The following is a 121896-nucleotide window of genomic DNA, read 5'->3' on the forward strand; positions in this document are numbered from 1 at the left end:
ACCCTGGAAAAAAAATCTCCTTGAAGTCTCCATGCAGGGGCAGGCAGAGGGGGAGAATAATAAAAAGACATCGAATTAGGAGGTGCCGAGGCTTGTTTGAGTGGAGAGGAAGGGACTGTGGCTGCTGACAGGATAGTAATGCAAATCCCCTTTGGAGCACCCAGAGAATCAACCTAAATGGATTAATGTGAGGACAGAGAAGAAATTACTTTAGTTGTTTCCCTAATTCGATTCAATTTATTTTTATATGGCATTTCCATAGCGAGCACCTCGCAGCTGCGTCACCCAGAAGAGGAATAATACAGAAAGGCTCTTCTGGCAGAAGTGCTCACCAGAGCAGGCATCACAGCAGAGGAAGGAATATGAGTGCTGGCCTTGAGGATTTGATTTGCCAAATCATCAGGAAATCACATGCCTTTCTTTTTTTTTTTTTCCTCTCTCTTTGTTTGCTCCCAATTTTACTAATTTCCTCAGGCTTTCCTCAAACCGTCTCCATAAATACCGAGGCTGATTCTAGCCTCACACTGCTTTTATAGCACTGTAACTCTGAGCTCACACTGGTTTTACACTGGTGCAGCTCCACTTATTTCAACTGAGTAAATTCCTGATTTATGTTTGTGGAAACGACAGCATGGTTTTCCCTGGAGCAATGCCTGCCTCACACCGGGGTGGGGAAGAGGAAGATCAGGTCCCTTGCAATGCAAATGATGGAGAAAACTGGCATTAAATGACACCTGGACTCCAGCTTTCAAAAAGACTTTTGCTTTCTTTTATAAAACGTTCTGTGTTGTCAAAGTTAAAAAGGCATGGGAGGAGATGATCTGGAAGGGAGGGCTGGCCATGGTGATGGAGGGTGGGTTGCTGTTCCCCTCTAGTCTTTTGGGAAAAATCAGCACCCCTTCCTCACCCCAATTTCACCCATTTGTGCAGAAGCTCTTCCTTGGCCCAGCCCTGTCCACCAAGAGCCTGGTGCTTTGGATGAAATTGAAATGTGGGCATCCTGTTAGCTTTAAAATATTTAAATGTAATCCTGGGGAATGAAATCCCTTAGGAGAGGGGTGGGAGAGCTCAGCCTGCAGCCCCACACCCCTCGTTAGTGCCAGCACACGTGGGGCCCTCTGCAAAGCCCCGCTAACAGAACTCTAATTAATTTATTTTTTAAGGCTACACACCAGGGAGCTGATCAATGCTTCGCCCTGAGGTCTGCTGTGTTTGGAGCTCGTATCACTGCCTTGATTTATTCCCTGTGATGTGGAAGGATGGAGCCAGCATCCCAATACCTGCCTCCCAGGCTGCTCCTGCCCCTTGACAGGTGCAGCATCCTTTGAGCAACACCTCATCCCTGGCAGAGGCTCCTTCTCAAAGCAGCTCCCTGGATGGACACCAGACATCATTTCTGGGTGTGATCTGGGCCCCTGAATCCTCCCAGACCCTGCTGGGTGAGACCAGGCTGTGGCATCCAAGGGACCTTGAGCTGGGCTGCCCACCCTGGCAAGTGTCACCCTCCCTTGGTTCTGCTCACAGGGGAAATCCAGGGACTGATGTAATTTATGGTTGTGGCAGCCAGTGGTTTGTCATGGATTTAAGGAGTTTTCCCCTCTATTTTTGCTCCAGGGGCAGAGATGGGGAGATCAAGGCAGGCTGGCAGCCAGCAGGGAAGTGACCTTTGCTGCTCTGGAAGCAATGGAAGGACATTTTTACTAAGATGTGGGGCTGGTTTTGTGCCCAGGGGTCCCTCAGCTCCCACCAGCCCCTGTGCTGTGCCCTGAGGAGCCTTTTGAGATGTGTGGTGGCCAAAGAGCAAATCCCTTGGGGCCAGAGGTGTCACCCCAGCTCTCCCAGCTCTCCTGTGCTCTGGCCCAGGTGAACACTGATGTACCTGGAAGGTTCAGGGTGCCTTTATCCACCCTCCTGCTGCTGTGCCACTCCTCCAGCAGACCCCTGGCTGGGCAGCCTTTGGGTGTGGAAGGCCAGGAAGGGAAAGGAAGAGGATTCAGATGCTTCACTCCTGCTTCTGAGTGCCAGAACCCCCCTTGGCAAGCCCAGTGGGCATAACTCAGCGTGGCTGCATTGTTTTTGCAGGGCTGTGCTGATTTATCCTGGCTGAGGACGCTTTGCCACAGTCCAGACTTCACACCCAGAGTGGCACCACTCCCCTGAGCCCCTCTTTTGCTGCTTTTTGCCTTTTTCCTGCTGTGTGTTCTCAGAGGAAGCACCAACACCACCCTTCCAGCCTTGACAACAGCCCAGGGCTCTGCAGGGACCCTTTGCCCACCCCAGACAGCCCCAGGGGGATGAGATGCCACAACCTGACATCAGCAGAGTAAAATATGGCCCTGGCAGTAATCTGAGAGAATGTGATGGTAATTTGGGGTGGGGGGAGGAGAGGAGGAGGCATTGAAAAAAGGAGGCATTGAAAGTACACTTCCTTTCAGTGCATTGCTGGGAAGACCATTAGGAAAACCACTAGATTATTTTTCACATTCTTCAGTGCAAAACTACTGCATTTTATGACCACTATCAATAACAGCTATCATATTACTAATGCTACAGTTGCCACATATATAATATTTAAATCACATTTGTGGCTGACAGAGACCTATGGATATTCTCAATCCCAACAGGCTATTACAGTTCATATCATGTCTGCCATATAAATATTATGAATCATTTCCCACTATCTTTATGGGGGCTACATTGACATCATCAAAAAGGCTCTGGGTACTGCCGGATACTGCATATTTATATACACCTTATGTATATGTATGTGAATGGAGGGAGATTTATACCACAATCACGGGTAATAAATGCCCATGATAAAGCATATTATCTTCACACTTCATTTGCAAAGTGTTTTGTATGCAGGGACCAGGGGAAGGCCAGCAGAGGAGCTGTCTCTGAGTGACTGAGTCACATCCTCAAAAGCCCTGGTGTAAATCAGGTGGCGTTTGTGGCAGGCTGAGCAGGCTGGGGTGAGCTCCAGCTGCTGCCCAGGCACTGCCCAGGTTCCTGTGCTGCTGCTGGCTCCCATCAGGTGAAAGCTTGGCTGCTGTGCCACGGGCAGGATGGGTGATGCTCTGTGAATCTCACAGCTCATGCGCTGAGTTTCGTCTTCCATCCCTTAATGCTTTCTTTGCTGGCCCCAGTCTGGGTGATGACTGGAATAAAGAGATCTCCAGGTGTTAAAAGAGGCAGGAGTAGACTCTCCATTTGTAAAGTCATTTTGCAAAGCAGTTCATTAAACCACTGTCCCTGCAAGCCAGGTGAGACATGCCAAACCCAATCTGCCAGAAAAGCACGAGGAGAGGATGAAACCTCCCTTAGGATTATTCAAGCTGGATCCAGACCAGAGCCCAGGTGCCCTGAGACCTTTTCCCCAAACCTGTTTTAAGAGCCTGAACACTCTATTAACACTTGTTCTATATGCAGAGACAGACAAGAGGAAAAGCAGCCTCGTGACTTGGAGTTTGGAGGTCTCTAACAAGTGTTTAATGACCAGTTCTGAAGCAGCTGAGAGTGCAGCTCTGCCTGTGCAGGAGAGGATTTGATCTGAGCCCTCCCCAAAAGTGGGGAGAATGCAGCATCTCTGCCTGTCCTGGGCGTGGGAATGAGGCTCTCCAGCAGCTCAAATAAATCATGTGCACCTCACTTCATAAACAAACATCAGCAGCCTGTTGGGTGCTGCTGGGAAACAAAATGAGGCACTTGGAGCCTGCAGCACTGACACGAGTGGCTTGTCCTGGAGCTTTGCTGGTTTGTGCCTGCAGCGTCTCCCCGAGGAGCAGGAGCCCCCTGAGCAGCTGGGTGGGTTTGGATGTGTCTGAGGGATGCTGAGAGTCTTGCCAAGCTCTGTTTAAGGACTAACTCCACTTTCAGGCTCCAGAGTCTCTGACCTGTCCCCCAAAAGTTTTGTTGTGTCTTTCTCTCCTTCCTAGTGGGAAGAAAAGCAGGTTGTGAGCTCCTCTTGCCCTCGACAGCACGAGGGAGGTGCTGTCCTGAAGCCCTGCAGAGCCAGGCAGGAAGGTGCACAGTGGAGGGACTTTTCTCCTGTTATTCTGCTGGGGACACAGGGAATACAGATCCTGGTCCTGGAACCTGCGGTGACTTTGGGAGAGCAGCTTACAGGAGGTGAGGACAAGCCTCCCACAAACTCTGCATGAGTGGAGGGAGTCTTTCTTTGGCTGGGTTTGGTTCTCTGGTCACTGGAGTCCCACACTGCCTGCTCAGGGAGGGACTCTGGCCACAAGCCCCAGGCCAGTGGCCACAGCCACCCTTGCTCCCACATCATGGCACCTCTGGCCACCTGTCACAGCCCCCATGTGCAGCTGGAGATGGAACCCAGACACAGCCCACGAGCTTCTTCTGTTCTTCCTCTGTCAGATTTTGCATTTATTCTTTCTTTAATTTGTAACAAAATGCAGCCAAGCAGGAAAATAGATTTAATTTTTTTTTTTCTCACTGTGCAGGAGGGCATAAAACAGTAGGGGAAGCACAGTAGGTTTTGCTTGTCAGATAATTCAGGGTTGTGGACAAGAAAAGCTGGAAACACGGAAAAAAACCACAGAGGCTGTGATTTCCAAATTCATTCACTGGGCCCAAGTGTCCCGTTCTGAATGTGGTCCCAGGTCCCAAAACCTCTCAGAGCCTGTCTCCTGCTGAGGCCCACGTGCACCTGGATCCCTTTGCCCCAAAGGGATGCCAATGGGGTGGCAGTGTGGACGGAAGGAAAAGCTTTGCCTAATTATTTGTTTATCTGATGAACACAGCATCCCTCCCTGCCAAATTCAGCCAGGACTGAGAGCTGGGACTGAGAGCTGAGGCCGGGCACTCCCTAAATGATCCCATTTTATCATCCTGCCTTCCTCAGGAGCCCGGGCTGAAGGGTGTTGGCATCCCCCAAGGCTGCAGAGGACAGGAGCAGCAGTTTGCCAAGCCAGCTCTCCCAGCCAGCACAGGACCTTCAAGCATCCCTGCACCAACCAGATGTACAAGGCAACGAGCTGCCAAAATTATCTGAATGTGCCCCCCCGTGATGATTGAAGTCCTTCCTGGGAAGTGCGAGGCTGAAGGTGAGCACAGCATTAGGCAGCTTATTAAATTAATAGTGCATTAAAGAACTCAGGGGAGGTGGAAGGGAGGGGAAAGGGAAAGAGAAGGTTTGTAACATCACAGAAATATCCTGGCTTACCTTCTGGCATCTTCAAGAGACTGGAAATGTGGGACTGCATCCAGCTGCCTTCTCTGGGGCAAAATTCCTTTGGCTTCTGTGGGAGGTTTTACTCAAATAAGGATTGCAGGATCAGACCTGTTATTGTCACTGCAATTAACATTTAGATCCACATCTAACATGAACTGTTACAGCCTGGTTAGGGAGAAATTTAATTTGCTCTAAACAGCTTGATGGGAGAGGAGCATGAAATGTCCTGGTTATGGTAATTTCGTGTGTTGGGAGTCTGCAAAGGTGGATTTGCAGCCCTGGCTCTGGTAACCCTGGGATCTGCTGCAGCCACGGGGCTGAGCCTGCTTTGGGATGGGGCTTTGGGGCCACATCCCTATCCCCTGTGTTGGGGACACACTCAAAGCCCCAAAGGCCTTGGGCACCCAGCAGGGAGGGGACAGGCAGGTGAGAGCCCAGCTCTGCCCCGAGCTGTGTTTGCCCTTATCAGACAGATGAGCTTTAGTTTGTCTATTAGGAAACTCATTTCTACCTTTGAGCTGTCAGTCTGTACACAGATATCCATGAAATCTGTGGTTTTTGCACTCTTAGAGACTTTGAACCTGCTTTTTCTGACAACCCCCAACTTTCATTTATTTCCTCGTGTATTTCCTTTTTTTCCCCTTTTCTCCCAGGACTTGAGGTAACTCACCCTTAAAAACTGACTTGGAGATGAAACTTGGCATTTAAGGTCCCAGCCTGGGAGCAAATGAAGTTACCAGTTATAAACACACACCAAAATCTGTTTGGACATGCTGAAATTACAGGAGCAGAGGATTAAAAGGATCCAAGACGCTTTATTTAGTTTTAACTTCTGCAGCTCCACCTGAGTGTCAGTTTGCAGCCGCATGCCTGACACAAGATGGGTCCTTTTTGCTGTTTTTGTTCTTCAGGTGGATTGCAATGGATTTGGAATATTTATTCCAAAGCAGAGGGGCTGGTGAAGGTCCCAAACTGGGATCCTGGGGTGTTGCCAGCTGTGTACCCCTCATCCAACCATCCCCACGTGGCTCTGCCCTGCAGGAAGGGCAGGATCTTGTCCTCTCCTACAACAGAAGAGTTGTAGTAGAAATCCAGGTTTTGGGGGTCTTTCCAGAGCCTTTCCTGCGTGGCTGGAGATCCCACAGTGACAGGCAGGAGATGGAGTGATAGGAGCACGCAGGGATACGGCGATGGCAGATAAGAGGCCTCACTTTTCCAGGAGGAGCTGCTCGCTCGCTAATAATTTCTGGCACGAGACGCTTTGCCAATTAAAGAATAAATCAGGGCAGATAAGGCTGGGGAGCATTCCACGGATCTGCCACACAGGGAGAACGCCTGGGACATCCCTGATTGTCCCAGCTACCTCAGTGTGCTGACTGCAGGAGAGCTGGGCTCGGCACTGGGAGCTACCTGTGCCAGCAGCACCCCCCCAGCAGCTGTCCCTGGTGTCACCCCAGCCTCGCTGAGTGCCCAGCCTTGCTCCCCAGCGTGTGTGAGCAGCTGCAGCATGGCCCCAGCCTGTTTGTTATGCACGTTACCGCCGTGGAAAGCCAGGGTCGATAGGATGTTTAATATGCTTCATGCATAGTGGAGTCGCTCTGGTCCATCAAGCCACTAATACACATTCTTACAGGGCTGAGTATCATTTATTAAACCTGGAGGCCTGCCTGGCAAAGGGGGGCCGGGGCTCTGGGAAGCAGCCAGCGGTGCTGCTGGGGTGGTACGGGCGCTGCTCAGGAGGAGAGAGTTTGCAGAGGAGCCGCGCACACGCACAGACACACACGCACAGACGCACAGAGAGTTATTTGTTGCGCCTCACGGATGGGAAACGGAATAAATCGTGCTCTGAGCGCTGCCCGCCCTGTGACACAGCCCGGGGCCAGGCAGCGGGCTCAGGGCTGGCTGCTCCGGGGCTGGGCACAGCTGGCATTGCTCAGCATCACTCCGGGAACCCCCTCGGCTCCCCCTCCCGAGCCTGACACTGCAGCGCTGCGCACCGCTTGGGTTTTTTCCTCTTTTCCCTCTTTTTTCTCTTTCCTCACCTCTTTCCCCTTCCTGCTCTTTCCCATCTTTTTTTTCCTCTTCTTTTCCCTCGCTTCTTTCCCTTCTATTTCTGCTCTTTTTTCCTTCTCTCTTTCCCCTCTCCCCACTCTCCTCATCTCCCCCCTTCCTCCCCATCTCTAATTTCCCCTTCTCGCCACCTCTTTTTCCCCTCTATTTTTTCCCCTCCTCCCTTTTGTTTTATCCTTCCCCCTGCCCTCTATTTTCCTCCCTTTCCCCCATCACTTTAAGAAAAAAAAAAACCAAAACACAACCCCCCCAAAAAAAACCACTAAAAAACAAAAAACCCCAAAACAAAACAAAAAAAAAAATAAACACCAAACAAAACCATCCAACACCACCAACCACCAGCGCAGCGCTCTCCGCGGGCCGGCGGGGCGGGCGCGGGGCGGCGCTGCTCGGCTCGGCTCGGCTCGGCTCGGCTCGGCTCGGCTCGGCTCGGCTCGATTTCCCTCCCCTCCGCCCGCCCTGCCTGTGTGTTTTCGCCGCCGCGCTCGCCGAGCCCCTTGGCATGAGTTAAGCACCAGCCATGGACACCAAACACTTCCTGCCGCTGGGTGAGTTCTGTTCCGAGAGATTCTCCCTTCCTACCGCGGGGGGTGGCGGGGTGCTTCGGGACGATAAAATCAGCGCCTGTCCTGCCGCCTTCCCCCCTCCCCCGGCTCCGCTGCCCCTTCCAGCAGCGCGCACCGGCGGGCGGCGGGCGGGGGATGCGCTCGCCCCTTCCCCGGGGAGCGCCGCGGCCAGCGCGGGGCGGGCGGCCCGGCCCCGGCCCCTGCCCCCGGCCCCTGCCTCGGAGTTGGTATTTTTCTTTTGCTTTTGCCGTTGTTTATTTCGTGGCGCAGCCCCGGGGACGGCGGGCCCGGCCGGGGTGCCGAGCCGAGCCGAGCCGAGCCGGGCTGGGCCGGAGCGAGCCCCGCCGGGCCGGTCGGGCAGCGGCCCCAGCGGCGCTTGGAGCGGGGCAGCGGCAGCGGGCAGAGCCCCCTCCCCGCCCGGGGCCGCCTCTGCTCGGGGCTCGGCAGCGCTCAGACTGTGCTTCCCCCTCTTGCCTTCCTCCTGGCTTTATTTATTTTTTTTTTCTTTAATTTTTGACTTTTCTCCTTTTTTTAAATTTTTTTTTTCCTCTCCCCGCGGCATCCGGGGCGCGCAGCCGGGCAGGGGGAGGCAGCGCCCGGCCCCTCCGCTCGCATCGCCGGCTCCCAGACCCGCCGCTGTTGGGACCCTCCTGCCTTTTTGTTCTTATTTATTTTTTTCCACCCCTCCCTCTCCTCCTTTTAGCTGCGTTTTAAAACCTATTTCCAAGCGGGGTTTGCCATCGTTTCGGTGACTGAGTCAAGTCCTGGCTTGTAAGGGCGAATGCCTCCTGCGTCTCGCTTCCAGGAGAAGTGATATTGCAGAGCTCGGTGCTCGGGGTGGGGGGAAGAAAAGTTTGAGCGGAGTGGCCTGGCGCCAAGTCCGGGCTCGGGGGAAGAGGGGCGAGTGCTGCCATCCCTGTCCCCGCTCATCCCGGTGGCTCCCAGCCTCCTGCCGAGCGAGCCATGGCCAGCGAGTCCGTCCCTTTGGCTTCTCTGGGCTTTAAATCTGTGCTCAGCCTCTCCAGCCTGCCGGTGGTGTGTTTTGATTCTTTCTTCCTCTTGTTTTTTGGTTTTGTTTTTTTTTTGTTTTTGTTTTTTTCCTTTAATGTGTTTGGGTTTTTTTTTTTGTTTTGTTTTTTTTTGCTTGTTTTGTTGACAAATTGCAATTTCGGTTATTCCTTTCAAAGAGCAGAATAAATACAAACAACCGTCACAAGGTTTCCCGCAAGCCCAGCCCGCTGAGAGGCTTTCCAGGGCTGTGGTGGTCTGGGAGCTTTGGCAGGGAGACCCTGGCCCTGTGGGCTGGCAGAGCTGTAGGTGGCATCTCCGTGGCCCCAAAAATCCCAGTTTCACAGTGCCCCTTGTTGTCTGGGCTGGGAGATGCTGCTGGGGCCAAAAGCATCTCACCTGCAGTGTGTGTCCCTGGTTCCAAATCAAACCGGCTCCTTTTGCTTGGGGCCAGTGCAGCTCTTGGGGCTCATCCCAGCAGAAGGTGCCTCTCTTGCCCCACTGGAGTGGTTTAACCTAAGGGGTGGCTTTTTGGGGGATTCACATTTCCTTGGATGCTCTTGTGGAAGGCAGTCCGAATCTCTGTTGATCCGGGCAGGCTCAGGCCTCTGTGTACATTAACAGTCTTTTCTGTCAGTCCTGAACTCTCCTGTTATGCTGTAAATGCTAAAAACTACATTTTGTTATTAGTCAGAGTGGTTTGAGGGGGTAGGAGGGGGGGAGTGTGTGATTGCTGGCTCAGGGAAGGGTTTTCACGCTGGTTCAAGTGGGAAACAACTGATTAGAAATTTAGAAATGTGTGCATGGTGGGGCTGTGCCACCCATCCCCAGGGAAAACAGGGCAGTCCCCCAGGACAGCCCTGCTGGGGGAGGTTAAAACTTCTTATCCTGGTCTCAGGACAAAATCCATCTGGCTGTGGGAGCTGTTTGGGGTGTGTGGTCTGGGATTGTGCTGGAGGAGAGGCTCCCAAACTTTATGTGCTGGTCTTTGGTCACTGATTGTTGGGAAAAATCCCTTTGGCTGCAAGGCCAGTGGTTGCTGCAGGTTTTGGAGGGGGAGATCTTGGTCCTGCTCTGGGCAGTGCAGGCAGGTTGTGTCTGAAAGCTTGTGAGCAGTTTGTAGGATTGAGGGAATGTGAGATGAGACCTTCCCAGTGAAACCAGAGCAGAGCTGGATGGGCCATGGGGCCTCTTTAGAGGCAGGATGGACCAAACTCCACCAGGTCCCAACTTTGCAGGGTCCCAGGGTGTTTCACCAACCCTGTCTCGTGTCATTTTTGGGAGCTGGTGCTGGAAATACCCAGGGGAGAAAACCAGCCCAGCTTGTGGGGTTTGTTTCCCTGCACACCAGTACAGGCCTGAGCTGGGGAACAGCAGCAACACGGCCAAAATTCCACTCCATTACTGTGTCCCCATCAAAATCCCAGCTCAGTTTGGCCCAACAAGGCCAACCTGGTGCTTCCTGGCCAAGTCCTGCCCGTGGTTAGACTTAGATTACCCCGCTGATGTCATGGCTGGAAGTGTGGCCAGCACTGGGCACTTTTAATAGTAGTATCTCATTTTCCTGCTCCTCTGGAGAGCTGCTGGCAGATGCCAGCCAGAGGCTCCCCGTGAGGACAGCACGTCCCTGGGCATCTCCCAGGCTGGCTGCTGTCACCTGCCTGCCATCCCACTGCCAGGACAACCTGCAGCCTGGCACGGGGGTGTGGGCGCAGGTACCTCCACAGCCCTGCTGGGGCTAAAACACCTCGGGGTCCAGCAGATGCTGCCTTGGAGCCATCTGGAGTTACAGTCCTGCCTTTGCTAGACTTAGCTTGCTCAGGGCTGCCCAGGTTTTGCTGCTCTGTGCTGTGCCAGCTCTCCAGGAGGAGGAAAATGTAATAAAATCCGTGGTGTGAGGATCACCTGTGGTGGGGTGCATGGGCTGAGGTCAAGGCTTTCATGGGGCACTGATGTGCAAAGCAAGGACTCGTTTCTTCAGGTGGCTGCTTGTTCTCTGCCTTTTACAATCCTCTTAATGCTTTGCTTTCCCTTTGCCCATTCCCTGGGTATCTCTGGGGAGGAAAACAGGCGTGGTGAGCTCGGGGAGCTCTCCCTCAAGGCTCATCTTTGTGGGGGAAGAAGCAGTTAATGGTTGTCCGGGCCTGGCACTTCCCTCCAGAGGTTGTAACCTCTCTGTGTCCCTCTTCCCACCCTGCAGCCTGACCTCCAGCAGGTTGTAAGCTCTGTGTGTCCCTCTTCCCACCCTACAGCCGTGCCAGGCCCGGCTGCAGCTGCTCAGGATGTGGGGTGAGGACTGTCCACGCCGTGCTCGGGGCTGGAGCAGCAACACTTCCGAGGAAAAACAGCAAAACAACCCCCTGCATGTCCAGCTGGGCCAGCCCGGGGCTGGGGCTGCTTTGTGAGCATCCCTCAGGCACCTTCATCCTGCATCCCCTGGCTGGGATGAGCCTGGGGAGCTCCTCAGTGCAAACCTCTGCATTGAGACCTCACCACGGTGCTCAGTCCTGCTCTTGGTACCCTCAAAAATCAACAGCTGATGTGACAATCTGCAGGGAGGAAGACTGAGGGATGTGGGAAGCATCTGAGCATCCTAGTGAGGAAGGAGGAATCCTCTGCCCCACACCTGGTTGGATCCCAGGGGCTGGAGCAGGGCTTGGCAGGAGCAGGAGGTGAAGTCTGGTTGTGTCCTGGTCTCTCTTGTGGGGCTCGACCTCTCCTCGTTGACATATGCAAAACAAACTGGGAAGGAATTTTTTGCCTTTTCCAGAATCTGGGTTGTGGCAGTGAAATAAATCCTCAGAGCGTCCCTGAGTTTATTCCACGTCGTCCTGCTGTGTTGGAGGGAGCGTTTGTGTTTCTCAAATTTAGAGTATTTTATTTATTTAAAAGAGAGCGGGGGAGAAAGCCACAGAATTTGAGTTATTCATTGCAAATATTATTATTGGCGTTTTGCTCCTGTTGAGGGGGGAAAAAAAAAACCAACAAGGGGGGAATCAAAACATTTCACTGGAAAATACACCCTGGCTTTGTCCCACCCACATCTTCAAGGCAAAAATAAATATTTATTAAGAAATGGGTTAAAAACCTTTTTGTTGAGCATTGTTTTCTGGGAGCAGGGGTGGGTTGCCATATGCCAGAGCCCTGCCACCGGGCTGAATTTTGGATTTTTTAGTTTTTTTTTTGCAGGATGGTTAAGGAAAGAAACAACAGAGGAGCTGTGGGTGCTGCAGGGCTTTGGGGTGTGCCTTGGCCCTGCCTTGTCTGTGGGCTCTGTGTCCTGTGAGCATCCTGGTGCCTTTTCTGGGGGATTGTGTGTGCTCAGAGTATTCCCCGAGGCTCCCAGCTGCCTGAAATCCCCAAATCATTCCTGCTATAAATAACCCAGCAGTGAGACAGCAAGAGCTGGTGGCCCTTGGCAAGGGATTGAACAGGGCTGAGGTGATGCTGTGGGGACACTGAGGGGTCCCTGTGCCCCAGCTGGGCTCCTCCACTGAGCCAAAACCTGGGATCCCTCAAACCCCTGCTGGCCAAGTGCTGCAGGGACCTTCCTTGAGAGCTGGGTAATTAATTGGGCTCTAATTAATCCTTCTCTGGCTCTGATCCCCAGGTTGGAGAGGGGAGGAACTGGGGCTCTCCTCGCTCTGACCTGTGGTGTGGAGGGGTCTGGGCATTTCAGAGGGGTGCTGGGGGATGTGGAAGGATGTGGGCACTCAGGAGGGATGCTCAGAAGTGTCAGGGATGCTCAGAAGTGTGCAGGGATGTTGGGAAGTGTCAGGGATGTTCAGAAGTGTGCAGGGATGCTCAGAAGTGTGTCAGGGATGCTCAGAAGTGTCAGGGATGTTCAGAAGTGTGCAGGGATGCTGAGAAGTGTGTCAGGGATGCTCAGAAGTGTGCAGGCATGCTCAGAAGTGTCAGGGATTCTCAGAAGTGTGCAGGGATGTTGGGAAGTGTCAGGGATGTTCAAAAGTGTGCAGGGATGCTCAGAAGTGTGTCAGGGATGCTCAGAAGTGTGCAGGGATGCTCAGAAGTGTGTCAGGGATGCTCAGAAGTGTGCAGGGATGCTCAGAAGTGTGTCAGGGATGCTCAGAAGTGTGCAGGGATGCTCAGAAGTGTGCAGTGTCAGGGATGTTCAAAAGTGTGCAGGGATGCTGAGAAGTGTGTCAGGGATGCTCAGAAGTGTGCAGGCATGCTCAGAAGTGTCAGGGATTCTCAGAAGTGTGCAGGGATGTTGGGAAGTGTCAGGGATGTTCAAAAGTGTGCAGGGATGCTCAGAAGTGTGTCAGGGATGCTCAGAAGTGTGCAGGGATGCTCAGAAGTGTGTCAGGGATGCTCAGAAGTGTGCAGGGATGCTCAGAAGTGTGCAGGGATGTTCAGAAGTGTGCAGGGATGCTGAGAAGTGTGCAGGGATGTTCAGAAGTGTGCAGGGATGCTGAGAAGTGTTAGGGATGCTCAGAAGTGTGCAGGGATGTTGGGAAGTGTCAGGGATGCTCAGAAGTGTGCAGGGATGCTCAGAAGTGTCAGGGATGCTCAGAAGTGTCAGGGATGCTCAGCACTTGAGGGATGCTCAGTCTGCACGGGATCCATCCCAGCACTTCCCTAATTGCTCCCTAAAAGGCCCAGGTGGGCTCTTCCAAGTCAGTCGAGCTACAAAGCAATAGGGGAGGCAGCCTGGGTGGTTTTATTTTAATTGATTTTGTCAGGAGTTGCTGTATTTTATTACATTTAAAGACTAGACTCTGGAATAACTTTGAACGTTTGACACGCACACAAAAAGCAGCTTTCTGACATTTTCCTCTTTGCTTGTCTTTTATTTTATTTCTCCCCTCTCCTCCTCCTCAAAGGGAAGCGTGTGCCTGGAGGGAGGACAGAGGAGGAGGAGGGAGGAGCGGCTGTGTCTCTCCAAAGGCTGCTCCAACATCAAGGCAGCGCGAAGCGGATGAAATAATACTGCAAATAAGGATTTAAAAAACCCTACAGAAGGATCCCCACACATGCCAGCCAGCTCAAACTGCCAGAAGATTTTCAGACAGAAGCAATTTAGCCTGGGAAAATGCTCTATTGTTGAGATGGAAACTGGCTGTGAGAACTTGCCTTTTCTGACAAGGTTTGGCTTAGGAAAAGCAAAGCAAAGTCAAGGAAATCAACCTGAGTTTTTATTTAGAGGGGAGGGAGCTTTTCAAAATGGAGGGTGTTTTCTGAGATAAACAGGGAACAATTCCCTTGTGAGAAAGGGAAGAAAGGGCTCAAATTAAGCCCAAATGCAGCTCCTCTCCTTTGAAATTTTGTTTAACGTGGAGTTAAAAAATAATCCTGTTCAAACAGAGCATTGGTAAGCACTAAATGCTTGGGCTTTTCCCCCCCCCCTCTCTTTCCCTTTTCTCTTACTGTGATCCACAATAAAAGTTCCAAGGTTGCACCTTGGAGCTGTAATTCTGGTGGCAGCTGTGCCCGTGCCAGCTCCTGCCTCTGCACATCAGCAGGGGATGGATCTTGCCTCCAAAACTCCTCGTCTGCCCAGATGATACAGATCCAGGGTGGGAAACTGAGGCACGAGGGAGTGTCTGAGCTGGGAACGGGGCCCGGAGCGAGGGCGTGGGGTGGTTGTGAAAGCTGGGCTGGGATGGCAGCTCCACCGAGCTCCTCTGGGCTGTGCAGGGTCCAAAACCTCCAAACCCACTCCCCCCCAAAGCTGCTTTTTGGCCCAGGAGCAAAGGAAAGCTCCCAGGTGGGGTTTGTGGGCGAGCCAGGTGCTCCCAAAGCACAGGGCAAGGAAGAAACACCCTAAAGATTCGGGGAATTAAGCAGTAGGGTGAGGGCTGGCATCCCCTTCTGCTCCAGCAGGAGATGATCCCTCACTGTGGTCATTGCTCCTTCTTCCAAACCCTGGAGGATTTGATTTTTTGGTCAAAGACTTGTATTTTTGGGCCATTTTTGGGTGGTGTGTTTGGGTTTTGTCTGAGCCTTTCCCTGGATCCCATCAGCTGGAGGATGGCTGCAGAGCCAGGAGATAAAAGGAACAATAGTGGTACTGGGGACCAATAAAATGGTAATGGGATTCCCAGCTGGTTGTTACTTTTCATGGGCTCCTCTTTTGTGGAGTTTTGGCTTTCTTCAGCTTTACAGACTTGGGAAAAAAAAGGGGAAAAAATCCAGGGATGGGGGAGCTGAGGGAACCTCCTGTGATTTACAGCCCCCTCAGCTCCTGGAGCAGATCCTTTGTGCTGCCAGGAGTGAATTAGGGAGGGATGCCCCATCTCGTTTCAGCTGGGCGGGAAGGCAGAAACATTTGATTATTGTTTTTCCATTTCTGGCTGACAAGTGAGTGCTGGAGGAGAGTTGTTTTCTTTGGTTTTTTGTTTTTTGGTTTTTTTTTTTCTTCCCTTTGCTGTGAACTCTGTGGGCTGCTGCGAGACAATTTTGTTGTGGGCAGCGCGTCTCCTACGTGCCCGTCCCGGAGTGGCAGTGAGGCAATGGCAGTGGTGAGGCAAGAGCAGAAGGAGAAGGGCAGGAGGGGAGAGCTTCCAGCCAAAATCCAGCCTGAGACATGGAGGAGGCAGGAGAGGGGGTGAGTTTCCAGCCAAAATCCAGCCTGAGACATGGAAGTGGCAGGAGAGGGTAAGAGCTTCCAGCCAAAATCCACCTGAGACATGGAGGAGGCAGGAGAGGGGGTGAGTTTCCAGCCAAAATCCAGCCTGAGACATGGACATGGCAGGAGAGGGTAATAGCTTCCAGCCAAAATCTACCTGAGACATGGAGGTGGCAGGAGGAGGGGTGAGCTTCCAGCCAAAATCCAGCCTGAGATATGGAGGTGACAAGGTTGGGATGGAGGAGCTGAGTGAGGGATGATGAGTGGTGGCAGAGAAGAATTGTATCAGAGAGGCAGGAGCAGAGCCAGGGGCATCACATCGAGCTGGGGGAGCTGTTTGGCTGCTCCTGGGGGTGTGAAGGATGGGTGAGAGTGGTTTGCCAGTGCTGCAGCTTCCCTGCCCTGCTCCCAAAGATCTGTGTGCAGGTGGGGGCTCTTGGAAAAAGGATATCGAAGATATTCTGTACTGGTCATCCTTACCAGACTAAACTGGGCTCCCCTTCTGCCCCCAGCCCTTCTTTTTCTGCCCCGTTTGTGGGAGATGAGTGATTTTATCAGGCCTGGGGAGCTGTGGCTCTGCCTGGTGTGGAGGAGCCGTGGTCTCTGCCGGCGTGGAGCAGGCTCCGGGTCATGCTGGGGAAATCCAAAATCCCACACTGCATCCCATCAGTGTTGGGGCCCCTTCTGGTGACCACTCACACCCCACAGCAGCCCTGGGGTGGATGTTTAATGGTTGAGCAGGAAAAAGGGGTACCAAGGGGGGTACCCACGGCCTTTGAGGGACCAGGTGACTTGAGCGAGTTGAAAGCTGCTGTCTCAGAGCTCTGCACCTGCGTGACCAACCCTCCCTTGCTGACCTGCACTTGTTCAAGTGTGACTTTCAATTGATCATAAAAATCCAGCGTGATTCACAGCGTTCCTGCCCTGCAGCCTGCCGGGCTCTGTCTCTCAGCATTCACGTAGCGTGAGAGAGCAGATTGCCCTCCAGTTCATCCTGCTCAGCCTTAATGGGGAGCTGCTGCTCACTGGGGCTGCTCCCTCCACACACTCCTGGAATGTATTAAAAACAGTGGCTTAGCGTTTTAATTTCATATTTTTCCCCCTCAAATATATGAGGAAAACTCCTCTCCCGAGCTCGGGGTGTGGGGAGAAGGGAGGGAGGTGCAGCTCCCCGCTCCATCCCGGCGCAGCCCCCGCGTGCGTGCGTGTGGCTCACAGACAGTGAAATTGCACCCTAGAGTTATAAAGCAATTGTCTAGCTCAGCAGCAGAATGAGCATGAAATGGTGCAGAAAGCAACTAAATAAAATTGGGTAAGGCAGATGCATGAAAATAATGACATCTCTATCCTGTAGTCAGGCGCGCTCGCTCTTCCTCGCTGATAAACTTTTATAACAGACTTTGCATTTATTTTCCTGGGAAACTCTCCTGCCATGGAGATGTGTGTTGGTGGGGGGTGAGCCCCTGCACCCCCTCTCCTGTTTTTTTGGGGCTGTACATCCCTGTCCCCGTCCCCCCCTTCCTGTCTCCCTCTTCCTTGTTTTTGTTTTCAGAGCGGGATTTTTATGCTCAGTCAAACACCAAAGTGATAACCTTTGCGACTTCATTTCCTTTTTGGTGGCCGTGCCAGGCTGGGGGAGCCCTGTGAGCTGGTGGCTCTCAGAGTGGCCTCTCATGTCCCATGCAGATGGAGTGAAGAGATGCTTTCCTGCTTTGCTCTGGCTTTGGAGGTTTCTCCTTTTCCCTGGAAGGCTCAGGTTGAGCAGGCTGTTGTGTGGGGTTTGGGATACCACAGCAGGGGTGGAGCACCAGGTTGGTGCACTGGCTCTGTCGTTCCTTCTCCCTGGTGATGGCTGGTGACACCAGGGCCACCTGCTCCCACACTATTTATCCAGCTGGATGGATTAAAATGCTCCCAGTTTGGGCCTGGAGGATTGACTTCAGCTGTGATTCCTCCCCAGCCTTTCCCCTGGGCTCTGAGCTGCTGTCCCTGCTCCCACAGTACCTTGGCCTCAGCTTCCCCATCCACTCCCAGGAAGCTGATGCTTCCAACACAGTCCAAGTTTTGCTCGTTTTGTGCCAGGATCCCTGTGGAGACTGGGAACAAGCAGCTCCTCTTCCCACCCAAGAGGCCCTTTAGGTGACATTAAGGCTGTGTCCCCGCTGTCCTCACGCCCTCCTGCCTCTCATGGCATCGCTGGGCACTGCTCCACGTGCTTGTGCTGCCAGGGATGCCCTTTGTGGACAGGGCTGCCTGCTCTGTAAATGCCTGGATGCTTTGGAGGGCTCAGGACCGAGCTGCTCATGGATTCCTTTCCTTGTCTGCAAGGAAAAATCAGCCCTGGGCTGTGCTGGAGCCTGGGGCTCACCAGCCAGCGCCTCTGCAGCAGAATCTCCATCTCTGCCTTGGCTGTGCTGGGATGTGTCCCCGGGGTCCCAGATTAGCTGCTCCAGTGCCTGCCCATCACACGCAGCCCAGCGTGGCTCTCATGGGTGGGCTGGAGCTGCGTGTTGGCTGCTCAGCCCCGGAGCACAACAGCACAGGACACGGCGTTTTCCCCTCCTCCTGCCAAAACCCAGCTCCTCTGGAGCGAGGCAGAGCAGGAGGTTTCCCTGCAGGGATTATTCTGGCTCTGGGCAGCTGGATGCCAAAGCCCTGCCAGCTTTTTTTGCTGGTGTGGTTCCGCAGCACCGGAGCGGCGAGGAGGAGGAGCAGGAGGGAAATGCAGGCGTGCAAAAATCAGTGTGAAAGCATAAATCAGGCCAAGAGTGAAAGGTTAAAGAAATCCAGAGGAAGCAGAGTGATGTGTGTGATAGAAAGGGGTTTCCTGTACCTAGAGAGGCCACCCAGGCTCCTTTCCTGCCGGGGCAAACCAAAACTTTCTGCACCCCTAAGCAGATTGTGGTTGGCTGCTTGGGCACGCTGTGAGCCAGCCGTGCCAGCCTGGGTGTTAATGCCTTGTGCTTTACAGGCTGCCCTCCCCAGCCCCTGCCGTGGGATTTATTTATAGGATGCCCAGGCAGATCCTGGGAAGCGCTGCAGTTGGGAATAGGTCTCAGAAGGCAGGATGCAGTGACCTGTGCTGCCCTAAAATCCACACCTCTCCACTGCCAGCCTGGCTGGTTTTCTACACTGTGCTCCTCATCAGGGCCCAGACCTCAGAGGGGCTCCAGGAAGAGTTAAGGCTCCTGGGACAATTACCTGCAGGCCCCTATTTAAGCACTTAGGAAGGCTTAGCTGATCCCAGCTGGAGATAGCCTGGCCCCAGGCCAGCGGGTACCTGTTGTGTGCAAATGTGGAGCCTTTCAACAGCGGTTCAGAGCTGGGGCTTGCTGGCAGCAGGACCCCCAGAGGGCACTTTCGGGTGGCCGGTGCTGGCACCCCGAATTACACCCTGCTTGTAACGCTGGGAGACACGGATTTCGTTGGCTGAGGGGTTTTTGGCAGTTTTTGGGGCTGTGTTTTGGTAGCAGTGCTGCCGTGCCCTGCTGCTTTACCTTGGAGTGTCGCCCTCCTCTCCGAGGGGGAAAACCAGCAATTCCCTTCTGGCAGGTTGCTCCCTCTTTGTGCCTCACCTGTGGGGCAGGTTTGTTCTGTGGAAATCAGAGGCCATCAGGCTCTGTTGGGCTCTGGCTCTCGCTTTTCCCACTGCATTTTTCCGCCTGGGCTGGCTGAGGGGTGCTGGGCGCCGCTCCCTGCGGGCACCTGGGCGCTCCTCCGGTTGTCCCGGTGTTGAGCCATGGGAGCTGAGGCTGGGCAGGCGAGGAAAACCACGTCTGGCCGGGTTTCACAGCCTCTAGGTGTGTGCAGGAAATGTTGCAGGGCAGGGATTTCTTGCAGCAGGCCCTGGGTGGCAGGTAACAAACAGCAAGGTGCCCATGTGGAGCCCACGCACACGAGGGGAGGCTCCTCCTCTCAAGGCACCTTCCCAAAACCCTGGGGCAGCGCAGGGGATGTGGGGCTGCTCCAGGAATCCTCCAGGTCTCTTTCTTGGAGCAGTTGCATTTGCCCTCGGATGCTGGAAGGTGCAGCATCACACCCTGGGGGCACAGCTTGGTGGAGCTCAGCAGCACCCTGGGAATGGTGTTGGAGCCCCAAAGCTCTGTTCAGGGCTTTCCCAAGCAGGCAAACCTTAGGATACAGCCTGGGAAAGCAGTGCCGTGGAGGGTGAAGCTCATCCCTGAGAGCAGAGAGATGCTCTAGTCCTGCCCAAGGTCTGGGGACCCCAGTCCAGCCCTTTGTAGGGAGGACAGGACACACTGGGCTGGAGGAGTGCTGGGTAGGAAGGGGTGAGCCTGGAGCTGGGTGTAGGGATGTGCCTGCAGGGTGGGAGCAGCCGGTCCTGCCAGTTCTCCCAGGCTCTGGGAAGTCCCTCGAGCTGCAGTCGAGGCCAGGATGAGGTCCCAGGTCCCTTTCTGCCACTGAGGGCTCTTCCTTGGCTGCTCAGTTTTATGTCTTTGAGAGCACAGGCTCTGGGAAAACACCCAGAGAGCCTAGCCCTGGCTGGGAGTAAAAGCCAGCGTTGAGTGGGAAGGGAAGGCAGAGCCAGTGCACTCCTAATTGAAAGCACCTCCATAAGTGAATAAGGTAGAAGTGACTCTACAAAAAAAAAAAAAAAAAAAAAAAAAAAAAAAAAAAGCCAACCCCAATGCACTGAGCTGCCCTGTAATTGTCAGTGTGGAAATCACAGGCACATGAGGACTTGCAGTGAAGGATTGAATCTTCAGCCTGATTTCCAGAGCACAGGAAACGAGCTCCCAGCACTGGTTTTGGGGGTCCCGTGGACCTTTGGGCAGAGGAGCTTTTGGCAGGGTGGATTTTTGTGGAGCCTGTGGCAGGATCTGGAGCTCAGCACTGATTTCATCAGGTGGCTTCAAGATTGCGTCAGCTTAACCAAGGACTTGGATTGACCTGCAGTGATTTGCTGACTTTATTGTTAAGACAATGATGGGGCTGATGGGGAGGAGAGGGATTTTGGTGTTCTCTGCCTGGTGGTATGACTTGGAACAGCACTGGCAGCACTTGCCTAATTTTTCAGCCCTTTTTGCTTGGAAGAGGTAAAATCCTGAATGTACCTTGAGGGTTCATTGAGGAGAAGGACTTTCCATCCCAGCTCTTGGCCCTGTCAGTAACTGCAGAAGAAGAACATTATAAGGAGCTATTCATCATTGCAATTATTTTATTAAGAGAACACTGTGTGCTTGGGAGCTGGAAGAGATGGAGCTTTGGGATGTTTTCAGCATGATAAATACGGGTTGGTTACATCACCCAGCTTTTAAAAAATGGTGTGTGTCGTCCTGGTGAGAGAGGGTTTGCAGACAGCCTTGGAGAGGAGAGCCAGGTGGCTGTCTGTTCCCAGCAGGGACAGCAGTGCCACTTGTCTCTGCCTCGCCCTCAGGAATGGGGAGAGGAACCTCTGAGTTCTGCTAGGTGGGAATTTGATCCTGTTCTGGGCTGGACATGCTGGAATGGGCTCCTTGGGGGCAGGGACATCACTGTTCCCACATGAGGTGGGATAGCACAGCGCTGCTCCCAGAACGCTCCGTGCAGCCTCTCGCTGCCAAACCTCAAAATGCTCCTTTTGGGGCTGGTTTGCAGATTTCTGTCCTGTGCAGCTTTTTCAGGAGTCTCCCACTCTTGGTGCCACCTCTCCCTGCTGTGCCAGGGCTGGTGGCTGGTCCCTCTCAGGCTGGCACCTCCGGGTGCGTTATCGCGGCCGCGCGCCGGGGTAAAGTCCACCATGGGAAAATGCCTGGTGGACTTTTAACTGGAGATCTCTGGAGAGCCCAGCTTAGAAAAGCTTTAACTGTTTCGTGGCAATCTCTGCTGGAAGGTAGAGAGAGAATGGAGCAGAGGATGGGCTGCCCAGCTGGGCTCAGCTGCCTGCAGCACGGGATCGCTGGTGGCCGTGCCAGGTTGGCCATGGGGACTGTGCCAGCTGGTCCTGGGGTCACCACTGCATGTCCCCACCTCTCCACTGGTTTTGCTGTCATAGCCTCAGCTCTTGGCTCAGCTGTGGTCTCCCAAAATGCTGCTTTGGGCACGTAGGGGCTGCTCTGGGGTCACTGGGCTGTGCTCCTCAGGACACAAGCGGTGTCCCTGCCCTGCTCTCTCTGCTGCTGTGTGGCCTCAAAGGATGAACCCTGTGGGTGGGGAGGGATAGGCATCACTCTGCAGCGTCCTCACCTGTGGGAAGCTGCATCTGGAACTTGAAAGGAGCCTTGGCACTGCCATTTTTGCTGTCCCACACTGATTTTTGCCTCCTGTTTTAGACACCCGAGTGCCTGGTTGGATTTATTTCAGCATCTTCATCCTTCTTCCATTTGTCCTTTCCCTTGCTTTTGTTTTGCTGCTTTTTTTCTCCCTCCAAGGTGAGTCTTGTTTGCTCTGGGTGGGTCTGTGAGGCCTGAGCAGGTCCCCACTGCCACCCCAGCTGGTGACAGCAGCACAACCAAGCAGCCACCTCTCTGTGTCATGGGGTGATCGTCCCATTCTCGGTGGGGACAGGGCCAGGGCGTGCTCCCAAAGGGATTTAAGGAGGGAAATTCATGCCGGGTAGGATTTTTGTCCATGGAGAGCAGCTCAGCATGGGATGGCATCACTGGCTGTCCCTGCAGGCTCAGCTCAGTGGGGGAGTGGGGAAGCTCCCATGTGCCACCAGCTGTGCCCTTCTCAGTGGAAGTGATTCCAGGGTGAGAAATTCCCACTGTGGAAGCCTTTATTACCGGGCAGAACTAGGTTTGTTTTGTTTATCATCCATTTACTTGGCTTTGGAGGCATGCCCGGAGTTCTCCAATTTTGTGTGTGTGTGTGGATGTGTGATTTATTAGGATTCAGGGCCGGGGGTTCTTTTTTTTCTGGTTTAATTTCACTTCCTCAAACTGACAGGCCGTTTGAACAAACTTCTTTTGGATAATTTCCTCTATAGTTTTAGAGGGCCTCCTAAAAATAAAAAGAGAAAACATTGCAACATGGTAGATAATTAAAAAAATGCCCTGTCTGTGACCGGCCTGGGCCCTGATTTCGGTAACAGAGAGAGCTCAGAGGGTAGAAAAAAACATGAATTCACTTTTGGGGTGCTTTTGACAGCACTTCAGATGGCTGGCTTTGCTTGTTTCTCTGTGAGCTGTGATCCCAGGCACGCTTGGGCATTTCTCCCCATCCTCCTGCGAGCGCTCCATTAAAAGCACCGTGCGTGCCTAAACCCCTGCCAGCTCCCAGCTTTGGTTTCCTCTCCCCGGCTAGATCTGTTCCACAGCAGTCAGGAAGAGGGAGGAGGGAGAGGGGGAAAAAAAAAAAAATCCATTTAAGAAACGCTGGGAAATGTAATGGGAGCCTCCAGAGAGCAGGTAGGCGAGGGCAGAGCACCTGTAGCTGCCTTGAGCTGGGTTTGCTGACGGGTTCTGCCCGGGGTTTTTATGAGGATTTCGCAAGTGTGGGTTTCGAAATGGCTCACAGAGGGTTTGTGCTGGGTGTTCTCTGGGCCTGCGGTGCCAGGAGCTGCCAGAGAGCCCCCGTGGGGTCGGGGCAGAGCTGGGGGCACGCAGGGTCCCGGGGGGCTGCGCTGTGCCCGTGCCTGTCAGCACAGAGATTGAGATGAAGGAAAACTTCCTTTCCCACTGTCCTAGCTATAAAAGCATGAGAAAGAGAAATAGAGAGAGAGAGAGAGAGAAAGATTTCCCCCAGGGATCAGCAGTGATAAAAAGGCTTTCTTTTGAAAAGCAGTGAGAGAAAAGAAGTGTGTCTAATCCTCACAGAGAAGAAAGGGAGAACATCCCTCTGCTGCGAGCTGGGCGGGGGCTGCAGGGACCCTGGTGTGGAGGCAGCAGCCCTGTGCTCCTGCCTGGTGCAGAGGAATCCTCTGGGCAGGAGCAGAGAGGAATTTTATTTCCTGGGATGCATTTGGGTGGGCTTAGGGGAGCTGACTGCTGTGGTGCAGGGGTGTGAGGGCTGGGGAGATGCTGCTGGCTCATCCCCACGTTGCTCAATCCCTGCAGAGGAGCTCTGCTGGCACCCTGCGTGGGAGAGACTTGCACAGGTTTTCTTTCCCCTTTTCCCCTTGGCCCTGGGACTGGAAGAGGCTGGAAAGGGGAGCTGCAGCCCCGAGCCAGGAGGGATGTGTGTCCCCAGGGCAGCTATCCCAGGTTCTGCTGCAATCCTGGATCCCTTTTTCCAGGTGATACAGCTGGCCTGACTGGCTGTAACAGCTTCTTCCTTTATTTTCCCGGTCCAACCCTGTCACCATTTCTTCAGTGACAACTGCAGTGTCCAGGCTTGGCACAGGAGCTGCTCTGTCACCCTGTCAGTGGTGGGACAGTGGTGGCTTGGCTGCTGGTCCTGTGCTTGCCACGTCTGAGCCGAGGCCACCAGGGTGCTTTTATTGCTGTTGTGGTTGATGATTTATTTGCAGCTGCATCCACCCCGTCTTGTGACTTGATTAAAAATTAAAGCAAACAGAGTGGTGTGGTGTGGCTGCTGTGAGCCCAGGGTCCCTTCCCCAAGCCCTGTGGGGTTCCCAGCCCGTGGACTGGGAAATCCAGGAATGGGAGGGAAAAGATGGATGGCAGTGGACGGACCTGTCTGGCCAGGAGGGGATGGAGAGGTGGGTGTTGGGGTGGGAGCCATCAGTAGGATCAGGATCCTTTCACAGACTGGAGCTTGTGAATGTTTATTTGTATCTCCTTGAGCTGAATAATGGTAATCCCCGGCCAATAAAATCCTCATTAGGCTGAAATTAATGAGTTTATGTTTCAAAATACAACAAGACCAACACTCAAACCCACAACCCTGCAGAGGGAACTCCATGAGGAAGGGATGGGTGGATGGGGCAGTGGTGCCAGGGAGCAGCTGGGGAGGAAAACCAAGCTGGCACTGGGGTGTACCTGCTCCCTGCAGAGCCTGGTGGGCAGTGCCACAGTCACAGGGATGCTGCAGCATCGGGATGTGCTGTTGGGGAAGGATTTTGGAGACACCCAACAGCATTTTGCTGTTGGAGGAGCTTGTGCTATCTGGTGGGTGAGCATGGAGCATCCTGTGTGCAGGAGCCACATGGCTTTAGAGACAACACCTACCACGTCTCAGTGTCACTGCTGCCTCTGGGCTCTTCTTGTTGGCAGCAGGAAGCCAGGGCTGAGATTCTGAAGATCATCCTGGGATGTCACAGCCAAGTACCAGGAGTTTCTGCTCCAGCCTTTGGGGGGGCTTTGGCAGAGCCCACCGCCCTCTGCTTGTGCAGGGAGGGATCCAGTGACTCAGGAACCCCTCGCAGAGAAAGGGGAGCAGGAAGTTAGCTCACAGCTCTTGTGAAAGACCGAAGCTGGCTCGATACCTATAATTAAAGCGGGTGTCAAGGAATGAGGTGCAAATTCCTCAGGGGGCATCTCACCGGGAGGGAGAGCAGCGCCTGCTGCCGACCCGAAAGTGGCAGCTCCTCCCTGATCAGGGGCTGGGGAGAGGCTGGTGCTGAGCCCCCAGGGACCAAATGTGAGCCCCCAGCTCCTCTCCTTCCCAAGAGTAAGGAATTGATGTGGATGTGGATGGCAAGGCCATGTGTCCAGTCAGCACAGGGGAACCACTTGCATGGAGCTGTAGCAGTGTGCCTGGAGCTCAGCAGGGTGGTGGATCTGCCCTGGGCAAAAATCCTCCTGGGAAATATGTGGGATCTTACCAGGGACAGAGCTGGGCAGAGGGTGAGGTGGGTTTGGGGTGCAGTTTGGGAATTGCAAGGGAGCAGGGGCAGCAGCAGGTGGAGACAGTGATGGGGTGGGATGGTCTGGGGAGGAGACCTGAGTCCTCACGGGGGTTGGAGGAAACGCTTGGGGACCCATCCTGCTGGGTGCTGGCAGTGCTGCCGGTGCCACCTCCTTCCCCTGAGTGCCTGTGCTGTCCCCCAGCACGTCTGTGAGGGCAGGGAAACTGAGGCACGGGGCTGAGGTTGTGTGTTTGTTCGGTGTGAGTGCTGTGTTCCCGGCTCTTGCTCTGGTCCCTTCTTTTCCAGCCACTCCTCCCTACAGTCCCTGGGTTGGTGCCAGGAGCACGCAGCATTCCAGGGGGTCCCTGCATCCCCCTCCACACAACTCCCCAGCTCCATCCCCGTGGCTGTGGTGCCTTCCCAGCAAATGCCAAATCTGCTGAGCAGACGGAAAAACGAAAAAGAGGAAAAAAAAAAAAAACAACACCCTACCCAATAATATGAGGAAGAAATGTTGGTGTGTCCTGGGTGGATTAGTCGAGACTCCTTGCTGGATTCCTCCGAAGGGAGGTGCTGGTGCTGGAAGCCGGCCACCAGCCGGGCCTGCCGCATTTTTCCTGGATTCTCTTACCATTTGGGGACTGAACTTTAGTCTGAAAAAGAGGTATTTTTAACTTGCTTCTGTCTGAGGGTTGTCTCAGCTTCGGGCTGTTTGGCTTTGTCCTGGCTGAGGTGGATGTGGTGGGAGGTGGGGCTGGACCCTCCATCCCCAGCTGGACCAGGAGGAGGAAGCGAGAGAAGGAAAAGTTTGTTCTGACATCAAGAAAACCATTTCAGAAGGTTCCTCCTGCTTGGCCCAAGTGTGGAGCAATGGGAATGGTGTGTCAGGACAATGGCAGCAGCGATGGAGACATGGGCGAGCCAATCTGCTGTTGAGATCGCTGTGGAAAACAAGGATGACTATCTTGGGAAGGCCTCTAGCCCCAGCATGCAGGGCGGATGGGCCCAGCCACCACTGCCTTGGAAACAGCCATTGAAGTGTGCAGCATTCCTGTCTCTGGGGGCTCCTTTCCTTCCCTCCCTCCCAGATGTGGAGCTGTCACAGGACACTGGCACTGCTGGCCTCTGCGTGCCACCCGGGCTGGCCCTCAGCCACAGGCTGGGCTCAGCCTGGCAGGTGCTGAGGTTCTGCTGAGGTTCTGCTGAGGTTCTGCTCAGCCTAGAGCTGGGCTCAGCCTGGCAGGTGCTGAGGTTCTGCTGAGGTTCTGCTGAGGTTCTGCTCAGCCTAGAGCTGGGCTCAGCCTGGCAGGTGCTGAGGTTCTGCTGAGGTTCTGCTGAGGTTCTGCTGAGGTTCTTCTGAGGTTCTGCTGAGGTTCTGCTCAGCCATGGGATGAGCTCAGTGTGGCAGGGTGCTGAGGTTCTGCTGAGGTTCTCCTGAGGTTCTGCTGAGGTTCTGCTGAGGTTGTGCTCAGTCATGGGCTGGGCTCAGCCTGGTAGGTGCTGAGGTTCTCCTGAGGTTCTGCTGAGGTTCTGCTCAGCCATGGGCTGGGCTCAGGCTGGCAGGGTGCTGAGGTTCTGCTGAGGTTCTGCTGAGGTTGTGCTCAGTCATGGGCTGGGCTCAGCCTGGCAGGTGCTGAGGTTCTGCTGAGGTTCTGCTGAGGTTCTGCAGAGGTTCTGCTGAGGTTGTGCTCAGTCATGGGCTGGGCTCAGCCTGGCAGGTGCTGAGGTTCTGCTGAGGTTCTGCTGAGGTTCTCCTGAGGTTCTGCTGAGGTTCTGCTGAGGTTCTGCTCAGCCCAGAGCACTGCAGGGCAGGGCTGAGGCACGGTGGGCCCGTTGTTTATTGTAGGGTTGCCGGCCACAGCGGCTCTGCAGGGTGTCACTCGCTTCCCCTGCTCGGGGACAGAGCCTGCCCAAGCCAGCAGGACAATCCGGGCTGTGTTTTCATAATTAAAACAAATAAAACAAACCCGTACGTGGCGTTATTTACAATACGGGCTCGGGAAGAGTCGAGCTGAATATTGTTTCCTCGCAGAGTTTTTCCCTTTGTGGCTCACACACGAGTTTGTTGTTGTTGGCTGCTCCCGAGGCCGCGGTCTCGCGTGCCGGGGCTGCTGCCGGCCCGCAGCGGGCAGCCTGGAGGGATGGCATGGGGTGGCCAGGGCTGGGCTCTGCCCAGCGTGGGCATCCTGGAGAGCTGGTGTGGGGTGGCCAAGGATGGGATCTGTCTGTTGTGAGCATCCCTGGGAGCTGGAGTGGGGTGGCCAGGGCTGGGCTCTGCCCAGCGTGGGCATCCCTGGGAGATGGAGTGTCCAGGGCTGGGCTCTGTCCATCATGGGCATCCCTGGGAGTTGGTGTAGGGTGGGTCAAAGCTAGGCTCTGTCCATTGTGGGCACTGCTGGGAGTTGGTGTGGGGTGGTCAAGGCTGGGATCTGTCCAGCATGGGCATCCCTGGGAGTCAGCAAAGAGTGGCCAAGGCTGGACTCTGCCCATCATGGGCATCCCTGGGAGTTGGTGTGGGGTGTCCAGGGCTGGGCTTTGCCCATCATGGGCATCCCTGGGAGCTGGAGTGGGGTAGTGAGGCCTGGGCTCTGCCCACCTTGCTGTTGTGAGCCTTGCCCTTCTGGGATTATCCATGGAAAGCCACCTGGGAAGGGTGGATGTGTATGGCACTGAGCGTGGTGCTTTCCTGAAGGGTTTTTGCTGCTTGTGGGACTTGGTGCTGGCACAGCAGGGAGCTCTTTGGGCTGAAATCTTTGGGGTGAAATCTTTGGGGTTTCCTGCAGAGGGGTGGCAGGTGATTTTCCAGCAGAGACCAGCATCATGTGCTGGTTGTTGTTGCCTGCAGCATCCCTGGGAGACCTGCAGGGTCTGAGCCCTGGCAGTGCCACAGCACCTGGCAGGATGGACAGGGCTGGTGGGCTCTGGCTCCAGACTCCCACCCAGGGCTTTGAGCCAGAGTTGTCCTGGGGGTGGAGAAGGGGATGTGGGAGGGATGCAGCAGCAGCAGGGGTGTTGCATCCACCCAGCAGGGTTGGTGCAGCCTCAGGTGATGCTGGAGGGACATCCCTCACTGGGGAGGGGGATATGCCCACGGGTCTGTGCACGCAGGGAGGGGACGTGGATGTACAGCTGTCAAATTTTCACCCTGCTGCTTTGCGGCAGGATGGACAGGGAGGGCTGGGCTGCAGAGGAAGGTGGGCACCCCCCTCGTGCCAAGCTGCAGGCAGACACGTTCAGAGGGAAGCATATGGCAGGTAATCCAGAGCCAGATGGGAATTTGCTCCCGTTGCTCCTGCCCCCGGTGCAGCTCCTGCATGCACGGCCAGCCAGCGCTCAGCCTGGTGGCCACATCCCTGCAGGGACGGCCCCAAAGCCACCCCTGGGAGGGTGGGCAGGGTGGGCACGGCTGGATGGCCTCGTGCAGCCGTGCAGGGACACCCCGAGGGGCACTGGTGGTGCTGGGCACTGGGGCAGCCAGCTGGGCACGGGCTCTGCACGCACCGAGCTGGCTGAGCACACCAGCCCCTGCCTAGCGGGGCAGGGCTTAAAGCTGGGCTTAGGAGGTCAAAATCTGGCTAATGAGTTAATGGCAATTAATTAACTGCAGGGCACTTTGCAGATATTAACTAATTGTTGTGCTGTGAGCGCGGTCTGTGCCATTACCCCACCTGACAGGCTGAGGTGTGGAGCAGCCTCACGCCCGCGCTGGAGGTGAGTTAACACCCGGGCTGTGACTCCAGCCAGGGTAATTCTGCTCCTCTTGGTGTGGTGAGCAATCACCAGGGGCTGCAGGCACGGCAGGATCAGATCCCACCAATCCCTCTCTGTTCTTCTGTGCACCCACAGACTTTGGAATCTGAGCATCCCTCTGAGCTCCGTCCCCCGTGAGTGTTTTAGGGGGAGGCAGCTGAAGCCACGATGTTCCTGGTAACCACCACCCACGCAGGCAGTCTTGTGTCTGCTGGCTCTTCACTGTGCTCCCCAGGAGCTGCTGCAGCATCTGAGCATCCCCAGCACAGTGGAGAGTTTGCAGACAGAGAGAGAGAGAGGAGCCCTCCAGGAGCTCAGGCTCCTCACTGGGTGCAGGAGATGGTTTGGTGCAGGTGCAGCTATTTTTAAATCCCTCTGGACAGAGTGGTTTGGCCCCCGTGCAATTTCTGTTTGTTTGTTTATTTACTTCTTTTGGCGGCTGAGGAGTTTGTAGAAATGACTCAAACGTCAATTTATTTTGTCAGCTTTTGGGGAAGGGATTAAATCTCAGAGCCCCATTGTGCGAGCAGACCTAATTTTAGGCCTGTGATCTTAAAATAGAAGAAAGGAGAGGCAAAAAAAAAGCAATAATTAGGCGTTTTTCCCTGGGCCAAGGGAAAACAGGCCGTGAGGTGGCCCCGAGGAAGAGATGTGGCTGCCCACAGCCGAAGTCAACACTTTGGGAGGTGGCTGGAGCTGCTCCTGGCTGGCACTGGGAAAGGGCACAGCAGAGAGGTGTGGGGACAAGGTGAGGATCAACCCCCTGGTCTAGTGGCACATGGGTATTTGGAGCTTGGGCATGCATGGTGGGCATGATTGCTCATCCCACCCTGATGGCTCAGGGCTGGTCCAGATCCTGATGGAGTTCCTGGCCAGGCAAGGTGGGTCTTGTGTCCGCAGCCCCTGTGGCCATGTCACCCTGTGCAGGAGGTGGTCCTGGCTGGTCTCAGCATCCTTCCTCATCCACATGACAAAGGCAGACTGGATTGTCCCTGTGATGAGGGGACACAGAGGCCGGGTCCTGTTTTGTGGTGGGACTCATCCCATGAGCAAATATTCTGGTGATATTAACATACTTGGGATTTTCTAGCGAATCAAAGCTCTCCTAAGCAGTGCCAAGAACAATTCAGCAGCCTCCAAAAACAGCTTTCCCTGAGGATTACTTCTTCCTCGTGCCAGCATGATTGATGAGAACGGGTAGGTTCAGGTGACCCAGTCCAGCGTGACCTGATGGTCTCATCCCTGCAGCCCGGCAGGGATTGTGCCACGGGATCCCTGCTCCCCATGCAGCCCCTGGAGGAGGCTCTTCAGAGCCTGACAGCTTGCAGGGCATCTCAAAAACATCCCATGAGCTTGTCAGCACTGTGTAATCTCCTTTCTCCCTCCTCTCCAGGAAATTTCTTGTGAGAGTGTTGACAAAGTCAGAGGATGCAGGGGCAGCTCGTGGTCAGCTCTCTCCCTGAGCTCACCAAACCCTCCTGCCTCTGTCAGAGCCTCTCCTCACCTCTGGCAGCCTGGCTGGCTTGGAGAGGATGGAAACCTGCTCCTAATGACAGAGCAGGAATAATTCTTGCTGTTACCTTGATAACAAAACCAGCGAACGCCGCGAGCTGCCTTTGAACTGCCAGCAGGAGCAAAAATGCAAGGCATGTGCTTAGGGGAAGCTTCAGTCTCTGGCTGGTTTTGGGAGGAAAAAAACATACACAAGACTGTTTGCTTTTGCTGGAAACCTCTTTTGTGATGCCCCTCTCTTGGATGGCTCTGTGGCTTTGGACAGCTCAGGCTGTAGGTGGATGTTTGTGCTTGGAGATGTTTTTCCATATGCTCCTCATAGCTCCGCCGGCGGATTTTGCACATGGGCTGCAAGAGAGAGGTAGGCTGCTCTGATATCATATGATAATGTGAAATTAGCTCCACTTTACATAAATTGAGACACTTAGGTGCTTCTAAGCCTGGGTAGGGTGTGCTGGGGGTTCCTGCCCTCCTTCCCCTCTGCTGGGAAGGGAGGCAGAGCCCTGGGCTGGCTGGCAGCAGGATCCTGGATCTCTCTGTGCACACAGGGCTCTGTTCTCCCCTAATCCACTGCCAGCTGAGGGTGAATTCCAACCCGTGGTAGAAATTTAGGTCAAAGGTGCTTTTAGTACAGAGGAATATGATCAAATTAGGGCCTTTTGTGTTTGCATGTGTTGCTTTGGGTTTTTTTTCTGAAGGGACTTGCGTAGGCAGGGCTGCAGGAAGGGCTTGGCACATAGATGGGCAGATCCTGACCATCTGTAAATCAGGACAGCGCTGCCTGTGCCTGTGGCAGGGCTGGAATTTCAGCTGGAAAGGTCACAATTGGTCCAGAGTTGGTTTTCAGCCAGGGATGTGTTTCTGGCCCTGCCTGGAAGGGAGAGGTGTGGGCACAGCTGGCAGAGCCCCTGAGCCTGTGGTGTTTCCCCAAGCCCACCCCAAGGAAGGGTTGGCTCAGGGACTTCCCTGAGGCCTGGGAGGTGGAGGGATTAAAATTTTACCCCTTGGGAAAAGCAAAGTCACCGTGCTGGCTGTGAGCTGGGAGGTTTCCACCAAAGCCCCTGCAGTCCTGGGAATGGATGAATCCCCTGCCATCCTGCATCCCATTGCCATCCTGCATCCCATTGCCATCCTGCATCCCATTGCCATCCTGCATCCCACTGTCATTGTTCATCCCATTGCCATCCCTGCATCCCTTTCTTCTCCTGTGTCTCCTTGCCATTCTGGCCCCCATTTCCCTCCTGCATCCCATATCCCTCCTGCATCCCACTGCCATCCTTCATCTCATTGCCATTCTGCATCTCTTTTCTTTATCCTATGGCCCTCCAGATTCCCATTTCCCTCCTGGTTCCCATTTCCCTCCTGCATCCCTCTGCTCTCCTGCATCCCTCTGCCCTCCTGGTTCCTACTGCCCTCCTGGTTTCCATTTCCCTCCTGGTTCCCACGGATTTCCCTCCTGCATCCCTCTGTCCTCCTTCCTGATCTGTGCACTTCTCACTCGTGGTCAGGAGCAGGGGAAGAAGAGGCAGCTACGTGGCAAGTTCTCACTGTAAATACCCTAAACCCCCAACTTCTCTGCTTGTTTTTTTATGCTTGGTTCTTTCCTGAAGAAATCCATGAGTTGGCATTGCTGTCTGAGGCACAGCAGCCTCCTAAAACCTGTTTGTTTTCATTCTGACATGAACACAAGGTCTAAAATAAGCGCTGCAATTTCCAGGCCCCTTTGCGATTAGCGATAGGCAGGAATGAACCGTTCAGCCTTTAAATTAATTGTGCTGGGGTGCGTTGGTTTTTTGTGGATCTTTTTCCTTTTTTTTTTTTTTTATTATTGATGCATAATGTATGATGAGAAAAAGTGAAAAAATAATTAAAGTCTGAAGAGCGCTGCATGGATTCATTCATTATGAAATCTGGGTCAGCAGCCGGAGAAGGAAAACAAGGAAGGGGGGGCTGCTGGAGTGGAAAAACAGGACTTGAGAAGCGCTGCAGGCACGGCAGGAATGCGCGAAAGGCCCTTTGCAGGCAGCCTGGGAAATCCGAAGTTGCATCGTGGCTGCCCCCCGAGGAGGAGCCGCCTGCCGGGAATGGGAGGGGGATGCTGGAGAGGGGATTCCCTCTCCTGGCTGCTCCTGGCTGCTCCGCAGCCTGGGGTGGGGGCAGGCGCTGCTGTGCTGAGCCAGCAGATCCTGCCGAGGTGATGGAAGCGCCCGGAGAGGCGGAAAGGGCTGAGCTGGGGATTGGGGTTTGAGCAGTGTGATCCCAAAGGGCTGAGCTGGGGATTGGGGGTTGAGCAGTGTGATCCCAAAGGGCTGAGCTGGGGATTGGGGGTTGAGCAGTGTGATCCCAAAGGGCTGAGCTGGGGATTGGGGGTTGAGCAGTGTGATCCCAAAGGGCTGAGCTGGGGATTGGGGGTTGAGCAGTGTGATCCCAAAGGGCTGAGCTGGGGATTGGGGGTTGAGCAGTGTGATCCCAAAGGGCTGAGCTGGCTCAGAGCATCCCTGTGCCATGAACATCCCTGTGCCATGACAGTCCTTGTGCCACAACATCTCAGTGCCACGAGATCCCTGTGCCATCATATCGCTGTGCCACCAGTATCCCTGAGCACATTGCTCAGATTTTGGGATTTCAGCCCTTGCCTAGGACGCAGCTAATTGAATTGCAAAGAGTGTGGTTGAAACTTGGAGTCTTCCCCGCTGGCAGGAAGCGCAGAGATTTCAAACCGTGCTTTTGTGCTGGTTTGGGAGAAAAAGACAGGATTTTTGGAATTTAATTGCAAGATGGAAATTCCCCTCCTTCCTCTTGCTCCTTTCACAGGAAATATGGCCCAAATTGATCAGACTTTGCAAACAATCAGCGTTCATCCTTGGGAAATATTCCATCATTGGAGCATTCATCCTTGGGAAATAATTCTCTGACCCAGTCACATTAAGTGCTCTTCTGAGCAAGCACTCTCCATCCCAGTCCCCAGCAGGATGGAACTGTGATCCCAATAGGAGCTTTTGGGCTTTCTCTTGAAGCAAATATTAATTCAAGCAGTGTCAGGAGACCCTTCCTCTTGTTTTAGCCCACTGAACAACCACAGGATTGACGTGCTACTCCAGGGGAAGCCCTTTGGTCTGGCTTGTGCACACACACTGGGTTTTATCCCTTCTCCAAAGATCCCTTCCCTGCTCTCCCGCAGAGCCGCCTGCATCATGTGGGAACCATAAATAAAAGGCTGTTGAATTTAGCTGCCTGTGTTGCAGCAGTGAGGATGATACAATCCTGCGTGCAGCAGGATGGGATGGGTGTGAGGATGGATGGAAACGTGCATTGATCCCCCAGCTGCTGCCGTGCACATGGATCTGCCTTTCCCTCCCTGGGAACTTCCTGAGGTAGATCCAGCTCCGTGCAGGGGCTGTGGTGGTGACACGAGTGGCACAAACAGAGCTGGTTGAACCCTGGGGGTCCCTCCAGGGTCTGGATCTCTGGTGCTGCCTGTGGGTGTCCAGGAATGCACCCAGCCCTCCTTCCCTGGGCAGCAGCATCTCCAGCTGTCACAGTTCCCTCGAGGGATCCAGTTTCCCTCCCATAAAGACCAGCCTGATTTAGTTCCAGGCTGTGCAGAAAGGGCTGCTTTGGGGTGGGGAATAGAAGAAATGGTTGAACCGGAGATGCCGGGATGTTTTCCCACACGGTGAGCGGTGGGGGAACACAGAACTCGTGTTGAATGGGAGAGAAGTAATAACGCTCCTAATTTTCCTGTGTGATTTAATAAAAATGTAAATTGATTTCGGGTGGATGACTCACTCCGGAGGGTGGTGTCGATCAAGATTAATTGGTGGCTGTGTGGAACCAGTTGGGTTTTGTTCCCTCTGCTCAAAGGCAACTGGAATGGTTCCATGGTGATGGTGTGGCAGTGGTCTAGCTCCTGGGCTCCCTCATCCCGTTTGGCCACAGCATTTTGGGGCAGGGAATGGTGGATAAAACCATGGTGGCTTTATCCAGTGCTGGTGGATGAATCCCTTTGGGAACTCAAGCCCTGAAAACTGTCCTGGTGCCAACAGAGAGGCAGGTTTCTGCCCAGGACTCATTGTGGGGCAGGATTTGGCCCCATAGCAGGAGGGTCTTCCATCCTCATGCTCCTTCCAGGGTGGGTGAAAACGTGCCAGGACACTGCACTCTGACCCCAGTCCAGCTCTGGACACTAATGGATTACAAATAACAATAATAAATGACAGGAGATGGGATAATCTACCTACTGTAATGTTGTATTACCGTGGCTGTTAGTTATAGATTAATGTATAATTGTATTACATTGGCTACATATGCATAAAGCTCGTGCTGCAGGGCCTTGGCCAGCCTTTAACTCTCTGTGGTTCGCAAAGAAACTTCAGGGCTTTGATCCCACACATCCCAGGAGCTCTGTGCCAAGGCATCTCCTGTGTTTGTGCAAGCCAGGAGCATCTGTGCTGCCTCTGTGTGCTGCTGGAGCACCATCCCCATCTCCCCGGGCTGCGGGTGCAGGGATGCACTGCAGGGATACAGGAAATGCTGGCCACAAGGGATTTGTGCATTTTGCACCAGCAGGTGAGGGAAAAGTGGGAAATAAAGCCCCCTGCACCCCCATCACTTTGGCCTGACACCTGAGCAGCGCAAGGCAGGGCTCTGAGGGCTCCCCAGCAGATCCTTGGCGTGACCAAGACCCAGTTCTGTCGAGAGTAATGAAGTGCGAGCCCTTCCCTTCAGTTATTTTTAATGTGGTTCTGCTCAGGCTGGGCTAAATCCGGAGGAGCTGCCTCTTGTTTGCAGAGCCTCCCCCTGTGCCGGATTGCTGGGCTCAGGGTGAATTACTCACTGCTCTGGGGCTGGATGGACTCGGATCTGTTCGGTTTTGGGCTTGCCTGGCTCTAATGAGCACGGGTGCAGATGATTTTCTCGATGTTGTGACCAGAGTTGAGGGTTTGGGGACCCTCATGGTGCCTGTGCTGGGGCTGAAGTGTGGGGCAGGCAGAGAGGAGTGGGTTTCACCCTTCCAGGAGGGTTTTCCAGCTGAGGAGGATGGTCTCAGGGCTCTGTCCCTGCCCTGGCTTTTAGCAGCTCCAGCCCCACTTGCTGTGTTATTCCTGGGGACATCGATGTGCTCTTCACTTGTCCCATCCTTTGCTGAGCAGCCCCTGTGGGAGGAATTGGAGTGGGAATTCCTTCCCTGCTCCCCTTCCCATCCCAGTACAGCCCTCCCTGCTGTCCTGCCTTTAATTTTTGCTCCCTCTCTCCCTTCTCCTCCCAAGAGCGCGAGAAGCAGAGGCAGGAAACGTGGGCTGCTGCCAGATGGCTCGAAATGTAGCATCTGTAATACTTTATCAGAAGAAATTACGGCCCAATCACTCTCCCTGATTAAACAGCCTGGCCAGATCCTCCACGAGCCAGCTGGACAGCCTCACCCTCTCGCGACAGGAGGGGAAGGCACGGGAGCAGGGGACTTGGGGAGGATGGTGGCACAAGGAGGCTTGGATGGGCAGGGGATAGGGCTGGACCCTCCAGCAGCGGGGTGGGTGTGTTGCCACCTCCCTGGGCTCATCCTGTGTGGTGGCAGCTCCTCCTCTTTGCTTCCCATGGGCATCCATGGGGTATGGAGGTGAGCAGCCCTCCCTCAGAGAGCGAGGGAGAAGTTGATGTTTCTCCTCTTGTTGGTTTTCCAAATCTCAGCAAAACAGCACAGCCATGCCAAGCCACCCTGTGGGCTGCTGGCATAAAATTTCAAAATCCAAAATTTCCAAATCTCAGCAAAACAGCACAGCCATGCCAAGCCACCCTGTGGGCTGCTGATGTTTTGCTTTTGGAAGTTGTTGTGAACAGGCAGAAGGTGAGGGATGCTCCAAACCCCCAGGGCTGGCTGGAGCATCCCCCCAGCCCCTGCACCCCTCCGGCTGGGAGTGCCGTAGGAGCGCCTGGAAAAAGGGAGTGGGCAAGAAGGGAAACTGAGGCAGGGCGGAGGGTGCCTCTAGGACCTGGGAGGTCATCTGGAATGCTAGTGAGAGTTAGCTCCAGAGTTTAAGCCTCTGAGCAACCTGTCCTCTGGCTCACCCTGCCCTCGTGCTTGTTCTGAGCGCGGTGGCCAAAGCGCGGTGCTACCGGTTTCAATGGGCTTGGCGTGCGGACGGCTCTGCGATGAGTTCACCCCGGCTGGCTGGCAAAACGCAGGCATGGACTAATGCCACTAATTTCCACTAATGCTGGTGGAAAAATCTCCTGCTGGCGTGAGCAGGGGCTGCTTTCCCAGACTGCTGCGTGCGGGGTGGGGAGAGGCGGACGCGCCGCCTCGCGAAGGAATTCACGTCCAGGCGTACGGAGCTGTTTTCTTCCCTGGTTTGCTTGAAGTGGTGGCCAGATTTTTTTTCCTAAATGGAAAACAGGAGGAATCTGTGCTCTTAAGTGCGTGGAATTAGCTGTTGGGTGTAGGGAGTTTGCGGATGAAACGCATGAAAAAGGGGGGGAAGGTGTTGAGTGTCTGCGCGTGAGAGGGGGAGATCTGGTGTCTGAACGTGGCCTGATGTGGGATGCTTTTGGCCTGAGCTGTCCTGCATCCCCATCCCACATCCCTGCGCCTCCCTAGCAAACCCACAGGGACCCGGCCAGTTCTGGAACCTGCCTCAGGCACAGATGTGCTTTCCCCTGTCATCCCTCTGCCCTTGGTGGGGGAGGAATACTGGGCCCAGGAAAAACAGCAAAAAAAGCACATTTTCCACTCAACTCCAGTGGGATTTAACTGCAAGGATGCAGGTGGAGCAGGGCTTGGGGTCTCCCAATCTCCTGGGGCTTAGGAAGGCATGCAGCCATGGGATTCTGCATGAGGAGGATGGAGGAGCAGCTTCCCTGGATGCTGGAGCCTTCCTCCCTCGCCAGCCTCCCGGGGGCCTGGGCAGGAGGAGGGGAACTGTACACCTGGAGAAACATTATCCCTTCCCTTGCCCGTAAATATTTTACGAGCAGATTAAAAATTGAAGCCAAAATGAGCTCTGCCATCAGAAGAAACCAGCTCGGTTTCAAGTTCTGTTTAAGTATTTTTCTTTATAATGTAGCTGTGTCAATTAGAAAATGACATTGCTATTTAAAATGCTGTTCCGTAGCCCTCTTTAATTAAGGCAGCGATATAATACCAATCTGCTCTCATTAATGAATTTTTAACAATCAAAATGAGAGCTGAATGACGCACGGTTGGATTTGCAGCGCGGGTGTTTTCTCTGACGGCGCGGTTAAAGGAGCAGCGGCTGGAGAGGGGGAGAGGCTGCTCCTCCTCGGGCTGAGAAGCTGGAAAAGCATCTCAGCTGCTGCTTGGTGGGTTGGGAAGGGCTTCATCCCTCTGTTAGCCTTGAAGAATTGTCCTGGAGGGGGAAAATCCTTCTAAGGCTGGTGGGTGGCTTTGTGGGACCTGCACCGGAGAGCTGGGAAAAAGCAAAGATGCCCAAGTCCTGAGCAGAGACACAACTGAAAACAGAGATGGGAGTGGGGCTGTGGGCCCAGCAGCCACCTCAGGGTCACATCCAGCCTGCTGCACCATGTCCTCACTGCTCAGCCTCGCTGGGCATTCTTGGATCCCATCCCTGGCCCAGTTTTCCCCAAATGGGATCCCAAAATGTCTTCTGCTGTGGCAGCAAAGTGTGTGATGCAGTTTTGGGGTGTGTGGCCTTCCCACCCCAAATAAATCCCTAATTTCATCCCTTTTCCCCACAAAGTGTTTCTGTTTTTGTTTTGACAAGGCAGGGTAGGTTAAAGATGCTCTTGCACCTCAGCTCGTGCTAATTGTCTCCCATTGCTGGATCAGGAAGCTTTTTTTCCCAGTGGTTATTCTCTGGGGTTGCTTGGGGGGCTCTCTCCCCTCTGCTTCTTCCTTCAAGGAGGCAAAACAAAACCAGGAATTGGTTTGAATAATAAAAAAATTAACCAGGCGTGAAAAGCTTAAGCGTAATCATTTCTGTGGCCTGCTTTGATTTGAGTTGATATGATTTGTTTGCTCTCTCATCCTTCCTCCCCGTTTCATCTTCAGCACCCACTCCTTGCTCTGGCCTTTCCCTGACAGTTTGGGTATTTTAGGAGCAGTGTGTGCATGGAGCAGCATCCTTGGGATGCTGATGGAGCAGGGGAGCTGCAGGCTGGATCAATCCAGTGCTCAAGCCCAGAGAATCTGGGCTGGGGTGGACGTGCAGGAGGGATTTCTGCAAATCCCATCCTTCTCCTGGTGTCCCCCTGCTTGCCTGGGGCATGGTGACACTCCAGGTGAGCCACACCTGTAGAGAGTTTGCTTTGTAATTGTCACCAAAGTTTTGCTGTCACATAGTTTTGTGTGGAGCTGGAGTGACCAGCCCAGAGGGGCTGGAGCTTCCCCCACCTCCCTCCCCTGCTGGAGAGTTGAGCGAGTGGGTTGAGGTTTCCTGGCTGGGTTTTTGTTGCCATAGGGAAGAGAATTGAAGCCTGGAAACCATCCTGTGGGTGCAGGGAGGAAGTGTCAATGTCTAGGAAAACAAGGAGAAAATAGCAGCGGCAGCACCGCGCCGCCCCAGCCCAGCAGGAGTCGGGACAAACCCTCCTGGCAGATGGGAAAGGCCAACGGGGTCGTGCTTGGGGTCGTGTTTGTCCTTCCTGGCACTGCTGGCACTCGGGGATGCCAGCCAGCAAAGCCATGGCCCAGGAGCAGCCACGCCAGGAGCTCCAGCTCCATTCCCTTCCTGCAGGGCTGGGAGAGCCCAGAATGTATTCACAGCGAAAAAGCAGGGAATATGGGATGGTGTTCTCTGCTCTGATTTCAAGAGGAGGAGAGAGAGATGCAAGGGCGGCTCTGAGCTTTTGCCCAGGAATAGCCAGGGATCTGCTTGGAGGCTTGCATCCCATCCCACTGCTGATAATTTTGGAGCTGAATCATCTGCATTTCTGCTGCTCCCGAGACAGCGTCAGGAATATGCATCCCCAGGGTGTCAGAGGCACATTTTTGTGGGTTGACAATGGATCTGATTAAGAAAAAAACAACCCAAATGACATCTAAAGCCGCCAGCCTTGAAGTCTGGACTCCTGTTGCTCATTTCCCATTCAGACACTCCTAGGGACGAGCGTGGCCATGGCTGTACAGCAGGGTTGGAGCCAGCTCCGGGCTGGGGGATGAGTAAAACCCATCTGCAAACGCCGAGGAAGAGGAGGTGGAGGGGTGGGAGGTGCACTTTGGAGTGCTTTGGCTTCAGCCTGAGCGTGGGGGTGGCCCTGGTGACGCCGGAGCCGTGGGGAGGCCAGGAAAGGCTCCTGTGCTGCAGGGCAGGGAGCAGGTGGAGCTGCACTGCCGGTGCCCCTGGCCACCAGCTCAGCTGTGGGGTCACTGTGACCCTGAGCCAGCTCAGGGGGGTCAGCTGGCGGTCACAGGGCCTGTCCCCTGTGGTCCTGCACTGTCACAGCGAGGGCAGGTGTGCCCAGGCAGGGCATTCCCTGCTGTGGCTGTCCTGAGCATCCCTCAGAGCTGTTCCAGTGTCCATCAGAGCTGTTTCAGCATCCACCAGAGCTATTCCAGTGTCCATCAGAGCTGTTCCAGCATCCACCAGAGCTGTTCCAGCATCCATCAGAGCTGTCCTGAGCATCCATCAGAGGTGTTCCAGTGTCCATCAGAGCTGTTCCAGCATCCACCAGAGCTGGTTAACATGGTCTGTGCACCAGCCAGCCCCGGCCTTGAGGCACTGGGTGCTGCCCTGCCCTGCTGAGCACCTGCCTGGGGCTGGGGCAGTGCAGGGGCAGCTCAGCCCATCCTTCCCCAGCAGCAGGAGGAGAGGCTGGATGGAGCTGCTGATGCACAGCTGGTTGGCCCTGCAAGCAGCAGAGTTCTGGCTGCTCCCCAGCAGGCACGGGGGGACAGATTTCTCCGAGCAGAGAAATGCCTTTTGTCACCCAGCCTGGTGTCAGGCGTTGGCCACGGGGCGTCCTCTGTCACATCGGGTACTGCCCAAGTGGCTCTGCTGTCTGCCACTGCAGGGATGGCAGCCTCTGAGCCTTCTGCTCCTGGAGGGGGAAAGGGAGGGAAGGTTAAACCAGAGGACCCATGAGAGTGCAAATTGATTTTTAAGGGAACCCTGCAGGGAAGCTCCCCCACCTTGCTGTGGCTCTGCTGTCCCCAAAATGCCACTGCCAGCCCTCCTGGGTGGGCAGAGAGCTGGCTGTTTGTCACCTGTTTGTGAGCCAGGCTGCCAGGTAATCTCCTGTGCCCAGGACATGCCAGCTCATCGCTGGGATTGTCACCAGAGTTTCACTGGGGTGTGGGAACTTCTAGTGCCAGGCTTCTGGGTGGCTGTTGGGATTGAGCTGGAACACTGGTGTGCCCCACACCAACTTGTTTGTCCTTTTGTCACTTTTCTACCTGAGAAGTCCCTTTATTCCTCCTCCCGCTGATTTTCTGTCCCTGCAGCTCTTGTGGCAGAGGCACCTGGGTGTCTGGGACAGACCTGGCTCAGCCCAGAGGACGCTGCAGCTCCCCCTCCATCCTCTCACACCTGCTCTCTCCCAGCCAGCGAGTTTCATTAACGTACTAATTAGGGTTAAAGCACTAATTAGAGTGTCTGTGCCGTGTCCTTGGGAAGGCAGCTTGGCTCCTGGGTGCTAATGGAGCTGCTGTCACAACAAACACCAGGCACACGTGCTGCTCCTCACCCAGCCCAGCCAGCATCCCGGGATTCTCCTGCCCACACCATGGAACAGGAGCTGCTCCTGGCAGCATTCTCTGTCCCTGTGTCCCATGGCTAAGGCTGACTTTAAAGGGTGCTTTTGAGTATATTTTCTATTATTTAATATATTTTAGTAGTAAATTTTCTGCTAAGTGGTGCTTTGGAAGGTCAGACACGCTTTGTGAAGTCTGGAGGAATTCAGTGAAGTTTGATCTCCCCGCAGAGGGCTGCAGTATTTTTAATACCTCTCCTGCCCAACCTTCCCCTTCAAAATACCATTTTCCCCTGTAAAAATAGACCGGCGTGGCCAAACAGCCCCCAGATGACACTCAGAGCTCGCTTTGAGCTCAGAAGAAGCCTTGCAGCTGGACAACAAAACCATTTTCCCCTGCTTCTTTGGACTCTTGAAAAACCTGGAGGTCTGGGGCTTTGTTTTAACCCCGTCATTTCTGTGCCGCTCTTCTCCAGCGGGAAGCCAGGAGCCATCCCTGGGAAGCTGCAGGCGGGATTGCTGTTTGCCTGCACGGCACTTTCCGTGTCTGAGCAGCGTGTTCCTGTGTTGTCATGAAACAGAAGAACAGGATAATTAAATTGCCCTTTTCCCAGCAAAACGTTCCCGTCTCGGCTCCGCGGCGGGGCCGGGCTGTGGCTCGCTGCCAGGCACACATGCCTGGCTGCTGATGGGAGGTGTGAAAAGCACCAGGGAGGGGATGGAGTGCTGATTGCTGGGGGGGTTTGGGGAGATTTGTCACCCCCCTGGAAGCAGAGGCACGGCTGGCAGTGGGGGATGCCACCCAGGAGGGGTTCTGGGTGCCCCCGCCGGTAATTCCCAGGCTTTAAGCTGGGGCTGCTGGGATAATGGAGATATTCTTGTCCTTAAGCCTCTCAAGGGTTGCAGGTCTTAAAAAGGGCTCCGGCTGTCGAGTCTGCTGGGCTCAGGCTGGGCATTAGCGGGGTGGGAGCAGTGGGGCAGCCAGGACAGGCTCAGCAGGTGATTCCTGGAGCTGGATCAGTGCAGCTTTGGCGGCTGCTGTCACTGTTAGGGAGCGATCCTTTGGGAGCAGCCAGGCCTGTCGCCTCATCCTGGCTCTCCTGCCATGCTGGTCCCTCTCTGAGGTGTTGCTGCTCCATCCCAAATCTGTAACAAGCTCATGTCAAGGCAGAGTTTTGTGTTTCTGCTCTTAGCCAGCCTTCCTCGCCTGCTTTCTTCTCTCCTCTCCTCCTCCCTCCTCCTCCATCCCCTGGATCCTGGGACCCATCAGTGTTACTGCTTTGCCTTCAGCTATGACCCTCCAAGAAAGAGCTGGCTCTGCCCTGCCGTTGTCACCCCTTGGTGTCCCTCCCCTGGAATATTAACGCCACAAATCAGTAGTGACAGCCTGGGCTGGACACGCGGGCCGGGAGGAGGTGTCAGAGCAGGGGTGACACGTGGTGGCTTTGTCCTTCTCCTCAGGGCTGTGTTTTCCTTCCAGAGAGAGGAAAGCAGCTGAAGCCACCTTTAAAAGTGGAGAGATGGAAGGGTAGAGCAGCAAGGCTGGGATTTTCATCCTGCTTGGATGCAGGCTCCTTCCCACCTCTGTGTCCATGGCTTTCCTCCATCCAGCCGTGTCCAGCTTGGCCACTGTGTTTTCTTCTTGGTGAACTCCTGGAGCTGGGCTGGGAAGGAGCCGTGCCTTGTGGAAGTGTGTGCACCCCACGTTTTGCTGTGTGAGGAGCTGGGGAATTTCCGTGTTTGGTGGATGGAGGGGAGAGCAGATGTAAGGGGGATTACGGGCGGCTTTTTTGCACGTGTGTGTGCACACGTGCAGCCAGCCAGGCAGGCAGGGATGGGGGCTGTGTGGCACTCCTGAGCCTGGCACCCTCTCTGCACTGACAGGAGCGTGGGGGAGAGCACAGGAGACACTTGGGCACAGCTCTGGGGGCCTGCAGTGGTTGGGGACAGCACTGGGAATTGGCTTTTCTCTCTGGCTTATTCTGCTGAGGGAGCCACACAGGGGTGGGATTGCTGTAAGGGGAAAGGGCAGTGTGGGTTGTTGTCCATGGTGGGGGTCCTTCTGTGCCTCAGTTTCTCCCAGCAGTGAGTGAGGGAAATATGGAATGGGATGGCTGTGGCTGGCTGGAAGGTCACTGCCCATGCTGGGTGCATCAAATCGTTCTGAATCACACCCCATTGTGGCAAACAGCATCCTGGGTCATCCCATTGCTCCAAGAGCTTTGCAGAGACTCTGACATTCCCTGGAGAGCGGTGGGAGAGCAGCTGCCCACCAGCCTGTTTGGCTCTGGCAGTGACAGTGACAGCAGGGCAGGGAGCGGTGGCACCAGCAGTGCTGTCACAGTGAACACTTTGCTTTCCTCTCCCGCTCCCAGCGATGCATTCCCAAGGTTTTTATTTGAGCTGTGCCCCAGCAGCCCCCCGGGCCGGGTTTGGGAAGGGCCAGGGCAGCACGGGCAGGGCAGGGAGCGGGCACTGCTGCTGCAGGGCTGCCAGAGCTGACCTTCCTTCTCCACTGACCTTCATGCCCATCAGCATCAGCTCTGCTGCCTGTCCACGGCCAGGGATGCTGGCTGGGAGGCTGGGCAGCCATTGCCAAGGGGGCTCTGGGGGCTCAGCAGCACCCCAGGGAGGTGGGGGTGTGCTGGGGTGGATAATTCAAGGATTTTGGCTCGCTAACAGAGGTTAAAAGGGGATCTGTGGGATCTGTTTGGAGTAGCATTGATGGGGAGCTCTGCTGTGGTGCTGCTCGTGGGCCTCCCCTTGACATTGCCAAGGGGAGGGTGGGAGGCAGAGGGCTGTCCCCAGAGGAAATAAAGATGTAACTGGTGTGGAAAATCCATATGGGATTGGCATCCCCAGGGAAGCTGGGGAGGTCTGGGCACTGGGTGCTGCTCAGCCTTGGGGTGGGGGGGTCGGGATCCATGTGGGTGTCAGTGCACAGGTGGGAAGGCCAGGGGGTGGTCCCTGTTCCCACTGTTCCTCAGGGTCTCCCCTCTGGCTCAGAGGGTTCCTGGGGGTGTTCTGGTGTTACTGACTGAAGCTCCTTCCTGGACACCAAGGGGCTGTTCTGGGGGGGAATTGCCTTTTTTAACCTGCTCTTTGTGCCACACTGGGGGACAGGCTGGGGGGAGCGCTCAGAAATGTCTTCTTGGAGTCACAGGACACCCCTCAGCTGTCACTCAGGGTCACTGGAGGAGTTTTGGACCAGAGCTTTACCTGCTGCCTGCATGGAGGATCCCAGAGCATCCCTTGAGCTGACTTTGAGCCATCCCATTCCCACTGGTGCCCAGGGGATGCTGTCAGGAAATGGGTGACAAAACCACAACACCGAGGTCTCCCCAGTGCTGCACCCAAAGTTATCTCAAGCAACATCCCCTTTTGTTTTGGAAACATTAAATGAACCAAGCTGCAGGAATAATGGACTGAGCTCCCCATCAGCTGGATTACAAATGAGAAGAACCATCAGCCCAATTTCCATGGGCTGCCAGAGTGGAGATGTGCAGGCCTCCTGGATGAATTCATCAGTGCTTTGCTGCTGTGGTCCCTGTCCCTGCCCTGTGTCACCTGTGCCAGCCCCGTTCTGGCCCCTCATTCCAGCTGGTCTGAACTCAAGTGATGCTCCAAGAGACCCTCCTGGTTCCTGTGGTTCTCCTCTTGGACCTGCTCCAAAGCCCATCCATGTTCCTGGAAGCCATTCTGAGATTGCTCTCTCTGAGAAAAGATTGGTTTGAAAAAAGTGTTGAAATACCACAGGAAATGCTGTTTGTCCAAGACACCTTCCTCAGTCAGAAATGGCAAAACCCCCTGATTTTGGATGAAAGTTTGCTTGTCCTGGGCTTCAGCTCTCTGAAGTTTCTTTCAGCCAGGATCTGGGCAGAGTTTGGGTGTGAAATGGATGCTCTGGAAGGAGCTGCTGGGTGCTACTGGCATGGAGTGCCTCCTCTGGGAGAGGGAGCCCTGGTGGTTCAGCAGTGGATGGGAGCCCATCTCTGCCTGGTGTGTGACAGGGGCTGGTCCCTGCAGGTGCCTGGTGGCAGGATTGTGTCACCTTCATCACTGCTGGGGAGGAAGAGGAGGTCACAAAGTGAGCCGGGCAGGGCCCAGCAGCACCCACTGCTCTCCTGGCTACCTGGCGAGGGGGCCGAGGCCTCCCTCTTGGAGAAGAGGAAAAAATAATAATCTGCAAGCCAAGAAGCTGGGAGCTGCTGGGAGCGTATTTATCACGGGGAAGAAAAAGGCTCTGTTCCCTCTCTGCACAGCGGCTGTTTATCACACTCACAAGGGGATGGAGAAAATGTTCCATTTGTTGGGTACAGCCGGCAACCCACACAGCGTATAAATTAAGGGCTTTTACATGCAGAGTTCCCGAAATAAAACACACACACACACACACACACACAAAAGAGAGAGGAGTTTTGTGCCGGCCCCGGCGCGCTGCCTCTCCCTGGCCGTCCCCGCGCCCCAGCCCCGGCCCGGCGCTGGCTCCCGTTCAGGAATTCCACATTATCTCTGAGCGTTTCCAGCTTCCTCAGCAGGGAACAGCTCTGCTTCTGTCTTCCTGCAGCCACATCTGGAAAGTGTTAGGCCGGGGTGTCAGCTGGCATGCGCTCCCCCCGGCTGGGCACGGCGCGCTGGCTCCGACACCCTGCCCGCCTCCCTGCCCGCTCCGTGCCCTGACGCTGCACTCAGCCTTCAAACTGCCTGCCCCACAGGGCTGAGGGGATGAGTTTTCTCTGCCTCCCCTTTTTTGGAGAGTTTTGAGGGAGTTTTTGTAGTTGCTGTGAGGAGAGAGGGCTTCAGGGACTTCCAAGGGTTGACCTCTGCAGGGATGCTCTGCTGTGGTCAGGGGTGCTTGCTGTGGTCAGGGATCCTTTCCTCAGATCAGGGATGCTCTGCTGTGGTCAGGGATCCTTTCCTCAGATCGGGGATGCTTTCTTGTGGTCAGGGATGCTCTGCTGTGATCCGGGATACTTTCTTGTGATCAGGGATGCTCTGCTGTGATCAGGGATGCTCTGCTGTGGTTGGATGCTTTCCTGTGGTCACGGATGCTCTGCTGTCATCAGGGATGCTCTGCTGTGGTCAGGGATGCTTTCCTGTGGTCAGGGATGCTCTGCTGTGGTCAGGGATGCTTTCCTATCATTGGGATGCTTTCCTGTGGTCCCCAGCTCTGGTGGGGTCCTGCTGTGCTCCCTGTGCAGACCCTTCTCTTGGCACCTTTTTGGAAAACTCACTGCCTGCTCAGGGGAGTTTTCATCTCCTGGATCTGTTTCTGGACTGGCACCCGGAGCTGTAGCTCAGCAGGGATGTGGTGCTGCATCTGCTGGAGGCTCGAGGGTAGAGTTTGTGGGAGGTGAAACCTCTGTCATTCCCCAGTGCTCTGGGAGGTGTCTGGGGAGGTTCTCACTGCGCTCTGCTTGCTTGTGGTGCCTGTGGGCTCATCCCACTGGGATTTCTTCATTCATTAGGGAGTACCTGGGGCATAAAGACATTTGGCTGCCAGCATCTCAGGCCCCCAGGAGAAATCCCCACGTGGTGTGGGCACATGGAGATGCCCAGCTGGATGATCTTCAGGTCTTTTCCCACCTGATTGCAGCAGGCCAGTTGAGAACGGAAGAGCTCCCTGCGACATCCCGGTGTTTTAGGGTTCCCTTTGTGGTCCTTGGGGGATGTTGGTTGCTTGATGCAGGGGTGGGTGACACTGGAAAGGGCTTTGCAGGTGTGATGGGTGACATTGGAGAGGGGAAGGGCTGTGCAGGTGTGATGGGTGACATTGGAGAGGGGAAGGGCTGTGCAGGTGTGATGGGTGATGCTTTGCAGGTGTGGTGGGTGACACTGCACAGAGGGGAAAAAGCTTTGCAGAATGCAGGTGGTTCAGGGACTGATGTGCCCTTCAGAGCACGGGACATGGAGAGCTGATGGCTTGTTTTCCAGAGGGGATAATGACAATGACCTGGAAGCAGTGCCTTAATGACCTAATGACCGGCGTGTGCAATGCTCAGGAGGGTCTTTGGCAGGGAGGGATGTGGAAATGCTTAGATGTGCCCTAGCCAGAAAGGGCTCCCCTGCTCCCTGACTTTTTTCCCTTTTTTTTTTTTCTCCCTTGCTTTAATCCTGGCAGCCCTACCATGATGGGATTTTAAAACTAAAGCTAAAAAACAAAACAAAACAAAACAAAAAAGCAGCCCAGAAAAAGAAAACAGGCCTTGGTTTTATAGACCCTACGGATGCATCCGGCACCAAACTGATCCCAGATGCAGCTCCACTGTCAATAGTGTTACACGAGGGATCAATCCCCTTCATTGTTTTATGTGGCCTCTACAGCATCATCAGCTAATTAAAGCTAATGGGTCCCAGAGCAGCACTGACAGCATCTGATCCTATCAGCTGCACAGCCTTTCTCTTGAAGGGCCACTCCAGAGCCAGATCCTGCACTCCAGACCCTGGCAAAAGCCTGTATTGACTCGGAGGATCAGGCTGCAGATCAATGGGAGCTGTTGTTAAACAAACACCGCGGGATTAATGTCAGCTCCGCAGGGGGAGGAGGTCGATGGCTGCTAATTCGAGCGGGGTGGGAGGGAGCGAGGGGACAGCGGTGACAGCGGTGACAGGGCGTGCAGGGGGACAGGCCAGACTGTGAAAATGCTCCCCGTGTCTGTGGCAGTGTCTGAGCGTTTCCCAATCTCGGGTTTATCATCACCCTGGGCTGGAGGCTGTGCTGGACAGGAGCCCTGTGGTGTCCCCAAGGGCATCAGAGGTGCCCAAATCCCTTTGCTGTGTGCGTCAGGGGCGGCGTGGTGGCCTTGGACTGTCCCCAGAGAGGACAGGGACCCCTGTGTCCCTTCTACACGCTGTCCTTGGCATAAGCATCTCCCCCGTTGTGGTGGACCACTAAATCTCGGGCTTCTGCTTTCCTTTCTCTTGTGGCTCCTGCTGTCCCTTGGCTGGGGATCAGGGATGCCCAGGGATGTGGCTTGGGAGGGTTTCCATTCCCACATCGAGCCACCCTGTGCTGCAGGCAGTTTGTTTGGGACTCTCCTCTTTTTCCCTCATTTTTTCTCCCATTCCTCTGTTGCTCAGAAAGTCTTTATCCCATTTCTGCAGTAGCAGAGCTGGGGAGGGTCAGTCCTGCAGGAGCGACCCTTGCCTTTGGACTTTTGTTCCTTCACTCTGCCCATGATTTTGCTGGGAGGAAAAGCCCAAGGAAGCCTCCTTCCCACCAGCACCTTTTCATCCACCGTCCCCTGGATCCACTCGTGCTGCCACTCTGTTATCCAAAGCATTCCTGCTCTGCTTAGTGGGAAGGCTGGAGCAGCTCTTTGGATGCTGGGCTCAAAGCAGGAGGCAGGAACGCTCCCGGAGCTGCTCCCAGCTGACATCTGGGAGCTCGGCACAGCTCCGGTGTCAGCGCAGCTGAGAGCACAGGAGGTGGGAAGCCCCAGACACCTGCAGCTTGGTTAATAAATATTTATTTGGAGGTGGCAAACACTCTCCTGGATGGAGCCAAGTGAGCAGAAGGAGGATTGCAGGGGAGCCACGGGGTGTGCTTTTTTTGGGGGTTTACCGTGGGGATGTCGAAAGGAGCAGCTGACAAACCAGAGGATGTTGAAATCCACATTCATTTCCCTGACGCGGCTGCCTGACGTCAAGGCAGGCAGGAAACGTCCCCCTTGGCAAGAGAGGGCTTGGCACAAGGAACCCTCATCCCGTGGGGACAGTGGGAATGTGGCTGGGGGCTGGTAAGATGTGACGGGAAGGATCAGGAGCCAGGAGGATGCCAGGTCAGGGTCTGGTATAAATAATGAAAGGGCTGAAGTTTAATTGTTCTCTTAAAAAGGAGAAATGAAGGGAAGGCAGCAGCCAGGGTGATGGTTCTGTCACCTCGCTGTGACTTGGGGCTCTGGTGGGTGATTTCATGGTGCTGGGAGCGGGGACTGGGTGGATGCCTCGGGCACTAACCTTGGGGAAATGGGAAAAACTGCTTCTGGTCCATCTGTGTGTGGTCAGGGGAAGGGAAACTTCCTCTACTGAGACTTTGGGCCATTCTCTCTATCTCAGACCAGTGTTTAGCAGTCCAGTTTGATCCCTCTGGGCATCGGGGCTGCCCTGTGCTCTTGGCAGCAGGGACAAGCCCATCTCCCGTGGCTGTGCCTCCATCCCTGCCCTGAAGCTGCTGCTGGGCCCTGGTTGCAGCAGTGTCCCTGCAGCTGCAGACAGTGCAGGAGGAGTTGTGCAGCCCATGCTGGTGACTCACCGTCCTCTGGCGTCGCAGGAAGCGGCTGGTGCCACGCGTGGGCAGCAGGGCAGTGCCCTGCCACATCCTGCAGCAGCTCAGCTCCATGCCAGGCTGGAGCAGGAGCCCGGGATACGGCAGGATGTGGGTGTTAAACCCCCTTGGTGCCTTGCAAGGCACGTGCTGCCAGCCTGTGATCTGGTCTGTGGCACACTGGGATGCTGCTCTTGCGGTGAACACAGCCACCGAGGGGTTTTGGTCTCGGTTTTGTTTGTGCCAGGAGATTTTGTTTTGGGGCTCCACACTTAGCAGGTCTGCAGGCACCAGCCTTGTCAAGCTGAAGGTTTGAGGAGAGCTCTCCTGGATGTTCTTGTGCATCCTTGCACCCTGTGCTGACATGGAGTGGGGAACCTCCAGTGTCCCCACTGCCCCTTGCTCAGCCTACCCTGTGGAAATGGGTTCAGCAAAGCCAAACCTCAGGAACCTCCAAGCTCTGGAGGAGGCTTTACCCCACCCAGGAGGCAGGGTGTGGACAGAGAGGCTGCTGAGCTGCTCCGCTGTCCTCTGCCCTGTGGGGACGTGGGGTGGCAGTGGCAGAGCTGGCAGCGATGGAGCAGCAGGGACCTGGGAGATTAATAATGGAAGCGCTGGCATCCGTTTGAGATTAGCGAGAGAAAGCTCAGTGCCCATCTCGCCCAGCATGTAACTTTAATGCCGAGATAATGAGCAATGATATTTATTTGTAAGAGATCTGGAGATATCGCTGCCCAGGGAGCAGCCAGGAGCTGTCAGAGCCCTCTCCAGCCCCGCCGTGGCTGTTCCCAGCTGTAACCCAAGCCCTCCCCTCCTCCCGGCTCACTTTTCACGCTCCAGCTCCGTTCACCGAGCGGGACACGTGGGCTCGTGGGGAGCCCTGGCTAAGATTTGCTGAAGCTGCTCGTGATTTGGGCTCTTGTGGTGAGGAGGTGTTGGTCTTGCCAGGGGAGTTAGGAGCAGCCCCTGGCACCTGCAGGTCAAGCTGGCAGGACAGGGTTTAAACCCGTCTCAGAGCCTGCTCCCCACGCTGTCCCTTGGAGCGTGGGGATGTGCCCAAGGAGGATGTGGGATGATCTCTCATCAGCTGAGCTGGAGAGGGGAGGGTGCTGTGGAGAGCTTGTGAGCAGGTGCTTTCCTCCACCGAGCCCCTGAGATTTTGGGGCTTTTTTGGTGAGTTTGGGAGCAGACTCCCACTTACCTCTTGGCTGGGTCCATGGGGATGTTCAGGCCAGTGACGTGTGCTCTAGGGAAAAAGTTGTGTCTTGTGGGTATTTAGTCTCCCTCAGACATCCCCCAGGATGGGAACAGGGCTGTTCCTGCTTCCCTATCCCAGCGTGGGTTGGTCTGGGAGGGCTGAAGGATGCCCAGCGTGGTGTTGTGTAACTCTCCAGCAGACAGGCTTAGGCTGCCTCTGGCAGGTGGGTGTCCCTTCCTTATTAAGCCATCCCTGGGGTAATTAGTGGGTTAAAGCCTGATGAGATAATGCTCCATTATTTTTGTGCTATTGGGGGATTAGGAGCAGCGGGGATTTCTCAGGGCTTTGTCTCCACTCGGGTCCTGGGCTGGCTGCACGTTTGCGAGGGGTAAGAGCAGCTGGGCATTCCTGGCACCCTCATTCCCGGGGTGCAGAGCCTGCCACGGGGGGCTGCTGGTGCACAGGCTGTGCTGGGAGAGATCTCCTGTGACTGCTGGACCAGCCCCATCCATCACGGCGCTCCAGCGGAGCGAGGAGGTGACACTTCCAAATAAACAGGGAGAGGTGGGTGGTGCGCCAGCCCAGGGCATCCCTGGGGGGATTCTCCCGTGATTTATGGCCGGGACGAGGCGGGGCTCTCGGCTCAGCCTCTGGAAGCTGTTTGCTGTCACACTGCCGTGGGGGCTGCAAGGACAGACATGCCCCGTGTGTCACTGCGGTGACACGAGTGGCTCCCAGGCTGCCCCCTCCCTTCCCGGGAGCCTGGCCAGGGACAGCCTCAGGATGCTGATGGAGCTGGCCTTCAGCCCTCTGAGAGTCACAGGGATGCTCTGGTGAAGGGGTTGGGTGGCTGAAAGCAGGAATGGAGTGAAATGTGTTTAATGAAACAGGGCCTGGCTCAGCAGGGCTCCCCTCCTTGTGGCACCCCGGCTCAGCCAGCCCCGGAGCCGCAGGGATGGAGCTGGCACTGGAGCAGGGAAGCAGGCAGGCTGGACGTGGGCCAGGCTGTGCACTTGATCCAAACACAGCTGGAGCTGATCTGATGAAGTGAGAGGTTAAGAAGAGAGCATCTGTTATCTAAAGGGGACACACAGAGGGAAACTGTAAGCTCTTTATTCCCCCCCACCCCACCCCCTCTGTTCAGTGCATCATCTTGGACTTTATTTCTTTGATTTATTAAGGAAGCCTGCGCTTCCGGGGCTGTAATTAAGTGCCACTGTGTGAGCTTTTGATAGTGCGTGGATGATATAATGGCTCGCACGGCTGCCGTCTGCTCAAGTGCTTCAGGACCGAGATAACACGAGCAGGGATCCCTTCTGCACATCAGGGAGCAGGGCTGAGTCACTGGCGGGGTGACAGAGGAGGCAGGGAGGGATGGGGAGCCACTTAGCACCGAGGTGGGAGCAGGGTTCGGGGGGGCATCCCTGACCCCGGCTGGAAGGAGTTCACATCCCCCTGGGGAAGTCCATCAGAGCATCCTTACAGCTGCTGGGGGCTAAACCGGCTGCTGCCCCTCCACATGTCCTTGTTTCCTCTCAGCTGTGCCTTGTGCTGGAGGTGGAGAGGGCACCACAGAGCCTCAGCCAGCTCCTGGCTGCTCCCTGACCCCGGCTGGAAGGAGTTCACATCCCCCTGGGGAAGTCCATCAGAGCATCCTTACAGCTGCTGGGGGCTAAACCGGCTGCTGTCCCTCCACATGTCCTTGTTTCCTCTCAGTTGTGCCTTGTTCTGGAGGTGGAGAGGGCACCACGGAGCCTCAGCCAGCTTCTGGCTGCTCCACAGAGCCATCCCGGGGCTGTTTTTAGGGTAGGCTCTTGGAACAGTTGGTGTCAGCATCCTCAGCATCCTGCAGGTTTCCCTCTGCTGCCGGAGGAGTTTGCTGGCAGAGCCTTGGTGTGGAGCCAGGGGCTGGGGAGTTTTGGGCAGGAGCAGTTCTGCCAGCCTCTGGAAAAGGGCCAGGCAGACACAGCTGGAGGTGTCACGAGGGATTCACTGGAGCTGTGTCACCCTGTCACCCTCCTGTCCCTGCAAGGGGTCCCCTTACACAAGGTAAGGCCCCCAGACAGGGTGGCATTTCCAGGCAGGCACGCAGTATTACTGTAATGCCAAGGGAAGGGTCTGTTCACATTCCTGCCTGGCACAATGGGCTCTGATCATGGTGTCCCTGTCCCTGTCGGTGTCCCAGGCCACGCTGGGACCTGGCAGTCTCTGCTGATGTCCCTGGCTTTCCCCCAGGGCCCAGTTCTATTCCCAGGATGGCTGCTGAGCCTCCTTCTGTGCCCAGCCTCGCTGCCCCTCAGCCACGCCTGGGCTTTAGGCAGATAGAAATTTCTTTTTCCTGTAAGGAACATTTTTGATACATAAGCAGGATTATTTCTGTGGCTTGGCCAGCGGCCACAGGAGGAGCGAGCTCAGGGCCTGGAGAAGATTTCGGCTCCTGGCTGAGGGGGGAGGAAGAGGAGGAGGAGGAAAAGATCAAAAAGCCCAACCCTACGTGTAAATAAACTTAAAAATAAAAAAGTGACAGAGATTATTTGCTGCTTAATGAACTAAAATGTCCAACCTCCCACCGAGCAGCGACATTGTTTATAAACTACAGAAAGGGCTTTATTTTAATGGGCAGTAAATCCCATTCATCCCCAGCCCTGGCAGTGCGGAGCGTGCGGCATGAATAGGCTGCTCGCTCCCGTGGCTGCTCCAAGGGGTGTTTTTTCCCCCCTTTTCCCATATTTGCTCTTTTCCTCCTTTTCTCCTCTCTCCTAATCCCCACCACCGTGCTGATAACGGGGTTATCTGGCCAGGAAGAGAGGAGGAATCCGTCCCTGTGCCTCGGCATGTCACATCCGCTGGCGTTTGTTTATTCATTTAAAAACGCTCCCCCCTCCCCGTTCTGTCCCTGGGTGGCAGCTGGAGAGTGGCCCGAGATAATCACAGCCTTATTTTTTATTTATTCCTCTTAAATAAAGCCTCCTGTAGCCTGCAGGCAGATTGTGTCCAGTTGCCCCCATCCTGTGCTCCTTACTCTGCGAACAGGGAGTGGTGGTGCTTGGAGCAGAGCCCCAGTCCTACAGCTGATCCCACTGAGGATCCCTTTCACAGGGAAAACGGTGGGTTTGGTGTGGGGACAGCCCCACTGAATGTGGCAGTGGGGCAGGAAGGACCTCAGGCAGCAGCCAAGGAGTTGTAGGCAGGAAATGCAGATCAATATTCTGTCCTGGGCAGAGCATTGTGGAGAATAAATACATGGTCGCATTCGTGGAAATGAGAGCATCTGAGATGGGGATGAGGTTTGGGTTAAAAAGTGATGGCAGTTATTTCTCCAGGTTTGGAGCTGGTCAGGCTGGGCAGAGCACGTGGCTGTCAGTGGGAAGCAGGTTGATGAATGTGGATTGGGGGATCTTGAGCCACTGGGAAAAGCTGGGAGCTGGTACCCACCATAGGAGATGGAGTGTGGTCAGGTCAGGTGGGAATTTCAGACGTGCCTGACTTGCCCAGCACCTCAAAAAACTCCTGGCCGTAACTCATAGGACAATTTACTCCTAAGGCAAGAAAGAAAATAGTAACTTATCTATTCCTGCTTGAGTTTAATATCCATAATCTGCCATTAATCAAACCAGGGCTGTAAGATCCTTACTGAGGCCTAATCAGTGCATAATGGATTATCTACAGGAACTAATAAAAGGTAATTATCTATGCTTTGCAAGTTCCAATTACTGTACTTATATGATCAATTAATTCTTGTAACAGTTTCCCAGGTGGAATTTGTGTGACAACACGAGGCTGACTGCAGGCAGAGGCTCAGTGCCTGCCTGGCTGCAGGATGCCAGCAGGGATGCCAGCAGGGATGGCTTGAAGCTGAAAGAGAAGAGATTTAGAGGAGATATTAGGAAGGAATTCTTTGCTCAGAGGATGGGCACAGGTTGCCCAGAGAAGATGCGACTGCCCTGGAAGTGTCCAAGGCCAGGTTGTACAGGGCTTGGAGCACCCTGGGATGGTGGAAAGTGTTCCCTGCCCATGGAGGAGGTGGGACTGGATGAACTTTAAGTTCCCTCCCAAGCCAAACCAGATCCTGTGCCGTGGAGGGCAGCAGATGCTGGTGGCAGCGATGTCACCCTGCCAGCACAGCCACCCCAGCACATCCCAGTGCCTGCCCTGGGAAAAGCCAGCTCCGTGCAGGGATCTGAGGGACAGCGAGCCCACCCTTTGGTGGGCTTTCAGCCACGCAGGGTGGTCCTGGCCCAGCCAAAGCCCCTCTGGCCTGGGTTATTCCCTCCCTGGAGCAGGAGCCCAGCGCGGGGTCGGCGGCCGCTCGGCCCCGTCGGTCACTGCACGGCCCAGGGGACATTGCCCCGAGCTCAGCGTCACCTCGGGGACCCCCAGTGCTCCCTTCCCATGCCCCCAGAGAGGCAGCTGGCTCCACTCATCTCCTGCTGCCTGTCCTCGGGTCCCTCTCTGCCTTGCAGAGTCGTCGGAGGGTCTTAGAGGAGGAGGAAATATTCCAGCAATGTCTGTGCAGTGTTAGGGACGGCTTAAAGTGACAATAAATTTGAGGCACTTTACGTGTCCACCCCGAGCCCAGCATTGTTGTGGGTAATTTGAAGCAGATTGAGGCACATGGCAGATCTGAGGGTTCTTGCAGGAGCTGGGATGGAGGAGGAGAGGAGCTGGGGAATGAAGGAAAACGCCATTCCTGTGCTGCTGGGTGGAGCCTGGAGCCAAATCCTCCCAGGCTGACCCTGGACACCTCTCACAGTGGTGACTGACTCATGACTCAGCCTCTGCTTCTTCCTTCTCTTTTGGGGGAGTTTTTAATGTTCTGGAGCTCAGCAATCCTGTGTCACCTTTTGGTGTCCTGCAAGGTCAGGATGTGTTTTGGGCTCACTTGGATTTGGGGTCCCATAGCCAGGTCCTGCCCCTGAGGTGGCATGGGACATGGGATGTGTCACATCATCCCTGTCCAATCCCTATCCTATTGAACCAGACCCTTCTTGGGAACCCAGGTCTGAGGGTGTTTGGGAAGGTGTTGGATGGGTTTAATGAAGTTCTCTCAAGATTTGTTCCAAATCTTTCTGTTTGGTTTGATTTCAGCCTTTGCAGAATTTCACATCACGGCAAAGGAGCAGAAACCAGAAATTGTTTCAATACAAAACTTGGGTTTCTTTTTTTTTTTTTACAAAAACAGCTGTTGACATGGGATCTTTTGAGAATTTCCATTGTTACTTCCCCCCAACATGAAATTAATTCATCTGTGGAAGTCCTTTTTCTGGGAACAGTCCTGGTTTCATTGACATTTTCAGTTAACACGGAAAAAACCCAAACCCACAAAAAGGAAAAAAAACAAAAAAAAAGGAAAAAACAGCCCCCCAAAGCCTTTCTTAAAAAAAGAAACTCCCCAGCTCTCCCAGTGCCTAGGACACAACCACTGCTTTGTTCCCAGCATGGCTGATGTTCCCAGCTTGCTCCAAGCTGTTCTGCTGGATGGAGCTGATGGAGCTGGAGGGGAAGGGATGTTTCCTCCTCTCTGCTCCAGTGGGGAGGGAGCGCTTTCCATGCTGCTGGAGATGCTCCCACACACAGCCCTCAGCCCCAGCCTCTTCCACAGCTGCTCTATTCTCCTTTCTTTCTTTTGTTTCATTCCTCTTTTATTTTTTTTTCCCCTTTCCCCAAGCAAGCCAACACAAGTTCCTTCAGACATTCCCCTGCAAACTATTCTCCCACTCCCATTGCCCCATCCCAACTTCTGCTCCTGTTTTCTTGTCTTGGCTGGATGTCTGGGCTGTAGGGACCGAGTCTGGGCATGCCAAATCCCCTTCAGTCCCATTTCATACCTTTGATTCCAGCCTTTAGCCTCCCCTGTGCAGACGTGACTCCCTGCCCATGGATGTGCCCACGTGGTGCTGGCAGTGGGGTGCGGTGGGTTTGGAGCTCAGGCTGATTTACACCTTTCTGGGACAGCTCATCTTGCACTGAGTTCCAAAATCAGCTTGACAGCGAGGTCACAGGCTCGGGCAGGTGATGCTGGCCAGGGCGCTCAGGCTCCTGGTGCAGGTGCTGGGCTCAGCTGTGGCTTCCTGAGCAGGAGGACAGGGATGCCATGCCTCACCCTGGAGCTACCGACCCCCAAATTCCCTGCTGGGTAGCTGGTCACAGCTGGGTGCATGAATTCCATACCTCAGATTGCACTAATCACAGGTCTTGCTTGATAAAATCCCCACCAGCCCCCTCTGACAGGGTTGTGAAGTGTTGTTTCACAGGGATTGTGGTTTCTGGGGGGAGCTGCTGGCTCTGGCAGGTATCGAGTGTGACCAGTGCAGATCTCACTGGGAAATGCCACCCTGGGTGACAGGGAATCGCTGCTGAGGAGCTGCTTGGCGGTGGGAAAGGCTAACAACTGTTTGTCAGGATTAGGAAGCGTGTGGCTTGGCAAAGCCTGGCTTAGCAAGGGCCGATGCAGATAGACACGTGTTCCAGACCAGATTTGTGTTTGTTTGCTCGCTTTGTTTTAATTTGAAACTGAACCCTCTTCCCTGTGGTTAGAGCCTCCCAGCTAAGCAAGTTTTAGCACAGGGAAGTTGCTCAAGGAAGGGAAAGGATGCTGGATGAGGCGTGAAGTGAGAGCAACCGCTGTTACCACAAATGCTTCCCAACCTCTGGGAACAAAACCATCACTTCCCAACCTCTGGGAACAAAACCATCACTTCCCAACCTCTGGGAACAAAACCATCAGGGGTTTTTTGCTCTGTCCTCTCCATTCGTCCCCTTTTCCAGTGCATTATTTCCTAAGCTAACATTGCTGCTTTTATTATTCCTGCTCATTGTTTAAATGGCACCAGAGGTGTGCACAGCGTTTTTCAAATGCTGGGGAAGAAAATGACCTTTCTCACAGGGGGGATTGTGCTAATTTAGGTGATTGTGGTAGAAATAATTAAGGCTGAGAGGGACAGGGAGCACCACAGAGTGGTGTCAGAGCAGACGGGTGGCCTGGAGCGAGGTCCTTGTGCCATCTTTCACCTGGGAACAGGAATTCTGAGCTTTGGGAATGTGGGTGATGGGAGAGGCATCGTCTCCCTCACACAGCTCTTGTACCAAAGGCTTCCGAAAGGAGAGGGAAAAACAATCCCAGGCTTGTGGCACCTGGTAATGCACTGACCCAATTGTGCACTGCTGTGTAAGGGGAGAGAAATTCCTTCCTGACCCTTGGGCTCATCAGCCCATGCCCTGAAGCATGAGATTTGATTTTCTTTATCTGGCTTTCCATAATTGCAGATGCTGTGGTCGGTGCTCCCTGTATCCCACCCCTCAGAAGCAACATCTGCTGCCTTTAACTCGATGGACCTTCTCCTCTGGGACTCCCATCCCGAGGCTTTGCTGGGAAGTGCCTGGAAGGAGGGAAGGATTGCTGGTTCCATCAGCCTTCCCAGCGCTGGTGGCTCAGCTGGGGAGGGCAGGTGTCCCCATTGCCACGGATAAAGTCCTGAGCGTTTGGGATTTCTGTGGGTGCCCTGCCAGAGCCCATCCCAAAAGAGTTAAAAGCCTCTCTCCCCTTCCAGCCTGGGGAAGTGGAATTAGTCACAGCCCTCAGGAGAAGTGCTGGCCAGGTTATAAAAATGACAAACGAGCAGAAATCAATAATGAGGTTAGTGTTTTCTGGGAATGCCAGGCACAAAAGGAAAAATGCATCAGCACGGGTGGCGGTGCTGGGATGGGCTGCCCTGTCCCTGGAATTGTCCCTTTCTCCTCCCCATCATCTTTGAGTCTCCCTGGCACCTTCCACGGTGGGATGGCTCTGCACACCAGCACCTCCCTGGGATTTTTGGTTCCTCTTGGAGCAGATCTTGTGTGATTCCAGCTCCCTCTGGGTGCTCCTTCAGCATGAGGCAGCTCTGGGATATGGGAAATCGGGGATTCCAAACGGTGCCGCCGGGGAAGTTGAGTTTCAGGATACAGGGCAGCGTTCCCACAGCAGAGAGGGAGCATTGGAGGCCACGTTTCCTTTTCCAAAGGGACTTGGGCATGTCTGGAAAGGAAACGGCTGCCTAATTAGATGGCTTGAAAATCTTTACCACTGCTTGTTACAAATACATTCATCATCCCCTATTGAAAGAACCACGCTGCAAAAATGAAATTATTATGATTGTTATTATTTATAGTGTAGATGTGAATGAGCTGAATCCCGTCCTGGCCTGGGCTGGGTTCAGAAGGTGACCCAACCTCCCAGTGCTGCTTCTTGGCCCTGGTGTCACCTGGGTTCTGTGCAGCCATAAACCTAATTTGGGATGTCTTGGGAATTTGCAGCAGTGCTTTAAGGTGGGCAGCTTTAAAATGTGTAAGAGAGGGGAAAAAAGTGGCCCAGGGGTGTAAATAAGAGATGGGAGTGAGGGGGGTGATACCTGGCAGAGGTCAGTGAAGGGTGGGAGTGGGGAAGGCTCGGGTGACAAGGGACTGAGCTGTTCCAGGGGAGCAGGAGGTGTCTGCACAGCATTCCAGGCTTGGTGGCTTTTCCCAGGGTATTAACACATTTCTCTAATTAATACAAACTTCCTTAATCAGCCTGGGATTCTGGTTGACCTGGCTGGGTGTCTGCTTCCTCCTCTGGGATGTGGTTTCTCTTGGAAGCAGTGCCTGGTGCCTGGAGCTCTATCACAGCCATGAAGAGCCTCAGGGATGGGTGGCAAAATGCAGATCTTGATCTGTTGTGGCCTGGGTGACACCCAGAGCCTGAGGAGCTGTTGGAGAGCAAGGGGTTAATGGAGGCTGAGGGGGATGGATACCTGGGAAGAACTCCTGTTCCTCCAAGGTGATCTGGGACACTCACACTGCTCATTTTCAAGGCGTTGTCTCTATCACCACTTCCCAGCTGGAATTAGTAGGGCCAGTTGGACAAAGTGGGCTCAAAGCCTCTGATTCCAAGCACCCCAAGAACTCCTCAAACTTAAAAAAATCCCAGAGCAAACCAATCCCACCCCCTCACTGCCTGGATGGAGTGAGGCAACACTGCGGAGTGAAGGATTCCCACTCCCTGTCTGCCATCAGCTGGGCAGGGAAGAGGTGAGCAGTGTCCTGCTGGGATGAGATGGCCCCCAGGAGTGCCATGCTGGCATCTCTTGGTCCCACAGGCAGCTGCCAGCACCTGCCTGAGGCACAATTCCACGTGCCATGGCACGTCCAGGCTCTTCCACAACCACGGATCCGCGGAGCCGCGCCGGTGCGCGGCAACCTCTCTGCCTTGGGTCCCTGCCAGTGCCGAGAGCTCTGCCCCGTGCTGGTGGCACTGGTCCAGCCCCCAGGCTGATGAGGTGGCTGCCAGTCCTGGTTAATCGTTTGCCAGGGAGCGCTGCCGGGGTGTTTCTGAATTCCTCTCTCCTATGGACACGCTGCGGTGCGCTCGGCTGTCGCGCTCTCGCCCCGAGCTGCTGCACCGAATGTTTTGCAACAGAAAACCCCAAACCACATGAAAGCAGCCGAGTTTCATATTTCACTGTAACCCCAAATTCAGGTTTGCCAGGAGTTTCAGTAGTTTTACGAACCTTTCCCACGAACCTGCAGTGAGAGCTGTCGTTGGGCCCGGTTTTGATGCAAACCCAGGTGTGACTCGGGTGGCGTTTGAGGTCTGTGCAAATGTGAAATCCGAAGGGTTTTGAGAGGAAGGAAGGAGGGAACCCAAACACACGTCAGGGCAGTGCTTGCAGAGAACCCTGCACACATCTGGGGCCAAGCTGTCATTCCTTGGGGACCCAGAACTGTGGCACCCATATTCTCAACACTGTTGGTTGGTTGTTCTTGGGGATGCTCTGAACCAGCTTGGCAGCATCACCCCCAAACCAGCTGCTAGAATTTGATAAGTGCTGGTGCTCCGAGCATCCTGGCTCTGTGGACTGACCCGAGGACCTTGTGGCAGCTTATTCTGATGTCTGCCACCTCTGGGGCTGCTTTTGGAGTGGCTATGGGTTTGCTTTAGGAAAAACTCAGTGAAAGCCAGCGGTGTGCAGAGATGCTCCAAAAAACAAGCGGGCAGCTTATTCTCGTGTCTGCCACCTCTGGGGCAGCTTTTGGAGTGGCTATGGTTTGCTTTAGGAAAAACTCAGTGAAAGCCAGCGGTGTGCAGAGATGCTCCAAAAAACAAGCGTCGGGGTGGGGATGGGGCTCCCTGTGAACCACGCCTGGCACACACCCAGCCCTGCCTCTGGATTCTGTGTGTTATTGGATCCGCCCGCGGATCGCTTTTTCGGCAGCGCCGGCTTTCCTTTCTCCAGCAATTTCCTGAAATAACGTTAGGGAAATGTGAAAATCTTGAACTTTTGAACCTCCCCAGAGGACGGCAGGAGGAGGGGACGCCCGCCTCCTCCCTGACGTTTATTTTGGCTACAGGGCCTGGGGATGGGGAGGAGGGGGCTCTGCAGGCCGCAGAGGAGCCGGAGCAGCGCTGCCCCTTATTAATTAATGACTTTCTCATCGGTGGGTCACGGAGGCGAGGAAGGCAGAGGAAGTTTTCTTTTGCTGGCAGATGCCGGGGAGAAGGGGAGTGCCTGGGCTGGGTGGTGAGGGCAGGGGGTGACACTCGGGGTGATGGATGGGGCCGCGGGATTTTCACCGGGCTCTGGACACGGGCAGAGAGGAGCAGAGGAGGGAAGGGGGATAGGCTGTGCCTGGGAAGTACTTTTCCCTCTGATGAACTTCAGAGGAGTATAAATCACTGCCAGGCTGCAGCTGCGGAGCATGTGACGCTGGCAAATTAATGGGCCTTCGGAAAAGCGGCCATCGCATTCCCCTCCGGCCTCTTAAAGGCACCGCCGGCCTTCGCAGGGCTGGGAATGAGGAACCGGCGGGCCAGGGCTGGGCTGGGGGAGCCTCATGGTCCTGCTGTCCCCTGAGTGTGCCCATGGAGATGGACTGGCCCATGGAGATGGACTGGCCTGAGCGCCCTGTGGTGCTCTCCGTGGTGTGCTCGATCCATGGTGGAGCTCATTCCATGGTGGAGCTCAATCCATGGTGGAGCTCAGTCTGTGGTGGAGTTCAATACATGGTAGAGCTCAATCCATGGTAGAGCTCAATCCGTGGTGGAGTTCAATCTGTGGTGGAGCTCAATCAGTGGTGGAGCTCAATATATGGTAGGGCTCAATCTGTGGTGTAGCTCAATCCGTGGTGGAGTTCAATCCGTGGTGAAGCTCAATCCATGGTGGAGCTCAGTTTGTGTTGGAGCTCAGTCAGTGGTGGAGCTCAGTCTGTGGTGGAGCTCAGTCTGTGTTGGAGCTCAGTTTGTGTTGGAGCTGTCAGTGGTGGAGCTCAATCTGTGGTGGAGCTCAGTCTGTGGTGGAGCTCAATCAGTGGTGGGGCTCAATCTATGATGGAACTCAATCCATGCTGGAATTCAGTCCATGGTGGAGCTCAATCCGTGGTGGAGCTCAATCCGTGGTGGGCTCCTGCTGTGGGCAAACAGGGCCGAGGTGCTCCTGGGACTGTGATTTTTGGGTACCTGGTGGGGTTTGGTGTAGTGGTGCCTCCGCTCTGCTCTCACATACTCGAGTTCTCTGTACCAGAGTGGAGGATGGAGACAGATCCAGGGCCAGCCAAAACCTTGTGTCTGGAGTGTTGAATGTGCATCAGAGATGGCTGAGGCCTTGCCTGGGGGCAGCAGGGTGCTGTGGTGGGGTTTCTTGGATCATCTTTATCTTGGTGGCACCAAGAGGCCACCACATGTCAGGGCTGGGCATTCCCAGGCATCCTATGCAAACACCGCCTTGCTCCTCTTCCTCTCTCTTTAAAGCAGTGGTGGAAGAAGGGGAGAATCCAGTGCTGCAACTCCTGCCCAGAGCTGCTGGAATGTGGGAGGGGGAGGGAGCCGAGCCACCAGCCCAACAGTTAAAAATTACTAAATACTTCCCTAATATAATTAGGTTTCCATGCAAGCAATTGCTTTAATTGCCAGAGGGATGTGGGGCTGTGCGGGGAGAGCCAGGCTGGGCTGGGCTGGGCTGCTGCTTTGGTCGGTGTCTCATGTTCTACTCCAGCTGGAACAAGGGATTTGTGGGGGGAAAATATTCCCAGGGATGCCCCAGTAAGGATTCAGCTAGGCCAAAAATAAATAAAAGTGGACATGGTGGGGCTGGAAGCAAGTGGTGGTGAGCAGGACCAGTGGCACCCCCCTTGGATGGGTTTGCTGGAAGATGAGCTCAGATTCTACCAGGACATGCTGCAGTTTAAATTCCTGTTTATTTTTTAAGTGCTGTTGGAGCAGGGAAAGTTATGCAGGCAAAAAAAAAAAAAAAAAAAAAAAAAAGCCCAACCAAAGCAGAGCCCACTCTGTGATTTACGTGGTAAAGGAGATAAGTGGGGATTTAAGGAGAAGGGAATATATAATTGAGACGAACGTGTAACATGAGCAGGGATCCAAACAGAGAGATTGTAATCAGAAGTGTGAGGAGAAGCTGGGGTTTATTAATGAAACGTCTCATCCATTTGTCAGCTGAAGAGGAGCAGCCTTTCCCAGCAGCTGGAGGTGGAGGGGGCGGATGTGGGGATTCTCTCGGTGTTCCCGGCGCAGGGATCGAGGCTGCCATCTCCCTGCCCGCCTGGATGGTGCTCAGCCTGGGAGTCCAGGCAGGATTGGAGGAAAAAAGGAACTCTGTGGTTTCTGGGAAGCTGGGTGTTGTTGTTTCCCTGGCTGGAATCTGCCCTAGAACTCAGGAGCTGGGGGAGCTGCTTGGCGGGGCTGAGAACCACGCGAGGAAGGGCTTGCTGGAGCCTTCGTCAAAGTCCCTCATCTTCCTCATGCTCTCCTGATCCCAGTGCTTGCAGTGCTGCTCCGCTGAGTGCTGCAGTGCCCAGGCACATGTGGGAAGTGCTGCTGACCCCGTCCCACAGCCCTGCTGGCTCCCAGAGCTTGGACAAACCCCTCTGTCCTAGCCTGGAGGCTGCAGCCTGGTGCAGACACATCTAACCCAGCTTTGGAGAAGCACTGGGAGCCACGTGGAGAGCGTGGAACACCCAGCTCCAGGGTCCTTGGTGCCACATTTCCAGGAGCTGTGTGCCTGGAATTCCCATGGTTTGCCCTTGCTGTGTGGTGTGGGTTCTGCTCCGTGGTGTGTGGTTTGTGCCATTGGGATCACCAAGCGTCTGCTGTTATGGTGACACCAGGAGAGGTGACACCAAAGCCTGCTGAAGTCACCCTATTTCATGTCCCCCTCAGTCCCTTTTATCCCTGCCCAGCATTGCCTTTTGGGCCTCTCCATGCATTGGGGTTGGACAGTGGGGTTGGACAATGGGGGTTGCACAGTGGGGTTGGACAATGCTTGCGGTGCCTGAGGGGTTAACCCGGAGCCGTGCTCAGCTCTCTGCCTGTAGATGAAGAGAACATTTTTGTGAGGGGTCCTTCCCCTTCCCAGGCCCTGGCAGTTATCTGTGGGCTGCCAGAACTCCTGGAACGCCGAGCCCCGCTGGACATTGACCCGTCGGTGCCGAGCTCAATTAGCTGAGGCTATCTGATTGGACTTGGCGCAGCCTAATTAGCTTTGGACTCCAACCAGAAACTTAAACCCAAAGGCAGCTTGCAGGCAGCCCATCCCTTGCTGCTGCCTGCCTGAGGGAGGGAAAAGCTTTCCCAAGCCTCCTCTCTGGCCTGAGTAGTGGGAAGAACCCACCCAGCCTGCCTGCCCATCCCTCTGGCCACACAACTGGAGTTGAGGGGGCTTAAACCTCCCCTCCCGCCCAAAATGTGTTTACTTATCCTCAGCAGGTCACATAAAACCAGAGGCAGCTTCTTCCTCTTGGAAAAAAGTGCATGGCATCCAGTTTCTAGAGGGAACTTGCTTTTTTGGAAGGGGATTTGACTCTGCCTTCACTGTCTTGTCACACACCTTCCTGTGTAGCACCCAGTTCTCAGCTCCTTCTTCCTCCTGGACCTGGACCTGCAGGTCACAAAGTGGGTGTTTTGTCCCTGAGGGAACTGGCTCACTCCAGAGGGTTCTCCAGTCATCGCTGGAGATGTGGAGGAGGAGCTGAGGTGAGAAGGGATGGCAGTTTTGGGACCCTTGGTTCCTTTCCCTATCTGTGTTTCCATCTCTGTGACCATTAATGCTGCTGGGAAGGAACCTTCAGGGATCTGTTGACCAACATCCCACCAGGCATGCTTCTGAGGGTGGGCATTTCTTCAAGGAGACTTGGAAAACAGCCTTCCCATGGGCTGCCCTTGCCCAGTTCCCAGCAGTGAAACCCTCTGGAGGGTTGGCTCATCCCACTTGGATGCTCATGAGATGTCTCCTGACCAGATGACACCTCCGTGCCCATGCCAGGCTTGCTGGGTCTCAGCTGAGAGATGGAAAAGTCCAGTGACCTTGCCATCCTCCAGCCCCCACTAAGGAAAACCACCACAACTGATTTTCTGGAAAACCACTAAGCAGTGTTGGCTTTGCTGGTCGGTGGCAGCACAGCTTTGGTGTCTTGGGCTGCCAGCTGCACGCTGGTGGTGAGCACCAGCCCAGGCCCCGCTGGATCAATTAAAGCCCATTATGCCAAGTGAATGACTGTAATTATCTCAAATCTGGATTAATGTGCACGCACAGCACCGTAATATAATCCGCCTGCCTGGTGCTTTGTGGGCCGCTGTTCCTGGGAGCCAGGCGGAGGCAGGGATCCACAATTCATGGCTGTCTTCCTCCTCCCCTTCCTCCTCCTCTCACCTCCTGCTGCTGTCTCAGACCTGAGCATGGAGCTGGCCCATCCTGTAGGATCTCCAGAAGCCACGTGGGCTGGTGCTGCTGAGCTCAGGTGGGAGCAGAAGGCGACGGGGAGGTGCTGTCCCTCCTGCCACTCCCCAAATTCTGCAGAGCAGGGGTGGATGCAGCCCATCCTGCACCTCCAGGACTCGTAACAAATGAGCAACACATTTTAGCCCGTGGATCTCAGAGGCTGGGAGAGCTGCTGGGCTGCTCTGCTCTTGGCCTTTAGGATTTGGCTCATCCCAGATCTGCTGGGAAGCTGAGGCTTGGGAGCTCCTGTTTCTGAACCCTTTTGGCTGCTTCTTGCCCTGCCTGCTTTGCAGAGGGATGTTCTAGGGCTCAGGGGAGCAGGTTCCACAGGGGTGGAGAGCTTGGCTCCAGGTCTGAGCCCCATCTGCTCTCCACATCCCTCCTCCCTGGAGCCCAGCGTGGAGATGTCCCCAAGTGCTGGGGACAGTGGTGGGATGGACTGGGGCAGTGCCTGATCTGGGTTCTCTGGTGCACATGCCACGTGTGTGGCTCATCACTGGGATGTCCTGGGGGATCTCCAGGGTGAGTGGAAGCTTCTCCTCTTTCTGCTGGAATGAGCCTAAAGCTCCCGAGCTCCCAGCATGTCTTCCTGGATCCTGCTTGGATTTTCATAGCTCAGAGCTCAGCACCCCCTCAAGGGCAATCAGATCACTTCCAATTTGCCCATAAGCTCATAAAACTGCAATTGAATGTAATTAAAAGGCCATAATGAGCTCCAGCAACCTGCGGGACCACTGTGCTTGAGCTCTCCCCGTGCTCTTTTCAGGGACTAGGATGGAGCCAGCGAGGCTGCCAAGGTCAGCGGCTGCAGGGAGGATGAGGAGCTCCCTGGGCAGCATGGGCAGACTTTGGGAAGCACCTGGGTGCCACCACCCACCGTGGTGATGCCCATTAGGAAAGAATCCCTGGGAGCAGCCCTCTGTTTTTGTGGAGCTGAAGGAGCTCTGCTGGCATAATTTCCTGCTAGTTTGCCTTCACTGGTGCAGTTTGGGAGCTGGAAAGGGGCCAGCAGGTCCAGTCACCTCCCCATGGCGTGCCCCAGGCTGTGCTTGGGGCATTTCCTGCTAGTTTGGCTTCACTGGTGCAGTTTGGGAGCTGGGCCAGCAGGTCCAGTCACCTCCCCATGGCGTGCCCCAGGCTGTGCTTGGGGAAGGGGGACAGGGGACAACTGCAGCAGTGGTGGCTGAGCCCTTTTCCCTTGGCAGTGGGGTCCCCCACACCTCTCTTTTAGGGTGTGTGAGGACACCCAAGGAGCTGGAGAGATGTAACCCCAAGCAGGGAAACCCCAGCTGTGCCAGATTTGGGGCATACAGCTGGGTTTGGGGGGGCATCAATCCCACACCCTAAGAGCGCCAGGAGGGGACAGCCCTGCTCTGAGCTACTTCTGCGAAGGGCTCTGAAGAGCTGCCACGTCGAGCCCTTCATCAGCCACCCCCTGGCAGCCCAGGAGCCCTGGCAGCAGCGCTCACAGTGCCCCTATTATGGGCTGGCCCTTCCCAGCCAGTAAATTAGGGGCACTGTGAGTGCAGAACAGAGAGCATTGTGAGAGCGGGGCCAGCGCCGGCCCTTGAGGGATGAAATAGGAGCCTGTAATTTCTCAGCGCTGTTGTGACATCTTTGCACAAGCGTGTGATTGAGTCACATTTGCTTTATCAGCAGAATCCTTGTTTGCCTGGGTGCACCCTCCCCCCTCCACCCAGCGCTGCCAGGGTGGGGGAGAGCTGCCCGCTCCCCTCCCCCTGGGCTTCCCTGCTCTCCTCACACTCCCCACATGTCCTGCTCCCCACCCTGCCTGCTTTTCCCTTCTCTCTCTGCCCCTGGAGTCTGCCCTTTCTGCTTGGGACATGGGATGGGGTCCTCCATGTGGTGGGGAGATGGTTTGGGATGGGGTCCATGTGGTATATTCCTCCATTGACAAGCTTCTGGAAAATTCCCCTTTCAATCCTTCCCCCTTGGAGATGGGGTAGCCCCTGCAGGCTTCCAGCTCTGCCACTGCTCCAGGAGCAGGGTGTGATTTTAGCAAGCTCCTGAGAGGGTGGGATGGGGTTTTTAAGGGAAGAAATCCAAAAGAAGCCCCTGTGCTGGTGCTGGGCACACTTGGTGAGCCCTGGCATGGGCTGCGTGCCCTCTCCTCCACGGCAGCTCTGAAGCATCAGGAGCAGCTATCCCATTTTTGTGTGGATCCTGTGGTGGGGGGTCTCCAGACCCCTGGGCACCCGGGGTCCTGCAGCTGATGGGCTGAGTTAGGGGTGAGTGTCTCCAAAATTGGTGCTTTGGGCTAGATTGCCAAAAAGTGGGATTTTCTGCAGAGGGGAAAATAGGACGGAGAGGAAGAGCAGGTGCTGGAGCTGCAGGGACAGAGGTGACCCAGCTGTGGGACAGGGATGTGCTGGCAGGTTTGGGGTGGGTCCCACTTTGGGGAGCCCCCGTGGCTCAGCAGTGGCATGATTTTCCACTTCCCCTTCTCCTTGTGGGAAGAGAGCAGAGGTTTCCTGAGGGCTAAGCAGGAATTCTGGCAGGGGAAGGAGAGTGCAGTGGAAAAGCTGCTCGTGGGTGCCGTGAGCTCACCCCAGGGTGAGCTGCAGGTGAAATGCTGGCAGGAGGCAGCACCAGTGCCTGGCAGCAGGCAGAGGGATGCTGTGGAATTCCTGCAGCCAAGGAGAAGCCCTGCTGCTGCACTGGAAGCCCAAAAAGCACCTCTGCTGCTGGCTGGGTTCAGCAGAGTGCTGCGGGAAGGTTTTGGGGACAGCCAGAGGTGAGAAGCTCTGTGGCTTTGAGGTTTTAGTTCGGTCAAAGTGAAACCTGCTGGGAGGAGGAACCCACCCTGTGTGGATTGCAGCTGCAACTGAGCTTCTCACTGTCCTGGAGCAGCTTGAGCCAGCACAGCATCACCTGGGGAAGAGTCTGAGTGTGGCTGGAGAAACTCTCCCAAATCTCAGAGAGAGTTCCTGAAGAGAAACTGCACGTGGTGGTTTTGAAATGCCTGCCAAAAGACAGATTTCTGTGTGCTGCCCCACGTGCAGGGCTTGGGGGGTCTCAGAGGGATGTTCTCAGGTTTGTCTTTGTCCTCGAGTCCGTAAATATAAAAAGAAAAAACAATTCCAGTTCTTTTTGCTGAAATCAAAGCTACACTTGACCATGCTGCATTCCCATGGTCCTACATCCCTTTGCCTGTAGCTGTGGAAAAGACACTCAGAAGGGATTTATGGATAAAACACAGCTGTATCTTCTGCCAGCTTGGGATCCATTCCCAGGGATTCCCTGTGTGCTCAGAACCCAGGTGGTTTGAGAGGATCATCTGCCTGTCCTCACTGGGCAAAGTGCTTTAAATGCAGCTTAATTTGCTTGGATTTGCCACAGGGTGCTGCTTATTTCTTGGCTCCATGGATGAGTTTTTGGGATAAGAACCACAGTGCACCTCCCTGAGTGTGCCCAAGTCAGGCTCTGCTGGCTCCGTGGCAGCAGCCACCCTGGAAGGGGAGCAGGCAGCTCTTGCTCCATCCTCCCTCCAGTTCTCAGCTGGGCTGATATAAACTGGGAGCAAACTTACTCAAGATTGTAGGCCAGGGGCTATTTAAATTCATCCCCGAGTTGGTGCTCAGGACAAAAGCGAGGACCTGACCTCTTGTGGTCACAGCATTACCATGGCAATTTTCACATGGAAACCGTCCTGCCTGGATCCTCCCGTTCTCCTGCTGTTTTCCACTCATCCCCTGGTTTGCTGTGGGGCAGGTGAGAGCAAAGGAAAGGGAAACCTCCATCATTTGAGGTTCCTTGTCTGGAAAGCACGTGAGATTCCCAACCTGCTTTTGAGGAATGAAAGCAAAAGGACACGGATTTTCACGGCCAGGTTCATTTTGGTGTAGAGTCACCAAAGAAGGAATGTGGAGCTCTGCCTTTACCTGCTCCACATGCATTTGGGGGTGAGGATTTGGAAGCTGGGCACCCCCAAAGCGATGCTGGAGAGCACAGGAGGAGGAGGAGGATGTTGGCAGGAGCCTGATCCTGCTGCTGGTCCTGCTCCCCTCCCAGCGTGGCCCCGCAGAGCTCTGACACCGAGGGCTGACTTAAGGAAGGGAGTGGCAACCCAAATTTAGAATTTCCTCCTGTTTAATACCCAGGGTTGATTCGCTTTCTGATTAAGGAGGAAGAGGTGCTGAGGGAAAAAAAAAAAAAAAAAAAAAAAAGAAAAGCGGTAGCAGGGGGTTGTGAGTGACTTTCCAAATCTCAGCTGGTGCCAGGGACAGGCTCTTGGGTTGGTCCTACAGTGACATCTCCTTGAACAACCCCCCCTGACCTGCTGCAAACCCCTTGATCCCACTGGATTTTATCCTAGGTGGGCAGCTCTCCTCAGCTGCAGAAAACCACAGCTCAGGGAGTCAGTTTGTGCCTTGAAATATGGTTTGTTTTTTAACTTCCCCTCTCTCAGATCCGAGTGCTGAGCCACCAATCTGCTGAGTAAACTGCCAGGATATGCCAGAAAAGGTTTTCCAGCAGAGCTAGGTCACTCTAGTTTTACTGGCAAAGCCTCTTAGGCATAAATGAAGATTATTCTGGTGAAAGCTTATGCTGGTACACTTTATTCCAGTACAAATGATCTATCCTGGGAAAAAAAGCGCCTCTGCACGTTGGAATTAGTCTGCTCTGGGACATTTTGTGGTCTAGAAATGTTAAAATCACAGCCCTTGGTGGTAGTGCTGGATCAGCAGAAGCTGCTTCAGCTGCTGCAGACATGCCCTGGCCAGGCAGCAGCACTTGGAGTGACACTGGGTGACAAAATGCCACAGGGAAGGGTGGCGAGGGCTGGTGGCATTCCGGGTGTTCCTCGAGGGTCTGAGCTGCCCATCTGGGGTGCAGCCAGCCATGGATGTTGGCTGGTCCAAGCTGGAGTTTTGTGCTGAGTGCCAAGGGGATGGAAGACAGCAGTGGAGCTGCCCAGGGGTGGTGGTACCAATATTTTATGAAGATTTTTTTTTTTCCTTATTGAAAATGATCAATAATGTTCTTGTTCTAATTATTATTGTTATGATTATGATAATGCCAGAAGAGTTCTGTCTGAGGGAAGGGTGATGCAGCAGTTGAGATGCTACCCTGGATTTTGGAACTGCCAGGATCTGTTCCCAGCTTTGGCATCAGTTTTTGTCTGGTTTTGGGGCTGCTGCTGCTGCAAACCTCTGTGAGGTGGGAATCCATCCCAAAGAGATCTTGGAAAGGCAGGGATCTGCTGAGGGAAAGGGATGAGCACCAGAAACATAAAACTCAGGCTCCTGTGCTGTCTAGGGGATGATTCCTGGTGTGGGAACACTCCCAGGGCTCCTTGCAGCCATCCCCTGCACATGGATCATGTGGCCCTGCCCTAAATGTCATATTCCTTGGGAAAAAAATTCCCATCCAAACTCCGTGGCTGGCAGGCTCATAGTTTGGAGGAAGAAAAAGAGCTTCACTGCAAATTCTGCAGCTGCTGACGAGCTCTGGTTTCTGATCTCCCGACTGCCATGGGGCATCTTCGGGGAGAGACAGAGGTCCTTGTGCTGAAACAAAGGACACACACAGAAAATAGCTGCAGTTGAGGGGTGTGACAGAGGGGAAATGCTTTCAGAACTTTTTTTTTTTTCCTATTTTTTTTCTTTAATTTAGAAACAGGCACAGAGTTTATTTTGGTCAAGAGATAGTCACACACAGCAGCTTTAAATGGCAGAAGTCCTCGAGGAGAAGGAACAGTCTCACAATGCTTGAGCTGCAGATGCCTTTGGGGAAATGCCTCCTCTGTTTGCTGCAGTCCAAGTGGTGCTCATCAGTTTGGGAATTTATTTGTGTCTGTTAAGGATATTTCCTCAATCTAGGCTTTTTTCTTTTTTAAATCTATCTTTTTTTTGTAGCATTCTTTTTGCAGTCAAGGTCCTTTAGGACACTTGTGATGGGGAAGAGGGCAGACTCCTCATATCCCACTCCTGATGCCCATCTCTCCACCTCAAGTTCTATTTTCCCCAAACTCCAATTCCCTCCAGCCAGCATCTGGGCTGAGCTGCCTCAAGTGGACTGTTGATTTTGCTAAGTTTAAAAAACCATATTTGCTTGCTGGATGTAAATGTTTGCCATTGCTGCCGCTCTCCCGGCAGGGTTTTGGAGCTGGGAGTGTTTGGATGAGGAGTGCAAACCTCCCAGTGTCCAAGAACTTGGAACTTTTGAGTTGTGATGCTCTGCAGAAGTCCTGGTCTGGTTCACATTTCCCAGTGTGTGGCCCTTTGGGTGTAAACACCCCCAAATGTGGCCGTGCCTCGCCACAGCTCCATTCCACACACCATTATCCCTCTCCTCTCCTCCTCTTTCTGTTTTTACCTCCCAGTTCCGTGCTGGGTGCTGGGAATCACACGGATGTGGGAGCAGGGTGTGTGAGGGGAGCTGATGTGGTGACGTGGACGTGCAGGGAGCTCCTGAGGTGCCCAGGGGTTGGGATTTTGGGAGAGGGGCTGGGCCCCACACGTGCTTGGCATGGGCCAGTTGCCAGTGACCCTCCTGTGACCTCTCTGCCTGAAATATTCCCGACCTTTCCAAAGGAAGGACTGTGCTCTGCTGCCTTCCCTTTGCACAGGTCAAGGGCTTGCATCTGCTGCATCCTTGGAAGGATCCTCCAAAATTTCCCTCCATCACCCCCTGGCTGTTTATGGGGGTTTGCTGCTGGATGGCTCCGGGGGCTCTGCAGGGCCCTGCTGCTCTCCCAGCCCTTCCAAAACCCCAAACCCAGAGAGCTGGGAAGTGCTGTGCTAAACCCTGCCCTGGAATCCTCCAGGAATTTCCTGGGGTTGCTGTAGTGCCTCCCTGACGTCACTCAGCCGCGGGTGACGTGGTGGCCGGCGCTTGGCTTGTGTCAACATCCTGTGAGAGCCCGGCCAGGCCAGCCCCAGGGACAGGGCTGCTCCTCTGCCACGGCCCAGGGGTGCCTTTGGGGTCACAGATGGGGTTCTGGGGGTCTTGGGACAGTGATGGGATTCTGGGGGCAGCAGAGGGATTGTGAGGACAGCAGTTGTGTGCTGGAGACAGAATTGGGATTCTGGATGTACCAGTGGGGTTCTGGGGGCAGTGATGGGATTCTGGGGGCAGCAGTGGTGTGCTGGAGACAGAATTGGGATTCTGGATGTACCAGGGGGGGGTCTGGAGGCAGCAGTGGGATTCTGGAGGCAGTGATGGGATTCTGGGGGCAGCAGTGGTGTGCTGGAGACAGAATTGGGATTCTGGATGTACCAGTGGGGTTCTGGGGGCAGTGATGGGATTCTGGGGGCAGCAGTGGTGTGCTGGAGACAGAATTGGGATTCTGGATGTACCGGGGGGGGTCTGGAGGCAGCAGTGGGATTCTGGGGGCAGCAGTGCTGTGCTGGAGACAGTAATGGGATACTGGATGTACCAGTGGAGTTCTGGAGGCAGCAGTGGGATTCTGGGGGCAGTGATGGGGTTCTGGGGGAAGCAGTGGGATTCTGGAGATAGTAGTGGGACTCTGGATGCAACAGTGGGACTCTGGATGCAGTGATGGGGTTCTAGAGGCAGCAGTGGGGTTCTGGAGGCATAAATGGGACTCTGGATGTGGTGATGGGATTCAGGAGTCAGCAAAGGGATTCTGGAGGTAGCAGTAGCACTCTGGATGCAGCAGTGGGATTCTGGGTGCAGCAGTGGGATTCTGGATGCAGCAGTGGGATGCTGGGGGCAGCGATGGGATTCTCAAGGCAGCATAGGGTTCTGGTTGCATAAATGAGACTGGATGCAGTGATGGGATTCTGGGTGCAGTAATGGGGTTCTGGAGGCAGCATTGGGATTTTGGGGCCAGTGATGGGCTTCTGGAAGCAGCAGGGGGATGCTGGTTCCACATCTTTGCGAGAGCAGCATCGCTGCCTTGCTGAACCTTCTCTTCCTCCTGCTGGGGCTTCCCCACCAGGATCTGGGATCTCCAGGGAAGTGAGGCTGGGCTGCTGTGGGTTCGGTGTCTCCCACTGGGTGACATTCACGTGCTAATTGCTCCAAAATCCCGGGGACACGGCTGATCCTGATGGATGCAGGAGACTGAAGACAGAATTAATTCTGCAGCCACAGGCAGACCCACCATGAACACCCCAGTGGCCGTGCTGTGTGTCCCTGTCCCTGGTGTGAGCTGGGGGGTCCGGGTGGGTTTTGGGGGGAGCCCTGCCCGTGCTGCCCCCCTCCTTCCCCGCCGCCTTCCGCCCGCCCCTCCCTGGGGGCTGGAGCCAGCCCCTTCCTCGCTGGGGATTGTTTTGCAAGCAGCGTGACAGGATGAGGAGGAAATGTGCCAGGAATGGCTCCATGTCTCCTCTTGGGAGAACTGGAGTCTATTTATAAGCCCCCCTTCCCGCCCCCCTGCTCTGCTCCCCCGGGACAGGCAGACACAGCCTGTCCTGCTGCCTGCAGAGCTGCTCCTGCTTCCCCTCCCTTCCAGAATCACAGAGACATTCAGGTTGGAAAAGACCTCCAAAATCCTCAAATCCAACCTCTGAACACGCAGCATTCCCCGTGGATGGAAATGTGTGTGATGCACAGACTGAGCCACCTCCTCAGCACGTGGGTGCTGCTCTCACTGCTCCCCACGCACGGCCTGGCCCGGTGATAAATCCAAATTATCCTGTAGCAGGAGGGAATCAGCTGGAGCAGCCGTGCTGAGCCCCTGGCAGAGCTTAGAGCTGTGCCAGGGAGGTGGAGGAGAGCACTGATGCCTGGCTTGAAGTGGAAATGCCCTTAACAAGGTGGAAATGCTCTCAGCATTGATACCTGCATGGATTCCCCAGAAGAAGGTGGTTTGGAAAGACGGAGCTGCACTGGGAATTTTGTGGGAGAAACACTGGGCTGCAACTCAGGGCCGTGTCCCACACGGATGACTCAACCCCTTTCCTCTCCTCCTTCTCTTGCAGATTTCTCCAACCAGGTGAATTCCACATCCCTGAACTCCCCCACGAGCCGGGGGCCCATGGCCACCCCGTCCCTGCACCCGTCCATCGGGCCGGGCATCGGCTCCTCACTGGGCTCCCCGGGCCAGCTGCACTCGCCCATCAGCACCCTGAGCTCGCCCATCAATGGCATGGGCCCCCCCTTCTCCGTCATCAGCTCCCCCATGGGCCCGCACTCGATGTCTGTCCCCTCCACGCCCAGCCTGGGATTCGGCACCAGCAGCCCGCAGGTAAGGGGACGCTGCTGAGGGGTCGCTGCTGCCTGTCTGGGCAAGGAGGAGCCACCTCTGGGGGTTTCCTCGTGCAGACAGGCACCAAGGGGAGGCAAAAAGCAGAAGGACGAGGAGGAAACTAAGCTGGAGGTGTGCTGCTCCTCTGGGGAGCTGCTCTGGGTGGGTTGTGAGGGATCAGCACAGCTGGAACACAGCTGGCCATCAGCTGTTGTCCCCAGGATTGGGGTGGAAGGGGAGTAGTGACCACACCTGGGTCACCTGGGGGCTGGTGTAGCTGTGGCAGGAGCCAGAGCCACCCTAGGACTGTCTGGGGTTCTTCTCCTTCCTGGGAAGCAGCACATCCCCTCCAGGATGCTCATGTTCCCCACAGAATTGTTTTGATTGGAGAAACCCTCTAAGAAATCCACCACAAACCCACGTCCCCAAGTGCCACACCCACACACCTTCAACACTTCCAGGGATGGTGATCGCACCGCTTCCCTGACAATCCTTTCAATGAAGACCCCAAACAGCCAATCTCAACCTCTGCTGGCACAACTCGAGGCTGTTTCCCCTCATCCTGTCACTTGTACAAACCCAGGGCTCCTCTGCCTGCTGCCCCTTTCTCCTCACAGGGCGAGGAGTGGCCTTCGGTGGCTAAAGATTATGTAAAAACCCCTCCAAGCAGGGTGAGATAAGCTGTTTTTAAAAATAGCCAGATTGGGGTGCTGGCCAGCTCCTGCCACCTGTTGCTGGCTGCTCGCACGGGATATGTTTAGTAAAAGGGCAGATTAAGGAATTGGCCACCACCTGCTACTGGCTGCAGGTTTATTTATTCCAGGCCCTCTCTGGGACTCAAGCACCTGCCAGCACCTTTATTTTTAAATATTGGCCTGATTTATTCCCAGGAATAACCGAGCTTTTTACTACGTGGGGCTATTTTACTACATGACTGCTATCTCCAGGGTCCAGCATCCCGGTGCTGGTCAGAGAGGAATAAGATTTGCCTCTGGATGAGCTTCTCCCATGCAGGATTCAGCCTGTGACCCCCTCAGAGGTGCAGGGACCTGCTTCCCACTGAGGGACAGCAGCAGGGTGGACACGTCCCTCCCACCCCAGGGCCAGGGGAAGAGGAACTGAAACCATGCCTGGGAACGGGCAGCCAGAGCAAAATCAGCAGCCCCAGCGCCAAAATGGTGGGGAAGGAATGGGAAGGGGGATGTGAGGCAACCCTGGGGGGAGCCACAAGCCGGGGAGACGGCGGGGAAGGGGCGATTGAAAGGTGCAGCTTGGAAGCGGCCAGCGGGGAACCGAAACGAGCAGAGCTCCAGGGCAGAAGGGGAAGTGAGAGTGTGGTGGGATGGTGCTGGGAGCGAGCTGGCTCCAGCCCTGGTGGCTCCAACTCTGCTGGCTCCAGCCTTAATGGCTCCAACCCTGGTGGCTCCCGCCCTTCATGGCTCCAGCCCTGATAGCTCCAGTCTTTGTGGCTCCAGCTCCTTGTGGCACCAACCCTGGTAGCACCAGCCCTTCATTGCTCCAACCCTGGTGGCTCCAGCCCTTCATGGCTCCAGTCCTTCATGGCTCCAGCCCTTCATGGCTCCAGTCCTTGTGGCTCCAGTCCTTCATGGCTCCAGCCCTTCATGGCTCCAGTCCTTGTGGCTCCAGCCCTTGTAGCTCGAGCTCAGGTGTCTCCAGCTCAGGTGGCTCCAGCCCTTGTTGACTCCAACCCTGGTGGCTTCAGCCCTTCATGGCTCCAGCCCTGATAGCTCCAGTCCTTGTGGCTCCAGCTCCTGGTGGTTCCAACCCTGATGGCTCCAGCCTTGGTGGCTCCAGCCCTGGTGGCCCCAGCCCTTCGTGGCTCCAGCTCTGATAGCTCCAGTCCTTGTGGTTCCAGCTCTTGGTGGCTCCAGCCCTCGGAGCACCCGTCCTTTGTTCAGGGACTTGTCTGAAGTGTTTTTCCTCAAGGTGACACTTGGGAGGCCCTCAGCCTAATGGCTCCTGCCATCTGTTCCCTGTCTGGCCACATTAGGTCCCTGTCCCTGTCCCTGCAGCGGGCAGAGGCGCCTACCTGGGCCGGCAGAGTGCAGGGGGAGGAGGAGGAGGGGGGGGACAGCGAGGCTGAAGCTCGGTGGGCAGTGCAGCCCCCCTGGCCCAGCCAGCACAGCACAGCACAGGGGTAATGAGGCGTGTGGCCCCCGTCGCCGGGCAGGGCTGGCACTGATGGAAGGTGGTTTGCATCAGATGGCAGATGCCACTTGCCATCAGGCCACGCCTCGTCGCCTCTGGAGAGGCAGCAGAGCAGAAGGGCACGCGGTGTACGAGGTCCCCGGGGTGGGGAAGGAGCTGCCAGGCTCCCAAAAAACAGGGGGCTCAGCCCACCCCATCTGGTTCTGCAGAGGGGAGGACCCTGCAGCTCTTGGATGCTCCCAGCGCCCTCCCTCCAGCACTGGGAGTTTGCCAGGACCTTTGCAGGTTTGCAAACACAGCCCCAAAATCAGGGGCAGGGGATGCTGGTGCTGAGCTGGCCCAGGAGTGAGAGCCAGACCCTGCAGCTCTGGGATTTAACATGCTGCTTCAACCCTCTTACCTAAAAATGACGGGAAAACAGGGAAAAGAGTGCAGGATTTTCAGCAGGAGCTGCGAGGGGAGGACTTCCCATGCCTCTGCAGGGCTGTGTGGAGCAGCCCCAGGCATTGCTGGCAGCAGCTCGGGATGCCCGGGGGCCAGTGGGGAGAGATCAGACGTGGGATTAGATCGTCTGCCTTTGCACAATGCTCTTTGTAAGGGTGCCTGGGGGACCGGGGAAAGGCTGGGGTGTTTTTTGGGTTGGCAGGAGGAGGAATAAAGCTCTGCTTGCCAGGAGAGCCAGGATTCAGATGTGTGATGAGCTGGAGAGGGAGGGGAAGGAGCCGAGTGGTGCTGGTGTCACTGGGGGAGCAGGGCCCTGGTTCCTCCCCTGTCTGGGCTCGTTGCTGAGCTGGAGCCGTGCTGTCCCAGAGCAGAAGTGCTGTGCTAAGGCCAGGGGCTGCTGTCCCAGAGCAGAAGTGCTGTGCCAAGGCCAGGGGCTGCTGTCCCCTCCTCTGTCCTGCACGTGCTCCCGGGGCAGGCGCCAGGGCGGTGTGGGAACCCCGGGGTGGCTCTGCTGAGGTTTGGAGCCAGTGCTGGGAGAGGAACTGATGACTTTTCCCCTCCCCAGCCCGGGGCTGACTCAGCTCTGAGCAGCTGATTTTCCAGGCTGAAAAGGTTGGTGGGACCCCCACCCTCCTGGCTGGGGTTTGCTCTGCCCATCATCCCCCCAGCATTTTTGGGGGGATGCTCGGGTGGGCTCTGTGTGCTGCTGGGGCTGGGGGAGGTGGTGGGGAAGGGTTTCATCTTCATCAGGCAGCTGTGGCCTCTGGGCTCGCTCCCACAGCCAGGGATGCAGGGATCACCACCAGCTGCACCCGGGAGCTGGCTCCGCTTCCCAGAAAGGGCTCTGGGAGGAATTCCTGGGGCAGGTCACCCTGACCTGGCCACCCCTGCTGCCAGGGGAGCACAGAGATCATGTGGGACTCAAAAAGAGGTGCTCCTGCCTGGGACCTGCTCCTCCCTCCCCTGTGTGCTCTGTCAAACAGCAGCTAAAGCCAGGAGTGCATCCCTGGGTGGCACCAGCTCCCAGCTGCCTTTGATTCATCAGCTGGTACAGGCAGGGCGGCAGAGGGAGGCACATCCATCCCATTTCTCCAGGGTGGGTTTACCTGGCTCTGTTGTGTGGCTGCCAGTCGTCTGCCTGCCAAATATTCCCCACCAGCCTGGAGACTTGAAAGCCAGAGGAGCGGCTGTGCTGCTCTAATTGACAGATCACAAGCCCTGGGACTTCCCTGAATTAATTTGTGACAAGTGCAATTGCTGGGGATCTCTGTTAGAGCAGAGAAAGGCACAAACTGAAGCACAGGCCTGTGAATCCATGCTGGGTTTAGAGGGTGGCTGGGGTGGTGGCTCTGGGACAGTCCCTGGCAGGCTGATTCCCTTGGGGACACCCCAGTGATCCCAGCCAGCTCTGCTGACCAAGAGCTGACCAAGTCCAGGTCCCCCATCACCCCCTGGACAGAGTGAGCTTGTCCCCTTACTGAGATGGGTCAGTCCCACAGCTCTGTGCCTCAGTTTCTCTTTGCACACAGGGGTGTAACAGCCCAGTGGGGATTCAGCCCGGGAACCCTTCACTCCACAGCAGTGCCATGGTGCCAGTTCCACCCAATTCTCTGCTTGCTGGGGCCCAAGGAAAGGAAGGAGAGACATTTGGGAGTTGCAGGGACATGTCCCACCCACTCCAGCTCTGGAATCCAGGCCCTGTTGCAGCTGGGATGTGTTTATTTGCCAAGGAGCTTTCCTTTGGAGAGATAATGCTGGAGGGATATCTATAAATTGCAAAGCTAAACAAGAGTGTCCTGGCCTTCATCATCCATGGAAAGTCTCTCCCCCAGCCAGCAGCTCTCCCACGAGCCACCCCTGCAGATCTTCTTGCCTGTGTCCCGTGCTGGTGTGAAGCTGGGGTGGCTGCTGAGCTCTGGCTGTGGGGGCAGTGCAGGAGGAACTTGCTTCCCAATTAAATAATGGAAAAACATCCTCCTTGGATGGGCAGGGTCAGCCCTGGGTGCTTGGGGAGCTGGCCATGTCCTGCCCCTCGTGTCACCCTGCTGCCAGCTCAGAGCCAGCCCAGCTCCTGTGCCAGCCCAGATGAGTGCTGTGCCTTTGTGTGCCCAAATCCTCTTGGTTCAGCAGTGCTGCTCCCCACTGGAAGCGTGTCCCCTGCTTGTCCTGTCCTGTGTGTGGTACAGCCCCATGTCCCCCTGTCCCCAGTCCCAGCTGAGCCCTCTGCTTGTCCCTCCACAGCTCAACTCGCCCATGAACTCCGTCACCAGCACAGAAGACATCAAGCCACCCCTGGGGCTCAATGGAGTCCTCAAAGTGCCAGCACATCCCTCAGGAACGATGGCCTCCTTCACCAAGCACATATGTGCCATCTGTGGGGACAGATCTTCGGGTGAGGCTGGCACCTGCCCTGGCAGGGCTCAGGGCAGTGGGCTGGGGTGTGGCAGAGAGCTGGCATTGGCTCCTGGGGAGTGCCAGCACGGGGAGTGCCAGCAGGAGCTCTCCTTTGGGACAGGACCTGCCTGTGCCTCACACCAGGGGATGAAGAGCAGAGCCAGGAGACCCCAGGTCCTTGTTCAGCAGTGGGGTCCCATCCTCACCCTGCTGGCAAACAATGCATCAGGGGGTGTCCTCTCTCTGCCCATCCTTTGATCCACGCCGGTGCTGTCACACGGTGCCACATGAAAAGATGCTCTTGACGTGGAGATTCTCCACTCCTGGGAGATAAAGATGGGCTCATTCCCTTTGCTCTCCTGCTCTTCTAAAATCTCCCTGCTCCAGGAGATCTCTGGTTGCCTGCTTTGTGAGCCCTTGGGGATCCCTCCTGTGATCCAGGCTGGAAGTGGAAGGTGGGAATACAGTGGAGGGTGGGAACACAGTTGTGTGTCTGCTGTGGGGGGTTCAGGAAGCTCACAAGGGTACAGGGGGACACGGTGTCCACTGCTGCACTGACCCACCCCTGTTGTATGGGCCAGGAATGGCCTTTCCCTGGATGGAAGGCAGGATGTGACCCATGGGTGGCATCCTGATTCTGTGGAAGCCAAGAACCCTCTGCTCCCCCCAAAACTCAGCTGAGGGAGACCCTGGGAAGATCTGCAGGCAAAGAAAGGATCTGGGACCGCCTTTAAACCTGAATTTTATCCCTCCCCCAGGTAAACATTACGGGGTTTACAGCTGTGAGGGCTGCAAAGGCTTCTTCAAGCGCACGGTGCGGAAGGACCTGACCTACACGTGCCGGGACAACAAGGACTGCCTGATCGACAAGCGCCAGCGCAACCGCTGCCAGTACTGCCGCTACCAGAAGTGTCTGGCCATGGGCATGAAGAGAGAAGGTAAGGCCAGGCCTGGCCAGGGGGCTGCAGGGAGCTTGGAGGGCACCCAGAGGTGGTGTCGGCCTTGCCGAGGGGTGTCGTCGCTCCGCTGACAAAAATCTCGCCTGTGGTTTGGTTTTGCGCCTCAGCCAGAGGATCTGGTGGCCTTCAGAGTCTCTGTTCGTAGTGTCACTCACTGTGGAGCAGCACTCAGTGCCAGAGCAGTGTGTAGGTGATGGGTAGGGACATTTTCCACTCCAGCCTGGCCTTGGACATTTCCGGGGATGAGCTTCTCTGGGCATTCCTGTGCCAGCAACTCAGCATCTAATCCAGCGCTGTATTTTTTTTCTCATTGGGAAGAAGAAGCAGTTTGGTCTCTTTAAGATAGCTCTTCCTTAGTGGAATTTAAATTTAGGATCTAAACTTCGCCAGCAGTGCCTCTTTTAAATGATCTTTTTAAATGCTGACTGCATCTGTTCTAATCTAGCTGGCAGAACAGGCTTTTAGCAGACATGACGTGAGAGTGACCCCAGTTCTGTGCTGCTTTCTCCCCTTACATCTTCAGAGCCACACTTGCCTCCCTGACAGGCTGATAAAGGCAGCCCTGCTCTGGCCCTGGCCCACAGCTCCAGCCTGGGAGCCTTTGAAGAGCACTTAGGCCTGTCTGGAGCCTTGGATAAACAGGGCAGTGCTGGGGCTGCTCTGAGTGTTGGGCAAACCCTGCCACGCTCAGGTTATGGGGTTACCCCAGGACCAAAGTCACCAAGTGTCACAGCTGTCTGTGCTGGAGGTGTGGAGGGATTGCCAGGGCACCCAGGGGACCTCCTTGGCCCTGCTGAGTTAACCCTTGGGTGCTCAGAACAAACGTTCCTGCCCCAGCAGACCATGGAATGGAGAGATTGAGGCGTTCAGGGCAGTGCAGGAGTGGGGGTGGCATTGCCCTTGGTGCAGAGCACTGGGCAATACTGGATCCCACAGGAGATGTGCAGCAGGATGAGGAAAATCTGAATCAAAGGCTGAGGCATGGGAGTCTCAGATGACCAAAAAGAAGCCAAGAATTCTCCTGTGTGTTCAACGAGAGAAATACAGAGCATCCCCTTCCCCTGGTACTGTATCCAGAGCCTTCCACTGACCCAGCTACCTTTCAGCCCCCCAGAACAAGGTGTGCAGGGCTGGGAAAGGCAGCAGGAATGCTGGAACTCTGCCACCCTGTGAGCAGGTACCTGCTGCCTGCCTGCCCTTGGTGGTGATTGCATGGGCAGCGCCGCTAAAAATTACAGGTCCATTAATTAATTTCTAAATGGTGGTGGAAGTCCCCAGGGAGCACGTACAGTGTGAGGACTCTATTAATTCATCTTGATTAACATTATCACAATGAATAGCAAATGAATTCATAATGATCAGACAATTATTTAAAAGTGTGACAGATGGGATCTTGGTAACTCCAGGAGTGCGCTCAGGCAGTGCTGATGGATCTGGATGGGGAAGGGCAGGAACTGGTGATTTGACAGCAATCATTAGGTGATTTAGGCATAATCCACATGTAGGGAAAGCTGGAATAACTCCCCTGTCTCTTGTTATAAACCTAAAAATTCAGTGTCTCACAGAAATGTCTCAGTTGTCCTAAAGCTGAAAGTCAGAAGTTGGGTCTTGCTGAGCTCTGGAGTTTCATGTGTGATATTCACCAGATTTGTCAAATAAAGGTTTCTTCCCATTGCACCCATCCCAGCTGACTGGAATTGTCCTTACATCTCTCCTGTTCCCACCTCTATTTTAGGGAAGAGTTTTGGGCTAAATCCTGCATTGCCTAAGTACTCACAATGTAGCTGGCTTTTTATCCTCTAGCATAAACCCTTGTATCTTTTAAATAACAGAGCCTGGGTTATGAGCCTCATTTCCCTAAAAAACACCTTGTTCTGGAGACCTAATTTATAGCTGTGTAAAGGCACAGCAGATTCCTGCTGGGAAGTGTCTCTCCTGTTGCCCAGAGGTGCTGGGATTTAGTGCAAGCACAGTAAAAGCCTCTAAAATCAGTGCTGGGCTGAGTGCGAGGCAGGGCTGGGCTGGGGAGTGATGCTGGGAGGAGGAGTGAGAGCCAAGGTTGTACTCCATTTAAAGAGGGTGAAAGGAAAAGGGTTATTGGGTGAGAATTTGGATTAGAGAAGGAAAATCAACCTGATGGAGGTTTGATCCCAGCAGCTGAGGGTCTCAGGTGAACATACTGAGAGCAGACCCTGTGCCCATCCGAAGCAGCAGCATACCCAGGGTGGCCCTGCTGGGGGACAGGGATCCTTCAGGGCTACAAATCTTGGCTTAAAGAGGGGAAAGCCTGCAGGAGCAGAGGATTCCTCCTGCTGTGTGCATCCCTTCTGGCTGTTCCCTGCTAGGAACACGTCAGAGAGATCCCAACATTCGCAGTGAATGAGCCCCATGCTTTCTGAAATACTGCAGCCATAATAAATAAGCAACTGGGAACATTTTTTTCCCCTATGATTTTCTGCCAGCTGTGTAAGGCTTTGGTTTTTTATACTCTTGTCTCCCACTAAATACCGGATAGTCAACAAAATTAAGATTACCATCAGGGATCTTGACTAATGCAGGGATTATTATTGTGGGGGTGGCTGTTTGCATCCAGGAGCTGAACTCTCCGTGCTCAATCTGTTCCTCATCAGGGTCTGAGGTGTCTGTGCATCAGCAGCCTTGGCTTTGAGAGGGAAAAATTGGGAATTGCCTCGGAATCGGGGAGGCAGAGCTCTTGTGAAGAGTAAACACCGGGGAGGGGGCTTGGAACGGGGGGGTCTTGTGTGGCAGGGGGTGACAGCAGAGGTGACAGAGAGGTGACAGAGAGGTGACAGGGTCGGCGGGGGCGTGGTGAGCTGGGGCTGTCCCGGCTGAGGAGTGCTGGCAGCGCTCGGGATCGCACAGGGAGCAGGAAATACCAGCGAGGAGCCTTTCCCATGCTCCCGTGGCCGCTCACAGGGAGCAGCGTTGGGAACCGGCTCCCAGAGCCTTGCCCCGGACGTGAGGGGCTCCTGGGGAGAGCCAGGCTGGGCTGCACGACCCGCTGGGCTCCCGCATGCCAGCTGCAGCCTGGGCTTTGGTGCCAGGCGGGTGAAGCGGCTCTTGGTGCATCTCAGAGCCCATCTGGAGAGCAGAGAGCTCTTCCCCTGCAGCACCTGCAGTTCAGGCTGCATGGCTGAGCCCAAAGTTGTTCCTAAACCCAGGTGCAGGTGCAGCTGCTGAGCTGAGATCCCGAGCTGGGCTCGGAGCATCCAGGACATCTGTCCAGCTGCACGCCTGCTCTCTGACTTCAGGGCTTTGTTAGACTTCACAGCCTGAGTTAATTCTGTCTCTTCCTGTGTTTGTGGGTTGGTTTTTCCCCCCCTCTCACTTGCCAAGCTGAGGGGTTCAGCCTGGGAAAGGTTGGACTTGCAGCATCTCCCCAGCCTGGAGACCTTCCCGTGTTTCCAGGGAGCTGCTCAGTCACTTAGCCCAGAGGCACTGAAGATTCCCACATGGACTTGTGCCTGATCCCCTGCCATGGCTGTGCATCCCCCTGCAGTTTGGGCCATCCCAGCTCCTGGACCATCCCTCAGCAGCACGAGGAATCTGGGGACAAAGAGCAGGAATTCAGGTTTCCAACCCACAAGTGAATGTGAAAGCAGGCAAGTGGCCACAGCCTAGTGAAGGGGCAAAGTTCAAGAGCACAGTTATTTTTAGGAGTAATTTTGGAATGGAAAATGTCTTCCAGCTTAATGAGCTTGTTTCTTATATCCTTTTAAAGTGCTGCTCTTTAAACCAGCTGGTTAAATGAGGCTGGGTTTGGGGTTTTTTGTTTTTAAGGATGCTCTTAGGTTGAAAAAACGAGTTTGGCTTATGGTTTTCTCTCCTTTTGTTGCTGTTTGTTTATGCTTCAGTGTCCAGAGAGTGAAGTGAGCTAGAGATTTTTTGCTGTTGTTTTCCAGAGCTGTTCCTCTTGTGAACTAACTGCATGCAAAGGTTTCAATCCACTTTTTAACACTCTGAAGTTACACTTTTTAATTATCACGGTGGTATTTTGCATCCCTTAAAAAAATTACAGTGTTCAGTTGAAAATGTTGGAGGAAAAAAACCCCATTTATTTCATGTGTCGCAGCTTTTGAGGTTGTTTACAGTAGCAGAAAACTGCACCTCTGAAAAAGAAAAAAAAAGGTGACACACGAAAGCAAAGCAGAAGAAACACTGTCTGAATTTGTTTTCTCAGCTGTCTTGGCATTTTGGATATAAACAGGTACCTGGGGCATAAATGCTTCAAGATGCTGATGATACACAGCAGAGATGTGGCTTCATGAAAGGCAGCAGAGCCCAATAAATTCCAGTGTGAGAGAAACGAAAATGCCCAATAACCCCCACCCAGCACCTCATAAATAACCTGCAGGATGGGGGAAAACTGAAACTGAGCAGGTTTGGGGCTCTCTGGGCTGAGCTTTGCTGCCTTCCCCCTGTGCGCTCAGTTCACAGAGAGGTGTTTCCCTGAGAAAATCCCATTTTTGGGGCAGTAAATTATCCTTTCCCCATTGAAAGAACAACCCCCACCCTGTTGCTCCTGGAGGGGTGGATTTCCATCCCAAAAAGCTCTGTATTGACACTTGGGTGAGTGTCACTGGAGCTGCTGTAGCCTCCAGGTCTCTCCCAGCAAATAAACAAAGCTGTGCTGCTCCTGCCCTCTCAGAAACACCATTGCCCTGTGGAAAATCCTCTCCCTGCCTCCACTGACATTCCTTTGGGGCAGAAGTGCAGTGCCCAGGAGCGTGGCCACCCACAGGGGTTGGTTTGGGCACCAGAACTTCGTTGGGTGGCACTTTGCAATGGACTCAAAGCTGCTTTTTTAGCCATAAGATGCTGCCCCATGAGCAAAGCCAAGGTGTCCAAGGAGGATGGATCTGGTATTTTGGCACATCAGCCCTCGGGCTTGGGTAGCTGAGGTTCGTCTGCAGTCCACAGGATGAGACATTTTGGATTTTAAAGACACCAGAGGTCACCAAGGAGTGGCTTGGACACACGGGGCTCCATGTCTTGCTGTACCATGACCTGGGGAAGTGCAGATGGGCTGGAGAAGCTCAGGATGAAACATGACAGCAAGTGGCCTGAGGCAAGTACAGACCAAATCAGGCAGAATAACAGGAGAGGCTCTTCATCAGGTGCCATGGAAAACACAGGCTTCTGTCCTTGGCTGGGCTCAGACATAGCTGGAGGAGGTGGGGCTGCCTCTCCGAGCTCTCTGACTGCATCTTTTTTTCTCCTCAAGTGGATTGCAAGGTTGAAATGATTCCCTTATGTTTAGAAAACCAGCCTGGGAAAGCTCTCAGCCATCCGAGGCTCCTTGAAGAGAAATAAAAGCTTTGGCACAGCCATCATCAGTGGGGAGAGGGCTGGGGAGCTCAGCTCTGGAGACACGGCGTGGCCACAGCTTGGGAGAGCTCTGCCTTGCACGAGGGGCTTTTCTGGGATGCAGCCAGCCCCAAATTCCTGCCTCAGCTCCTGCGTTTGAGCTGGATAGACCCACTCTGTTCATCCAAAGCTCTGCCACCCTCAGGACCAGGAAAAGCAGTGTTGTTGGGAAGCTGAGAAGAACAAGGTTATTCCTGTTTTGGTGTCACCAGACAAGCTGCCATGCAGGTCCACCTTGCTGTTTCTCTTCTTAAAACATAAATAAAAACCAAAGCCACAAAGAAGCGCAGTTCCCAGACCAGATCCATTTGAAAAATGTGTTTTTGTCATCTCCACTGTGGTTTGTTTGACTAATCCCCAGCAGAGTGGGGATGGACTCCAGGGATGAGGTCCTAGGTCTGCATGGTGAGGGGTCTGCTCACTGCTGGAGATTTTCCCAGATTTCCTGGGTAAAAAACCACTTGTCTTTCTTTTTTTTCCTCTCTTCTGTGTGTAGTTTTTTCCCTGCATCTCAAGGAACACAGACCCCATTTTTTCCTGGGATGGTGATGTGTCCCTCAGCACCTCTCCTAAGAAGGAGCAACAGCTTATCAGATCCTCAGGAACTCCAGGGAAAGGCTGATGGTAGAAAATCTGGACATTTTCCACTCGGCTTGTGCCTGTGGATAGATGGATGGATGGATGGATGGATGGATGGATGGATGGATGGATGAGGGATGGATGGATGATGGATGGATGATGGATGGATGATGGATGGATGGATGGATGGATCGATGGTGATGGATGGATGGATGATGGATGGATGGATGAGGGATGGATGGCTGGATAGATGGATGGATGGATGGATGATGGATGGATGGATGGATGGATGGATGATGGATGGATGGATGGATGGATGGATGGATGGATGGATGGGTGATGGATGGATGGATGGATGGATGGATGATGGATGGGTGATGGATGGGTGGATGGATGGATGGATGAGGGATGGATGGCTGGATAGATGGATGGATGGATGGATGATGGATGGATGGATGATGGATGGATGGTGATGGATGGATGGATGATGGATGGGTGAACGGGAGTGATGGCCAAGTGATTCCACACTTGTCCTGCCGTTGGAGGGGGCTGCCTGGGCTCGGCAGCAGGGTGTGGCAGAGCAGATGACGCTCCCTGCTGAGGGCTGGGTTTATCTTTGGCTGCTGGGTGTGCCTGTGCCATCTGCTGTGCCCGGGGTGTCACTGCTGCAGTGCGGGCTGTGCGTGGGGCTGAGCTGGGATGAGTCACTGTCCCCTGACCAGCTCTGCAGGAGCTGCAGCACCAGTTTTCTGGTGCAGCAGCTCCGAGCTCGGATCAATAGAAAGAACTCCTTGCATGTCTGATCTCTGCCCGTCTGTCTCTGAATTGTTTGTATCAGCTGGGTTCAGCCTGATCGCAGTCGAGGTGCCCTGTCAGATCCTCTCCCACAGCCCCTGAATTTTGTCTGACTCTTCAGCCCAGGAATGTGGCACTGATGAGGCTGAGATCTGCAGACTGAAGGCTTTAAGCAGCCCCTGTCTGCCCAGCCCTGTGCAATGTTTTGCCACAAATCCCATGTCCAGCACGAGGATGTGTTTTTGGGGTTAACACCATGCTGGAGCCACCCCAGTGATCCCAACTTTGCACCTTCATGCTTGAGAGCTGCTGCAAATCTCCATCAGCACTTTGGCATTTAAGTCTTTTTATAAGATCCCATTTGTTGAGGCTTTGCCTTTCTCTCAGGCTTTCTGTTATTTAGTAGGTGTTTCATCTCCTCTAATGTGCCCAGAGGAATCGTGGTGCATCTGTGCTGCCGAAGGAGGCTTGGCATTAAGCAAAAACTTCCCTCTTTCTGATGCTTGGAGAAGCAGGAGTGGGGTTGGAGGGGAGAAATTAAAGCAGGGCTTTATGATGGCTTGAAAAAGAAGAAGAATCCACTCCAGATGGACAAAAGCCACGACACAAATCTGAGTTTACCTGGCTCTGGCAGCCCAGCAGAAAACATTGGTGGGCCTGGGGAGCCTCTGCAGCCCAGAGAAGTTTGCAGAAAGGAACCTCTTGCCTTTTTGCATAACAGCTTTCACATGGCAGAGCCTGAGCTCTGTTGACATGCAGCAAACAGCAATGCTGAGGGAAGGAGGGAGAGCACTGGGAATCAGCCCCAGGAGCTGGGATAATGGCATCAACAGGCAGAGAGGGCTCCTTTAGCCTGTGTTTCAATATTATATTATATTATATTATATTATATTATATTATATTATATTATATTCCTGGAATTTCATATTGCAGGGTTTGGTTTTGCACTTGGCCTAGAGCTGCTCTCACTAATGGTCTGAAAAGCCTCATTGTGTCACAGCCAGCTCTGGTTTCCCCCAAATAATACCTGTGCCCCTGCTGCTCTGCCTGAACATCCCATAACCTGCTCCCAGATGCAGCAGGGAGGGAGTGCTGGGGTAATTGTCGATAAATAGCAAGTTTTGACGTTATTGGAATGCCTCAGCAAAGAGCTGGGTGAGTTCAGAGAGTTGTGTCTCGTGGCCAGAGATGCTTGGGCTGTTCTCAAGCAGAGTGGGCTCAAATGTGCTGTGGGAAACAGTGGTGTGTGGAAAAGTGTGGGATTTAGGGTCCGTGACAAGGTGATGGAGAAGGAGAGAGTTCCCACTGCAGCTGCACAAAGCTGCCTTCCAGGTGTAGGAAAAGCGTGTGCAGGTTTCCAAGGGAGGTCATTAATAATAATAATAATAATGTTATTAGCATCTAGTAAGTGTTTCTCATCTCTGAGCTGCTCAGATATAATTCAGCAGCATGTGACAGGCTGCTGGCAAGATCATTCCCACCCCACAGGATTTGGGACAGGTCTCTCCTGTCTATCTGGAGCCAAAGGCAGGATGTTTGCATGGAGCTTCTGTCCCATGGGAGCTGGAGAGGGGCAAGGCATGGCCTCCAGGGAGATTCAGCACTGCCAGCCTCAGAGGTGGCTGAATTTGGGATTTCTGCTTTAAACTGACCTGACTTTTCTTTAGGATTCCCTGATTCTATCCCTTCACCCACCCCCTTCCCTCTCCCGCAGTGACTCGAAGTGTGGCTTCCTTTGTGGTGCTTTCCATCATTTGTCTTTGACCTTTTTCATTCCAGGACCTGTCCCTCTGCAGAGAAAGGGCTTTCCCTGTCCAAGCAGGATCATCCCTGACATAGAGCTGATTTCCCAGGCTGGGGCTGCTCCCTGCCTTCCCCAAACCTCACATTGCCTGGGATATCCCGCTCTGGCCACACTGGGAACAGACATCAGAGAGGGGGGTGATCCTGCAGGGGCTTTGGGGTTTCGTGGTCCCCTGCAGGGACTGGGGGTGACTCTGTGAGAAATGCTACTCACTTCCAAAAATTTTAAAAGGTTTATCAAAACCTTATCCAAAAATACAACAGAAGACTGAATAGATAAAATATTACAGCACCGGGAGCAGAGGATTTTTCCCACCTCACATTGCCTGGGATATCCCGCTCTGGCCACACTGGGAACAGACATCAGAGAGGGGGGTGATCCTGCAGGGGCTTTGGGGTTTCGTGGTCACCTGCAGGGACTGGAGGTGACTCTGTGAGAAATGCTACTCACTTCCAAAAATTTTAAAAGGTTTATCAAAACCTCATCCAAAAATACAACAGAAGACTGAATAGATAAAATATTACAGCACCGGGAGCAGAGGATTTTTCCCACCGTGTCCTCCTCCACACAATGGAGGTTTTGCATTTTAACCCTTTAGCTCCTCCAAAATTCTGTCCATTGACTCCTTCTTCACTGTCCAGTGGTGGAGATGACTTCCTTAAATCTTGATTGGAGGTCAGCTGCCATGGTAATGAGCCAACCCTCCCAAATGTCCCAAATCCAGGCCACCCCCTGATGACAGCACAAGGGGGGTAAAACATAACTATAAATCTCTAAAACTTCTCTTAACATATGTACATCATATTTGCCTTTTAATTGTGAGGGTCAGCCATCACATTGTGGAGATGACAGTCTGCTCAGAGAGAGAGAAAGCCAGACAAGCTTTCCCATGAATTGGTCTGGGAAGTTTTAGGGAGGCAGAGAGAAAGAATGGTGAACAATCTGCAGGTGGTGTTTGTAGCAAGTTGTTTTCCTCAGAAGGTGTTTACCGAAGGATGTCTTCTTAATTAAGCAATCATGTGAAATGTGTTGATTAAGTGACCAGTCAGGTCCACCTGTATGGGACCAGTGTATAAAAGAGGGAGTTCCAATAAACTGGGGGTGTCTAGCCTCTTTAGTCTTCTGCCCTGGAGTCTGTGTCACTTGTCCCTTCCTGACTCAGTGGTGACAACCACGTTACTCTGACAGAACCAGAGGTCACAGTCTCCAGCTGCACCAAGGGAAATGCAGGTTGGATATCAGGAAAAAGTTTTCCACACAAAGAGTGATAAAGTTCTGGAATTGTGTGCCTGGGGAGGTGGTTTTTTTTTTTTTTCTCTCTACAACTTCCTGAAGGGAGGTTGCAGATGGGTGGGAATCAGTCTCTTCCACCAGGCAGCACTGACAGAACCAGAGGACACAGTCTCCAGCTACGTCAGGGAAGGTATAGGTTGGATATTAGCAAAAAATTTTTCACCAAAAGAATAATAAAATACTGGAACACTCTACCCAGGGAGGTGGTGGAATCACCATCTCTGGATGTGTTTAAAAAAAGGCTGGACATGGCACTTGGTGCTATTGGTCTAGTTGAGGTGTTAGGGATGGACTTGATGATCTTAGAGGTCTCTTCCAACCTCGTTATTCTGTGATTCTGTGGTGCAGTCCCCCTCCCTCCCTGGGTGTGTTTAACAAAGCCTGGATGTGGCACTGGCTGCCAGGGCTGACTTGAGGTGTCAGGGAATGGGGTGGACTCGATGATCTTGGAGGTCTCTCCCCACGCTGTGATTGTGTGACCATCCTCCTGTCACAGTCTGACGCTGCCACTGTCCCTCTGTGTCCCTGCAGCCGTGCAGGAGGAGAGGCAGCGGGGCAAGGACCGCAACGAGAACGAGGTGGAGTCCACGAGCAGCGCCAACGAGGACATGCCCGTGGAGAAGATCCTGGAGGCCGAGCTCGCCGTGGAGCCAAAGACAGAGACCTACATCGAGGCAAACATGGGCCTGACCCCCAGCTCGGTGAGCACCTCTGCCCAGCCCCTCTTTGGCACATCAGACTGACCAGCTGGGGCACAGAGGGGTTGTCCTCTGTGGAAAATAAAAGTGCAATTCTTGGCTCTGCTGTAGGCTCTGTGAGCCAGCCCAGCCCCTGGAGGGCAGAGCCAGCAGCCACCAGCGTTTGGTGTCTTCTGTCCCGCAGCCACAGGGAAGTGAGAGGTGTTGTAAGGAGTGATTAAAAGGCTCACAGAGAAGGTTTTATTGTAAATAGCAGCTCTCAGTGCTGAAAGGCAGGAAGGCACTCTGCTCTGAAGAGCTCAGAGTCCAATTGAGGCAATAAACCTGTGTGGCTGAAGTGCAGAGAGATAAGAGCTTGAGAATGAGGGTGTGACTCCTCAGGTGCAGAATTAAGCAGCTGCTTGGCTCTGAGGAGAGAAAATCTGGAGAAATTTGCCTATGAGTTGGTTTTCAAGTTCTTTTCCCAGTTAGAAACCTGCATTATAACTGGGCCTGCTTGGAGCATCTGGGCTGTACCAGGCTGTTGTGTGCCCAAGAGAAGAGGGATGAGAGGGAGATGGGACAGGAGCAGCCTGGGCTGCTGGAAGGTGTCCCTGCCCATGGCAGGGGGTTGGGATGGGGATGTCTTGAGGTCCCTTCCAAGCCAAACCAGTCTGGGATTCTGTGGAGAGTGAGGGGAAGTGTTTTGGGTCCTTTCCTATGAGATTCCCTTATCAAAAGGGAGAAATCTCCCTGCAAAGCAGCAGCCTCCTAATGAGAAAGCCAAAGCCTCCTCTGAAATTGCATTTCTGGGATGGACCTTCTGCAGCCCAGGCAGTGTTAGGGACAGTCCCCACTCCTCCATGGCCTTTTTTCCTTTATAAGCAGTAGGAATAGAGGAATTCCTCTGAAAAACAGCAATTGAGGCTGCAGTGGGGAGCATCTCCTGCTCCTTTGAGGGACTCAGAGGTTGCACTCTGCCAACATTTGGGCTGGCTGAGCCAGGAGAGCAGGCTCATGCACTGAAATACCCGTGCAGTTCCTGCTGGGTGGCTGTGAGGCTGAGCTGAGAAAGCAGGCTCATGCACTGAAATACCCCTGTGCAGTTCCTGCTGGGTGGCTGTGAGGCTGAGCTGATGAAATGCAGCTATTCCGAGCAAGTGCAAGGACTCTGCAGTGTTTATTTGCTGTTACAACAATACTTTTATCTCTCTCTTTATATGAGGCTTGGAGGGTTTGAGTCAGAAATCCCTTCCTCTGGCAGGGGGTTGGAAATAGAGCATCTTTAGTGTCCCTTCCAGCAGAATTCTGTGAGGGATCTGGGAGTCAGGACAGCTGTAATTGGCTTTTTGGGATGCTCTTTTTGCAAAGACAGCTTTTCCTAGCATTTCTTAGGTGGCTCTTGGATATCCAAGGCTTTGTGGTATGGACAGAGCCAATCCCTCAGTGAAACTCCAGGATCAGGCACAGGATCAGGTACAAACCCTCACCTGCATTTAGGAGGAGGATCCATCCCCACGAGGCTGGTTTTTTTGGAGGAGTTAGTGAGGGGCTCAGAGAGGCTCTGACTGCCCACAGGATCAAAAATCCTTCAGGGGAGCTGGAGCCAGCCTGGTGCTGACTTGAAAACAAACCCCAGAGAGGGAGCTGAAATAAATGGCTTCGTCTGGCACCGAGTCTCCTCAAATTGAAAGCCGGTTCCTGCATAATTCAACAGGCATTACTGTGAACAAGGATGTGTGTTGCATCTAAATAGAAGCAGGAGGCTCGTTGAAATGCCCTGTTATTGTCGAGCACGAGGTGACATTTGTAGCAGGTTCAGCAGATGGATGAGATCAGCAGCTCCCGGTGACGAGGCCACCACGGGATGAGGAGAGGGAAGACAGAGGAGCTGCTGCCTTTCCCCAGAGCCCAGGTGATGGAAAGGCAGACAAATCGAGGCCCTGATAAACACAGGGAGAACACTGAGCTGTTTGCTGTGTGCCTCGTGTGTTGGGTGCTTTGATTTGTGCCTCTGCACTCGGGCTGGTGACCTGCAGGGACATTGCCAGGCTGGGATGGGGGTGGTGGGGTGATTTAGGGATTGGCACCCACACAGAATGGGTTAGAAGGGACCTTAAAATCATCTTAAAAGCACTTTCCACTATCCCAGGTTGCTCCAAGCTCCATCTAGCCTGGCCTTGAGCTCTTCCAGGGATGGAGCAGCCACAGCTTCCCCAGGGACTCCCCACCCTCCCAGGGAAGAATTTTTCCCCAATATCTGCTCTAACCCCGCTCTCTTGTAGTTCAAATCCATTCCCCCTTGTCCTGTCCCTCCAAGCCCTCGTGGCTGTGGCTGTCACCTTGTGCCATGTCCCTGTCCCAGGGGGTGGCTTTGCCTCTGCCCCATGCCTTGGCAATTTGGGCTCCTGCCCTGCGAGCAGGGCCTGGGACAGGCTCCTGGCCAGAAGGCAAAGCCTGTACCTGAGAGCTGCCCTCCCCACTGGCTCTTAACTGGCCTTTGAACGTCTGGTTTCAAGTCCCCATTTTGTGGAAGATGCCTCCAATTGCAGTTTTCCAGGAGGATCAGCTGCAGTTTTCCAGGAGGATCAGGTGCCCTTTGGCTCTGTCACACCCCGGCACCGAGCCCTTGCTATTTATTTACTGCAGGAGGGGATTTGCTTTCCGTGCACAGGGAGGGTTTCCAGCACTGCCCTTCCCCTCCTGGAGCCAGGCAGGGCCCTCTGGATACTTTTAGCTGCTTCTCACGCTCCAGTGATCAGGTTCTGCCAGGAAGAGCCGTGGTGGTTCCAGGAATTGCCATCTGAGGTGGAACTGAAGCCGAGGATGAGGCTTTGGAGCGCCAGGGCTTGGGGACAGCTTGTGCTGCCCACGGAGGGACAGCCAGGGCTGGGGCACCTGGAGCCCCTGCCCGGGAGCCAGCCCTGATAAAAGCTTTGGCAAAAACATCTGATTTACCTAAATTACCCCTTTTGTGGGGCTCTGCAGGCCCTTGTTGCCGCAAGGGTTGGGTTCTGCTGGAGCATAAGTCATGATCCCCATCCCACCCCACCTGGATGCCAGGATTCTCCACCTGGCTGAGCAAACTGGCATCAGACTTGAGGTCAGGGATGTTCAGGGCCTCTGGTGTCCCTTCTCCCCCTTCCTGCCTCTGAATATCCACATTCCCAGCGCTTCCAGTGGAACCCTGAACCCTGCAAAGCTCCTCCTCACACGCACTTCTGAGTTTTCCCCTTCTCCAGGGGAAATCCAATCTGATCTCCTTCTCCTGGGAAAAGCCCGGTCCCTGCTCACCTCTCCTTCCTCAGGGAAGAGCCCCAGCTCCCTGAGGGCGAGACTGCCCTGCCCTTGCAGCCCTGGGGGAGCTGCTGGAGCGGGGTGGGACAGGGGGGGCCCATCCCTGCGCGGTGCCAGCCTGTGCCCATCCATCTCTGCACGCGACAGGTGGAAATGCTCCCAGGGCAGGTGCCCCGAGCTTGCCAAATCCTGGCTATTTTTAAGCCTGGAGAATGGGAGATGTTGGCCACGGAGGCATCAGAGCTTTGGGTTTGCTGCCAGGGCTCTGAGGGAGCCCCCTCTGGGAGGGGGCTGTGCCACAGGTCACGCTGACATTCCTGTCTGCTCTTCCTCTGAATTTACACCCCTTCCCCCTGCAAGCCAGGGGTGAAGTAAACACTTCTCCTCCAGTTTGGAAACTGCTCTTTTAAGGACATGGAGGGAAGCTAATTGTACAATGCAAGCTGCTGGGTATCAGCAGGGATTACAGAGGGAGGTGGGAAGGGCTCATGCATCCCTGTCCAGAGAGGTAAACCCCACAGACTCGCTTGGATCAGCGAGCTCAGCCTTCCCCAGGGTTAAACAGGCTCTTCCAGTTCCTAATCACAAATCCACTTGAGCTGTGAGCAGTTCCTTTAAACAGGGATTTGGTGTGTTTAGGCTGACTGTCCTCCTTGAGAGCAGATGGTTTCTGTTACTGGATAATATTTCAAAGGAAAGGGGTTTTCTCTTTTTTTTTTGGATTTTTTTTTTCTGTAATGCCCCCTCTGGTGCTGGTTTATCGAGCTGGGAGAGGCTGGAGTCTGCCCTTCCCCAGGCTGGAGCTGCTTGGATTCATCAGTCAGGGTGATGGATATGGAGTCTCAGCACTCCCAATTCCCATGTTGGGGCTTGCTAAAAACAATTACAGCCCTCGTGGTGGAGCAGCCAAATCACTTCCCTTGCCTGTGAGTGATAACACCCACCTCAGGGATGGCAGGCAGGCTGCTCCTCCAGCCTCTCTTTTCCTCACTCTGCCTTTTCCAAGCTTTTCCATCTCTTTTTTTAAATTTCTTTATTTTGTTTTTTTTGGCAGCCCAATGACCCGGTGACAAACATCTGCCAGGCAGCAGACAAGCAGCTCTTCACCCTGGTGGAGTGGGCCAAGAGGATCCCCCACTTCTCCGAGCTGCCCCTGGATGACCAGGTCATCTTGCTCAGAGCAGGTGAGTGACATCTGTCCCCACGTGGGCACTGCTCAGTGTCCCCTGGGACTGGTTGTGCCCTCAGGTTTAGGTCCTGGCAGCTTGAAAATCTTTAACTGATTATTGACACTCTGATAATTCCGTTTTTAAATAGGATTTTGAAAGCCTTGCATGGGATGTGTTGGTGAATTGGATCCAAAACGTGTCAATCAGCTGAAAAATGGCCCAGCTTCATCTCTGATCCATGAGGAGCTGGCTGTCTTAAACCAAAGGAGTTAAACCCTGCCTTCCTCCCAAACTGAGCCTTGAAAAACCCAAGTGGGCTCAGGCCCCCATGAAATTTCATCAAACTGAAATGTTTGATCATAATTAAAACCAGAGAGGAGAGGAAAGTACATCTCACTTCTTCTCCCACCCACCAAGATGAAAATAGAACTCTCAAGGCTTATTTTAAATTTCCTTGTGCAGCAGGGGGGCTGCAGGAGCAGGATTTGGGAGGTGGAAGCAGTTGGTTGTGGGCAGGGTCTTCCCCTGTTGAGTGAACTCAAGCTCCTGCTGCTGCACAAAGCTCGTGGAGGGCAAGAAACCAGGAGCAGAGCTCGGGGAGGATGTGTTTGAGGCATGAAGCTCTTTGTAAGGCAGGGACGTTGAAGTCCTTGGTACTTTTAAAGTTCCTTTTATTTCCTCCAAATTCGCTTTTGTCCAGGTGCTGCACCCTTCCAGGATGGCTCCTGCAGCCTCTGGGTGAAGGTGCTCCATGGATTTTGCCAGAGCTGGCTCTGGGCCCTTTGGAACATCCAAAGTGTGGGTTAGAGGAGGATTTCTAGAGCCTCTTGTGAGAGGGGATGAGCAGGGAAGCCTCTCTATGGGGATCTTGGAGGGCTTTCTGCAAAGAGCTGGATTCAGAACAAGCTCTGCCTTTTCCTTTTGGGAAGTGGAGCCCAACCCCACCATGGCAGTTCCAGGTTTTCCTCTCTCTTCAGCAGGCAGCTGATTAAAACTGGAGCTGGAGAACTCCTGACCTGTGTTCTCTGATTGTCACTCACTCCACACAGCAGGAGAGGAGCTGCCAACCCCCTCATATCCCAAATTTTCCTGGTGGCTCCAACCCTGAGACTGCTGAGCAGCTCCCTGGAGCTCCCTGCTCCAGACACCTCTGCCAGGGCCTCAGATAACCTTCCCCAGGCCTTCCAACCAGTGCTCAATGTATTATTGAGTGGCCTGCTGAGAACAGCTGCCCATGAAATATTGAAGCATTAAAATCCAGCTAAGAGCCTCAGTCAGGCGTCCTGGGAGGCAAAACAAGTGGAGCACACAGCTCTGGAGGAGCAGTGCTGGATGGGCTGGCAGCAGCTCTCCTCAAATCCTGAATCATTTAAAAATACTCCCTCTCTGAGCTGTTTGGAAGGGAAGGAAACCTGACTTTTTAAGCGTGTTTTCCGCTGGTTTTCTTGTTTCCAAGCTGAGACAGGAATAACCTGATGTTTTCTCAGCCTGGCAGAGGGTGCTGAGTGTTACATCCCCGCAGCTGGGTTTTGTAGGGCTGGTGGGGAAACTTGGCAGAGAAATGGATTGACACTGCTCTGCCAGAGTGCCTTCCCTGTCCCAGAGGAGCCAGAGCACCCCTGGAGGCTGCAGCCACCCAGTTTGGTGAGAGAGGAGTCCCAGGAGTCACAGAATTCTGCTGTCCACTCCAGAGCTTGGGCTGAAATGCAGAACTCTCAGGGGAGGCTGGTCTCTAATTCCAGTTTGCTGCCTGTGGTTGTGGTGAATTTTCCCTGCTTGCCTCTGTCTCGGCAGCTCTTTGGGAAAGCCAAGGTGGGGAAATCTCACCCATTCCAGCTGCAACATCCCAGCTCTATGTGGAATAATCCAGAGGAAGGATGCTGATGAATCCAGCCCTCCTTCACTGGAATAAGCCCAGTTTGGAAGAGTGTGGAGAGCCAGCTCTGGTTGCTGTTGGTTGGAGCTGCTGTGGGGCTGTGTGTGACAAATTCCCATGGATCTGCCTCCGGGAGTTCCTCTTCCTCCAGAGAATGGGGCTCTACAGGCTCCTTCTCCTCCATCCTGCTCGGGTTTCAGTGTTGCAATCCCTGTGAAAGTGCCAGGCCTCACCCAGTAAATAGCCAGAGAAATGTTCCCGTGCTGGGGTGGAAACATCCTGTGGCCACTTAGGAAAGAGTGAACTTTATTCCTTGTCAACATTTCTGATGGCACAACCCACGGCTGCAGCAGAAGGTAAATACAGCACACATGGGCCTTGTGTTTGTTCCAGGCTGTGAGATGTGTTCTTGTGACAGGAGAGGTGAGGGATATTGTTGTGATGTTTTTCCAGCCTGGGAAAAAAAAAAACCTAAATCCAAATATGCTGAGGTTTCTGGACCAGAACTCCAGAACATGTTCAGGCCAGGGGTGTTGCAGAAGACCCCATCTTGTCTTACTGAAGATGCTGCTCCTGGCTGGAAGTCACCCAGATTTTCACCCTTCGAGCTTGGCAGCATTTCCTCTCACTGGGGCTTTGTTTCAGGAGTTCTGGAGCTCAGCCTGTGATGGATTTAGGAATTGAAGAGGTGTTGAATTGGGAAGGGCAGCTGGAAGGTGTGGAGGCCACATCTCCCTTCCCTTCCCTGTAGGTCTGGGCTCAGAGGATGTCCTTCCCATATCCCAAATCAGCCTGCCCAGCTGATAAGGCTAAAATCAGTTTTCCAAGCAGCTGTGGAAGCAGTCACAGGACGTGGGGCTGTGCAGAGAACAGACCCAATCCCTCCCAGCATTTTCATGGCAGAAGCAACAAACCCACAAATAAAGCCAGAGATTTCACGGTCCCTTTTACAGGGCTCAGGGCTGGTGAATGAACTTCTGTGGCCTGAGGAGGAGCCTGATGAGCTGATAGCAAGTGCTGATAGGGCTGGAAGTGCTGGGAGGCTGAGGGCAGAGGCGAGCTCAGGGCTCCACACCCACGGGGAGCTTCAGGCAGAGCTGTTTGCTCGGTGTCTGCACGGTTTATAGAGGAAACTGCTCCCCTTACTAGCTTTATTTTTAGTGCCTTGGGTTCCTGATGGTTTTTTCCTTCCCTGACATCCAAGAAAAAGCTGGCTCCCCCTTCCTTTCCCACATCCAGCCACGTTCCTGCAGCAAAGGCTCCCGTTAGAGCGGTGACGTCACCGAATCCCAAACTTCCCGAGGATCCCGTGGCTCTAACCTGCAGCCTCGCTGGTTTTCTCCTCCCCAGGGTGGAACGAGCTGCTAATTGCCTCCTTCTCCCACCGCTCCATAGCCGTGAAGGACGGGATCCTGCTGGCCACGGGGCTGCACGTGCACAGGAACAGCGCCCACAGCGCCGGCGTCGGGGCCATCTTCGACAGGTGGGGTGGAGTGGGATGGGATGGGATGGGACATGGTGTTCCTTGTCCATCTTCGACAGGTGGGCAGGGATGGGATGGGTGGTCATCACAATTCCTCTGAGCTCAGAGATGGGTGGTCACATCTCTGAGCACAGAGACACATGGGATTCCCTGGGCATCTTTGACAGGTGGGCAGGGATGGGATGGGATAGGATGGGTGGTGATCACATCTCTGAGCTCAGACAGGCATGGTGTTCCCTGGCCATCTTCAACAGGTGGGATGGGATGGGATGGGTGGTCACATCTCCTCTGAGCACAGACAGACATGGTTCTCCCAGGAAAACCCTGGGAAGCTGTGAGAAGCCGTGGTGTGGAATTTGTAGGCAACCCCAACAAGGGAAGAGATGAGAATCTTGACTCCGTGTTTCAGAAGGCTGAGTTATTATTTTGTTGTATTATATTTAAAATGCTAAAACGATATTAAAAGAATAGAGAGAAAGACACAGATAGAAGGTTAGACAAGAATGAAGAAGAATGAATAACAAAAACTTCTGACTGCTCAGAGCTTCAACATAGCTGGCTGTCATTGGTCATCAAGTAAAAACAAATTCACATGAGACCAAAGATGCACCTGCCACATTCCACAGCAGCAGATAGTTATTGTTTACATTTCTTTTCTGAGGCTTCTCAGCTTCTCAGGAGAAAAAATCCTGGCGAAAGGATTTTCATAAAATATCACAGTGGTGAGAAGCCGTGGTGTGGAATTTGTAGGCAACCCCAACAAGGGAAGAGATGAGAATCTTGACTCCGTGTTTCAGAAGGCTGAGTTATTATTTTGTGATATTATATTATATTAAAAATGCTATACTAAACCGATATTAAAAGAATAGAGAGAAAGACACAGATAGAAGGTTAGACAAGAATGAAGAAGAATGAATAACAAAAACTTCTGACTGCTCAGAGCTTCAACATAGCTGGCTGTCATTGGTCATCAAGTAAAAACAAATTCACATGAGACCAAAGATGCACCTGCCACATTCCACAGCAGCAGATAGTTATTGTTTACATTTCTTTTCTGAGGCTTCTCAGCTTCTCAGGAGAAAAAATCCTGGCCAAAGGATTTTCATAAAATATCACAGTGGCACTGTGGAATGTTGTATTTGCCAGGTTCCCCAAATGAGGGAGGAGTGATGCATCTGACTCCACGTTCTTAGAAGGCTAATTATTATTTTATGATACTATATTATATAAAAGAATACTAAACTAAACTACACTAAAGAATACAGAAAGGATACTTACGTAATGAAACTCTTGACTCTTTCTCCAGAGTCCCAACACAGCTTGGCCCCAATTGGCCAATAAGTCAAAATAATTCACAGCAGAAACCAATGAAACAACCACCTGTTGGATAAACAATCTCCAACCACATTCCAAAGCAGCAAAACACAGGAGAAGCAAATGAGATAAGAATTGTTTTCCTTTCCTCTGAGGCTTCTCAGCTTCCCGGGAGAAAAATCCTGGAAAAGGGGATTTTTCCAGACAATATGACAGTATCAGTGGGAAACTTAGAGAAAAGAATTCAAACAATTCTTACCTCTCTTTCTGTAACCATTGTTTGTAGATATGGCTCTCCAGAGTGTGCTGTTCATAGCTCACCAATACTGTGAGAGGTTTTTATTTTGAGGCCAATCAAATCTCACCTTAACGAGTCACATCAAAAAAGGACCTGCTACTTTCATTAAATTGCCTTCTGATTCACCTCATGAAGACTGGAGTCTTTCATTCCATCCCTGACTCAACAGCATCAGGGATGGGGGGCTGGGCTTCCATCAAACCACCTCACCTGGACATCCCCATCCCTGCCTCCACCCCAGACTGCCTCCATGCCTGCTTGAGGGGTCTGAGGAGCCCGGGATGAGGGAATCCATGCCAGGAAAACACAAGGAGAAAACCCCTCCTGAAACCTGCAAAAAACCCAACGGCCCCAAGCAGGGAGGAGGTTACTCAGTGCAAAAAAACCAAAAGCCCCAAGCAGGGAGAAGACTGCCCAGTGCAAAAAACCCAAAAACAGCCCCAAACACAGAGGAGGCTGCCCAGTGCAAATCAAAGCCCCTTTCATGGGGTCCAGATGCCTTCTAATGTTATGAGGAGGCCACTGCTTTGTTCCTTTTCATCTTTAATTGGACCAAGACGCGATTTTATTTGCACAATGAGAAGGCCCCAGCGATGCTCAGCAGGTTCCACAGGCGTGTCCCCAGGGCTCTTTAATCTCAGGCTTTGGGAAGGTGTTTTAAAGCCAGGCTTGCAGGGTGTTTGACCCACAGCGTGACTCCAGACGCTGCTGAAATGCTGATTCCTCTCCCTGAGACTCATCTTGAGTTGAAACCAAATCACCTTTGCTGCTCTGCTCTGTGAGGAAATTGTTCTTCGGACCTGGCTGACATCATTTGTTCCTGTGAGGTCATAAGTGCAAGATCATGACTTTGCTGCAGGATCTAACTTGAAAAACTGGGCAATCAGTGGAAAATATTTCAAGACCGACACCTTCAGTAAGAGCAAAGGGAGCAATAAAAATTACCGGCAGAGGAAATTACTTTTAGATACCTGTTGGGGTGGGTTTTTATTGTTATTTTTTATTTTTAGGCAGCTTTCTCAGGTGCCAGAGCCTCTCAGTGAATGGATGAAGGCGGTTTTTATGGTCCCTGTTGTATCTCACAGGAACTATTGATGTTCCTAATGAGCTATTTTTGATGGAGGAGGAAAATGAGGCCACATCCTCAGCTGGTACAGGCCAGCACCATCCCCAGCTTCGTTAAACGTGACCGGAGCTTCTCACTCCAGCTCTGACACCTGGGGCTTTTCATTCCCTTTCTTTTTTTTTTTTTATTTTCATGCTGACTCTGTGCTTTCTCTGTCCTTTTGCAGAGTACTGACAGAACTGGTGTCCAAAATGAGAGACATGCTGATGGACAAGACAGAGCTGGGCTGCCTGCGAGCCATTGTCCTCTTCAACCCTGGTATGTGCCTGCCTCTGCTCTCCTGGCCCCTCTTGGCTGCTCTCCTGTCCGTTTTTCTCCTTTTCTTCCCCAAAAAGCCCTGTTGGAAGTAGCAGAGGGCACCCAGATTCCACAGGGCAGGAAGGGAGGCAGGGGTGAATGTTGGTTTGGTTTGGAAAGGACATTAAAGCTGATCTTGTTCCAAACGTCCTGCCGTGGGCAGGGACACCTTCCACTGTCCCAGGGTGATCCAAGCCCCATCCAGCCTGGCCTTGGACACTTCCATGGATGGGGCAGCCATCTGAGCACCCTGTGCAGGGCCTCCCCTCCCTCCCAGGGAAGGATTTCTTCCCAAAATCCAATCTAATCCGACTCTTTTTCAGTTTACAGACATTCCCCCTTGTCCTGTCAGCTCTCCCCCTTTTAGAGTGACTGTGAAAAGAAAATTCAGGTGCTTGAGGGAATTGTCCCTGAATTGGAACCAAGTGGAATCTAGATGTTGTTGAAGAGAAAAATATGGATTAGAGCAACACCAGAGTGTGGAGATAATTGTCTCTGCTTCCCAACCTCATCATCCAAGGGCTTTTATTACCTGCATTTCTGAAAAAGCCCTTTGCAGACCTGGAGAGGCTGAAAGACATGAAATGTGCTCATAAAATGCACAAAACCTTCAATTTTTGACCATAGTTTCACAGACTTTGGGAGGGTCACACTGCTCCCTTTTCCCTCTCAGCCCCAGCTACCCAAGAGAAGAGGAAGGTTCAGTGCCAAGGTTTTTCTCCCAACATTCCAGGGAGCAAATCCCTGTGCAGCAGGAGGCAGCCTGCACATACCTGCACAGCTCTCTGGGGGGATCTCTGGATTTCAGATAGGATCAGAGCAGAACCAGATGGCAGCCAAGGACAAACCTCTCCATCCACAGCAGCCCTGCCCTCCCTGAGCACAGTTTGTGCCCAAGCACAGCTCCTTGCCTGGATTTTCCCACCACAGCCAGGCCATGCTGTTCCAGCAGGGTTTATTACAGTTCCATGGGTTTGTTTTTCTTCTTGACCAGTTTGGTTTGTTTTTTTTTTTTTTTTTTTACGTCCCCCCTCCTTGTAATCAGCAGTAATTTATTGTCTGTAATTTGGGATTAGCCATTTATGGTCAAAGAAGGGGAATCTGGAGAGGTTCCCGTGGCACATGTGCTTGGGGATATCGATTTCTGCACTGTCCCTTTCACCCTGCTAAAAACAGATCCTCACTGTGCCCTGTCCTGGGGCTGTGCCAGAGCAGGGGCTTCTCCTTCAGCCCCACCACAGTGCTGGAGGGAGAAATCCCACCAGCCCAGGGCTGGAGGGGGAATTAATTCCTTTCAAATGAGGGTCTGGGACCACTGGAATGATCCAAAACATTCGAGGTTTGGGTATGAGGTGAGAAAAAACCTGTAATTGTGGAGTAAACCTTCGAGTGCTCCCCAAGTGCCTGGAGCTCAGAGCTTGCAGCCACACTTTGGTGGGGCTGGAAGAGATGGAGGGAGTGCACAGAGGGGTTGCTGCCTGCCTGGGAAGGCTGGAGGCGTTTTCCTGATGGTTTTTGTGTTGCCTTTCAGACTCCAAGGGCCTGTCGAACCCGGCGGAGGTGGAGGCGCTGCGGGAGAAGGTGTACGCGTCGCTAGAGGCTTACTGCAAACACAAATACCCCGACCAGCCCGGCAGGTCAGCTCCCTGTGCCCCTCCTCCTGCACCCTGCCCCCCTGCAAACCCCCCTGCAGTGGGTGCTGCAGCTCCCAGGGTCCCCTCTCTGTTCTGGGCTCTCTGTTCCCAGCGATTCCCTGCGGATAAATCGCTCGTTTCCACCCGCTGCAGCTCTGAGCATCCCTAAAAATCCTCCCCTGTGCAGTGCACAGAGCTCTTTATTCCCTTGCCAGGAAATCCAGCAAGGTGGGCAGAGCTGAGGAGCCCCAGCTCCCGCAGCCCCAGCAGTGGGATGAGCACGTGTGGGAAGGGGGTATCATTTCCCTTTAGGAAACCACGGCCAGCGAAACCGCAGCAAAAATAGGACTCACATGGAGTTAATTTTCAGTGGCAGATGAGCATCATTGCTGGGAAGTGAAAGCCTCAATTGATGCTCTTTTTCTCCCCTCCCTGCCTCCCCCAATCCAGCTGGGAATGGGAGGGGGAATCAGGAATGTGTTCCTGGATGGCTCCAGAGCTGAGTGGGCGCATTTTCCCAGTTACAGCCTGGAGCTGGCAACTGCCAGTTAAGTTCCTGACAGCTTCTTGAGAAACCAAGCACAGCACTGGAAGCTGCTACTGGTGCATGAATGGTGAGGGAAAAACAGCCCAGGCAACTGGGATTTGCATCTCACCTGCATTCCTGGCCGGGTGTGGATGTGAAATGAAAAGGGTGCTTTCACAGCAGCGAGTGCAGTGGGCAGAGCGTGCCCTCAGAAGTGATGCTGGATTTGGTTTTTCCCCCATTTTGGGTCTCAAAATGCTGGCAGATGAAGAAAGGTGTGTTGTGAAGGGATTTCTGGGACGTTGCTGGTTGGTTTGAGGCAGGCAGAGTGAGGATGTGGGTGCCATGGGGTGTGTTTGGTTTGTGGTGAGCAGGGGGATTGAGGGATGGGCACAGGGCACGGAGCAGGGGTCACCCCTCCTCTTCCAGAAATCTTTATTAAACTGCATTTCTGGAGCAAATCCAGAGCCAGGTGCTGGACTTTGGCTGTTGTGGTGTTGCAGAAGAGCTGTTCCTGGCACCAGGAGAGCTGCCTTGGGAATCGTGGCCAGCAGCTCTTCTGGATCATTCCCTTGTTGTGCAGGATCTGCAGCCTGGCACACGCAGAGGGTGGCACAGGGACAGCCCCAGTCCACAGCAGCTCCCCAGGGCTCTGCCTCAGTGCTCAGTGGTGTTTGAGGGAGTGTTTGAAGCCCAGAAGCTGCACCAGGGGCTCTGCAATTTAATCTCTCACTGGCTCTGAGTGACCTCGGGCTGGGAACCTTCTTGTGTGATACTCACAGCCATCCTTGGTGACCTGAGAGGTTCTGCACGCCCAGGGATGTCCTGAGAGCTGTGCCTGGGCCCTGCTGCCCCCCTGCATCCCTCAGAGGTGCAGGGCAGTGGTGGCACCATCCCAGGAGCCTCGGCAGGGTGAGCCCCTGGGCTGGGAGGACGAGGTTGCACAAAAGCTCCCCAAAGTTATCTGAAATCCTGGGTGTCTGCTGGCCCTGTGGCACAATGTGCTCACCAGCTGCAAGCAAGTTCTCCCTGTGCTTGAGCCACGTCTGGGACCTTCCCCTGCTCCATGCTGTGGGATTTCTGGAATTCCCACCTTTTCAGGTGCCCCAAATCCCCATCCAGCAGCAGCTTGGGAACACCCTGGAAACACCACAAGGGAATTTTTCTGCACAGAGAGGCATTCCCAGGAGAAACCCAGCTCTGCTCCCCCCCTGCAGCTCCTGCTGCTCCACAGGGAGGGCTGGGTGCCTACGTGACAGCCAGCAGCCTCAGGGAATCAGGAATCAGGGCTCTTTTCTCCCCTCCCAGCCCTGGCACGTTGTGCTCTGGGCTGGTTATCTCACAGTTAAACATATCCGAGGGCTGGAGCCATCATCTGGTTTGGTTTAAAGTGAAACTTCCTGAATGGGATGGTAGGACTGATTTGTTTTTCCTGGCTCTGCTCCCACCGTTCTCGCCAGCTCAGCAGAAAAAAAAAAAAAATTAACAAAATAAAAAAATAGGGAGAGGGAATTGTGCATGCATGTAGAATATCTGTGTGCTTGTGCATGGCTCTGTGTGTGCTTTCTGCAGGGTCCTGTTCTGCCTGGCTCTTTGCTGCTGATTTTGCAGCAGGAAAAGCAGATGACCCTGCTGTGGCCATTGAAGGGCTTTTTCCCTGGGTTTTTTTTTGGGAGCACTCACTAACTCAAGGAGGTGACATCCAGTGGCACCTGGGCTGCTCCAAGGCGCTTTGCAGGAGCTGGTGGCTTTCTCCTGGCTCCTGTCACCCTCAGGGCCCAGCAGCAGCAGCTTTTCCCTGGTGAGGGTGGCTGTGGGTGGCTCACTGCCATCCTGCCTGGGTCCTGCAGAGCTGCCAGCCCTGCCCAGCCCTCCTGCCTGCTGCGACCTGAAACCATCTGCCCCAGCAGGGCAGGCTGTGGGGACTCAGCCCTGGGGAAGGGGAGCACCCCTGGTTTGCAGAGCTCCCTCCAACTCCTGTGTCACCCTTGGTGTCACCCCTGGCTGGCAGCCCCAGGGTGTAGCTGTGATATTCTATGAAAAATCCTTTGCTAGGATTTTTCCCTGCTGGGAAGCTGAGAAGCCTCAGGAGAGAAATGTAAACAATAACTATCTGCTGCTGTGGAATGCAACAGGTGTATTTTCCATTGGTCTGTGTGGATTGTTTTCAATTGATGACCAATCACAGCCACTTGTGTTGAAGCTGTGAGCAGTCACAAGATTTTATGTATTCTATTCTTGTTCTTCCTAGCTGTCTGATTATTTTTTTCTTACTCTATTCTTTTGGTATAGTTTTAATATAGTATTTTAATATAATATATATCATAATATAATAAACCAGCCTTCTGAAAATGTATAAAAACCTCACATCTCCACACTTGGGGTGTTTCCAACACCAGGGCTCAGCTGGGGATGGCCAAACCCCAGTGAGGGCTGCTGGGGCTGCCCAGAGCCTGCAGGAAAAGGGGCATCACCCAGCTCACCCCACTGGGCATCTCTCCAGCCCCTTCCCAGCTGTTTGCCTTTTCCCTGACCGAAACCTGAGCTGCTGCTGCTGCTTGCAGCCCTGCCAGTGCCAAGGCTGATCCCTGGTGCCTCCTTTGGGTGGCTGCAGTGCAGGGACCCCAGGAGCATCTCAGGGTGTCCCCCAACCCAGGGCTGCCCTTTCATCCCTTGTCCCACCCTTCCAGCTCAGTTCCCAGCCCGTGTTTGTTGTGAATCTCCCCGTGGCTGCCTGATCTCCGAGGCTGGTCCCTAATTCCTGATTTCCCTGCGCAGCTCTGCCTGCAGCCCCGCGGTTTGATACCAACACTTCGACTCCAAACCTCGGGAAGCAGGGCTTCACCTGGGGATGTCTGACCGTGCCGTTATCTCCTTTTCCCCAAAGGTTTGCCAAGCTCCTGCTCCGCCTCCCAGCCCTGCGATCCATCGGCCTGAAATGCCTGGAGCACCTCTTCTTCTTCAAGCTAATAGGCGACACGCCCATCGACACCTTCCTGATGGAAATGCTGGAAGCGCCGCACCAAATGACTTAGAGAACTCTGCTGGGTCAGTCCCTCGCCCGGCCGGGCTCCCTCGGGGCCCTTCCTCTGCTTTCCTCGGCCCCAGCCCGTCCCTCCCTGCTGTCCCCAGCGCCGGAGGCACCGTCTGCTCCTGGGGACCCTCCTGGTCATCCTGCCCTCCCTGTCCGTTCGCTGTCACTGCTGCGTCTCCAGACCTGCCCGCTGGTTCCCTGTGCTACTTGTAGAGGAGTGGGAGCGGAGAGAGCTTTGCCAACCCCTGCCCCCGCCGTGCCGTGAGGTTTGGGATGAGCCACCACGGGCTGGTGTCACCGCCAGCCCTCCCCCTGGGGACAAGGACGGTGCCAGCCCTCGGGGCAGTGGGGGTTTGGACGAGCCGAGGGGAGTGGTTGGACTCTGCCAGATTTGCAGCTGGGCTATTTTCAGAGGATGGAGTTTTTGGAAAAAAAAAAAAAAAAAAAAAGGAAAAAAAAAAAAAAAAAAAAAGGAAAAAAAAAAAAAAAAAAAAAGAAATAATTTCTATTTTTGGTTTCTAACTATTCTTAGTAGTCTCGGTAGTTACTTTGCGGAGGGAGAGGCCGTGCCCCCTGAGTGAGTCACCCGTGGCTGCACAGAGGAGCCTTCTCCTTCCACTTCAGAGCATTTGGGATTGAGCTGAATCCCCCCAAAACACGGTGGCAGTGGCACAGGGAATGCCCTTTGGCCACGCTGGAGGGTGCCCGGGCATCGCTGCCCACCCCAGAGGTGTGGACATGAGCCAGCTGCAGCACTTGCTTTAAGGCTGCCAGGGACTCCCCATGGCCCTTCCCCAGCTCCTGGAGGCTTGCTGGGAGCCCTGCCCTCAGCACAGCATCCCAGTACATCCCAGTACATCCCAGTACATCCCAGTGCTGCCCCAGCATCCCACCGTGACCCCGCTCTGGGGTTTTGGGGTTTCGGCTCACCCAGGAGGCTGCTCCTGTTCTTTCAGCCCTGCAAAGCACTGCAAGGCAACAATTAGTGGGAGTGTTCGGCCAGGCTGGTTAATTGCAGCTGTTAATGAGTGGTGAAGCAAGAACGGGGCTCCCCCCTGCCCTGGATCTGCCCCGTGGGGGTGGGAGGGCCTGGCTGCGTGGGGGATGTGGCAGCAGCATCATCCCTGTCCTCCCCGGCATCCTGAGAGCACCAAAAGCACCTTGGCTTTTGCACAACCCTTTCCTTGAGTCTTGGTGACAGGATTTTGGGGGTTAGGGACAGGAATGTGCTCACACCCCACGGGATGGGATTCCCCCAGGAGTGTGTGGCCAGCGAGGGAACCATCCCCCCTTCCCCTCTCTCCTCATCTGGTGTCTCCTGTGCCCCACAAAAACACGAGCTGGAGAAAAAACGAAGCAGAAGGAATGATGAGGGATGTTGGGAAGGGTTTTCCCCCCTTGGCAGGATGGACACACTGTGCTGGGAGCCGAGGAGGAGGTGCTTCCCCACCACTTCCACGTGCTCTGTGCTTTAAAAAGCAAAGGATGAGGTCCCCAAAATCCCTTCTTGCTCCCCGTGGTTTGCAGCTGGTTGAAAACTCCTTTGTTGCTGGAGGGGGATGGAGCAGCGCCCACCACCTCACTCCCACCTCTGTTTTGGAGGGGACACCGTTGCCCCCTGCCTGTTGCCATCCCAGCTGGAGTGCCCAGCTCCATCCCCTGCAGCTCCAAAATAAAAAAACCACTCTGGATTTCAGGTGGCAGCTCCCCCTGGGGCTGGCCCGAAGTGGCGAATCTGCAGAGGCAGGCAGAGCGCCTTGGCTCTGTTTCCCCAGCAGCCTGCAAGCCACTGAAAATATTATTAAACAGCTTCACCCTGCAAGAATTTGCCAAGAAAACGAGGCAGGAGAAATGAAATCTGGCGAGGGTGCCAGGAAACACGAGCAGGCTGTTCCCTGCCAGCGGGAGGCTGGCGCAGCCCCAGGGGGTGCAGGGAGGTGGCAGAGCCCGGAGCCCCCAGCCCACCCAGCCCTGGGCAGCCCCCAGGCCCCAGCAGAAAGGAGCCTGGGACTTGCTTGGCAAAGAGGAAAAGCTTTGGGGAAGTTGGTGGATGTTGCACTAGGATAAACCCGCTGGTCTCTGGTGGGTTGAGCCATTTTTTTCCTGGTGGTGGCTGGGGAGGGGCTCTTGGGTGCTGTGGTGGCTGCAGGGTGGCACAGTGGGAGATCCCATCCCATTATCCCAGCCCATTATCCCATCCCATCCCATTATCCCATCCCATCCTTATCCCATTTTACTTCATCCCATCCTTTTCCATTCTGTGACGTTCCATCATCTTCCATCCCTTTTTTTCCCATCTGTCCCCATCCCATCCCACCCTGTCCCATTTCATCCCATCCCATCTCATGTCATCCAATCTTCATGCAATCCCATTCCATCCCATCCCATCCCATTATCCCATCCCATCCCCATTAGCATCTGACCTTACAAAGCCAAGGGGGAGGCTCTGCAGGCCCCAAGCTCCAGGTCAGGCTCATCCCCGTGCCTCAGTTTCCCTGCTGGAGCAGCACAGCCTCAATCCATGCCCATGGCGGAGGGGATTTTGGGAAAGGCTGAGCCTTGTCCTGAGGATTTAATCTCAGCTGGTGAAAGGGAGTTGGGATTCCCTGAGCCCCCAAAGCCCAGCCCAGCCCCTCCATCCTCACCCCAGCCCTTCCCGTGGGAAGGAGAAGCTTTTGTGTGTTGGGAACAGCCAGAGCAGCCTTAAAGCAACGAGCTTTGCATGAGTTTGAGTCTTTCCTTTGTATTCTTTTCACTTTGGGCTTTTTGTTGTTGTTGTTGTCCTCATCATGATAAGGCAGAGTGTGGAGAGGTGAGCGTGGCTGAAGGAAAACAAAAGGCACATTATTCCCTGGAGAGGTAGGATGTGGATTTCACCAGCTCTCAGTGCTCCTGCAAAAGCCTGCTCGGATTCGGGTGATCTATTTGTGATGCTTATTTTAATTCCTTTTTTGTTGGTGGGACGATCTTTAATTTTCTAAAGATGGCACAAACATCAGCCTTTCAGCCACCTGCTGCACCCCTCGCTGCTTGCTCCACCCACCCCACACCCAGTCCAGCACTTCCCAAACCCCTCCATGGCAACCCCGAGCTTCCCTTGGCACTGGAGCTGCCCCGGAGTGCCCGTGGGGCCGTTGGGGTGTGGGAAATGCTGAGCCCTGGCCTTGCTGACCCCTGCACTGCACTGGGGACAGCCCTGGGCTGGGCTGCTGACCCCAAAACCAGGCTGGGCTGCTGACCCCAAAACCAGGCTGGGGAGCTGACCCAAAACCAGGCTGGGCTGCTGATCCAGAAGCAGTCTGGGCTACTGACCCCAAAACCAAGCTGGGCTGCTGACCCCAAAGTCAGGCTGGGGAGCTGACCCCAAAAGCAGGCTGGCAAAAGTGGCTGGGGAGCTGCTGATCCCAAAACCACGCTGGGCTGCTGATCCCAAAAGAAAGCTGGGGAGCTGTGCTGTCCCCATCACTGCAGGCTGGGGAGCTGACCCCAAAAGCACCTGGGGAGCTGTGCTGACCCTAAAAGCAGCTGGGGAGCTGATCCCAAAGCCAGGCTGGGGAGCTGCTGTCCCCAAGAGCAGCAGGGGAGCTGTGCTGTCCCCATGGATGCTGGCAGGGGAGCTGTGCTGTCCCCAAGAGCAGCAGGGGAGCTGTGCTGTCCCCGTGTGTGTCCGTGTATGTACTGTAGATATTGACACTGTATAATACCCCACTCACATATACACTTAGAGAACTGTAGCAATTACAGAATTTCCTGGCTTTTTGTGGTTTAAGTCAATTCTTTTTTTTTTTTTTTTTTCCCCCTCTCCCCCTTTTTTTTTTTGGTTTTTTTTTTTCCCCCTCTCCCCCTTTTTTTTTTTGGTTTTTTTTTTTCCCCCTCTCCCCCTTTTTTTTTTTGGTTTTTTTTTTTCCCCCTCTCCCCCTTTTTTTTTTTGGTTTTTTTTTTTCCCCCTCTCCCCCTTTTTTTTTTTGGTTTTTTTTTTTCCCCCCTGTGTTTTGCTTCCATTGTATCTGAATCCCTTTCCGAATTGGCAGATGCCAAATCTGGATTCCTGGAGACAAAGGAACTGCATCTATTTTAAGATGCCTTTTTGTTTTGTTTTTCTTCTGTTTCCTTTTTCTTCTTTTTGTTTTGTTTTGTTTTCATTCTTTTAAGCAGGTGGTTTGGAGTAAAGAATAGCTTTAGCAATTCCCAATACTTAGTGATGGATGCCTTGGCTATGGGATACATAGATTAAAAAAAAATGACATTAAAATTTAGAATGACAAAAAAAAAAAGATAAAAGATAAGGAAAAAAAATATCTAAAGCATCAATAAAGTTAAAAATCTATTTTTGTACAAATGTAATTTTATCCCTTACCGTATCCTTGGATATTTTCTTTCCTGGATTGTTTTGTTTCTTCTACAGAGATTGTTATAAACTCTCTCTATTTTTTCTCTCTTTCTCTCTGTAAGTGTTCAGCCACAGGGATCTGGAGAAGAGGGAGAAACTTCTGACCGTGTTTTAAAGGCTTTATATGAAATCTCTTTTGAAATAATTTTTTTGAATGAACTTTTTATTTTTTTTTTCCCCCCCACTTCCAAAATCTTTTTGGGGATGGGAGGGGGGTGGGAGGGAGGGGGAGGGCTGGTCTGGGGGTGTCTTTTGTCACGTATCTCTGGCGTTCCCGCAGGTCTGTTTTACTGTGAAATCACTACCGTATATTATTATTCACTTCAAAAACAACAAAAAAGGTTAAAAAAAAAAAAGAAAATTAAAAAAAAAACAAAGAAAAAAAAGAAAGAACTGCTGCTGGAAACGCCAGTATTTCGAGAACAATTGTATTAGAATTATGGGAAAAAAAATGAGAAGGAAAAAAAAAAGAGAAAAAAAAAAGGAGAAAAAAAAAAAAGAAAATATATGAGCATTTTAAAATATAACACAGTCCAAGTCCTCGTTTGTCCTTATTGGTGTGTCTGGAGTTATTCCCGGGGGGCTGTCCCCAGCGGGGTCCCCATTCCAGGGCACTGCAAACCCAACAAATCCTGGCTGGCTGGGAGGAAGGAGCAGCCCCAGCTCTCCCCGGGACCTTTTCCCTTTTCCTCGGGTATTCCCGTGAGGGATTTCCCGATCCCTGTGCCCCGGTGCCCGCTGTGGCTCGGGGATGCCCAGCGATGGCATTTCTGTGCCAGCCCGGTGGCACCGCGGGGACAGAGGCCACCCTGGGCTGGGGCTGCCCCCGTGCCAGGGCTGGGTTTGGGGGGCACACAGGGATTGGGGGGCACACAGGGATTTGGGGAGCACTGAGGGATTTGGGGGCCACACAGGGATATGGGGCACACAGGGATTTGGGGGCACACAGGGATTTGGGGGCCACACAGGGATTTGGGGGCCACACAGGGATATGGGGCACGCAGGGATTGGGGGGCACAGAGGGATTTGGGGCGCACTGAGGGATTTGGAGGCACACAGGGATTTGGGGGGAACACAGGGATTTGGGGGGCACAGGGGGATTTGGGGGCACAGAGGGATTTGGGGGCACAGAGGGATTTAAGGAGCATACAAGGATTTGGGGAGCACAGAGTGGTTTGGGGGCACAGAGTGATTTAAGGGGCACAGAGATTTGGGGGGAACACACGGATTTGGGGGCACAGAGATTAGGGGGCACTGAGGGATTTGGGGGTCACAGAGGGATTAGGGGGCACACACAGGGATTTGGGGTCACAGAGTGATTTGGGGGTACAGAGGGATTTGGGGGCACACAGATTTGGGGTCACAGAGGGATTTGGGGGCACACACAGGGATTTTGGGGGCACAGGGGGATTTGGGGTCACAGAGGGATTTGGGGTCACACACAGGGATTTTGGGGGCACTCCCAGCACAGGATCCTGGAGATGTTTGCTCTCCCCAGTCCCCCGGAGCAGCAGAGGGTGGCTCGGGAGCCTTTAGGCTGCGCTTAACCTGGATTTGTTGCCAGGTGCCAACGAGACTGAGCTCGCTGTCGGGTTTACAGCCGGGATAAATCCTCCCCCGGCGGCGGGGCCGGGTGGATGGAGATGGAAAATCCGAGCCTCAATTCGGTTAGCGCCGATCCGTGTTTTCTCAGTTGGGAAAAATGAGCTTTTGTCACTCGGGAAGCGGCGGCAGGAGGTTTTTGGGGGGCAGGGAAGGGGCACAGGGGGTTATTTACCCAAAACTGCCCATTCCCACTCCCTGCCCCGCTTCGGGAGCCCCCAGGGAGCCGGCAGCACCCGCCCGGCCACGCTCCCATCTCCAGCGGCTTGTGTGCCTCGTTAACCTCCGGGCAGCACTCGGTGTTTGCAGAGTAAATACCGACCTCCCTCCCGAGGGTTTTTGTGCCCCGGGTCCCGGGTGGAGCGGGCTGGGATGTGCGGGGCAGCCCGGGATGCTCCGTGGGTTGCCCGGGTCGCTGCTGCCCGCTGCTTGGCCGACCGCATCCCGCTTTGAAAATCGGGTCTGCTTCTATTTTTAACGGTGCTTAAAACAGAAAAGAAAGCAAAACCGAGCTGCCACCGATTTTTGGTGGGGTTTTTTTGTTTTCTTTTTTTTTTTTTTTTTTTTTTTTTTTTTTTTATGCTTAAAACAGAAAAGAAAGCAAAGCCGAGCTGGCCACCGATTTTTGGTGGTTTTTTTTTCCTTTTTTTTTTTTTTTTTAATTTTGTGTTTGGTTCCTGCTGTGTTTTCTGCTTGGGGAGCACTCCCAGAGCCCCAAACCTGGGAAAGGCTCTGCTCTCCCTCCAGGAGGAAGACGAGGAGGAGGTTTGCACCTTGGCCAAGTGGTTGCTGTTTTTCCAGCTTCTGCAGGGATCAAAGTGCCTGTTTTGACTCTCCTCCCGATTCCTTGATACCAGCAGATGATTGTAATGCAATTAAACCTCTCAGCGGGCTTTTGTTGTGTCTCCGGGCTGGGTGTGCGCGGCACTCACCCTTGCCCTGGGAGCTCAGCGACGGCACACGGAGAGCTCCGGGGCTCTCTGCTTTATCAGGAACACCACAATTCCTTAAATCCTGAGCTCTTGGAGACGTGGGATCAGGGTGGGACTCCCATTCCCTGTGCTCCGGGTCCTACAGGGGATGGAGATGGGGAGATGCTGAGCTGGGGGTGAAGGGCTGGCTCTTGGGAAGGCACGGCTTAATTTCTGAGCATTCCCAGCGCTGACAGAGATGGAGTGGGGTGTCAGCAGAGTGTTTGGAAATCCTTAAGAGAAGGGCTGTGATCCCGGCCCTCGCCGAGCCTCAGGTTTGCGGCGAGGAGGGGACTCTCCAAACAAATCCCGACAGATGAGCTCTTTCACTGGTAATTTGTCACTTCATAATTGCCGAAGAAAAGCAGGTTGGTTTTCTCCTCCTGACCTCTCTCAAGCAGCCTTTTCACCCCAGCTGGCCCCGGGGCCGGGGTCGGGGTCCTGCCGTGGCCTCTGGGGGCCGCCTCCCCCCGCCCCGGGGGCGCAAAGGGCACCTTGTCCTTCTGCAGAGCATTTCCCAGTGACATTTCCATGGATGTCCCCATGGCACCCACCGCCAGGCACGCCCCGGGCTCGCCCTGCGTGGGTGGGAAGGGAGCAGATGGGAGAGAAGCTCCGAGGAGCTGGATTGCAGGCTCACACTCTGGATTTCAGGTTAACACTCTGGATTTCAGGCTCACACTCTGGATTTCAGATTGTCACTCTGGATTTCAGGCTGACACTCTGGATTTCAGGCTCACACTCTGGATTTCAGGTTGACATTCTGGATGTCAGGCTCACACTCTAGAATTCAGGCTGACACTGGATTTCAGGCTCACACTCTGGAATTCAGGCTCATACTCTGGATTTCAGCTTGACACTGGATTTCAGGATTTCAGGCTCACACTCTGTCCCAAACCAAATTCGGGAGCTCAGCTGATCCTCTCTCATGCCCCAGCTCTGCCCCCTCCATCCCCACTGCCCAGGGCGGGGTGGGAATTGTGCTCCAGGCGTTTCCAGGTGGGAATTTGCGCTGGGAAGCGCTGGGCGGTTCTTTCTGTGCGAGTTGAGCTCGGCTCAGCAGGGCCGGGCTTGCGGAGGCGGCTGCGGGCCCAGAGGCTCCCGGAGCGGGGCCGATCCCACCGGGATTGGGGGCAGCGCCTCGGGAACCCCGGGGCCGGCCGGGCCCGTCCGGCAAAGAGCAAAGAGCAAAGAGCAAAGAGCAAAGTGCTGCTGCCATCTCCCGACCGCAGCGAGCCCGCCCCGGGATGCCCTTCCCCGGCCCGGGATCTCACTCCTTTTCCCGGGATCTCACTCCTTTTCCCGGGATCTCACTCCTTTCCCCGGGATCCCACTCCTTTTCCCGGGATCCCGCTCCTTTTCCCGGGATCCCGCTCCTTTTCCCGGGATCCCACTCCCTTTCCCCGGGATCCCCCTCCCTTTCCCCAGGATCCCACTCCCCTGCCCAGGATGTCCTTTTCCCGGGATCCCACTCCTTTCCCCGGAATCTCACTCTTTTCCGCGGGATCCCACTCCCCTGCCCAGGATCCCACTCCTTTTCCTGGGATCCCACTCCTTTTCCCGGGATCCCACTCCTTTCACCAGGATCTCACTCTTTTCCCCGGGATCCCACTCCCCTGCCCTGGATCCCACTCCTTTTCCTGAGTTCCCACTCCCCTTCCCTCTTCCCCCTGCCCAGTTCCCGTTCCCCTGCCCAGAGCAGCCATGGGGCTGGAATGAAATAATCAGTAGGGGAAAAAAAAATTTAAAGTGGGGTTTGTTTTGGGGTTTTTAAAGTTTTTTCGTTTCTTTGTTTATTCTCCTTTGCCCTCACCCTCCGAGGCTGCTGAGATGAGGAGGTGAAGCTCTGCCTCTCTCACTCCACAGTGCCCCAAATCTGGTCCTTCTGGGCAGTTTTCTGCCCCTAAAAGATGCTTTGCTCTCAATCACTTCCAGCTCCTTCCCTCTTCCTTGCCCGGGCTCTGGAATTCCTGTCCTGACCCTAAAATTCCTGTCCTGACTGAAATTTCCTGCTGAGGAGAGCTGCACAGACCAAGAGCCCCAGCACTGAATTTTAACCCATTTTCACTCATTTTCCCTTCCCGGGATGCCCGTGCCTGCTCTTCCCTTGCAGCCTGACCAAGGGTTAAACAATTCTCATTTAAAGCATCACTTAAACCGAGGCTCTTTCATTTCCAAAGAGCCCCAGAACCCAAGGCACGGGCGAGAAATATCAGCCACAAAAATTTTGCATCTCTCTGCCTTACAACACTGGCACTGAAACCTTGTTTGGCTTTGGAGGCAAGATTTTCCATCCCGGGCTCCAGCGCTGCTCAATTGCTCTGAGCCCACATCTTGTTTTTCTTCTGACAGAGTGAGGTATGATTCTTGGCTCGCTGAGCCTCTGCTAAATGAAAAGATGCTTTTAAAGCTCCTTCACTCAACACTCACCCCAAAACCCAAGGGGAGGGTCAGATGGAAATTCGCTGAAGTTATCAGCCAGGCTTTCTGCTGGATTTCTTTTGTGGTGGGTATTAGGCTGAAGAGCATTAAATGAAGGCACAAGTGTTTGCTGGGCTGATGGTAAAGGTAGAAAAGCCTGATGATTAAAGCAGCCAGAGCACTGAATTTATTTTCTTGTGAAAAGCTGGTGTTTGAGTCATTGTGATTCCCGGGGACTCAGCTCTCAGGGTTCATTTTGTCTGGATCTTTTAATTTACAACATAAAAGCCTCCTGCTTGTAAGAAGAGCAGCTCCATCCTTGTGTGAGTTCACCGGAGAGCCGAGGGATGGAGGGGGAATTTCCTGGCCACCGAGTCAGGAGCAGACTGGGAAGGTCGGACTGGAAGTTCTTTTCCAGCCTGGTGATTCCGTGACTCCCTGAGGGTGCTCCTGCTTTGCTGCTTCTGAGCTTTGCGGGCTGCAGTCCCTTCCTGGGGCTCCCAGCTCCTTCCTGCCCTCTCAGGGGGCTGCCCAGAGCGAGGGAAAAGCCTTTCCTCAGCCTGGCACCGGAATGAATTCTGATCCCAAAACACCACAGGATGAGCAGAGAGGGATGGCACCATCCTGCTGCCCTCTTGGACCCCAGCAGCCCCCAGCCAGAGTCCTTCATCCCTGTTCCAGCCCTGTCCTGTCCTCATTCCATCATTGCCCCATCCCTGCTTCGTTCTTATCCTAATCCTGCTCCAGCACTGCCTGATCCCTGTCCCAGACCTGTTCCATCCCAGTCCCATCCCTGTCCTGTCCCTGCCCCAACCCTTCTCCATCCAAGTCCTATCCCTGTCCCATCCCCTTTCTCATCCCTGTCCCATCCCTGTCCTGTCCCAGTTCCAGCCCTGTCCCATCCCTGTCCTGTCCCTGCCCGATCCCTGTCTCATCCCTGTTCCAATCCTGCTTCACCCTTGTCCCACCCCTGCTCCACCCCTGCCCTATCCCTGTCCTGTTCCCATCCCATTCCAGTCCCATCCTTGCCCTATCCCTGTCCCATCCCAGTCCCACCCTTGTCCTATCCCAGTTCCATCCCTGTCCCATCCCTGTCCAGTCCCTGTCCCATTCCCTTTCCACCCCTGCCCCATCCTTATCTCTTCCCAGCCCCATTCCTGTCCCATCCCCGTCCCCCCCTGCCCGGTCCCTGTCGGTCCCACGCACTCCAGGTGACAGGGAGGTGGCAGGGAGGTGACAGGGAGGTGACAGGGAGGTGGCAGGGCGGGCTGGCCCGGCTGCTCCCGGCTGTCCATCCCCTCCTGTGTCCCCTCCCAGCCTTCCCGGGACGTTGCCTAATCCTGAAACTGGATCCTCCCCAAAGCTTGCTCTGGCCTGTCTGCTCCTGCTCCGGGATTGTTTCCCCCCTTAAGGCAAAGAGCAGAATTTCCTGCTGTCTGCAGGGTGGGGGTGGCTCCCCAAAGCCCCCCTGGATTAACCCTTGCCTGGAAGGCTCCGGTTGTGTGCTGAGAAATTTCCTTTTTTCTTTTTAGGGAGCTGCCTTGTCGCTATAGGACACGAAACAACACGACGTGGACACACTGCTCTTCCAAGGCAAGAAAAAGACTTTTTAATTTCTGACTACAACATTTATAGATTTCCAAAAGTGACAGTGGATTGGAGGGTGACAGTGCCACCTCTCCAATGACACCTGACAAACCAACAGTCCGTCAAGTTTCTCCTCCTCCAGAAAAGAATGCAAAACAATAAGTTATTTACATAGAGCATGTGAGAAAGTTCGTTACAAGAATATAAACATCAGAAGGCTTAGAAAATCTTAAAAAATCCGGGTGACACCCCCTTCCTCTGCTGGACATTGCCACCTCTTCCCTGCCTTCCCAAGCTCCCTGCTTGGCCCCTTTGGAAGAGGGTCATTGACAGGAGATTCCTTGCAGCCCGTGGAAGTTTCAGAGGCACAGCAGCTCAGTGCAGCCAGTTTTAACTCTGATCTGAGCCAGCCTCACCCCTCCAGGCACAAATCAGACTGTTCTGGTGGCAGCAGAGACACTTGGGGGCCAACTTGTGGCAGTGAAAGGATCAGCCCCGGGAAATATTCTCCAATTCATTTGTACCATTTGTACCTCCAGCCAGCTGTGGGTCTGATAGGGGATGCTCCAAGAGAAGAAAAATCTGTCATGGGGTGAGTGAGAGGGTGAATTCGGGCCAGCTGCCCAGGGCATCCTCACTCTGGGGTTTAGAATTCCCCCTGGATTGCTTGGTTTTGTGCAACCAGCCCACCCCAGCATCCTTGCAGGGTCCTGGGGGCTCCCTGAGCCCCTCAGCCTGCAGCCAAGGCTGGCAGCAGACACAATTTGTGGCTGGCTATTTGCTGTTGTCACTCCGGCCATTCCACCTGCCGAGGCAATAAAGATGAAAGCCAATAATGAGCAGCCAGCCATCGTTTGAGGAGTGGGGGGAAAGGCTGTAATTTACTGTGCCAGGGCTGCAGGGAGTCCATCTGAGGCTGGGTTATTGACAGCAAGTCTATTTGGGTTTGTTCCTCACGGTACTTATGTGTGCTCGGAGCACTTGAGGGTGACATTTTTAAAATCTAAAAATATATAGCTGGTAGCAAACTTCCAGCAGCACGGAAGGGAGGGGAAGGATTTATGCCCAGAACATGGTGAACTTTAAGGAAAGTGTGTTTGTGGAAAAGGATTTGAAGGAGAGGGGTAAGCTCCAGACCCTGGTCTGGGGGTATCACTGGGGTGTTGGGTTTTGCTGAGGGACTTTATCCAGGGAAAGCTCTTGAAGCATCCCAGGGATGAGAATCAGGAATGCTGCTGCAGCCAGGGATGGTACAGGCAGATCAGACAGAGGATCCAGGTGCTTTTGTGCTGGCCTGGGCTGTCAGCACTGAAGCAGGTTCCAGGGAGAGCCACGGGTGGGTTTGTGCTCCCAGAGGGTCATTCCCAGGCAGCTGGGAGCTGATCCTGGGCTGATCCTGCCCTGTGGTTTTTATTCTGGAGCAGGCCAGCCCAGGCTGAGGGCAAAGCAGGCTGAGGTGAGAGCTGTGTCCCCTCTGATCTGCCCCAGGGTCACCCCACAGCTCTGTGTAAATAAGGGGTTTAACCTCAAAGGAAGAGAAAGAATAATAAAGCACTGGAATGCTCTTCCCAGGGAGGTGGTGGAATCACCAGCTCTGGGTGTGTTTAAAAAAGGCTGGATATGGCACTTGGTGCTATGGTCTGGTTGAGGGGTTGGGGCTGGGTTGGACTCGATGATCTTAGAGGTCTCTTCCAGCCTCATTATTCTGTGATTCTGTGTGATTTGGATTTTTTTTTCCTGCTCTAAACAAGCTGTAGCCTTTCTGAAAGCATCACTTTCCCTGGGACTGCAAGGACTTGATCCTGCAGATCTGGGGAGCCCCGTGATGAGGAGATGTCACCCACTCTTTCTGGGGAGATTCCATCCATCCTTCTCCTCCTGTGGGGGAGGCAGGAGGTGGATTCAGGAAACACAAGGCATGAGTAATCTCTCCCCTGCCTCTGCCAAGGGACCCGAACCAGCCCCAGGAGCATCCCTGCTGCTTGTGAGAGCTCTGGGGTGTCAGCAGGGTTATGATTTATGGCAATCAATCCCTCAACCTTATTTATAGCAGCAGCTCCCTGTGGGATTTCACACATGAAGATTGGCTTGTTCTCTGGCCTCCCTCCTGCCAAAATCATCCCTGGGCCTCCCAACCTTCCTGGAGGCTTTTGTCTTGTCTCTACCCTGCCCACGTGGGCAGCTGGCATTCCTGCCCCATCCCAACCCACTTTTCCCATCCTTGTTCCTTTCTCAGGGCATGTTCTGACAGCCAGAGGTGTCCAGAGGTGGAGGAGGATGAGGATTGCTGAGAGGAGAGGGGAGCCAGCACTGGGCAGGCACAGGGCTGTCCTTTCCAGCGAGAGTGTGGGCTGTATTTTCTTGATTAAAAATGGGATTTTCACCTCTGTGAAATATTCTTCTTGACTATTCAAAATATTTTCCTGCTTGCCAACTGTTGTTGTCCCCTGCTGGGATTTTTGTCCTGCTTGTCCTGCTGCTCGTGGGTGTCTGGGTGTCCTCTGGTCCCTGGTTTCCAGGACCTTGGGGCATTCCAGGCATCTGGAAAACTCTGTTTTTCTCTGGGAGCTTTGAAATATACAGGTACAATCTTTTCAGATCCAGCCCTGAAATTTCAGAAAACACAGGGCAAAGAAAAGGAATGAGCAGAGAGGAAGGAACCCCCGATCCCGTGACAGCAGAAATGAGTGGGGGTCTCAGGGACTGTAATTATGTTTTCCCTCTGATTAACTGGGAATGGGCACCCTGGAAACCCTTCTCCTTGTCATGAGAAGTGGTGGCAGTGAGGCAAAGTGTTGCAGAGTGTGTTTAAAGCTGAACCTGCAGCCCCGTTGATGGATGGAGCCCTGGGACCCGCTGCCTGTAAGAGCCAAATCACTTACCTTGGAAATGCAAACCTTATGGAAAGGGAATCAATAATTTCTGGAGCCTGGCTCGTGCTGACACACGCCCTGAGTCCATGGGAAAGGAACCCTTTGTTAATCTTCCTCGAGAGGCACATGCAGCTCCTATAAAAAGCTTCTGAAGTCAGTAACTAATTACAGGCTGCACGAGGCTCCAGTCTGTCACCCCCGACAGCTCAGGGGGAGCTGGGGCTGCTCTGCTGCTGCTGCTGCCCAGGATGATGGACGAGCTGCACCAGCTCCTGCCTGGGCTCTGAAAGAGGAAGAATTAATGGGCAAATAAATTACAAATCAATTATTAAACCTCAGCGGCGTGCGGGGCCCCGCTCAGCCCTGCTATCAAATATACATTTCTAATTAACTCAACAACTCTTGGCTAATGGGCACTGGATGCTGCCTGCTGCTAGGAATAGGGGGTTTTGGCACGTGCTCTAAATTGAGTATTTTATGTCTCCCTTCATGCCCAGTGACACGGGGAGGCCTGGAAGGACCCTTTTGAAGCACAGACAGCACTGAGAGACCCCAAATCTTCACGCTGGGACTCAGCACAGCCCTGGGCAAGCTGCAGCGTGGTGCAGAACAAATCCAGCGTGTCCTGAGGGATCCTCGGGCTCTCACTGAGCCCCAAATCCCGGGGGAAGAGGGAATCCAGGGTGTTTTCCTCCCCTGCCTGCTCGCTGGGACCGTGTGCCAGCACTGGGAGCTCCTGCCATGAGAATCCCCACGGCCTGGGAGCTGCCTGCAGTGTCTAGACAGATCCCAGGCCAGGAGTTCTTCCTGGAGCACGGAGAAAATCCAAGGATTTGGCAGATGGATGGCTGCACTCACACCCAGCCCCGCTGCCCTCGGATGCTTTGTGTCCTCCAGCTCTCCAGCACGATCCCAGCACCACTGAAAGGTGGGACAGGGCTGAGAAGCCCCTGAGGGAATTTGGCTTCCAGGGTGAGGATGGAGGAGGATTTTTGTGTTGGAATGGGTGCCAGGCCCCTGAGAGGAGCAGAACCCCGGGGGGATTTGGTGTCTGCACCACGG

At 54.1% G+C, this 121896-nt stretch overlaps 1 protein-coding gene across 3 annotated transcripts; it reads left to right on the forward strand.

Moving 5' to 3' along the window:
• The first annotated feature begins 7699 nt into the window (after positions 1-7699).
• RXRA (retinoid X receptor alpha) lies at positions 7700-107489 on the forward strand. 3 transcript variants are annotated; one of them, XM_041406403.1, is made up of 10 exons: positions 7700-7815; positions 74169-74434; positions 79289-79439; positions 80200-80379; positions 90791-90960; positions 95288-95417; positions 98629-98761; positions 101666-101757; positions 103328-103433; positions 106844-107489. In XM_041406403.1, the coding sequence occupies exons 1-10, from the start codon at positions 7788-7790 to the stop codon at positions 106989-106991; spliced, it is 1404 nt and encodes a 467-aa protein (XP_041262337.1). In that variant the 5' UTR covers positions 7700-7787; the 3' UTR covers positions 106992-107489. The 3 variants fall into 3 exon arrangements, with proteins under 3 accessions (XP_041262337.1, XP_041262339.1, XP_041262338.1); XM_041406405.1 differs by lacking the exon at positions 7700-7815 and adding an exon at positions 48733-48829; XM_041406404.1 differs by lacking the exon at positions 7700-7815 and adding an exon at positions 73868-74051.
• The last annotated feature ends 14407 nt before the right edge of the window (positions 107490-121896 follow it).

The sequence above is a fragment of the Onychostruthus taczanowskii genome, unplaced genomic scaffold, assembly GCF_017590055.1.
Source record: "Onychostruthus taczanowskii isolate IOZ18803 unplaced genomic scaffold, ASM1759005v1 scaffold25, whole genome shotgun sequence".
NCBI lineage: Eukaryota > Metazoa > Chordata > Aves > Passeriformes > Passeridae > Onychostruthus > Onychostruthus taczanowskii.

What these genes read in the sequence shown, in the direction of transcription:
- RXRA (XM_041406403.1), top strand. Translation starts at nt 7,788, where the DNA reads ATGGACACCAAACACTTCCTGCCGCTGG. An exon ending in CATTGTCCTCTTCAACCCTG is followed by an intron (nt 101,758 to 103,327) that starts GTATGTGCCTGC and finishes GTTGCCTTTCAG; the next exon opens with ACTCCAAGGGCCTGTCGAAC. An exon ending in TACCCCGACCAGCCCGGCAG is followed by an intron (nt 103,434 to 106,843) that starts GTCAGCTCCCTG and finishes TTTTCCCCAAAG; the next exon opens with GTTTGCCAAGCTCCTGCTCC.